The 105704-nt window shown below is 44.8% G+C and overlaps 13 protein-coding genes and 1 non-coding gene across 27 annotated transcripts; 6 read left to right on the top strand and 8 right to left on the bottom strand.

The window, feature by feature from the left end:
* The first annotated feature begins 9154 nt into the window (after nt 1–9154).
* On the top strand, nt 9155–10649 carry rrs1 (ribosome biogenesis regulator 1 homolog). Its single transcript, XM_049749951.2, has 3 exons — nt 9155–9557; nt 9744–10146; nt 10230–10649. Exons 1-3 carry the CDS (start codon nt 9213–9215, stop codon nt 10553–10555), a joined length of 1074 nt encoding a protein of 357 aa, XP_049605908.2. The 5' UTR covers nt 9155–9212; the 3' UTR covers nt 10556–10649.
* Nucleotides 10650–11141: 492 nt separating this feature from the next.
* Nucleotides 11142–16110, top strand: LOC125985952 (SH3 domain-containing protein 21-like). Of its 5 annotated transcripts, none has more exons than XM_049749242.1 (5): nt 11142–11289; nt 11719–11750; nt 14839–15006; nt 15214–15317; nt 15388–16110. In XM_049749242.1, exons 1-5 carry the CDS (start codon nt 11220–11222, stop codon nt 15614–15616), a joined length of 603 nt encoding a protein of 200 aa, XP_049605199.1. In that variant the 5' UTR covers nt 11142–11219; the 3' UTR covers nt 15617–16110. The 5 variants fall into 5 exon arrangements, with proteins under 5 accessions (XP_049605199.1, XP_049605202.1, XP_049605201.1 ...); XM_049749244.2 differs by lacking the exon at nt 11142–11289 and adding an exon at nt 11299–11487; XM_049749245.1 differs by lacking the exon at nt 11719–11750 and having other exon boundaries at nt 11211–11289.
* Nucleotides 16111–18896: 2786 nt separating this feature from the next.
* On the bottom strand, nt 18897–27280 carry mybl1 (v-myb avian myeloblastosis viral oncogene homolog-like 1). Of its 3 annotated transcripts, none has more exons than XM_049749718.2 (16): nt 26866–27280; nt 25289–25388; nt 25132–25203; nt 24905–24997; nt 24367–24587; nt 23830–24046; nt 23706–23768; nt 23317–23415; nt 22788–23015; nt 22423–22734; nt 22207–22346; nt 22024–22138; nt 21832–21951; nt 21648–21752; nt 21386–21574; nt 18897–20208 (listed from the first exon to the last, which is right to left on the bottom strand). In XM_049749718.2, exons 1-16 carry the CDS (start codon nt 26889–26891, stop codon nt 20080–20082), a joined length of 2229 nt encoding a protein of 742 aa, XP_049605675.1. In that variant the 5' UTR covers nt 26892–27280; the 3' UTR covers nt 18897–20079. The 3 variants fall into 3 exon arrangements, with proteins under 3 accessions (XP_049605675.1, XP_049605676.1, XP_049605677.1); XM_049749719.2 differs by having other exon boundaries at nt 22423–22716; XM_049749720.2 differs by lacking the exon at nt 23317–23415.
* A 1177-nt stretch (nt 27281–28457) lies between these two features.
* On the top strand, nt 28458–34304 carry sgk3 (serum/glucocorticoid regulated kinase family member 3). 2 transcript variants are annotated; one of them, XM_049749722.2, is made up of 17 exons: nt 28458–28570; nt 29863–30018; nt 30081–30164; nt 30236–30308; nt 30395–30470; nt 30650–30731; nt 30902–30951; nt 31036–31093; nt 31183–31266; nt 31338–31469; nt 31858–31970; nt 32055–32091; nt 32446–32532; nt 32756–32851; nt 32919–33074; nt 33333–33422; nt 33596–34304. In XM_049749722.2, the coding sequence occupies exons 2-17, from the start codon at nt 29941–29943 to the stop codon at nt 33764–33766; spliced, it is 1467 nt and encodes a 488-aa protein (XP_049605679.1). In that variant the 5' UTR covers nt 28458–28570; nt 29863–29940; the 3' UTR covers nt 33767–34304. The 2 variants fall into 2 exon arrangements, with proteins under 2 accessions (XP_049605679.1, XP_049605678.1); XM_049749721.2 differs by having other exon boundaries at nt 28467–28693.
* A 136-nt stretch (nt 34305–34440) lies between these two features.
* On the top strand, nt 34441–41632 carry mcmdc2 (minichromosome maintenance domain containing 2). Its single transcript, XM_049749751.2, has 14 exons — nt 34441–35179; nt 35253–35383; nt 35454–35513; nt 37218–37413; nt 37484–37606; nt 37691–37792; nt 38547–38675; nt 38852–39089; nt 39293–39498; nt 39555–39721; nt 39780–39953; nt 40016–40155; nt 40471–40580; nt 40656–41632. Exons 1-14 carry the CDS (start codon nt 35083–35085, stop codon nt 40820–40822), a joined length of 2040 nt encoding a protein of 679 aa, XP_049605708.1. The 5' UTR covers nt 34441–35082; the 3' UTR covers nt 40823–41632.
* Nucleotides 38794–43352, bottom strand: LOC125986210 (uncharacterized). Of its 3 annotated transcripts, none has more exons than XR_011085738.1 (6): nt 43186–43352; nt 41923–41967; nt 41490–41534; nt 41065–41109; nt 39286–39446; nt 38794–39013 (listed from the first exon to the last, which is right to left on the bottom strand). It is a non-coding gene; the product is annotated as an uncharacterized protein (transcript). The 3 variants fall into 3 exon arrangements; XR_011085740.1 differs by having other exon boundaries at nt 39286–39443; XR_011085739.1 differs by lacking the exons at nt 38794–39013; nt 39286–39446 and adding an exon at nt 40884–40963.
* Nucleotides 43353–43587: 235 nt separating this feature from the next.
* On the bottom strand, nt 43588–47020 carry LOC137839521 (transcription factor 24). Of its 2 annotated transcripts, none has more exons than XM_068648839.1 (3): nt 46228–47020; nt 45043–45459; nt 43588–44163 (listed from the first exon to the last, which is right to left on the bottom strand). In XM_068648839.1, the coding sequence occupies exons 2-3, from the start codon at nt 45448–45450 to the stop codon at nt 44044–44046; spliced, it is 528 nt and encodes a 175-aa protein (XP_068504940.1). In that variant the 5' UTR covers nt 45451–45459; nt 46228–47020; the 3' UTR covers nt 43588–44043. The 2 variants fall into 2 exon arrangements, with proteins under 2 accessions (XP_068504940.1, XP_068504941.1); XM_068648840.1 differs by having other exon boundaries at nt 46315–47020.
* A 139-nt stretch (nt 47021–47159) lies between these two features.
* Nucleotides 47160–52319, bottom strand: ppp1r42 (protein phosphatase 1, regulatory subunit 42). Of its 2 annotated transcripts, none has more exons than XM_049749731.1 (9): nt 52121–52319; nt 50997–51144; nt 50156–50322; nt 49955–50093; nt 49377–49493; nt 48136–48253; nt 47929–48054; nt 47337–47430; nt 47160–47244 (listed from the first exon to the last, which is right to left on the bottom strand). In XM_049749731.1, exons 2-9 carry the CDS (start codon nt 51123–51125, stop codon nt 47175–47177), a joined length of 960 nt encoding a protein of 319 aa, XP_049605688.1. In that variant the 5' UTR covers nt 51126–51144; nt 52121–52319; the 3' UTR covers nt 47160–47174. The 2 variants fall into 2 exon arrangements, with proteins under 2 accessions (XP_049605688.1, XP_049605686.1); XM_049749729.2 differs by lacking the exon at nt 52121–52319 and adding an exon at nt 51532–52090.
* A 135-nt stretch (nt 52320–52454) lies between these two features.
* cops5 (COP9 signalosome subunit 5) lies at nt 52455–54995 on the bottom strand. The gene is made up of 8 exons (XM_049749728.1): nt 54703–54995; nt 54237–54471; nt 53994–54122; nt 53830–53895; nt 53666–53751; nt 53476–53587; nt 53073–53221; nt 52455–52990 (listed from the first exon to the last, which is right to left on the bottom strand). Exons 1-8 carry the CDS (start codon nt 54837–54839, stop codon nt 52903–52905), a joined length of 1002 nt encoding a protein of 333 aa, XP_049605685.1. The 5' UTR covers nt 54840–54995; the 3' UTR covers nt 52455–52902.
* A 1637-nt stretch (nt 54996–56632) lies between these two features.
* arfgef1 (ADP-ribosylation factor guanine nucleotide-exchange factor 1 (brefeldin A-inhibited)) lies at nt 56633–72871 on the bottom strand. 2 transcript variants are annotated; one of them, XM_049749714.1, is made up of 40 exons: nt 72498–72871; nt 69302–69332; nt 68042–68198; nt 67819–67965; nt 67564–67743; nt 67289–67342; nt 65734–66058; nt 65484–65600; nt 65120–65373; nt 64879–65012; nt 64574–64808; nt 64402–64501; nt 64188–64327; nt 64002–64110; nt 63190–63391; nt 62993–63104; nt 62690–62895; nt 62531–62615; nt 62297–62462; nt 62080–62231; nt 61885–62013; nt 61634–61792; nt 61401–61545; nt 61247–61337; nt 61108–61148; nt 60805–60974; nt 60541–60692; nt 60300–60472; nt 60066–60226; nt 59843–59973; nt 59630–59759; nt 59373–59508; nt 59147–59285; nt 59031–59079; nt 58835–58964; nt 58543–58682; nt 58273–58444; nt 58059–58197; nt 57865–57982; nt 56633–57693 (listed from the first exon to the last, which is right to left on the bottom strand). In XM_049749714.1, the coding sequence occupies exons 1-40, from the start codon at nt 72619–72621 to the stop codon at nt 57496–57498; spliced, it is 5733 nt and encodes a 1910-aa protein (XP_049605671.1). In that variant the 5' UTR covers nt 72622–72871; the 3' UTR covers nt 56633–57495. The 2 variants fall into 2 exon arrangements, with proteins under 2 accessions (XP_049605671.1, XP_049605672.1); XM_049749715.1 differs by lacking the exon at nt 67289–67342.
* A 260-nt stretch (nt 72872–73131) lies between these two features.
* Nucleotides 73132–80464, bottom strand: cpa6 (carboxypeptidase A6). Of its 2 annotated transcripts, XM_049749724.2 has the most exons (12): nt 79564–80462; nt 79356–79469; nt 78445–78520; nt 78241–78365; nt 77982–78096; nt 77743–77844; nt 77577–77681; nt 76986–77096; nt 76817–76907; nt 73990–74192; nt 73824–73908; nt 73132–73721 (listed from the first exon to the last, which is right to left on the bottom strand). In XM_049749724.2, the coding sequence occupies exons 1-12, from the start codon at nt 79572–79574 to the stop codon at nt 73507–73509; spliced, it is 1353 nt and encodes a 450-aa protein (XP_049605681.1). In that variant the 5' UTR covers nt 79575–80462; the 3' UTR covers nt 73132–73506. The 2 variants fall into 2 exon arrangements, with proteins under 2 accessions (XP_049605681.1, XP_049605682.1); XM_049749725.2 differs by lacking the exon at nt 78241–78365 and having other exon boundaries at nt 77982–78074; nt 79564–80464.
* On the top strand, nt 74443–76569 carry LOC125986207 (M protein, serotype 2.1-like). Its single transcript, XM_049749727.2, has 2 exons — nt 74443–74780; nt 74858–76569. The coding sequence occupies exons 1-2, from the start codon at nt 74700–74702 to the stop codon at nt 76118–76120; spliced, it is 1344 nt and encodes a 447-aa protein (XP_049605684.1). The 5' UTR covers nt 74443–74699; the 3' UTR covers nt 76121–76569.
* Nucleotides 80465–80992: 528 nt separating the features above from the next.
* On the bottom strand, nt 80993–87665 carry trpc1 (transient receptor potential cation channel, subfamily C, member 1). Its single transcript, XM_049749716.1, has 13 exons — nt 86263–87665; nt 85607–85761; nt 85438–85539; nt 85164–85366; nt 84959–85090; nt 84672–84867; nt 84226–84562; nt 83478–83617; nt 83250–83399; nt 82041–82225; nt 81768–81969; nt 81470–81664; nt 80993–81401 (listed from the first exon to the last, which is right to left on the bottom strand). Exons 1-13 carry the CDS (start codon nt 86426–86428, stop codon nt 81174–81176), a joined length of 2391 nt encoding a protein of 796 aa, XP_049605673.1. The 5' UTR covers nt 86429–87665; the 3' UTR covers nt 80993–81173.
* A 38-nt stretch (nt 87666–87703) lies between these two features.
* chst2b (carbohydrate (N-acetylglucosamine-6-O) sulfotransferase 2b) lies at nt 87704–90425 on the top strand. The gene has a single exon (XM_049749723.2). The coding sequence runs from the start codon at nt 88218–88220 to the stop codon at nt 89613–89615; it is 1398 nt and encodes a 465-aa protein (XP_049605680.1). The 5' UTR covers nt 87704–88217; the 3' UTR covers nt 89616–90425.
* Nucleotides 90426–105704: the final 15279 nt, after the last annotated feature.

The raw sequence follows: 105704 nt of genomic DNA, 5'->3' as shown, positions 1-105704 counted from the left end.
GCGCGTGTGTGTGTGTGTGTGTGTGTGTGTGTGTGTGTGTGTGTGTGTGTGTGTGTGTGTGTGTGCGTGTGCGTGTGCATATGCGTGCATACGTGCGTGCGTGCGTGCGTGTGTACGTGCGCGCGTGCGTGCGTGCGTTTGTAAGCCAATAATACCTGCTGGCATTTTTACACTAAACACGTACAAAAATTATCTCCTGTATTTTTAGTCCGCCAAAACAAATTTTGACCGTTTTTTGACCGTGAAAAGATTGAAAGTTTTATCTCAAGACTGTATTAGAAGCCAATCCACACTGCAGCGCCACTAATATTCATCCTATGGCTGTACCTAATGTAGTGGCCGTCGCAGTGTTACCCTCTCCGCGTGGCACTTAATGAATGAATCCGCATCTGCATCCAAGTCAGGAAGGGATGGGCGAGAGATGCGACGTTGATTCATTGCCGCACGTATATACGCGCGTCACCAGCCTCTTGGGCCACTCGCTTCGCAGCAAGGGCCCCGCGCCAAATCACACTCTCAAGATGGAACGCTCCATCCAGGATGAGACGAGCCATTAGAATTCCAAGCAGCGAGAGGATGATGATTAAAAAAAAAAAATGCTGTTTTCACACTTTCAGTACAGAGTAATTAAAGGGGGTAATTGGAGGAATCACTTAACTTTCTGTTCTCCTGTTAATGGTGACACTTTTTTTTTTGCACGCTGCATATGTCACAATGAGGTGAAGCACATCCTCGTGTATTTTCAGTCCAGCAAGCTGCGGGGGAATATTAGGTTCCACTTTTGTATTACATGGCAGGACATTCAGTTTTTGGTAATTTCACTTTTTTAAGATTGACCAATGTTGAAACAGGCGACTGCTATCACTTCCAGTATTTGCCGGAAATTCCTGCAAAATGCTTTCAGTCCAGACTCGAATGTTAATGTTCAGCATCTTGGATCCTCCCTGACCATTTTTTTCTCGTCTTCTTCCTTCAATTTTTGAAGAACATCCAGTTCCCTACGATGTCTGTCCATCATCGCAGACTAGCGATGGAATTGGGACGCGTGTAAACGCTTCCTGCTGTAGTGTCTCACGACGCGGCCTCGGGGTGGCAAGGCGTCAACTCCCATCACCGGCAGCACATGTTCGCTGACACAAATAGCAAACACCTTGTGGTCGACGCACGTCGCCTCCTTTGCAAATCACTCTGCCGTCCACGGCGGAAGAGATTATTCGGCTTAAAACGGCGTTTCCGTAATTAGAGCCGCGGTTGGATAAATGTGATGAGGGGAGTTGGGATGTTGACCTGCTGCCTCGAGACTGTTTTCTCCATGGCGAGTGATCGATTGTGCCAGAAAGGCCACCTCGTTTCCCTAAATAATTTGAGTTCCCACGTTTTAATCAGTGAGGTCGCTGCGGCCTTTTGAGGACTTATTGCTCGGGTGTTTATTGCCACCTGCTTAGGTGGCAATATTTTATGTATATATTTTATATAATATATTATATATACGTATATATATATATATATATTTTTTTTTTACAATTTACGAAATCTCACTATGCTCTATAAAACATCTTGCACACCAGGCGAGATGTTTTGACCTTTCGCGTTGAGCGTAGCCAAGCAAACAGAGGTGACATTTCATTTTATAACACAAAACAAAGTAAAACAACAGCTTTGGTTGTGATGGTCAGCAACAGAATAAGTCGCGCATTCATTTTTTCTAAAAAAGCATAGCAGCTTTTAAGAATTCAAAACAGTACTTGAATGTGGGCAAGCATGTTAAATATTTCTGGAAAATAAGCATTTTTAAAAACGTATATCCATCAATTTTGTTTTGTCTAAAAAGAAAGTCAAATAAAAAGGGGCAAAGTATACAACCTTGAGGGACACCATTTTTATCTCTCTCAATCTAAAGTGTTATAAAATGGGCCACAAAGCAAGACATTAAAATGTGATTTGGAAGATTAGTCACTTAAAACATTGCCTGGACAGAATGGAACTTCTGGGAGTGTCGTCGTGGCTCCAACAAGCGTTTTAATTATGCTGTATGAACCTGACTCACTCTTTTCCGTAAAATAAAATGTGTGTCGGATCGTTCTAAAATGAAAGTGATCAATAATTCCGTGTGAAGTTCCTTAAGGATGATTTTAAATATTCAACAAGGTTGGCCAGCGCGTGGCTTGCGATAAATCAGGAGTGCATCGTTGCAATAGCGAAAGGTGGTGGCGTGAAGCCAACTGCACGTATTTCGTTTCCTCGTTCGAAGACTATTGAACATGAAATTGTTCCATATCGGTGCTACATTAGTCTTAAGTGGAATTCTTTGAATAAATTGCAGGTCCATCACTCATATATTTGACTCCCTCTTTCTATATTGCCTACACTTGCTTTCCTCGCACATCACGCACTTTGCTGTTATGATGTAAATCAAAGCGATGAGACGAATGTGTGTGAAGGTCGGCCGTCGGGGCATTAGTCGTATTGTGTGCGGGAGGAGGATATGCGGACAGTTTGACGGTCTGCCTCAGAGCTTGATTTACTGTCATTAAGTAACGCCATTCAGGAAGAGCGTGTCACTGAGAAGAATGACGGCCGCTAATGGGAACAAAATTGGGAATTGATTTGAAAATTCTGAGCCGGTACGACAAATGCTTTGAGCGATTTTTTTTTTTAGTTCGAATTGTACAAATGTTTGTTTTTTCCGGAAAATATTTTCTTTTGGCTTATAATTAGCCGAAATGCCACTGCTATTAAGGTGACAGCGCCACCTGTTGTTTTGACATGCACATAACAGCATGCGATTTTATTCTTGACTGACAGCAAGAAAAACAAAATCTGTAAATATAATGTCACAAATCAAGCAGGAAATTCCTTCGTATTTCCGACGTGACTTTTTCCCGTTTGAGTTTCACTGACCTTAAAAAATATTGTTTCGCACTCCCACTCATTTCCCCTCACCATCACCAAGACGCTAAAACGTCGTGTTTGCGGTCGTGCCTCGGCAGCAGCGGACATCTTAGCGAGAGACGCAAACGGGCCGGAAAATGTAAGAAAAGCTTATTGTCAAACTAATGAGCGACAACTGTCTCAAGACTGCGGGCGGCGCCACTTGCGCATCTTCAACGTCGGCCTGTAACCTTTTTTAGACGCCGGCAGTCACACCGAGTTACGGTTTCAGCGTGAGGACAAGCCAGCCTGCGTGATAAATCGGAGGGAGGGCGGGAGAGGGGGGAGGCACACTGGGGTCAACTCACAAGGCGCTTGTTATTTCCAGTGACTTTTTTGTCATTATTTTTATTTCATAAGAAGGGGATGGTTGTGTTCATAATGTGCAAAAAGGTTATTATTTTTTTGAGCAAACATGATGCAGGTCAGTGAAGATGCTTTCCTGAAAGCCAATGTGAGATGTTCTTAATGAGGGGAAACGCTTGTTTGTGGAGCAAGCAGAAGAACACGCACACATAAAAGGGGAAAAAATCAACAAGGCTCATTAGAACAAGAAGAACCCACCCACCTCTTTTTCATTTTTGTCTTGACGAGATCCGGCCAAATGTGAAAAGACGCAGCAGACAGCAACACTCGGGAAATATCGGAGAAGATGAGAAGATGATGAGATGCAACAATGTGCAACCAGTTTCTATTTTCATGTCCCTAGAAAAATAATACACACAATATTATTATGAGAATCTATCAAAAGAGTTGTCCTGTTCTTTGTTATACATTCATTAACTCTTCAAGCAATCTTAAATAAATTATATTATGTTGCCATTTAATTGGATTAGTAGCAGTCCTGCCTCCTTCGCTCCAAATCTGCCCTTTGTCGGATTGCCCGCACGACGACACGGTCTTCCTAATCTTTGACACATTCAGAAACTTCAAAAATAATTTTAGCGTTTTGAAATTAAGCACAGAAAGTGATGTACGAGGATTTCGGACTAAGACCGCAATAGTGTCTGTCTCAAAACAACGTTGAGCCACATGCTGCTTCACCCAGACATTCTTCTCCCTCCTAGTAGATTTTCCTCAACAGTAATTACCTGACTCGCTCCAGGGCTTAATCACTTACTAATTACTTTTCTTGTTATTTAATTGCTCAGCTCACTGAGCTGTGTGTGGAATCAGGTGGGCTCGCCCCACCCCCACGCCCGACTGCCCTAAGTCATCCCCCTGGGGGTCTTTGAGAGTTTACGTGCCGGGTCGTGAATTACACAAGATGCTTATGTAAACATTAATTAGACTGGGGATTTCGCTGGGCCGTGAAGTCATTGTCGCCTCTCGCTTTTGCAGCCTCATATATACACACACACACACACACACACACACACACACACACACACACACACACACACACACACACACACACACACACACACACACACACACACAGGACTGTCTCAGAAAATTTGAATATTGTGATAAAGTTCTTTATTTTCTGTAATGCAATTAAAAAAGAAAAGTCATACATTCGGGATTCATTACAAGTCAACTGAAATATTGCAAGGCTTTTATTATTTTAATATTGCTGATTATGGCTTACAGTTTAAGAAAACTCAAAAATCCTATCTTAAAATATTAGAATATTTCCTCAGACCAAGTTTAAAAAAAAGATTTATAACAGCAAAACAAAATCAAACATTTGAAAATTTCCATTAATGCACTCGGTAGTTGGTTGGGAATCTTTTTGCATGGATTACTGCATCATTGTGGTGTGGCATGGAGGCAATCAGCCTGTGGCATTGCTGAGGTGTTACGGATGCCCAGGATGCTTCAATAGCGGCCTTTAGCTCATTTGCATTGTTGGGTCTGGTGTCTTTCAGCTTCTTCTTCACAATACCCCACAAATTCTCTATGGGGTTCAGGTCAGGAGAATTGGCAAGCCAATTGAGGACGGTAATGCCAGGATCAGTACACCATTTACTGGTGGTTTTGGCACTGTGGGCAGGTGCCAGATCATGCTGGAAATTCATCATCTCCTTAGAGCTCTTTAGCAGACGGAAGCATGTAGTGCTCTAAAATCTACATTTACTCTGGACTTGATGAAACACAGTGGACCAACACCAGCAGCTGACATGGCTCCCCAAACCATCTGCTGACTGTGGGAACTTCACACTGGATTTCAAGCAACTTGGATTTTGCTCCTCTCCAGCCTTTCTCCATACTCTGGCGCCTTGACTTCCAAATGAAATACAAAACTTGCTTTCGTCTGAAAAGAGGACTTTGGACCACTATGCAACTGTCCAGTGCTTCTTTTCCATAGCCCAAGTCAGACGCTTCTTCCGTTGTCTTGAGTTCAGAAGTGGCTTGACCATGGGAATACGGCTATTGTAGCCCATTTCCCGGACACGTCTGTCAACAGTGGCTTTTGACCTGGACTCCAGCTTCAGTCCACCGTCTTTGAAGCTCCCCCAAATTCTGCAAGCGACTCTTCTTCACAATGCTGTTAAGGGTGCGGTCATCTCTCTTGGTTGTGCAGCGTTTCCTGCCACATTTCCCCCTTCCAACAGACTTTTTGTGGATGTGCTTTGAAAGTGCACTCTGTGAACAGCTTGCTCTTTGAGAAATTTATTTTTGTTTCTTACCCTCCTGATGGAGGGTGTCAATGATGGTCCACTGGACAGCAGTCAGATCAGCAGTCTTCCTCATGCTTGTGATTTGTTTACTGAACCAAGCTGAGTGGTTTTCAAGGCTCAGGAAACCCTTGCAGGTGTTTCGAGTTAATTAGATAATTCAAGTGATTAGTTGAATACCCTATTAGTATACTTTTTCATGATATTCTAATATTTTGAGATAAGATATTTGAGTTTTCTTAAGCTGTATGCCATAATCAGCAATATTAAAATAATGAAGGCTTGCAATATTTCAGTTGATTTGTAAAGAATCCAGAATGTATGACTTTTTTTTTAATCGCATTACAGAAAATAAAGAACTTTATCACAATATTCAAATTTTCTGAGACAGTCCTGTATACACAAATTTTGAAGTATTGCTGTCTGTCACTCTGCATCATTCTACACGTGTCAATGTGACCTAAGGTGACAATGACTAAAAATAAAAAATAAATAAAAATAAAAAATTAAAGACTTAAGTAGTGTCTGATTTTACTAAACATATGTAATGGGTTTGAACTGAGCTCAGGGCTGATACAAGTTTTTCCCCCTCTTTTGTTGTCATCCACACGTTGGACTTTTCCTGGGCACACCGCCACGAGTTTGCTTTATTTTGACTTTCACAAGTTGAAGTGATGTTTTACAACCGGGGATTAATGGCTACTCTTTATGTAACACTTGATTTGCTTAATCACTGTTTACACCAAAAGTTTTTTTGTTTTGTTTTTTTCACCCAAAAGTCTCCAAAGTTCCATTTTGTGGATCGATTTCTCTGCCATACCGCCTACGGACTCCCTCGCTTTCTGAAAAGCGCCCCATTGAACGGACGCAATTTTTGCTTTGAAGACTGAAAGGTGGCGGAAATGCGCTTTCCATGCTGAGGTCTCGAATTCCGCATGAAGGTGCGTTGATGTGAGGCTCTTTTCATGTCTCAAGAAACACATCTGAGGAGTTGTTTTGCTCCAAGTCCAGGCATGAGGTGGTGAGCGGGGAGGCTTTTAATCTCCATATCAAAGCCATTATAGCGGTGCCGCAGGCCTCGGCAGAGACGTATACAATCCATATTATTTATAGCTCAGGATCATCCCCCCGGCGCGGACGCCTAGGTGAAAGCAGGGTTCGTTTTGCTACGGTTGCATCACGCCGGGTAAAGACTATGTGAGCGCCATTTAATCGGCCCATCGATCAGGTGGACGAGGGAGGGGAAGGCAAAGAAAACTGGATGATAAAAGTCATTTTGCGCTGGATTTGGACTACAATGCACAATTTTGAAATAATGGAAACTAATCAATCAATGGTAAATGTAAAATGCTGAGAATATACTAACTAAATTAATTGACCCAATTCTTCATTCTCTGGACAAGCCGTCTCCTGAGAGGAATTAGTGTCTGTCCGCATTCATTGGACATAGAATCCGTCTAATTATGCGCTGATGTGCACTCGGAGGGCTAATTAAGGGGTGGGGATCAATAAGGACCTCGAATGCCCCTCACGTAGGGTGGCCCCCGCGTTCATTAAGGGGGGGGGGGGGGGGGGGGGCTTCAAAGGGGATTTCTCAGGCTCCACCTGAGGGCCGGATGGGTATTTGCCGACGCGCGTGTACCTGGGTGCCAACAAAAACACAGACAGACCTGGTCAATATTTGCTCTTATTATCCGTCGCTAAATAGCCTCGCTCTGGCATCGCCCGCTGACGTCTTTTGTATCCGTGTTGGGACTTAACATGGCCGCACAGTGCCAAAGTGGCATTTTTAGCAGATTGATAAAGGCTCCTCTGACCCGAGCCAACATGCCAGACTCAAACCCACAGGAAGCGGCCAACGTAATCATGAAAAGTGCCTAAGCCCGAGCAGTTAGGTGAATATTATTTGTTGTGCATGAGCAGCTTAGAGGTGACTTCCTCCCCGCCACAGGCGTCATGCGAGCGGAAAGTGGGCTACGGAACATACTGATACAAATACGGTTCTGTTAAATTCAGTTGGACATTGCTCTGCTCCTTATTGCGGGTGCACAACGGCCACAAGGGGGTAGTATGATAAGGACATTTAGATGTAGTGACACATGTTATTCATTCTTCACTGAGGTTAAAGAATAAATGCTTGTGAGTATTGTTATCTTGTCTGTCTAAATGTGTTGCACCTACTTTTTTGTTCAAATATGTTGTTTAAGGGTGCTATTCGTTAATCCAGCCATGGTGTTTTGTAAACTAGATAAGAATTTGGATGAAATAATAAATGTATTAAATTCAATTTACAACGTAGCGGAACGATCCTTTTAGTTTTTATTCAATTTCTAAATTACAGATCAACAGAACAACAACACAGAGAGTTTTGGGGGTAGGTCTATTTTGGCCTGTTCACGGGGGAAACCTTCACATTCTGACACATTTGGAGCGCTACTGCAAGTTAAAAAAAAAGCCCTCAACTGTGTAAAAGGGCGACTGAAGGTGTATCATTGCTGTCAAAAGGCTTTGATTCGTACTAAGAGCTCACTGGAGACGATCAAAGCCACTTTGGGAAGAGAAACCTGTGTGAGGATGAAAAGCTTCAATACGTCATGGAGGAAAAAGTGCAAAAGTGACGTGTGTCCCGTGTTCTTCTACAGAAGAAATGTTGTGGAAAAGTAATCCTGTTTACTGCCTTCATCCCTCCATCCAAAAGTGAGCAAAAGGTGTGAGTGTGTGTGTGGGGGAGGGGGGGGGGGGGGGGGGAGACAGAAATGCAGTAGAAAAAGGAATGGGGAAGGCAGCCATTTTGACTTTACATAAAGTCCTTAGGGGGCCATTTTAGAATAACCTTGGCGGGATGCTTAACTCAGCGAGTGCCACAAAATTAAATGTAACAAATTAATTTAACATTTTCTTTAGAATATGGTTACCCTAATTCCAAATTTAAACAGGCTGGGCTAACAATCTAAATGTTATAATGCAACTTCATCTCTGTAACAAACGTATTTCCAAACTTTCTATTTCCTGCCTTGCGTCATATATCTCGTCTGGTGAAGACATGAAGGGTCTTTTTAAATCCCACAAGAGCGTTTGGGCCACCAATTATCCACCATCCCCTTGCCTGTGACCTTATCTGCAAGCCTGTCAAGCGTCTTAACATTCAGGCGGAGCGCTATGGCCGACAATGTAAATACAGCCAACCCCCAATAATAACATCATCATGCTGTTATCAGACACCTTCATCCTTCTTCAAATTAGTGCAGAAAAGGACCGAAATAACGACCTACAACTTATGGCTTATATATTTTTATACATATTTCATCTCAGTGGAAACACTGACATTAATCTTTTGCAAAGTTAATCAAAGCTATTTTTAAAAAATAATGTGAATGTCCTTAAATAGAAATAGGAAATGTATACGCCAGCGGGTATAAAATATTTGACACAACGTACAACCTCTGAAAAATTATCAACATTAAAAGTAAATTGCATATAAAATATTTAAGTACGTACAGTACTATGAGCTGCAGTAAAACACACACATTGGGGCAAAAGGGGGGGGGTGTCTCCCTCTTGTGGGTAAGTGTCATAATCACATCCTTTCAAGCTTAACCCGGAAGTGTTTGTGTTTTCATACAAGCACGTGTAAATACACCGTTCCAGTCCACGTCCAACATGGCCACGGCTTCTTGTAACTTCGACGAGCTTCTCGCCCAAGCGAAGCGCGACGAAGCGGAGAAGCTTCGCAGCATTACCGTGAACAAAGAGCTGGAGCTGGACTTCGACCTGGGCAACCTGCTGGCCTACGACAAGAACCCCGTGGAGCAGCGCGACTTAACCGGGAAGAAAGCGTCCGACTTTCTCCGCTCGTTGGCCCGCGACAACACGCAACTACTCGTCAACGAGCTGTGGAAGCTCCCCACGGAGAGGATCCAAGAGGTCGTGGTGGCTAAACTACCCGAACCGACGACCTCCTTGCCTCGGGAGAAGCCGCCGCCTAAACCCCGGCCTCCGACCAAGGTTAGAATTGTTTGTGGGTCTCCGGCACAGTCTTGTGGATTACGTTCACATTATGATTTCAACTTTCATTTTATGTGGCTATAATTAAAGTAAGTAAGACAGCTTTAAAAAACTATATTCTGTTGCCAAATAGTTTTCTGGTTTTGTTGCAGTATTTATTTTTAACTATAATTCTTCCATCTGAAGTGGGAGCAGTTTGCGAAGCTTAAGGGCATCCAGAAGAAGAAGAAGACCAACTTGGTGTGGGACGAGACAGCTAAAGAGTGGCGGAGGCGGTGGGGATACAAGCGAGCCAAGGATGATACCAAGGAATGGCTCATCGAGGTTCCGCAGACCGCCGACCCGAATGAGGACCAGTTTGCCAAGCGCGTCACCGCCAAGAAGGAGCGTGTGGCCAAGAATGAGCTGAACCGTCTGCGGAACATTGCCCGGGCGCAGAAGATCAAGGTCCCTGGCGTGGGTTTGACTCCCGTGGCCAAGCAGTCCAAAGACGAGCTAGTCCGAGCGGCCATCGTGGCGCGGACATCCACAGCTTCCGTGGGGAAGTTCCAGGAGAAGCTTCCCAAAGAGAAACTGGCCAAGGGCGCCGGTTAGTATTTGCATGCTAGCTGTGTTAGCCTCTATGCTATACTAACTATCAATAAATTGTTAATCCTCTTTCAACCCTACCAGGCAAGAGGCGCAAGTTCCAGCCAGTCGTGGGTGACTTCTCAGTAGAGAAGGACAAGCAGCTGGAGCTCCTTAAGATGATGGACAGCAAGAGGCCTAAGCTGGACGTCACCAAGGCAGTCAACAAGCAGATGAGGGAGGAGGACCGAGAAGAGGCAGCGGCCAGGAACAGCAAGAGGGGCAAGCAGGCCGGGAGGAAGGGACGCAAGAATAATGTGGGGGGGGGTGGCAAGGGGAAAGGCAAGAAGGCCGGTCGCGGAAAACCGGCGGGGGGGCAACCTCAAGGAAGACCTTCAGGAGGAAAGAAGTCCAAATCTGGGAAATTGTGAAAAAAAAACTACAGGGACTTGTCAATTATCACTACAAGCCTGGAATGTTTCAAGTGTTATGTTTATCAGAGTGAAAATAAATGTTTTCTACAAATCCTCAACTGGAATTTTTGACACCCTACCTAAATAAATTTTCGACATTTTTAATGTCACTGCGCTTTAGTTGAATTCTCTCCACTAAATCCTTTTCATTCTTGAAATTGGCGCAACCTGCACTTCTACGAATTACTCCATCAATCAGATCACTCGCCTAAGCTGCTTAACAGTGACTTTTCCTTACGTAAACCTTTTGGCCTAAGCTTAGTCCAGGGTACTACGAGTCATTAATTTTGAAACAAGGACCCTGATTTCACACCAATTAGCAATTAGCAGAAAAACAATAATTCCCTTAAAATAATTTACATTTGTATGACAGTTAAATAATGTTACTTAAAACATGGCCTGCCCTGCAAACACCTTCCACTCTCTCCATTCAGGGAGCAGTTTTAGTTTTACCAACAAATGGTAAAGCACCTTTTAACTAAATAGATGTTACTTAAAATATCTTCCTGCACCGCTGCCAGCGGCTGCCTCCACCGCTCAGTGAGTGGTTGCGGTGGATTAGTGGGGCGGTGTTTATTTTTATTTGTGCAGGGCAACACGCCACGCAGTGCCAGTTGGGAAGATGCAGCACATTTATATGCACAGCCACCACGAGCACCTGGAGGTGTTCACCACGGTGCTAGCGCCGCAAGGTCAGTAACCACCCGACGATAGCCAGGGAGGGGCGCACATGCAGCTCCGCGTGCCTCCGGTTGACCACCCCTGATTTAGTTAGGATAGAAGGGGAGATTGTACGTGTGTAGAGTTGGGAAAACAATGATAGACTAAAGGATAGCAGTGAGGAAGGAAGGATACAAGGACAGATACCAGGAAGCTTAGAAGGAATGGAGGTAAAGTTACACGAGTTGCATTAAAAGTGTTGGAAGAAAGGATACAAGGATAGATGAAGGGAGAGAAAGGAAGGAAGGAAACAAGATGCGACTGGAGGAAATGAGGAAGCTAAAGGAGGGGATGGATGGTCTTACGCTTATTTTTTGTTATTGTTTTTATTTCGAGCATTTGCAAATTAAAAGCATGTTTAAGTCTTGCATTTCTAACAAATGTCGCTCTCCACCCGACAGGCCGACATCCATACGGAGGCAATGACGTCAAGGCGAGTTTTATATATATATATATATATATATATATATATATATATATATATATATATATATATATATATATATATATATATATATATATATATATATGTTCAAAATAGTCAATTTTCAAGTCAATTTTTTTATTTGAGTCGAAGGCAAATGTTTAATTTACAAGTACTGGACGTTGATTAGGAAACTTGTGTATTTAAAACCATCACCTGAAGTGCATACGGTAGAAAATACAATATATAACTGTATGGCGTATATATTATACTGCCCCTTGGTGGCCAAAGCGTGCACATCACGCACCCGATGCCTATTGAATTCAAGTGAAATATTTTGTTCTTGCCATTCTATTTGCTGATGTTGGACATCGGAGAGCCGATTGCAAGCAGGCGAGATATTTAAGAGGTGCTAAGAAGCCCCACATTTAGGCGTTCTATTTCACCAGCGCGCACCTTAATCCCATTGACACGTAATCCAATTGGTTCACCACTTGGTTCGGATGCGCACTTTCACTCAGTCGGCTGAAAATCAAGTAGATCATCAGCAATTTGATCACAAGAGGAAAAACTTGGAAATACAGTATCTCACAAAAGTGAGTACACCCCTCTCATTTCTGCAATGTTTTGATTATATCTTGTCATGGGACAACACTGAAGAAATGACACTTTGAGACAATGTTAAGTAATCACTGTAGGGCTTGGATAGCAAAGTAAATTTATTGTTACTTCAAAGTAACTCAAAATACAACAATGAATGTGTAAAATGCTGGCAACAAAAGTGAGTACACCCCAATTGAAAATGTCAAAATTAGACCCTAATGTCAATATTTTATGTGGCCACCATTATTTTCCAGCACCGCCGTAACCCTTTTAGGCATGGAGTTCACCAGAGCTTCACAGGTCGCCGCTGAAATCCTCTTCCACTCATCCATGATGACATCACGGAGCTGGTGGATGTTGGAGACCTTACGCTCCTCCACCTTCCGTTTGAGGATGCTCCACAGATGTTCAATAGGGTTTGGGTCTGGGGACATGCTTGGCCAGTCCATCACCTTCACCCTCAGCTTCTTTAGGAAGGCAGTGATCGTCTTGGAGGTGTGTTTGGGGTCGTTATCGTGTTGGAATACTGCTCCGCGGCCCAGTTTACGGAGGGAGGGGATCATGCTCTGCTTCAGTATTCCACAGTACATGTTAGCATTCATTGTTCCTTCAATGAACTGTAGTTCCCCAGTGCCAGCAGCACTCATACAGGCCCAGACCATAACACTCCCACAACACCACACACGCTGGACACCGTCTGCATGGCTGTCGTCCCAGGATAAAACCTCTTCTAAAAAAGATGCACAAGGAAGCTCCCAAAAGGTTTGCTGAAGACAAGCAGACTACGGATATGGGTTACTGGAACCATGTCCTGTGGTCTGATGAGACAAAGATAAACATATTTGGTTCAGATGGTGTCCAGCGTGTGTGGCGGGAACCAGGTGAAGAGTACAAAGACGAGTGTGTCTTGCCTATAGTCAGACATGGTGGTGGGAGCGTCATGGTCTGGGGCTGCATGAGTGCTGCTGGCACTGGGGAGCTACAGTTCATTGAAGGAACAATGAATGCCAACATGTATTGTGGAATACTGAAGCAGAGCATGATCCCCTCCCTCCGTAAACTGGGCCGCGGAGCAGTATTCCAACACGATAACGACCCCAAACACACCTCTAAGACGACCACTGCCTTTCTAAAGAAGCTGAGGATGAAGGTGATGGACTGGCCAAGCCCCATTGAACATCTGTGGAGCATCCTCAAACGGAAGGTGGAGGAGCGCAAAGTCTCCAACATCCACTAGCTCCGTGATGTCATCATGGAAGAGTGGAAGAGGATTCCAGCGGCGACCTGTGAAGCTCTGATGAACTCCATGCCTAAAAGGGTTACGGCGGTGCTGGAAAATAATAGTGGCCACACAAAATATTGACATTTGGGTCCAATTTTGACATTTTCAGTTGGGGTGTACTCACTTTTGTTGCCAGCATTTTACACATTCATTGTTGTATTTTGAGTTACTTTGAAGTAACAATAAATTTACTTTGCTATCCAAGCTCTACAGTGACTACTTAACATTGTCTCAAAGTGTCATTTCTTCAGTGTTGTCCCATGACAATATAATTAAAACATTGCAGAAATGAGGGGGGTGTACTCACTTTTGTATTATATATACAGTACTGCAGTGTTTCCCAACCACTGTGCCGCGGCACACTGGTGTGCCGTGAGAGACGTTCAGCTGTGTCGTGGGATTGTCCAATATTAATTACGGAGCGCATTGTAAACAAGATCGCCAAACCACTGGTCAGTTCGCGCAAGGCCTGGCCAGCCACTTGCTAATCGTGCATTTGTGGAGAATCGGAGAATCTTGAGATTTTATATTGTGTCGATCTGATTGTATTGCATCGGCACATATTCAGTTTATGTGTGTGTTGCTGTGTGCTTTTGCTAACAGTGACAGACACTATGACGGTTGTGGTGCGTTTGCGGTCCAATGGAAATCAGAGCATGCAGTTCAACCGGAGAAACTGGATTGGTTATTTTTCACATACGTAAAATAAGCAGTCAAGTCGAGATTCCTCGACTGTGATAGCCACTCAGCTGCTGTCAGAACAGCAGAGCGTCTTTAAAAGTGATTTTGTTCTTATTGTTGCAATATTTATAGACCTAGTCTAAAACAGTAAACAAAATCACGTTGATTCTTTTATTTTAATCACAATCACTTTAAATAGTTTATTTCTTACACCGTCTAAAACCTTCTTAAAAAACTGTCACTTTTATTTAAAAAAAGGAATACAATTTAAAGAATATTTAGTATTTATTTCTATTAAATTATTCGACTCTCCATACATATATAGGAATAGGACTGTACGTGTTTCGTTGTAATATAACTGATTTTAATATAGGAGCTTAACAGATTTTTGTTGGCGGTGTGCCGCGAGATTTTTTCCAATGAAAAGGTGTGCCGTGATTGAAAAAAGGTTGGGAAACACTGCAGTACTGTATACCCAATGGAATACAGTATGTTTGATCCAAACAATGTGATTCTCCTTGTGTCCACTAGATGGTGGTGGTGCACAGCTACAGCCCCCACTGGCCTGACGAGCTGGAGCTGGCCGCTGGTGACGTCATCGTGGTTTTGTCCCAGGACTGCTCTGGGCGCTGGTTCGGGCGCCTGCAGGATGGCCAGCAGGGATATTTCCCTGGATCTTGCGTCCTGGAGCTCGGAAAGGTCGCTTGTGACATCAATCTTTTTTTTTGTGACCTTGTCAATGGTGTTTCACAAAGTGTGTTTGCATGAAACTCACGGCATTTATGAAAATCAGTGTCTTTCACGTGAAAATTAAATACAATGATATTTATTTTAATTTTTGACATTAAAAAAAATTACTAACAAAGTAATATTTTGTTAGAATGTTGAAATTTCCCTGTTTTTCAGGAAAACTTGGCACCCAAAACTCCAATGAGGAGGAGAAGCTCATCCCAGCGAGCCGCCCCATTCTCGGAAGGCAACAGCCTATGCCTACGGCGCAACAGTGCCAGGTAGGACACACTATCCCATCATGCAATTCATCCACCCTAATTCACTACTATCCTTTCATCTGTCGGCCAGTGGTCCCGTTCAGCAGGCTCTCAGAAGGACAAGCCGCTCAGGAGGGGAAGGGGACACTGGCGAGGCCCCCACCCTTCTGCGGAGTCCCCCGCCCCCATCGGCCCCACGCAGCCCCCACGGCACCCCTCAGATGCAGCGCTCCCCCGGCCTGCTGCACAGAATGCTGTCGAAGTATCGCAGGAAGAGCGAATGTCAGGGAGCCACCAACGGGGCCTTTGAGGGGGACTAAACGAAGACCACCTCACATTTATAGGCAGTTTCCCATTGATATGTTTATATGCTGTTTTTCCTCAATAACCAAAAAGCTAATCCTCAGTATGTCTTTTTTTGCATGCAGCCATGTTAAGATAAGAAATTAAAGGGGGCAGAAACGAAAGTACTCTGTACCATAAATTCCAAGGTCTGTTGGTGGGAATGCAACAGATGATTTGGATACCAGGACTAAAGGTATCCTGAAATATGGGAACAGAAAGAGAACGTTTGCAAAAGTACCCAGAACATGGTTTTGGTCAAGGGACAACCAATTACAATTACAACCAAGAAGCAAATCAGAGACCACTGCTTTGGTGGAATATTATTTTATTTTGCACTGAAGGGGGATAGACCTATACACGGTTATTTGCATCTGTATGTCTATTTTGGAATCCCATCTACATTTGACATAATTTGGATGGGAATATGATTCACAAAATTAGCTGGAAAATAAAACAAGTCTAAATAATCCATTATTTTCCATCCAATTTCGCGGACCACCTGCAATACCGCCAGGGACCACTGAAGGGCAGCGGACAACAGGTTGATTGATAATCCCTGTTCTAGAATACCCGAGGAAAATACCACAAACAATAATGCTAACGAACTCCAAACTAAAGTGTGCAACATTTCAAAACAAAAGTTCCACAAATCCTGACCAGTTACTCGACAGTTCAAAACAGAAGTTAAGTTCAGCCAAATGGCCACAATAACTTACAAGATATGAAAGGGGGACAGCAAACGTGATAATGTCCTCCATTCCGTCTGTGTTGAATGCAGGTGCAGGCTCCTCTGTTTTTTTTTAATGGCCTATTTCCTCTTAGAATTGAAAAAACGTGACCCTCTTTCCACTTAGCTTCGTAAAAACAACAACTCTACCTGCCCAAACAACGCAAGTCTGCCCATTTCCGGCTTCAATTACTTCTTGGGACAAAAGTCAAAACTGGAAAATAATTGCTACCGCCCTCTACTGGCTTGGAAGGCATAGTAAAACACTTCGTTGTACTTTTCAAGACAAACGTTGTCATTTTTTACGTGATGATCGCCATGGTAACTCATTATGACGCACTGGTCCCAAATGAGTGGAGGAGGTCACATGACGATGACACAAACCGTGACCTATATATTTAATTGAGGTGAGGGGGTGGCTTCACAAGTACACACTGTTAGGTTACGGATTTTAGTTATTGATCTGACTCCAAATTGCGATCAACACTTAACACATAAATTGCTATGTCCTAATCCACACACTGGCGCACCTAACAATTTTGCGAGTTCGTTCTGTCAAAGAGAAGACCAGTAGATCAATCAGACCAAATTTACCAATTGTTTATTCCTGACAAAGCGCACTAATACAGGCCTGGGTCCCGGGTCCCTCACACTAAAACTCGTGCATTTTTGTGACCACCAAAAGACGACACATTCTTGCGGGTTGCCCAGTTTTAAAGAAACACAATATGAATCGCTCCCCTCCCTGAAGGACATTTACACCTCCCATCTCGCCCGCAAGGCAACCTCGATTGCCAGAGATGTGAGTCACCCGGCCTCACTCTTTGTTTGACCTTCTGCCCTCTGGGAAGAGGTACAGGAGCCTGCGCTCCCGCACCACCAGACTCGCCAACAGCTTCTTTCTCCAGGCTGTTAGGGCCCTGAACTCGCTACCCCCTTCTGCGTAGCGTGCGGCACTGTTGCGCTATTTTCGGGAATGTCTGCTGTACACGCACTTGCTCCTTTTTTTTTCTGCTCCTCTTATTTATTTATTTATTGTTGTGTTATTTATTCATTATTTATTCAGCCCGCTTTTGTTATACTTGTTTACTTGTTTGTCTGTTGTGAGCCATGTCTTGTCACCGTGGGATAGGGGGGAACGAAATTTCGGTTTCTTTGTGTGTCTTTGGCATGTGGAGAAATTGACAATAAAGCTGACTTTGAGTTTGACTTTGAATATTAAAGCATGCAAAATATTGTGAGATGATTGGTCGATGGCCATCTCCTCCCCGTGTCGGTGTCATCGCTGAGGTCAGGTGGTTGGATTTTCCCGCGAAGCCCGGGCCACATAGACGTGCTGTTGTTCTCGTTCCTCAACGACCTTGAGGTGTTCTCGTCCGGTACTCCCTGTCTGGGCCTATACACAACACTTCAACGAAAACAAGTTCATGCAGTTCGCCTCCACATTCTTCGCCACCCACCAATCCACACGAGCACTCCAATACTAGATATTAATATGATTATAAGTTTAACACAACCTTAAAATATGTTTGCGAACTCCCGAAAGCACATTTCCCTTTAACACGTATGCATACAAATTATCACTTGGACTCTCCCGCCAAAAGTGTGTTGAGATGGAGGGAGGGACGATTGGTGGCGAGTGGGGGAGCGAGATGCCTGCCAGATGACTGCTCCGTCAGCCTGATAATGGGCTGCCATCTGCTGTCTAGCGCTCACAAAGGCAAAGTGTGTGTGTGTGTGTGTGTGTGTGTGTGTGTGTGTGTGTGTGTGTGTGTGCGCGGACGGATAGGCAGGTGGGTGTGTTGAAGTGCGCACACACACACACATACACACACACTAGAATGACCACTTTTTTAAACAGACATTTAAAGATGACATTTTATGTTGTTGAACTGTAAGGCAAAAAAAGTAAAGTAGGAAAATGTTTAAAAGAAAACTGCAGGTAGGACAGCAACTGCGCCGCATCTTTACCGGGGTCGCCTCTTGTACAGTGCATTTCTGAAGAGGACATGGCGTGCAATTATGTGCGTGTGTAGCATAAGGCCAGTGGCCCCATTCTCCCTCCATTTGGTGGCCAACTGAGTGAATGTGTAAGACAAAAGAGGCCCACGAGGGGCATTAAGTCACGGCTGAGTGGGCCTCTTCAGGCCTGGCAGCTGACCCCTGTAAAGGGGAGGGCCTGTTGTTCTGGCCGAGGGGGCTCGTGCCCCAGCGCGGACCCCCACATCCACTCCCCTGTCCCTGAGGTCATGTAACAACCCAAGTGGATGAATTGTTTTGTTTCAATCAGTTGAAATCAAAATATTAGCCTGAAAGTCTGCAAGCTTCATGCTAACAGTTGATGGGCAACATAAGGCTAGCAAAACTAGCATTCATGTCATTAGCGCTACATTTACTTTTAAACAGTACTTTTCAAAGTAGTTTTAATGCACACGTATTTTATTTGGAAATATCTTTTAATGAGGTAACAGTACTTGAAGTACATGGCACTACATTCCACTCGCTACAATAAAACCCCAAATACTATATTTAAATATAAATTGCATTTATTTGTCCCAAATGCAGAGCAGGGTAGAAATGGGCAGCTTTCATACCTCAGCTAAAAATAATTGTTACAAAGGACAGCCAGCGTTACACACAAATACAGTAGTATTGCTTCTATTGCTTTTTTTTTACCATTTATATGCACTCCATTGCTCTAACTCAAATATACAACAAAACACAATGTATATACATAGACTCTCTTAATTTTTCCACTTGAGCTCCCTGACAAGATTCCCTTCTTATTCTCACTTGTAATACAGGATAATCCAGATTAGAAAACAATAAAATCGTGTAGTTTTGCTTTAAATCCGAAATGGGTGGTTTTGCTGTGTAGTATCGGGACACTTTTGAGTATTGAGTATGGGTATCAATGAATCCATTTTTTAGGATGTTTTAAAAAATACTTTGTACATCCAATTATCATTTCAACCAAACAGCATTGCACGTCAGCATTGAATTCGGAAAGATTCAAACTAACACACAAAAAACTACATGTTCACAAACAAAACTAAATAATTTCAAAGTTTTTTAAAAAAAGTGCAATTTGTCTATGATTAGAGGTCAGAATATGTTTATGAACACCTAAGTAAAAAAACGCAGCTAAATAATGATTGGCCAGGTGCTGCTAGCAAGTCATAGTTATCCTACAGGTTGATTGTGACGATAAAAATTATTTCCATAGTCGCTCTTTAAAAAACGCAAAATAAATAAATTAGTAAATAAATAATAGCCACAGCCTGCTTCGAGCAAATGCTGTCTGTATGCCAAACGTTTTTCCTTTTAGTTGAACTACTCACTCTGTGGTTGTCTGATTTATATTAATATCTAAGCCATAATAATAATAATAAAAATAAATACAAACACAACCTCAACATCAAAGTACCCTTCCCATTACAATGAAATACATTCAACTCGGCTGTGGACCAGGGGACATTTGTTAGAAACTAAAAACAATCACAAGTGCTATCCACATGCCCTCAAAAAAAATTCTCCGCCAAAAAAAATAAAAATAATTATGCAGTTGCAACATCCCGCCTTGATGCCTTATCTTCTCTTACAGAAGCAAATTTGCAGGCTCTCTGGTGAAAGGCGGTTAGTGTCCTCACATTTATTGCGCTGGATTCCTTCATTGTGTGTGTGTGTGTGTGTGTGGGATCGATGGTGTCCTTATAGTACAAGAGCCCTGGGCGTGGGGCTGCTGGCCGACGGGTACTGTTTCAGGTACTGGCGGGCCTGCTCCGTTAAGGTCAGCTGGTCCTGTGTCTTGCCATAGACCACCGCTTCCCACTCGCTCACCTGCGGAGCGAGTTCGGACGACATATTTTCAGGGATGAGAACGGCAAATGAAAAAAAAAACACTGAAAAGTAGCCGGGGTCTGGGGGCCGCAGGGGGCCAGGGGCTGCAGGTTCCCCCCAATGGGCGCTGCAGGGCAGGTCCCTATTGGGGGCCACAGGACCCACAGGCCCCCATTGGGGCCGCAGGGGGCCAGGGGCAACGCCCCAGAGGGGGCTCAGGGGGCAAAGCTCCCTGGAAACTCCTGGATTTTGGCAGTATAGCAACCCTAAAAGTATTAATTTCATCACTCAATTTCAAAAGCTTTGTTAAAAAAATATTCCTGCTAGCTAGCTATCTATCTATCTATCTATCTATCTATCTATCTATCTATCTATCTATCTATCTATCTATCTATCTATCTATCTATCTATCTATCTATCTATCTATCTATCTATCTATCTATCTATCTATCTATCTATCTATCTATCTATCTATCATTGAAGATTTATTCTTTAACAATATCATGACAATAGCCTAACATTAACTTACATGTAACATCATGTTACCCACATGCTTGTAAAAGTAAAAATGTACCTTTGTGTTTTTTTTGTTTTGATGTGCTCCTTAATGTTCGAAGCGCCGCGACCTCCATAGCTTATCACATCTTGACAAAGAATGCACAAAACCTTCCCCAGGACATCTAATTTACAGATATGTTCCTTCAGGCAGGTGGTTACAGACTGTGTTCCGAGTTGTAAGATGATCCTGCTCTCGAGCCATGCCCATCTGAAGCAGTTCCTGATCCCGTTCGACTTGTCTATTTCCCTGGCACAATCGTTGTCTTTTTTCTCTAAAACTTTCGCCATGCTGGCTAAAACTTTTGCTAATTAGGCAAATGAGTAGGCAAATGATGTGACGAAAGTAGCACCAAAATGCTGCCGAGAATAAGGCAGCTGTTGTCGCAATACTGCTGCCAGACGCTCCCCCCCCATATAAAAAAAAAATTCTCAACGGATCTACACGATTCACGAAAATGATACTCCCGATGGAAAAAAAACACAGAAATCCACGGATCCACGGAAGATTCTCATCCCTGTATTTTACTCAACGGCAGAGAGGCTGAGAATTTTGAGTACTGTATAAGGCCCGACGGTTTTTTAAATCATCAAAAACCGTCCGACTTCCCCACATGAGCACCTGTTTGGTCCCCCTGTGGGGTTTCTTCTCGATGAAGCGGCGAAGGTGCTGGGCCACTGGCGAAGGTGTCTCCTTCAGCTCTGTCATAGGGTTTCCGCATTCGTCCTCCTCCCCCGCTTCCTCCCGTAGCTGCTGTTCGGGGGTTGGGGAGCTCAGGGAGGAGCCGGACAAGAGACTCTCATACGGAACCTGGAGCACACCAATAAATTCCAAAAGGTTATAAAGTGCGCATAAAAGCAGAATGGATGAACTTAGGACGGACTTGTGCATCATTGAGCCGATCTTGGAACAGCTGGCGACTGAGGCAGTCTTTCCCCCAGGGGTCCAGCACCAGGGACTTGCGGACTTTTCGAGCTGGAGCGTCTACCTGCAATGACGACACACATGAGGACAGAATTCCGCAGATGTAGTGTGTGTGTGTGTCTCCTCCGAGTGCTGGTGTGTACATTTTCTTTCCACTCTCGGTAGTCGGACTGCAAGATGGCCGCCCTGTTAAAGATGTCAGCTCCGGTCTCCTGCTTCAGAACCTCGCAAATGTCTTCTTCCAGAAAAGCTAACGGCTGCGGCTGAGGAAAAAAAAAACGCCTTCAATTAGTTCTGAAAAATGTTTGTTTATTTTTTATGTTCATGACTCTCACTTCCAGCTTTAGCGGGCCGTGCATTTTCTCTTGGGCCGCCAAAGCGTTCTTGAAGGGCGTCGGCGTCCTCGGAGTTGGAATCATAACTGTTTTACGAAACTTGGGTGTCCTGGAACTAAAATAAATGAATATATATGTACATTAGGGTTGCCATAGCTGGTTTTTGACATGCAGGTCACTTACCCTTCGTTCTCCTTCTGGTGCTTGGGTGTGGATTCTTTGTGAATAGGCGTGCTGAGGAGACACTTTTGGTCACAGACGGGCGTGGAGGTGAGCGCCGGGTTCTCCAAGTTGAGATGCTCTGCCCCTGATATGTTACAGAACTACCAAAAGACAAGACGCTTCAATTTGGTAGCTCAACTCTATGAGTTAAAAGGAAATTGGACTGATGTGGTTTACCCGCGTCGGCGTGAATGGCAGCGACTTGGTGAGCGTCCTCTTGGGTGAATTGGAAAAGTTTTCCAGAAAAGAAGAGTAGGTTCTGTCGCAAAGAGGGGATGGCTCGCCTCGCTCTCTCCTCCTCCTCCTGGCCGCCGACGCCTTGGAAGAGGCGGCAGTGGTCGGGCAGAAGACGGTTGAAGCATCAGCGCTTCTCTCTTGAAGTAGCGTGGCGAAGGCGGCTTGCTCGTGCTGCGGCGCCACCGCTGTCTCTGAGGGGTCAAAATTGGTCACGTCGTTCCACGCCGCCGGGTCCTGCGTGGCAAGACACATCTGCAGTCCGTCTTTAACACATTCAATATTTTTCAATTAATTTTCTTTCTTACCGAGTCGATGAGCTCCATGGTCTCGGCAAAGTCGCGTATGGTCTGCAGGGTGGACAGCACCGCGCTGGCCTCCACAGCCAACAACTTGCCGGGGGAGGCGGGCAGCTGGCAGGGGTCCCCTCGCACGTTCCCCAGGTGCGACCAGGACGCCCCGTCAGCCTGCGCCTCTAGGCTGCCGCTTGCTGTATCTGGAGTGCTATCCGACCAGGCCGAATACTGCTCCAAGGTCTGGGAAGATGAAAGCCGTGTGGAAAATGAATGAATGAGAAACAAAGAGGAGTCGGATGGGTCCTAAATGGGTGCGGGGGGGGCTACCAAGAGCAGCTTCAAGCCAGTCGGGATGAGGAGCCAGATGGGAAGCTAGCTACTAGAGAAACACTAGAGCCAAAAAACATGTGTGCCACCTTGATTTTACATACGCTGCAAAAATGTAGATTGGAGGAACTTCACTTTTTTTTTTTTGCAGTGTACGCATGTCACGCACACACACATGCAAGCTATGCTACGTTGCTAACAATGTTGCGCTTACACATGGACCTCTGTGACGGACTTCGCTCTCGGCTGACATAAGTAGCAGCTCGAGCTCCTTAATTCTTTGCTCTCTGTCGGGATCATCCAGGCAGGGCGGCTGAAACGGAGGGGCGGCGGGAGGGAAGAGTCGGACGGGACGAGAGGGAAACGAAAGAGGTTAAGAAGAACGACAAGACGACAAGACAAAAACAGATAGACAAGTACACATTTGGACACAGGAGACATACATCTGGTAGGATGTTCAAAGGTTGGTTTGTTTTCTGTAGCGTTAGCAAAAAATGAACACAGGAAAGTCCAGCGATTAAAGAACACATTAAAGCAGACATACAGTGAGGGACTTTTAATCTTATTATGACACTTGAAACCATTTTAAATAGTCAAACTCACCTGTGTGAAAACTAAAGTGTCCATCAGGTGGCGCCCTTGAGGATCAAAGTCATATCCGACCATCTACAAAACAAACAGCGGTTGATAAACGCCACAAGTGAGCGCAGTTTGATTGAACGTGGACCTGGTTGGGTGCTGTCACGGGGGGTAGGGGGCTCCGATCGCAACGCTGCGGCTCGGCCGCTGTTGTCGTAAGAGGACGCGCCAAGTGATGGCGTCTCTTGGCCGCGCCGCCGTGCGGGGACGTGCCCGTCTTAGCACCGGCGTCCTGCAGGTAGCCCTCGTGCTCCACTTTTCGCCTCATGGTGGAGTTCCAGTGGTTCTTGATGGAGTTGTCCGTCCTGTTCAAAACATGTGACAAGCAGCAAGACTTTTGGTGCTTTGAAATGGGAAAAAAATCCACACTCTCAAGCAGCTTTTAAAACTTGGAAATTTCCGATTTTCAGTAATTGAATGTTCCCTTTAGGACCCCTGCGTCTTTAGCTTCAAGTTTTGTGTTGATTCAATGTAGGATGATTTTTTTTTCTTTTCTGCGGTGGAAAAACAAACTGTCGTGTAAGCTAGCAGTGTGTGCATATCCTTAGCCTACATAGATTCGATGAGCTCTTGCATCAGTAAATGTGTTGAAAACTTTTGAGTCTTTGACTTTCTGGATATTTACCGTCCAGGAAGAAGCTTCGAGATCTCAGCCCAGCGGTTGCCCAGCCGCCTGTGGGCCTCGTAGATGATGCGGTCCTCCTCCTGGGTCCACGACGACTTCTTCACCTCGGGGTTGAGGTGGTTGTGCCAGCGCTCGCGGCACTGCTTGCCGATGCGGCCCTGGAGGTGCTTGGCAATTACCGACCAGCGCTTGGGGCCGTACTTGTGCACCAGGTCAATCACCTGCGCAAAGGTTCAGGGAAAAAAAAAAAAAAAGATTTACTGATTCATTCAAGGAGGTTGTTGTTCACCTCATAGCGGTGGCTAGCACCCCTTCCCTTCAGGGAAACGGCTGGAAAGCAGCCACTTGTGAGGTGTTTTTATTAGCCATGATGTAGTGGAGTGTTTGGATCAGGCGCCACAGGCCGGAGCCAAGAACGTTTTTTTTTTTTATTTTGGCGGGAAGTGGAATAAATGGCGCCGGCCAGCTCTGCCTTCTGTCTCCCCTATCGCTTACTGGTAACGTGCGTGCCCCACGGAACACTCCCGGATCCACTTACCTTCTGATCCTCCTCTTTTGTCCACGGGCCTTTCACCAGCTCCGGGTTGAGCACCTTCTGCCAGCGGTGCTGACATTGGCCATCTGTCCTCCCCTGACAAGTGAGCAAGACCTCATCACGTACGTGGAAAAAAAATATATAAACCGTCCGGGAAAGAAACTATCATGCTAAGACGCTAATTTGCTAATGACTGTAGGTAGCATGTCCTAACGACACGACAAACTTACAGGAAAATAGCTGGCTATTAATTTCCATGTGTCTGTGCCATGTTGCTCCACCAGCTTTTTCAGTTTTTCGTCCTTGGGGAAAAGCAAAAAGAAAAATCAGTTCAAGTTCTTGTTAGATGAAAGCGTTCAACTTGAGACTGAAGTGCAGGACTCGGACCTCGTCGCGGGACCACTTGACTTTGCACAAAACCTTCTTGTCTTTGCTCCGCTCTTTACTGTCGGGATCTGTGCAGTGCGACTCTTCGTCCTCGTTGTGGCTACGAGGAAATAAATTGACATTCATTTTACAGAATGGAAAAAAAAGTCTCATTCCTTTTGCATATTTTCATGTATTTTCCCACCCAATATTTTTGTCTGTCATGCCTCGTGTATTTTTACCTATGCATTTCCTTGCCTAAAGTCTGTGCATTTTCCATCTTATTTGTAATTTATTTTCCCGCCATTAATTTTGGAGGGAAAACATAATTCCCTCCAAAGCTCTTCATCATTGTGGAAACTCAAGTGAGTCACATGGATTTTGGCAGAAGGTACTCCTGTCAACACCATAAGCAAGAACAGGGAGGGGGGAAAAACGCTGAGTGAAGCGGGGGGGGGGGTTCCCGAGCCATCAACGGGTTCTTTCACCTCCAGAGGTACGTTGGGGTGTGGTGAATCTCTGCTCAGTTTGTGTTGAAATATTGACGTCATACGGATTAAAGGTTGTAAATTGATTTTATTGAGAATTCAAATATGGGGGTACACGCTTCGCAGTCAAATTGTTAGATTCATGTTTCTATCTTTTCATATGCCATATGTGTATGTTAAGCTTATACATAGTGTTACCCTGATCGAGAGGGAGCCATGGAAGTCGTTTTGCAAGTCTAGCTGAAATGAGTGAGCGAGCGTTGCAAAACCAAAGCACACCCCCATCATGCATAAATGCAAACAGTGGTGCTCTCTTCAGTGGTAAATGAGAATCACTGAATGAAATGTGCAACCTATGTAATGTTACATGTTATGGGCTTAAGCATTATTTGCTTTAATCCAGTGCAGTAGATTTATTTATAACAGTTCAGTTGTGTTTGACTTTGAAGTACAATACTCGCTATTTTGCATTCAGTCTTTTAGTTTGTTTACATTTGGTATATTTCACACTGGCAGCTCAGTAGCGCACTGGGTAGCACGTCCGCCTCACAGTTAGGAGGGTGCGGGTTCGATTCCACCTACAGCCCTCCCTGTGTGGAGTTTGCATGTTCTCCCCGGGCCCGCGTGGGTTTTCTCCGGGCACTCCGGTTTCCTCCCACATTCCAAAAACATGCTTGGTAGGCCGATTGAAGACTCCAAATTGTCCCTAGGTGTGAGTGTGAGTGCGATTGGTTGTCTGTCTCTGTGTGCCCTGCGATTGGCTGGCAACCAGTTCAGGGTGTCGCCCGCCTACTGCCCGATGACGGCTGGGATAGGCTCCAGCACGCCCGCGACCCCCGTGGGGACTAAGCGGTTCAGAAAATGGATGGATGGATGGATATTTTACACTTCTACAATCAATACATTTTAAATTAATTTATTTTATTTTACTGTTTATCACAACAATGTTATCGAGGCTTAAAATATAAAAAAAAATCCTGCTAAGATGTTATTATATGCATACGTCCTTATATAGACTAATAACCAAAACGGGCCAAAACGTCACTTGAGTGACGTACGTAAGAAAGTGACGCAAGCCTCAAGTAACGACGTCAGACAGCGGCGACCCACCTGCGTGCCGACCTCACGTTGTCCATGACAGCCGCCGGGTTACGTGGACCTCTTCTGCGCGTTCTTATTCCTCAGTTCATTCAAATGCAACAAGATTGGACGTTCATCCATATAAGTGTCCGTGAGTGCTCGCTTCCAGATCTAGTTAGCATTATCACGCTAGCCATCTTGCCAATTGAGTCGTCGTCGATATTACTTTCTCTAAAGCCATCGGCAACATCTCTCTGAATAACAGCGCAACTATGTCCACGCCGCTTCTCGTGTGATCGGACTCGCGACGTAAAATATGAGCTAAAACGGCAAAAACACGCGACAATTTTACTTTCGTTCTTCGCTGTGCGTAAATTCCCGGATTAATTCATGCGGTAATGTGATGTTTTGTCCATCCCGCCGATTCTATTGCTCAGCCCCCTGCTCGGGCGGCCTAGCCTGCGATTGGCCAAAAACGAGGAGAAACTCGCGTCAGATTGATCAGGAACGGAGCTAAACTTCTGTTTGATTGGCGGAAAGCATTTGGGGAGGGTTCACGCGATTGGTGGAAATTTGGAGGAAGCGGACAAGCGCTACTGTTACCAGTGCGGTAGAATGGCTCTTTCATGCGGGCACCAGTGACCCAAAACATGGCTGTGGAGCGGCGTCGAGGGGCCCTTCCAAGGGGTCTACACAAGCACATAATTAATTTTTCTGATGACAAATCCAATGTGGTGTTTACCCCATATTCTTACTGTTGTATCAACAAGTTATATTCAATGCTGGAACAAATTATTCTGTGAGAAAGAAAATATTTTGAAAAACTTGTGAGAACAATAAGAGGCTGAAAGCTGATTGGACAGAGATTCAGCAAAATCAAGAGAAACGCTACAAAATGGAGAATATATTGTTTTGACTAAATACAGTACAGAACAAAAATGTGAATTCAGCTTGCATTTTCTGTTGCTTTCTGTAAGTTCTTTGCTGCCACCTTGCGGAAAAAATAGACCATAATACTGTAGTTGCATTTTATATATTTTTAACGTATTCTTTTTCTGGGTATTTTCCATTCAATAATTGTGCTGTTTGCCAGATATTACAGATATTAATACTTTTGCCTGGTGAAATTTCTAACGAATATTATTCATATTTTATCCTGACATGTTTGCATTTATTAATATTTGTGTATGTTTTACAGTATACCAGTTACTCCATATGAATAAATTCAAGTGGTGTTTTCGCGTTTTTTACTCAATCCAATTGAATTTTGTGTTCTAATATAGCAGGGTGTAGTATCTTAGCCTGTAGGTGGCTCTATTCTACACATTTTTTCCGACTCGACTGCATTTTTGAGTCATCATCCTTGTAAAGTGTGTCAAACGAAGTATATAAAAACGGAAATTGTCCGAAAAACGTAAACGCCTCGATCGTTTGTGGGAGAGAAAAAGGTGCGTGCACGGGTTTTTACAAGATGCAAGGTGTATAGAGCACATAAAAAAAAACTTTGGATATCATTTACAAAAAAAGGTGAACCTCCTTGTCCCTCTGCACCTGTCCATTCGCAACTTTACACGTTTGTTGTTTTATTTTGAAAGTGCCAACCGGAAAAAAATACGTGCATTCAAGGTGGACCACACACGCCTGTTGCCTTCAGGTCCCGTGACGAATTTACATCGTAACTTTACCCGACCAGGAAAGACTGATGTTTCCTGCTTTTCTAAGCTGCATCGCACAGGTAGCAACAGAATATCACCACCCGCAACATATCGGACGGGTTTTGGGGGAGCAAAGGGTCCAAACACCAAAAATATTGGCTTAACCGTGGTTTTGGAGGAGCGCCGCCTGGAAACAACGAAAGGTACGAGCGCGACTTAAACGTCACCTTGCATCGCTAACGTCGTGCTGGCTAGCTGTGGGGGCTAATTTGTTCTTTACGTAGCGGTCTTCTTACGTATTCGTCTGCGCCTACGTATGTTTACGTTGACGATGCCATTACGTAACACCGACTTTCCACATTGCGCTTTGGTTTTATTTTACTACTATATAGGCGGAAGTTCATCTAGTTAAATATTTTCTTTTCTATAACAACTTCCTCATTGTGCAGTGGTTATAAAATATTCTACATCAAATTCCACCCCAAAAATACTTGGCTCTCAAAGTAAAAAAAAAAATACATAAATGTTTAAAAGCAAAGCATTCTTACAGATTCAATGAGAATGTGTAAAAGGGAAATGCATTGTTTTGTGTTAGCCCCAATGCTTTTGTCTTGTTTTTATTGAGTATTTATTTAAAATGTGACTATTGAGTTAGATTTTGTAATGTAATTACTGCCTAGACCTCACATTCAAATTTCGTTTAATGTATGAAACATGCAGAAAAAAGTTTGCCCTCTTTGGAAGGAAGCGTTCTATTTTGGATTCCTCATTGTATCCCTGGCATATCTATGCTTGTCAGCACACGTTGCTTTTCGTGGTAGTTTGCAAAACAGGTACCATTAACAGGTTCATTCCACTTTGTTTCTTTTTAGAACCAATAAGTCCCATTCCGTATGTAAGAGTAGGCGTGTTGGTAGAAATTGTACATATTGCATATGAGGCCTTAGTGTTACGTTGGATGCATCCTAAAGAGGCCTACAACCACCCCCCACTCCCTGGACGTGAGCAGACTCTCACATCCTGTCAGGATGCGTTTGCTGCCAGATCAATAGAGAAACGTTTGTTTTTTCCTCCTCCATGCATGGCAGGCACACAAATGCACGGCCAAAGCGACGAGGCTTGCGGCCGGACAGGGACAAAGGGAATTCGAAAGAAACGAGGCTGACCTCACCGCGAAGCAAACAATGGACGCGCTCACATGTGGACACAAAGAACTTTGTCCCAAGACGTGACATAACGCACGGCCACTTTCATACTGTACGCTTGCTTGGGCAGTTGTTGCTCGTCCTTTTTAAGAGGAACCCCTCCAACCCGTTTGTACATTTCACAGTACAACTTCATAAAACAGATTTTCCTCTGTCCCTTCACCAAGATGCATCGTTGACTCCCCGTCCCTGCGAGCAGGAACCGTCAGCGCGCCGCCTCGCGACCTTTCCTCACCCTCCGCAAGATGGAGGAACAATCGGGCCTGCCTAACGTCAGCATACCTTGTCACAACGAGCAGAGAGACAAGAAAAAGCGCTACACGGTAAGTCAAGAGCCCCCAGGATGAGTTCACCCTTCACAAATGTCACTTTTCCACCTCCCCAGGTTTATAAAGTGATCGTTAACGTGGGGCAGCAGGAGTGGTTCGTCTTCAGGCGATACGCTGAGTTCGATAAACTCTACAACACAGTAAGTGGCAGCCATTTTATGAGGCGGCGGCGGGTCAGCGACTATCATTTCGGCTTTTTTTCTCATTACAGTTAAAAAAACAGTTCCCATCGCTGAATTTGAAGATTCCCGCCAAGAGGATCTTCGGCGATAACTTTGAACCTGGTGAGTGTGGGTCGCCGCTTTTCTATGCTTACTAATGAAATAATTATTTTAAAATGTAATTTAAATATGTTTTATTTGTGAACTAGAATTCATCAAGCAGAGACGAGCCGGCCTGCACGAGTTTATCAAAGGCATCGTATCCGTTCCGGAGCTTTGCAACAAGTAAGGACAACTTACTGGGGATATAAAAGGTCTACAACACCCTTGTTAAAATGACAGGTTTTTGCGGTGTGTATGAAAAAAAAAACAAAAAAAAAAAACAGGCTGAGCAGCACTGTATTTGTATACTGTATTTAAAATAAATATTTACAAATATTCTGTCGCCCTTTTAAAATCTGCAGCCCAGATGTGAGGAGTTTCCTGCTCATGGACAAAAAGCAAAACTTGCAGAACTCCGACGCCTCCGAAGATGAAGATGACAAAGTAAGCTGAGCTCTTATAAAATGTTCAGATTTGGTTTCACAGATGCTAGTCAACAATGATCACGTGGTCATGATGCTAGTATTTTTTCTAAGAAGTCCAAAAAAAAATACCTGTATAGATTTTCACTCTGCAACTTCACGTGCTAATATTTTATCTCTACTTTTTGACAGAACAACTCATCTTCCAGAAACATTAACCTGGGACCGTCTGGAAACCCACAGTAGGTTTCAAAATATGAGCCATCTCATGCATACGCAAGGAATTTATCGTATAATTGACACAGTCATTTTTTTTTTTTTTTTAGCGCCAAACCCACAGACTTTGACTTTTTAAAAGTGGTCGGAAAGGGGAGTTTTGGAAAGGTATGCTAATCTAATAACGGGAAGCGCCGTTAGCTAGCACTGTTTGATTATAACAGTACAATAACATTCTCCTGTATTATTTTTTTTAGGTGTTTCTGGCCAAGAGGAAGCTGGACGCTAAGTATTATGCCATAAAGGTCCTACAGAAAAAGGTCATCCTCAACAGAAAAGAGGTGAGTCTGAAAAGTCTGAAAAGTAGATCCATATTTTTCCAGGCGCACAAGCTAATCTTTGACTTCCTCAGCAAAAACACATCATGGCCGAGCGCAACGTGCTGCTCAAGAACGTGAAACATCCCTTCCTGGTGGGCCTCCACTACTCCTTTCAGACCGCAGACAAGTTGTATTTTGTCTTGGATTTCGTCAACGGAGGGGAAGTGAGTAGTGAGTCACAAGTTTAAAAAAATAAAAAAAAAACAGCTGATGATGGAAAAAGGAAAACACACAAGCGTTGTCAGAGGATTTTGACCGCGAATTGTAGCTATCAGAACTTAAGCGGAGGTTTCCTAAAATTGGAATACGTTTTAGAAATTAAATTACAATTTCAAAACTGTAATTACAATGTTTTAATTTTTTTATTAAATTTAACAAATTAAAAGAGAATTAAAATGGAACTGTTGCACCTATTCACCAAAAGAAATCCTATGCTTTTGCACCTAAAAATAAAAATAAAATAAATGTACTTTATGAACCAAAATTTTCATTTTGCACAATGTCAACAGATTCAATTTTGAATGCTGACTAATGACTCGCTGTTGCCGTCAGCTTTTCTTCCACCTTCAAAAGGAGCGCACCTTTGTAGAACCCCGGGCCAGGTTTTACATTGCTGAAATGGCCAGCGCACTCGGCTACCTGCACTCGCTCAACATCGTTTACAGGTACGTGCCGTCACAAACAACACAACGTGACTTTTTCATTGCATATAAACGCAATAAGCTAAACTTTTTATTCATTCCTTTCAGAGACCTGAAGCCTGAAAATATCCTACTTGACCACGAAGTGAGTAAAAAGACCAATAAAGACAAAAATTGTTAAATGCGGGGGAAAAAAAACTGCAATAACTTGAAACTGGCCTGCTTTGAAATGTTGTGGGGCTACTTTGCTACATCCGGCCAGAACAGGACTGTCAAGTTATTCTGGACAGTACAAATTGAGGAAAACATCATTGTAGTTTCACTTGGTCAGTTTCAGGTTTTTCCAATGACCGATTTCTTTTTTTCTTTCTTTTTCCCAGCTGGAACAGAATGTATACGTGATTAGATTAGCTGGTCCTAATGAGCCCACCCCACCCCCCTCAATAGCCTCACTCATTCGCCTGCTGTATAATAAAATACTTGTCATTCTCTGTTAAAGGGTCACATCATTTTGACGGACTTTGGCTTGTGCAAGGAAGGCATTTCCCAGACGGACACCACCAGCACTTTTTGCGGCACACCCGAGGTACGCCTTCACTTTGTGGAACTTCCAATTCGATCCACTTTTGAGTCAGAACCAAACCTGTTTAGTAAAATAGTAAATTTCACAGAATTATTTAAATTTAAATACTGATGAATTTAAATAATGATACACATTTTTCAATCAAAATTTAGAGGTTCCGTTTATATGAATTGTATCTGGAAGCGCTTAAACTTTCCAAGTCCCGGTTTATTTTTCCGGCCACCAGTACTTGGCTCCAGAGGTGCTGAGGAAGCAGCCGTATGACAACACAGTGGACTGGTGGTGTCTGGGTTCCGTGCTCTATGAGATGCTATTTGGCTTGGTAAGACTTCTTTTCAATCCACAAAATGACGACGTATTTCGAAGCTAATCGGCATCATTTTCTCCAGCCCCCATTTTACAGCAGAGACACGCACGAGATGTACGACAACATTCTGCACAAGCCGCTGGTAATACGCAGCAGCGCGTCTAACGCGGCCTGGTCGCTGCTGCTAGGCCTTCTGGAGAAAGACGGAGCGCTCAGGCTGGGAGCCAGGGACGACTTTGTGAGTGGGCAATTTTTTTTTTTTTTACATGGTGTTTTAACGTCATCTAGTGGTATAGTTGCTACCCACAATGTTGGCAATGTTCCCCCTTTTTACTCACCGTTGTGTAACAAGTGTCCAAATATCCAATTCAGAATTCTAAACAAATTAAATTAGACCAAAATTAAATGTACACATATTTAATTTATAATAAATTAAATGTATTAAAATTTAGTAAGTGAAGATATTTTAATTTTATTTACTTATTGTTACATACAGAATGAGATCAAAACGCACACCTTCTTCTCCCCCATCAACTGGAATGACCTTGAAAAGAAGAAGATCCCGCCCCCCTTTACGCCCAATGTGGTAATTATTTTTGATTTTATTTGTATTAATGTCATATTTAGGCTAGGCAAAATTTGATATGCCAAATGTCAAATGCAGTATTTATTATACATTGCCTGATTAAAAAAAGAATAATAATGGTTCATATATTTTTGTTTTCTCTGTCTTTTCTTCGTCTGTTTGTTTTTAACTAGAACTCTTTTTCTGACATCTCGAATTTTGACCCCGAGTTTACCGAGGAGATGGTGCCCAACTCTGTGTGTTGGACCCAGGATCACTCCATTGTCAACGCCAGCGTGATGGAGGCTGACGACGCCTTTGTGGGCTTCTCGTACGCCCCGCCCTCTGACGACTCATTCCTATAATATATTCCCAACGGCCCACCTTAGTAACTTCTTAAAGGGAAGAAAATGTCGCTTATTCTATAAAGCCAAAGGAAGCAGATGGAACAGCACTTAAGAGATTTTATTGGGAACAAACTATGATGGAAATAAATTATTTTCCCATTAGTATTTATATAAATATATATAACATATTCTATTTTAAGAAATAAGGGCATTTATTCAGCGTTGATGTCACTTCAAAAATTGTGCCTTAACTTTGTCTTGTCAAAAAAGAAAAATGTCACTGGAACCTAAAGGACAAAAATTGGACAGCAAAATATGTTTGTCACAAATTCACTACTAATGTAGACTTATGTTATTTCCGTGTAGTTGCTGTGTAACAAACGCCATGTTTCGTATTCCTGAACTCTAGACTCTATGCTGTAGAATTACTTGAGACCACAAGAAAGCAGATTTTGCGTATCACAGGTCACATTTATTTAAATGTTTTTTTTTTTTTTTTTCAAAAATGTCAATAGGTTTATGCTCCTGTACATTAATAAAAAAATCTTTACATTTCTGTCTTGTCTGTCTGGAGGTTTGAAAAAAAAAATCCTAATAATTTCTTCAATTACATTCACTTTTCTCCGTCCGGTTTTGATGACGATAAATAACTGAATAGAAAATGCAGACGAACGAAACTTAAGTCAAGTCAAAGTCAGCTTTATTGTCAATTTCTCCACATGCCAAAGACACACAAAGAAACCGAAATTTCGTTCCCCCCTATCCCACGGTGACAAGACATAGCTCACAACAGACAAACAAGTAAACAAGTATAACAAAAGCGTGCTGAATAAATAATGAATAAATAACACAACAATAAATAAATAAATAAATAAATAAATAAATAAGAGGAGCAGAGAAAAAAAACAACAACAAAAAACAGAAGTAATTACTGCTAATTGAACCACGTTTAGTCAGTGTTGGGCTTTAGATAAGAAAAAACGTTATAGTACAGTATTTTTGGACAAGTTGTGTGAGTACTAGAACTTACCTTGCCGTGGCCATTTTTGATGATGTCGCCAGCGCTGCCCGGGTTTGGTTGCCATGGGAACGATGCGTATTACGCCGAGCGACAAAGTTTTAAGAATACGATTGTTTAAAGCAAATGATGGCATTGACATTTGTAAGACTTTTATTTGAAAAAATGATGGGTGTGAATGCGAGTGAATTTGCTTTTCTGTGGCCGGTGTTGACGTCTCGTTCATGTCTCCCGCCGTTCGGTCTTGGTTGCCATAGAGACGAGGTCTTTCCGCGCACTTCAGAAAAAAAAGTACTAAGTACAACATAAAGCTATAATGGCTAACATATTTAACTTAAAAAAGTCCATTCTCTCCTATCTTAATTTGAGCGGAGGACTTCAGAAACTCGTCAATGACTGCGCATCCTTTAACGGTAAATTCAACTAAACTTTCTGTCCTTGCGCTTAGCTTAGAGCTAATTAGCTCTTTTGATTCCTTTTTCGTAGATCCCCAGCATACTATGGACGTGTACCGCTTTTGCATTACTGTCAACCCCTCCGATTTGATTGATTTGGACGCTGAACTGGGTGACTGTGTCTTACACGACCCCCAGCGAGCCACCCCCTTGTTTCAGTCTGTAAGGGAGCCGCATCACCGTTAATGCTGAAGCATTCCCACCGGTTGGTCCTAATTATTTCTTCTCACAGGTTTGCTTCACAACAATAAAGAATCTTTCACTTGTTAAGAAAATACAAACAGAGTGCCAGGTATGGTAATAATTGTACTTATTTTAAAAGGTATTGAGCAACAAGAATGCACTGGTTACACAGGTCAACAACAAATTTGCTGTCTGAGTTTTTTCAGCTGATATAGGACGAATCTGATGCGCTGAATCCAAAAATCACATTGGTTTTGCTCATTCAGGTCAAGTTTTTGAGATATGGCCATGTGTGTTTACCATGCATATTTCGGAATTAAACTTGGTGACCAGGATAAAGCCTGGGCACCACACATAGTGTGCAAGGCATGCACTGAGACTCTGCGTGGATGGACCAATGGCAAGAGGAGTCTGAAATTTGGGATTCCTATGGTTTGGAGGGAGCCGACAAACCATGTCACTGACTGCTACTTCTGTGCTGTTGATGTGACCGGTATCAACAGAAAGAACCGAGGAAGCCTCAAGTATCCTGATCTTCAATCAGCACGTCGTCCTGTAGCTCATTGTGATGAAATTCCAGTGCCTATCTGCGAAGAACTTCCTGACATTAGTGACGAAGATGTCTCCAGTGTTGAAGAACATGAAGAAGAAGCAGAAGTGGTTTTTGAAGATGATGCTCGACATCCATTTTCCCAAAACGAGTTGAATGATCTAGTTCGCGACCTCAGCTTGTCAAAGGACTCTGCCGAACTGTTGGCATCCAGATTGAAAGAAAAAAACCTACTCTCTAACAGTGCTCGTATCAGTTTCTACCGCAATAGTCATTGAGAGTATCTCCGTTTTTTCTCTGAGGAGAAGGACTTGGTGTACTGTGCAGATATTGCCCAGCTTCTGCTCACGCTTGGTGTGTCACAGTACGAACCCAAAGATTGGAGACTCTTCATTGACAGCTGTAAGGGATCACTGAAATGTGTTCTGTTACACAACGGCAACCTGTTTGCCTCTGTACCTATCGCCCACTCGACTACGCTGAAGGAGAAGTATGAAGCAGTGAAGTACGTACTGGAGAAAATTGGCTATGATCAGCATAAGTGGTTTATTTGTGTTGACCTGAAGATGGTGAACTTTTTGTTGGGACAACAGTCTGGCTTCACCAAGTACCCATGTTTTTTGTGCATGTGGGATAGTAGAGACCGTGCTCAGCATTACATGAAGAAGGACTGGCCTGTGCGAGAGGAATTGGTGCCTTGTAAGGAGAGGAACGTCATCAACGACCCTCTGGTGGACAGAGACAGAATACTCTTCCCACCTCTGCACATCAAACTTGGCTTAATCAAACAGTTCACCAAGGCTCTGGACAAGGATGGTGACTGTTTCACTTACTTGTGCCAAGCTTTTCCAGGATTAACCATGGAAAAGTTGAAAGCTGGCATCTTTGACGGTCCTCAGATCCGTGAGCTCATCAGAGATCCAGAGTTCGAAAATTCAATGAACGAAGTGGAACTGGAAGCTTGGATGGCATTTGTTCTGGTAGTGAAAAACTGTGATTTTGTCACAAGATCTGATATTTTCAAATCAACTTGGCACAAAAACCTGACCTGATGGAGACAAATGGATGTTATTTCCTGATTCAGCAGCGCAAAGCTACCCTAAATCAGTTGTAAAAATCAAGACAACATTCAAAAAGTAAAAAATTGTTGCCCAGTGTTATCGATCAGGCTCTGTAAATTGCTCTCTGGCGTCCACTAGAGGTCAATCACCTGACTGCTGAGCCACAAGATGTAACATTAAACTGGCTTCTGCTTCTTTTGAGGTGAACGTCGTTTTAAAGCTGACACACTTACCTCCTTTTCCGGAGTATGTCTTGGACCTGGCCACTTTCCCCCGCATGCGTCAAAGCATGTGGCCCGTCCTTATGGAGGGCCTGGCCATTGCTACCACCTGGGTTACCAAATACACCCAGGGGACCAGGTTCCTCTGCAGTAATGACTGTTGTCCCTTCTCTTTGGGTAAGAGGCTTACATTATGATGAGGTGGACAACCTGTGTCTTGAATTGCCACCACGCCTGCTCGCTTTAGGATTCCACACCATCCGCTTTCACACGCCGGGAGCCACTGAGTCGGCAACCGTGGGCAACAACTTCACTTGCATAGTTTGCACCTCACCTTTCAAAGAGGACATCAAGTTCAGAGTGTTGGGAGGTGAGAGCAAGTGCTGGAAACATCTTCACTGGCATTTTAAACTCCGTATATTATTTTATTATTATTTGTGTCTTTGTGAGACAGACAAGCAGCTGGTGGAATTAATTCACGTCGATGCACTCAACATCCTCCATGCTCCTCAACAAACCGCTATTAGATACCAGTCGGTCACATTCTTCCTCAGAGGTAAGTGTAAGGCATATACGTAAAGTGTAGTTAAAGCAACACAACTTGTCCATTATTTTTTTGGGTTGTAATTAATTAATTGTAATTAATTAATTAATGTTGATCCCCACAGAGGAAAATAATTGCTGTGGAATCAAAACAGATCTTTGGAGGTTCCGCGCGACAGTGATGTCATTGTTTCACAGGGACCAGTAAATCAAATCAGTGCTGCGCGGCAAGTCATGCCGGATCAGCTTTCATATACGTGCCCTAAATTAACAGGCCAAACATTTACACGGTTGATATTTGTTTGTAAAGACCTCACCTCATCCATTACGTTCACGCCAGACACCGAATCATTTGGATTTTAATTTCTGGTATTTGCACACAGTCACGTTGGTGGAGCCTGCTCATTAATATTGTCCAGCTTGTGCTAAATGAAACTCACTTTGGAACCCAAACTTTGCAAGAGAAGAGTTCAAATAAATACACGTCTGCGCCTGACTCGGCGGGGTATTAAGTGTTTCTGTCCTCCGGTCGCTACCCCCAGAGGGTTTCGCAAAACTCAGCGACGGGGATTAACATATTCCGGAAGGGGCTTCCCGTTACGAACATGTTAATAAGTGCAAAGGGGGCGCTCGTTACGACAAGCGCACAGCCGAATCTTTGTTTCCAAAAGGGCCTCATGCTTGTTTGTCTTGGCAGTGGCTGCTACGCCATGTGACTTTCTGTACTCCCGCTGGGACTGATTGCTTTGTTTGCCCAACCGCCACAGACGAGCTGTGTAACACGATGAGCATCGGTCGGCTCTACAGAGTGATCGGCATACCTGCACGTGTGCACTGCTCGCCTAACATCACCTGGAGCATGGAGGCCAACAGTGTCCAACCGTGGGAGCCTGAGTGTAAGGCCGAGCCCTAAAACGAAGACCCATTCACATGATCACTGCCATCATTTTATAATGTCAGCTAACAGTTTGAGCGAGCTTTAGCATGTTAGCACTTAATTGACATGACCTGCTCTTAGAAGTCTCAACAGTTTTTAATAGTGTTCAAATACATTTTTATTTGGTACTTGTAGATCCACATGAAATCAGTGTCAAGTTCAAGGCGCTGCTTGACGCTACTAGAGGTTCTCCTTGGAGGTTTGCCGCTGTGGTCACTAACTGCTTCGCTCTGGATGTGGTTCCTCCGGGCCTCTTCAACACCTTGAAGCTCAGCTTGTTGCTCAGCTTGTTGCAAACTGAAGTGGAAGCAAAAAACACAGTTTTCAACTTGGATCTTTTGGTCATGACAGATGACAAACTCATACTGGACAGGTAGAAGGGTCTCAGTGACATTGCACATAACGTGAAATGCATTTTCTTTTAACAAAATGCCACAAGGAGGCAAAAAAAAACCCATTCTTTATCCTCTGCAAAAAACAACCAATATTATTGCAGCTGTATATTATACTGCCACCTGGTGGCCACAATGAAACAATCTCTTGAGTGCAAATGAAACCAATTAACTTACTTGTCAGGTTGATGTCATACGCTCTGAGCTTGGCATGTCGCGGGGTGCGGCATCCAGCTGTGGAGAAGATGTTTGCGTCCCTGTCCCAGGATGAGCACGGGGTGGGCACCGCCAACATCCACGCCAGCTCTGCCCTGCTGGCCACCGGCGGCGTTTGCCTGCTGGGAGATTTGAGTGGCTTTGTGAAGGACGAGCTGGATGCCATTCAGTCAGGTAGACCGTATTTGAAAATGGATTAGAACATAGAAGTCATGTCACTGCTGTGTCAGTTCTGGACAGTCGCACTGCATCCGTGTTCATCCCCGGCAAGAAATATGGCGAGGCTGTTGACCAGAAGCTTAGCTTCCCAGTCTCGTGCAGCTTCTGGGCCTTCACAGACTCTGCTCACCCTTCTCAGCGCTGGGGGAGGGCACACGATGTCGCACTGGGAGCCGCGGTAAGCGCGATCAATAACTTGACTTAACAGTTCACAGCAGCCTGTTCTTCATGAGCAGGGAATGGGTGCGATACCGCCTCAGCTGGCAGACAGCTTTGGCCTGGTGGTCCAGGTGGATCAGGGCGGGAAGCAGACGGTGCTCGCGCAGGCCGTCCACATCCTTCGACAAGCAGTTCTACCTGAGGAACATCACCCATCCTTGATGAACTTCTCCGCTGAAGACTACAAGGGGGTGAGGAAACACGCCAATCTGAAGTTCATCTGTGTCGTTGACCTGATTTGTTTTCCTCCCAGCTGGTGGCCCACGCACAAAATTTGAAAGTGGAGATGAGCGCCAGCGCACAGATGATGATCCATGGCTACTACATGGCCAGCCGCGCGGTCTGCTCACAAACCCACGCTGCCAAGATGTCTATGGCTTCTATCAAATTGTTGTAAGTGGCAGTCCAGTGGTTAATGTTTCGAGGTGTTCATTACAGCTCTAAACAGCCCAATTAATACCTTCAAAATAATTAAATTAAGGGAAAACTAAAGCGCCTTATACCTGGAGTACCTCAATGATCTACTAGGTGGCGTAGTTTAACCCAAATGTTAAGTGCCATTCTGTGCACTCAATTGAAAATATTTTGCAAGAGCGTAGTATACAAATAAATCAGGAATGCCTTGCTTCATTTAGTACATTTAAAAATGTATTAGCCCCCCGCCCCCTCCAAAAAAGAAAGTGATCCTTCTCACGTTTGTTGTAACAGGATCTCTTTAGCAGAGGCCCACTGCAAATTAAGCCTGCGACGGCAGGTAGTAGAGGAAGACGCCGTGATTGCGGTGCTCCTCTGCGAGAACTCTAACACTCTCAAGCATGGTACGTTTCCGCAGGTCATCATTACGCCACCAATTTTCCCTTGGACCAAACTACCCCGCCGTCTCCCCCCCACAGGGGCATCAGCGCTCGTTATCCTGCCCGATGCCGCCTTTCCCAATGATCTGGGAGATGCGGATGGCCTGCTCAGGAGAGAGCGAGCCCTGGATCTACTCCGGCAGGACATCCTACGCTTTATCCACGCCTACGCGCCACAGGCCGTTAAGGACATCAGGGAGGAGTAGCCTAAAAGCGCCTCTAAAAATACGTAGCTGTTCTGACAAGTAAGCACAATCACAACAGTGATGTTTTGTAATGATTTATTTTTTTAAAAATAATTCTTATGACAGTTTGATACCGGAGATAAATTTCAGCTTTCTTTCCTTCTGTTGATATGGCCACCACCGGGTAGTGGCGATAAACGGCGAAAAGGTGAATTCATCATTAGTATTTAGCTTAGTTACTAGAATCTGGACAGTGGACTCACCATAGACCGCCGAAAATCAAATTTAACAGCTGCCCGTCTGCTGATCTGTAGTCACAGTGGGGAGAAGTATCACTTTTATATTCATTGGCTGGAATTCTTTGTCAAAAAAAAAAAAAAATCTCCCATCTTGCAGCAAGTAATTCAGTTGTCACAGTCTCACCACTTGTTTATCTGACGGGTAAACGGCGAAAAGGTAAACTCATCATTTCACGCTGCAAAATGGTCTGAGAGTCGAGTAACTTTTACACAGGTCGTAAAAATTCGTAAAAATATGACCGATACTGTATTAAGCACATCTACAATTTTTCAATTTCGCACAAAATTCTGTTATCAGTGTCACCACCCGATAGTGGCGGTAAACGGCGAAAAGGTGAATTCATCATTAGTATCTAGCTTAGTTACTAGAATCTGGACAGTAGACTCACCATAGACCGCCGAAGCTCAAATTTAACAGCCGCCCATCTGCTGATCTGTAGTCACAGTGGGGAGAAGTATCACTTTTATATTCATTGGCTGGAATTCTTTGTCAAAAAAAAAAAAAAAAAATCTCCCATCTTGCAGCAAGTAATTCAGTTGTCACAGTCTCACCACTTGTTTATCTGACGGGTAAACGGCGAAAAAGTGAACTCATCATTTCACGCTGCATGATGGTCTGAGATTCGGCTAACTTATACACAGGCCGTAAAAACTCATAAAAACATGACCGATAATGTATAATTAAGCACATCTACAATTTTTCAATTTCGCACAAAATTCTGTTGTCACAGTGTCACCACCCGATCGTGGCGATAAACGGCGAAAAGGTGAATTCATCATTAGTATTTAGCTTAGTTACTAGAATCTGGACAGTGGACTCACCATAGACCGCTGAAGATCAAATTTAACAGCCACCCGTCTGCTGATCTGTAGTCACAGTGGGGAGAAGTATCACTTTTATATTCATTGGCTGGAATTCTTTGGTTAAAAAAAAAAAAAATCTCCCATCTTGCAGCAAGTAATTCAGTTGTCACAGTCTCACCACTTGTTTGTCTGACGGGTAAACGGCGAAAAGGTGAACTCATCATTTCACGCTGCAAGATGGTCTGAGATTCAAGTCACTTTTCCACAGGCCGTAAAAACTCAAAAACCTGACCGATCATGTAATATTTGTTGTAATGACCCCCCCCCCCCAAGTGAGACCTATTGATTAGTAGAGGGTCTACAGACGGGATCGCCAATACCATTGATTGATCACCTAAAGGTCAAAGTGCGCACCACAACACAGCTTGGGAGCATAAGCGACGCGGCGCGTCTGAGACAGAGGGTTCAACCGCAGGTCGCCACCTCTGCCGCGACCTTGCTTGCTCCGCTCGCGAGAAGTAAAGAAATAATGGCCAAAAGGCCACGTCCCCTTCGCCCAACTACAAATATAGACACTTTCATCTGACTACACGGATGATTAATAACTTTGCCTCAAGGGACAAGATGCAGGTTTTTAAAAGACACAAACTTGACCGAAAGTCAATCGCAGTTTTCATGTTGGACATCATTGACTTGGTGTGTTAATTCCAGTCCAGTTAGTATACCAGCAAATTAAGAATAACCGTATCAAATAAAAATAAATACTTGTACAATCAAAATTCAATGAAAATATTAAACTTTAGGTTTATAGTAAAATTTTTAAGTTCAATTAAAACTGTGTGACGCAGTAGAGCAGGCAGCCAGAGTGCAGATCAATTACATTAAAGTTTTGATTCAAAATTTAATCAATCATGCATTTAGAAAATGCTTTTTATTTTAACATACTATTCAAACTATACTAATTCATGCAAACCACCATTATATTTACTATGAAATTACTATGCTGATTCATTAATTATTTTTCAAATATAAAATTCTTCATTATCAATTATGACTTAAATACCGCAGGTATTTACATTTTTGCAAGTCGTCTTTATAATTGCACGTTATACGCTTGATGACATAATTCCGTTGGAAACTAGCTTCGCTCGTCTTCCACGTGGTCACAACGCGAGCTGCTAAGCTACATGCTACAGCTAAGTTGCTAACCAACGTCTGTAGCCTAAAATTGTGCTCTGAGTGCGGTTCTATGAATACTACAAACCAAGTTGCTTGACTCACCTTTACAAGCACAAACCTCACCACGCGGGTGAGGAGTTGGCGAAAATCATCACCATGTCATCCACATGCAGAGAGGAGCAGCGGGACTCTTATCCTGCACCTTTCCTCACCCTCTCCAAAAGGAAGAACTTCCGCTCTTGCGTAGTGGACGTCACGTAGAACGCGCTAATTTTAGCGTCGACTGCGCCCTTTATCTCGCGAGATTTAAATGCAGTATGAATGGGAAAACAATTTGTAATTATATAATGAAAAATGTTGAATAACACAATTGTTTTCAATTACTTAAATTATTTTACAATGTATATATTATGCGTAAAATACGTTTAAACATTTAAAATAGCAATTATAACATGTATATCTATAATGACGTTTTTATATGTTGATGAAAAAATGATGACCCAATTTTCAGTTGTTATTGCTCTTTACTTCTCTTAAATAGCATTGATTGAGTATACGATACAACAACATTTTTATCTTTTTATTGACACTGATTTTTCCAAGCATGCACATGTACACAAAAAAAAAATACCAGGAGGGAATGTGAGGCTGGCAGCCCCCTATTGTTGACCCCCTAACAGACCACTTCACGACAGGTGTTAAGTTATTCACACATGCATTTTAGTGCAAATGTCTCAAGCTCATAGCGTACACTCCAAGCATGACAGGCTCATTGTTATTATAGCCAAAGATCATACTTGGGGGGGGTGTAGCTGCACAATGCAAACAAGACTGAAACGACAACACTTGAGGAAAAACACATCACATCATATATTACTTTACACTGTCTCCCTGTATAGATATAGTGGAATACACGTGTCCTTCAGCACCGCTCATGCAAATGGCAACCACTTGGTTGATTTATTTAGAGGTGGATGATGAGGAAGATGATGATGATGGACCTTGGTTCTCAGATTCTGAAGGATTGTTCAGGAAGTGACCGCTCGCTCCCACGTACAGTCTGGACCTCATCGGCCATTTCTGTTACGGGATATTGAAACAATTTTAGCAAGACATTTCACAAACACAAAGCGAGATACTAAGATGGAACAATAACCCTGAATAAAATTGTCTCTAAATAAATATATTGTCATACATAATCTGTTTTGATAGGCCAAAGGTTCACTGTCCAAGTATAGTTCTGTTGCATTTACGTTTGCATTCAATATCTTTTAGAAACATTGTTAAGCTTTCACCATAGGTGAAACAAATTTTTTTTGATGTTCTCTAAATAATTTTTTATTTGTCACTTTTTAAGTGCAGTGTTTGTGTTCAAATTATGCATTAGCTTACTGTAAAAAAATTGAGAATCACTGTTATTGGAAGGCATGAATATATTTATAGAAAATGACTAAACCCCGTGACGATAACACCACAGATACATTTTTAGGAAACTATAGAAAAAAAATCAATAAAACCTCTTAGAAATACATGCATATATTTATCAATATGTCAAATCATATTACAAATAGGTATTCATAAATGTCTATATATTTACTTTAATTAAAGCTCACTCATAACAAAAGTACAAACAATACATTTGTAAAATGGTATTAATAGGTCTTTGATTTGGTTGTTTAGTGTTATATTAAAAGAACGGCAACAAATATATACAATAATATACAAAGTGTATGTTTTTAAAATACTTTACTGATAGAATTAATCAGTATTTTTGCCTTTAAAAAACACTACATATGTATTAATATGGTTTCATAGATTTTTTTCCATGCGTATTTCCTGATACAGAGAATTTAAATAAAAACAAATAAATGAAAGATGTATTTTAGTATTTATTCTATGACACTTATTTTCTAAATAGTAATAATAATAATAATAATCTCCCAATTTTTCGTGACTGACCTTGACCGGGTGCAAGTATCCTTCCCCTTTGAGCGATTTTAACGCCTCCGTGTGCTGCTTTGTGCTCTCGCCTTCGTCGGCGCTTTCCTCCTGCAGAGTTCGAGTCAAGTGGGCGATGTAGGTGGTGGCCAGTATCAACACGTCTAGTTTGGACAGTTTGGTGTCAGGCGGCACCGACGGCAGCGTCCGTTGCAGCTCCAAAAAGGCGTTCCTCAGGGTTTGGACGCGGCTCCTCTCCCGCGCCGCGTTGGCCGCCGCCGGCCGCCCTCTGCCGCCTCCCCCACCGGCCACCTGCGGCGGCGGCGCCCGACCAGCCGGACTAGAACTCGGGCTGGAGCCTGGGCTGTCGTCCACCACCGTCACGGAACAATTGCCGCTGTCCATTCGGTGCGTCTGTCTCCCGACCATCTGGCTAACCTTGAAAGTTCAATGAATGACACACGTTTTGTGGAGTTGGTCAGCGAAATTAGTTCTAAAAAATACAAAGCTCAATAGCATAATTGCCGCATCATTTTCATTCAAATTAAATTAAGACCATTTATTTCTGAAAAACTATATTCCGATAAGACAAAAAAAAAAAAAAACTATTTCAAAATGATTTCGGCAATTAGGCTAACGGTTCAGAGATGCAAAAATGTTCTAATGGGTCAGTTCGGCCCACTAGAACTAGATTACTCGTTTTTCTATTGAAAGAAAAATGCATGTTAAAATGTTTTAATGCATAAGATAGTTTTAAGAAGTCTCGTTTCATGTTTCTCGGGAATTACAGTAATGCTCCTTAAAAAAAACTCCTTTACAGTAATATTTTGTGGAATTCTTGTCTTAAAAATGTTTGCTAATAAATATAATTGTGAAAGTGCCTGCGTTTTTATTAGAAAGGCTGTTTTCCAGTGACCGCAATAATGTTTTTAGATCAATGCATAAAAAATATTAATCACCAATATTTAGGTTATACATTTTTTTTTAGAGCTTACACATGAAATCCCAAAATATACAATAAAGCATTGATTAAAAATGTTTTAGGTGATACGTCAACACAAGAGTCCACCAGCTTTAACCTGGCTGCACTACGGAGCAATTCTACCCCAAAACAAAAAGGCTAAATGAACTTTCGTGACTTAACAGGAGGCTTAAGGAAATAAACTTAGTGTAAACAGCATGTCCATCAACAATGTCAAGACTCACCTCTCGATCTCCGAGCAGGCGTCATTAAAGACTGTATATCTCCCTTGGGGCAAAAAACCGAATTGTTTCGGAACGGGGATGCTTCACCTTCGAATTAATCAGCGTGACTCGGGACTACTTTTCCTCTTCTCTCTCTGCCTGTTTGTGTCTCGATGACGGCTGCGTTCCCTTTTGCACTCACTGCTTTTGGGGCCGCAGTCCCGCTCTAATTGGCTGCTTTCGCTGGCCTATCAGAAAATGGACTTTTTTTTTTTCGACAAGGATGAAAGGCCTGTCCGTCAAAAGACCTCTTGCAGTAGACCGTGAAGACAAGCTGAGAAGACAAAAAAAAACAAATTGGGCGGACTAAAACTGCTGTAATCAACAGTGAGGCAATTCCCCAGAGGCTCCTTAATGAATCACTCATGGGAAGGTATATTAATGGAAACAATTAGTCATAATAAGCGTTTTTTTTTTCATGAACGTAATCTAACCGTCAGAGGATTTTTTTGTTTTCATAAGAAGTATCCGGCGGTGGTGCTCATTAGAGAAAGGTCAAGTAAGCTTGTTTGCCTAAATACTTCACGCACCCATTTAGCATTTGCATCCCTCCATTTGGATACCTGTGCCACAATTTGCCATTTATCTTTTAAATTATATGAGCAAAATAAAAAGTCATTTCTATCTGAGGACAATGTCAAGAAGACCCTTTTAATGTTAAATTACACACACACACACACACACACACACGCACACACACACGCACACACACACGCACACACACACACACACACACACACACACACACACACACACACACACACACACACACACACACACACACACACACACACACACACACACACACACACACACACACACACACACACACACACACACACAGCAACTGAGTAAAAATCTAATGAATCACATTTCGGAACAGCTAGCAAATCTATGGGGTGTTATTTTTATTTGTGTCCGCCGTGACCGCCGTTCGGTTGAGCTTTTTTGCACAAGGAGCTTTTTAACTGCTGCACCCTGAAAGACAGTAAAAAAAAATAAACATTTAATTTGAATCAATTTGAACCTAACTCATGACAAATTGAATCCAACAAACAATGAGAGGGGACCTGTGAGGCTGCTGCTGCGCCGACCAGCCTCGCGCATGAGCGTGGCAGCACACGTGAGGCGGGTATGCACCCGTCTGACCCACACCAACGTTATCTACAACACAAGCAAACACAAACTGGATTTATTTTCTTAAAAAACAAACAAACAACAAAACACAACCTCCACATTTGTTCATTATTTATCCATGTCAAATCCTACTAAATTATTAACACAATAACATGTTTACAATTTCAAAATGTAATGTGTGGAAATATTTTTCTTATTTAAATCAGTAGTTATATTTTTTACATAAAATACCACCAAGTTTTCCAATGATAAGATTAAAATACTATTGGCAGAGATTTAATAATTAAATATTTTAAGCAACTGTAGCATTATGAAAATATATCTAAAAAATTAAAACTAATAATAAATAATAATTAAATTAAAAATGTATTGTACATAAAATTATATTAGACTGCATCTAAATAGCTGTAAAACATTAAATGCAAATGTACACTACATAAAAGTTAAATACAACTGAACTGTACGGGAATATATTTTTGTAATTACATTTTAAAAAAATTTAAGAAATTAACTGCAGTGCCTTACTCATCATTGCAAGTGATTTCAACAGTTCCTCTTCCTTCTTCTTCTTCTTCTTGGCTTCTTTGGAGGCTTCCCATTTGACCAAAAATTCTCTAGTCACCTCCTGAATGTCGCGGCCATCCAGCACCTCTGAAAAACACAAACAATTCGCCTGGCTCGTTTCTAAGTTAGATTATTTTGAAAAAAAAAAAAAAAAAAAAGCTACTTTACCGAGTGCCTTACACGCTGTGATCAGTCGGTCTCTGTACTTGGCGGTTTTGCACACAGGATTTCCACGCAAATCCATTTGAACCAGCCAAGGCCAGGACCCCGACACGTCTTCGAGCTCCTGGAAGGGAGGGAGGAGAGAGGGGGGGAGATATTTTAGTTATTAAAGTAACGTGCTGTGCTGCTTTTACAAAGTTGCTCAGTTCGAAACAAACACGGAAGGATGTTTAACGCAGTCCATAAACAACACATCAGTCTATTTTAATAAACAGTATCACCACTGGGGAGGGGTGGGGGGTTCGCTTGTATGTTTATCCAAAAGGCACATTAATCCACGCTGTGGAAATATGAACACTCTCTGGACACGCTGATTGTTCATTGCCTTCCTGTCTTGGCCAAAGCGCTTCCACTTTACCGAGCGGCGCTGCAATCAGTTCGGCAGGGAGTGTGTGTGTGTGCGGGGCGGGGTGGGTGGGGGGGACCCCGGGGGGGGGGGGGGACCCCTGAGCACGGCTTTGATAAATGATCGTGTCAGGGCCGTCAGTCAGAGCTTAAGCCCCCCCTTGCCGCCACTGAGGCACCCACCCCCGCCTAAGCTCCAGAGCCGGGCTAATGATGGACCAGTTATGAACCTGCATTTGACCAGCGCTTCGATTCAGGATGAAGATGCTCCCCATTTGTCACCCCGACTGACTACCTGTCATAATCTGTTTTGAGTAAAGGGAAAAAAAAAAAAAGTAATCAAGAGAAGAAGAAGAGCTGATTGATCCTTTTGGAGGCCTGTCGTTGAGGAATCAATAAAGGCAGACTGCTTGTATAAATTATGCAGCCAAACAAAAAACACATTTTGTATAACAATCGTTGAAATTAAAGTGTCCTAAATGAAACGAATTGGCAGTTCCAACAATAACAAACTCCCGATCCCAAATTTGGGAGCACCACGTGTAAAAGCAATCAACAAATTCCAAATATGAAAAGAAAAAAAGATTCAGGCAGGAAAACTGATGCTTGTTTTGAGCTGTCAAGAGCAAAACCCTCCATGGGGGGTCACTGATTTGCTGAATAATTCGGAACCCCGAGAGAGTCATTCGAGCCGACGGTGGGATTTGCGAGATTTGCTTGTGTAGAATCCGCATCTCCATCTCATTTCACGCCTGGCCGCATGCAGCTCCGCCAGCGCCTTCACGCTAACGCCGGCAGCTAATCACGTCGGATGAACTTCAAGGGGAGAGGAGTGCTTTTACCTCTACGTCGTGCAGCTTGTTGTCGGCGGCGGAGAAAATGCAGATTTCCCACAGCGCGGCTAGCTCGGCGATTTTGTCGACGTTGTTGTTGTTGATGTTGAAGATGCGCATGGATTTCTGGAAGAAAACAAAAAATAGTTTAGAGTACAAAAATCTCATACAAAAATCTTGTACAAATCTCATGAGATTTTGAGACTTCAATCTTGCAAGACTCCTTTAAGGTTTGTATTTGCCGTTATAGTCGATCCAAGTCACCTTGATAAAGTTGTGGAATGGCAACACAAAAAAAAAAAATCTGGAACTGTTTGAATTTGCACAGCAATTTGTTGGAATGATCTAAACAAACACGAAGTTGAGCTCGCGCTGGGCCGTTAACTGAGCCACACAGGCCTCTTTGACATCATCAAACAAGATCCCCTTGACAAGGACCACCAAGCAGCCAGGCATCTTGTAGCAAACACGTGTTTTCAGCTTCTCATCTGACCTCCTTGGGAACTCGCTACATCGTTTTCAAGTGCAGCCAGGGCTATTTTCAGAGAATATGAAAAAAAGAAGAAAAAAAGGAAAGTGGGTCATACAGCCAGGGAGTGCAGGGTCCTGGGGTCGAACTGCAGCTTCTCCCCGGGGGGCAGCCTCTGGCTCTCCATGTGCAGCTCCTCCAGCTCCCCCAGGCACTCTAAACCCTCCAGAAGCGAGATCCTGTTACCGCCCAGGTACCTGCAAAACACACACATGCAAAATCCTTCAATGTGATACCCACAAATGGTTAAAAAACTCACAGTTTGGAGAGTTTGCGCAGATGGGCCAGGTTATCAATGCGTGTGATGTTGTTGTTCTGCAGGTACAGATGGGTCAGGTTACAAGCAAAGTCCAGGTTCTGGATGTGCTTGACGCGGTTGTTGTACAGGTAGAGGACGGTCAGGTTGTGGCATGCGGAGAGGTCACCCTGCAAAAGGCGAAGGGGGGGGGGGTAGAAACAGCTGAAACAGCAGCACTTCCACACCATTGCAAAGTGCAAACCACAATAATAAACACGAGGTTAAGCATGCAGACGCCCTCTCAAGTGGGAACCATCTCAGTTTGAAGCAGAAGTAAAAAAAAAAAAAAAACTGTTATCAAAGTCAAAGTCAAAAGTCAGCTTTATTTTCAATTTCTCCGCATGTCAAAGACACACAAAGAAACCGAAATTTCGTTCCCCCCTATCCCACGGTGACAAGACATGGCCCACAATAGACAATCAAGTAAAACAAGTAAACAACAGCGTGCTGAATAAATAATGAATAAATAACACAACAAATAAATAAATAAGAGGAGCAAAAAGGAGCAAGTGAGCGTACAGCAGACATTCTAGAAAAATAGCGCAACAGTGCCGCACGCTACACAGAAGGGGGTAACGAGTTCAGGGTCCTAACAGCCTGGAGAAAGAAGCTGTTGGCGAGTCTGGTGGTGCGGGAGCGCAGACTCCTGTACCTCTTCCCAGAGGGCAGAAGGTCAAACAAAGAGTGAGCCGGGTGACTCACATCACTCGATGACTCAATGGGAATAGAAGCATTAAATCATTATACACAAGCTATTTATTTTTTACATTTTTAAGAGTGAAACGCAAAGGCCTCTACTCACAATGCCCTCGATGTCGTGCCCGGAAAAGTGGAGGTGAGTAAGGGTCCCGAGGTTGTACTGGAGAGAGAGGCCTTTCTTTTTCTTGAAGTTCCTGGACTTGGCTATGAGGTCTGTGGTCAGGCTTACCATGGTTGCCCGGGATCACCTTCTAAATGCACATCACGAGTAATTAATATGAACCGCAATTAACTACCGAAGTGATTGCGTGCCTCAAGATGGTACTACTGTATGAATTACGTCGCTCCAGATACGACGTCACAAAACGCCAATAGCTCATCTCACTTGTCATTTCAACATTTAGCGCGTCATATACGACAATCTAACCGGTTTATTTAACGTAGCAAACGATAGTAAAACATATAAGTTATAATACAGAATTCAACTATTACAAAATTCGTAACAGAATCGTGTGTATAGCCTGTGATGCTAATTTGGCTAGCACAATAAATGACGTACTCTACGTCACCTACAACAATATGACGTCGAGTACACATACATTGAAATAAAACAACAAAAATCTATTTTATTATCCTACTTGCGTTCGGTGGAGACAGCGAGTGGTCGGGGCAAAATAAAAAAAAGTGGCAGTGTTGAAAAGTTGTTGGGCGTCTATACGTTGCCATGGGAACCATGACGCGCCGGAAGCTAGCCGACAAACAGGAACGTGCAAATTGAAGAATGTGTAAAAACGATCATTATGACATCTCATCAGAACAAGTAGATATAAATAACTCGCGGCAAGGCGGACTAGAAGTCGCAGGTTCGAGATTGTATGTTCTTCCTGCGCTCGTGTGGTTTCCAGCACAGCTCGGACGACCTCGCGTTACACAATGGAAGAACCAAGTCACGGTTCTGCACAGTTTAAATGGCGTCCCTTTTCCCGGCCACAATTCGCGCCCCGAGTCGGACTGTCCTCCCCGTTGGTTTCGGCGGCGTGGCAGTGACACAGGCCAGGAACAGAAGCACACTGGAGGCCATTCAGCCGCCGAGCGCGCGAGCCTGCTCTGCGTCCACTACGCCGAAGTGTCACGTCGTTTTCTCAGGGCATTGTAATGGCCAACTGTATATTTTGGATGTCGTGTTCAACTGAGAAGGGAAGCCCGTCGAGGGGGCAGCAGACGTACCTGCTTATTCTCTACAAGATGAAATTGGGCACCACTTCTTGTAATGATTTTCATTTGCAATCCGTCTGGAAACAGTGAAGAAATGTTTGCGTGTTGCTTTGCCGATCACTGAAATATGTTGGAACACGTTGCAAATTGCACCGTGATTATCAAAAGATTTTGAAGAAAGAAAATATTCAAGTCAAACTAGGGGCAGCCAAAAAAATCATTCCTCTTCAAGAGCTTGTCTTCATTAGGGTCAAGTTAGACTCAATCAAAGGAGGTTTTAAAACAACATAATTTTACATAGAACAGCCCCCCCCCCCCATCATTCCTGCAAAATAATAAAACAATGTACTTTCACCAACAGTCCCTCCAAAAGTATTGAAACAGCAAGCTTCTCCCAATTGACCTTTCTCCAATAAACAACTTTCTCGTCTTCGTGTTTGGAGTGCTCAATCAGCCTACCATGGATGTTTTTGGGATGTGGGAGGAAACCCACACAGGCACGGGGAGAACATGCAAGCTCAACACAGACCTGGCCATCTGAACTATGAGGCGGACGTGCTAACAACCAGTGTGCCAGCGTGCTGCCCACTTGAGATCATCTGAAATCCAAATACAACAAAAACAAAGAAACTGACCTTGGAGTTCCAATACTTCTGCATGGGACTGTAAATTTTATTGACTCCGATATATTTTCTGGCTACAACAGTGAAAGTGAAAAGTGGGGTATTAAGCATAAACACTTTGCCGTCATACACAAACATTACCCAGGAAGTGCCGGAACAAACCCCAAAAAATTAATTAGATGTGTTGATTTGATTGAAGAGTTTGTCCTTAATGACTTGAGACATCAGGCCGTGAATGGCTTCAATGGTCGTCTTGCAGCTGAAGCAAAGGGGGGCAAAAAATATTTTTAAAGATCTTTTCTCGTTCAGGGTTTGATTTATTCATTTTAAACGGTACATACCTGTCCCGGGTGGCTTTGGCCAGCTTGTCCTCGGACTTCCTGTCGTGCGTGTCCAGGCCCAGCATGAAGCTCCCCCGACCCAACTGAGCCTCCGACTGCTCCAGCTTCTCTGATAGGTCGAACACCTGACCCGTAGTGTAGTCCGAGTTCTGACGCACACAAAAAGACCAACGGGATGTGCCCGATGAAGACAGAGGCGTGTTGCTGGAAGCGTTTGCTTAAGGTGAGGCCAACATGTTGTCAGTGGGGAGGCTCATTAGAGCACAATGGCCCGCGCCGCTGTCACCATCTTGACGTATAGTCAATTTGTCCTGGCGTGCAGCGCACTGTTTGGATAAGCTATCTGACTATTTAGCCCCCCTCACTCACTCAGACTGCGGGGGCTTTCATAATACGAAGTTACCGTGAGGAGACTGGAGGAGCTTAACGTGTTGACCCAGTATTTGTTCCAGAGCAGCTCCAGCAGCTTTCTGTCCAGGGATGACTTGAAGTATGTCACTTCCATTGCGTAATACCTATCAAACACAAAGAAAAAGAAAATCTTAGGAACCGTTTTTAAATGTGGAAACTCGTGCTTTAGAAAATAGACTCACTGTTTACAGTGTACGCCAAAGTCTTCAATCTTATTCAGAGGGATGGTTTGATACTCTGACGGCCCTTCGTCAGGAGGCTTGTAGCCCTGAAATGACAATTTTTTCACAAATGTCAGTAAAAAAAACAACTCACAGTTGTGGACCATGAAAGTGGTTTCCTCTACTTTTGGGTATGTCCTAAAGGCACCCAGGTTGACCTTGCCGGCCGAAATGGTCCGCGTGGGGTCAATCTGTAAAAGGCGCAAAGATAGGGTAGACAAGATGCGAGTAGACAAGATGTAATCACAAAAACATCGTAAACAATGTCAGAGGTGGCTCATAATCTTACCACCACGGCAACAAAAGGCTCCTGAAACTGCTGGTTGAGCATCTGAGTGCTGACATCGATGCCCGAGAGCCAGCAGCCGTAGCCCGGGTGACTGTGATACCAGCCGATAGCGTTCTCCAGTCGGCCCACCTGACACAACAACACAGTTGCCACTAGATTTTAAAAACACTCATCAGACACTCCTTTAGGTACACCTTCATGACCCTCAATAGGAGAACTAAAAAAAAAACAACAACACTAAACCTGTTTGGCGTTCTCAATGTAGGCTGCCATGTACTCGTAGGCAGCGGCCTGCGCGTTGACTCGGGTCTCGGTTCCTTCTACAGGCAGCGCAAAGCTGTCCATGATGATCATGCTCTCGCCATCGACCTTGCCCAGCATGAGGCCCATCACCTCCAGGTTGCCACCCGAGCGAGCGTGCATCACCATCTTCAGCAGAGCTAGTGCAGAGATCTTGGAGTACTTGAAGTAGTGGTGGCTGGTACCAGGTACACACAAACGCAAAAAATAAAAAAAAAATACACATGGCGATTCGAACCTTTCTCTTGCTTGAGTTTGTGAATAGTGAAAGGCACATAGGCGGCGGTTTACGGTAAAGCGTCAAAATTCAGTTCCGGTGTTGTTGCTCTTTATACGAGCACAAATGAATGTTGAGCAACCTACAATGACTTTTGAACATGCAAAATATCTATTTGTCACGTCAACTCACTCTTTTGTCCAAGGCTTGGCCGCAAGGATCTCCTGTTGTTGCTTTTTGTCATATTTGTAAATTTCGTCGATGCTCTGAACCTCCTGCATGCTGTTGGTGAGCTCCCAGGTTTTCTGAGCCGTGTTACTGGCCGCCATGGTCTCTCGGCCGAGGACGACGAGTTGATGTCAAACCATGAACATGAGCTAAACACAGTGAAAATGTTGTCTTTTTAACCAAATACGATGATGCCGCATCAAGGAGCTCCGAGCTCAGGGCGCCATGACAGTCAAATATCATTTATGAGATTAAGGGGGCGTTCAACATCATGTCGCCGTTATATATCAAAATTTCCCATAAATTTCGTTCTCGATTTGTACTTTTGATTAAAACAACAATATTTTAATGAAAATATAAGTATTTGCTCAAAAATCAAATTACATTTACAATATTTGTCAAACTCAAAGCAAGGTAACCACCCATATCGCATAATGGTTCAGCCCAGGGAGGAAGTCCGAAACAGCAAACCAGAGCTATACTGGCCTCTTGCGACTGATTTTTACATTTTCATATATTTCAATATACAGTAATCCCTCGCTACATCGCAGTTCGTTTATTGCTATTTCACTACATCGCGGATTCCGCCCCCCCCCCCCCAAAAAAAAAAAAAAAATACAAATTCAAAATAAAACTTCTAATTTGGGGAACTATGGCAGGAAAGTTGCCCACACGCCAGCAGAAGGCAGGGAGTGCCCACACAATTGCAGTGCGTACACTTGTACCTTTTTATACATAAAAAAAAAGTTATAATAATAAGAGTTCTAAAAACATATTTTCAGTGTTGTACCTTGTTATAGAATTTTTTTATAATAATAAAAGAGTTCTAAAAACATTTACAGTATGTACACTTGTGCCTTGTTATAAAAAATGTTATAATAATAAAAGCTGTTCTAAAAACATATTTACAGTATGTGTTAAGAATTCTCCATGTTATTCAGTCGTGCTTTGATTTGATGTAGGGTACTTTATTTTGAAGACCGTTTTCAGGCGATACCACTTTCTGTTTCACGTTCGTGTACATACATGTTACAGAGGTACAGCAGTCATTGACGATGTAAGTGGGTCTCATGACAAGAGAAATGAACGATCACCTATGTCCAACCTTTAGGACAATGTAGTATTGCTCCAAATGTTGGTTTACATTCCTTTTGCGGTCCGTTTTCGCGTATTAGCACGATCGCGAATCAGCATCTTCCCGCTAACTCGTTAGCCTTCCCAGTACTTCTTGTTAACATGTTACACACACACACGTATAATATTTTCAATATTTATAGAAAAAAATCAGTGTTATTTATAATATTAATGTATTATTTACATGTTTGAAACAATTATTTAATGTTCTAATACAATATGCACTTAAACCAGATCAGTGACCTAGTGGTAGAGTGTCTGCCCTGAGACTGGAAGGTTGTGGGTTCAAACCCCGGCCGGGTCATACCAAAGACTATAAAAATGGGACCCATTGCCTCCCTGCTTGGCACTCAGCATTAAGGGTTGGAATTGGGGGGTTATATCACCAAATGACTCCCGAGCGCAACACCGCTGCTGCTCACTGCTCCCCTCTCCTCCAGGGGATGGATCAAAATCACACGGGGATGAGTTAAATGCAGAGGACAAATTCCACCACACCCAGATGTGTGTGTGACGACGATCATTGGGACTTTGAAATGGTTTCATATTTATTGACACACAAAAAATGTACAGATGAGCGGGTGACCCTACTTCGCGGATTTCACTTATCGTGGGTGGTTTTTGGAACCAATTAGCCGCGTTAATCAAGGGATTACTGTATTAGCTCCTTTTTCATAAACAAAAAGCAATCTGCGTATTCTTCTAATTTTCATTCTTAACATAATATAGCTGAGTGGAAATAAGTGACAATTCAAATGACCCAAGTTCAAAAAAACTTTATTAACCTAGAACCTGATTAGAATGCCAGAGGATGTACACAAATTTGTACATATCTTTTTTGCAACATAGAAAACTTTACATTGCTGCATCATATACATTTGTTTTCTACATCCATGAGCAGGAATGCATCCCATTCGCACATAAAGCACAGCTAACATCACTCATTTATCCCCTCTCTCTCTCTCTCTCTCTCTCTCTCTCTCTCTCTCTCTCTCTCACTCTCTATACACATCACTACCTCCCAAAACCCAAGAAAAAATTAAATATATTATTCTTGATTTTTCTTTTATACACACATGAAAACTAAAGTCAAAAATGAAAACAGACTAATAGCAATTAGTCTTTCGTTTTTTTAAGCAGCTAGCATCTCGTCTTCCAGTTAAAAACAAAACAATACCAACATTGAAAATGGAATAATTTAATGCAGCCTTCACTTACTGGTGAGATGTTACAGTCAAATCTGGAGCGGAGGGGTAAAATGTCAAATCTCCAGTGCATTCCGAATGGAGTTCGAGTGCAGTGACGAATAATAATAAAATATATAAAAAAAAAAAAAATCTAGTGTCATCAGATTCTTACATCTATACATTTGGATATGAATGTTGACCACATAGGAGTGCGGAGAGAAAGAGGTCACATTTCATCATGGTTTTTGAGTATGTCTTTGCAATCATTCAGTTACATTGAATATACAGTAAGAAGCACATTTTTAAAATTTTTAAAATAGATTCTGTCTGAGCAGCTCGGAGATATGGTGGCGGAGGAGGAAATCGCTACAAACCAGACTGTTTTCTTTTTTTCGTGCTGATAGCCAAGGTAGATGGAGGCTGCAGGCAGGTGGTGTTATTGAGCTTCCTCTGCCGCCTTCGGGTCGGCGCAGTTCTCCAGTAGCGCCGGCCGGGGTTGCGGCTCGGGTGCGATGCCGAATACTGAGCCGATCCGCAGGTAAAATTTCCTCAGGACGGCGCGCAGCTCCGGGATGAGGTCCAACTGCATGATCTCGCATAGCAGCGGGTAGTACCGTGACGCATGAGCCTTGAACTAAATGGGAGAGACGTCTTAAAGTCTGCTTAGCTAAATGCATAATGGGAAGTGCCATAGGCGGGCTAATGTACAGATACCATTGGCGTTTTCTTTTTATCTTTTAACCAATTGCAGTTAAGTAAATACAGTGCGTGTTAGCGTGTTTGAGTCGTATTTGTGTGAACCCACCCTTTGGTCGTTAATCTTCAGAACCTTGGTGAGGAAGAGGAGAAGGAGGTTGGTCCAGGCCTCCCTGTGGCTCTCCGAGGTCAACGCCAAGAAGTAGGCCACTGCCTCGCCGCACACGCTGACCACACACAAAAGAAAAATGTTGGTGAAAAAAAGTGATACATGATTGCGATGGGCTGCATCTGCGTCCTTACTCTAACAGTCGTCTCTGGACTTCCTCCCAGGCGTCCCGCCGCGTTTCGTCCGTGTACATGCGGAAGAGGATGCGCAGGCCGCACGCCAGGCTGCCCGTCTCCTGCTTTAACAGGTTGGGCTTGGACTTGCCTTTAAACCCTACAACGCACATGCGAGAGGCCGGTCACGCACACGCACTCACGCCAAACTTAGCGGTGGCGCAGCGAGAGTTACCCGCTTTCCACAGCAGTGTCCTCTGCTCATTGTTGGAGTTGAAGGATTTGGCGAAGCGGTGCGACTCCATCAGGCAGTCCAGCAGCTTGAAGAGCTGTTGTGACGTCAGGTAGCGGAACATTCCCTGGTCTGGTGCCTCTGCCGCCACGTCTGACACGCAGGCCGCATCGCGCTTTGGGAAAGACGATACAAGGGTGGCGTTTTTTGTTTTTTTTAGTACAGCTTGACAATATTTGGCAGAATCAAAGAAATAAATATTTATGTCGGCACCTGCGCTGCGGCAAAATTTTCAGCATCTTCTTTCTTGCTGGTGGCGGGGAAGAAGACGATGTTGTCGATAGTCTGGATGAGCTCCAGCTGCACCACGCACTTGATGAGCAAGGCGGCGAACAAGCGCTGCTCCTGCACCCCTGCGGAACACCAAAGTTCATGGTCACAAAATCGCCTTTCGAGCGGAACGTGACGTTTGTTGTGAGGCAGTGGCTCTCCTTTCCCACAATAATGAGCATAAAATGAGAATTGGCCACTTGGACCTTGGGTTTATGTAATGCCCTCCACTCACTGATGGAGTTTCTGCCCCTGGCGACGTCCTCGCCAGGGGCGGAGGTGACGCCGCTCTGCTGGCTCTGGTGACGGCTCTCCACGCTGCCGACAGAGCGCTGGTCATCCAAGGACTTCAGAGAAATGGAATCCTGAGGGGAGATGGCGTGATGAAGATCAAATGCGAACTGATCTATGTGGAAATAGGCTAGTCTCACCAGCTGCTTGTCGAACTGCTCGCCTTCTGCTGGTCTCCACGTTAGTAGTCTGAGGCAAACACAGCATTCATCACACATTTAGAAGGGAAGGGTGAGGGTGGTTAAATATGGCTTACGCATGCGGGATGGTGGTTTTGAAGATGTCCAGCATGCAGTTGCACGTCTTGTCCCATGTCTCGGCGGAGAATTTCTCGCCGTTCAGGATGACCACGTTCTCCAGGCAGTTAGTGCCCGAGCGGGCTAGCTGCTCGTTGTCTGCGCACAAAATGGAGGAGTTAGTAGTTGCCAAAAAAAAAAAAAAAAATCCCTTTAAAGCAAAATCGCTCCCTTCAGAACACTCACCTTGCTGCACACACCAGTAGAGCTGAGCTAAAATGTCATCCAGCAACACGTCGCTGAGGGACTCAAAGTACTGCGTGAATACGTCACAGATGGCGTAAAGTGCGTGGTTGCAGGTGGTGGTCATCCACTCTGCTTTCTGCGTGGGTGGGGGGGCAACAAGATTTCTTAATTATCCGGCCAAGCAATCGAATCAGCCGACATTGGCTTTTTTGCTGATCACTTTCATATCTGTCCTTGTGATGGCGTGACAGACGTACTTCAGTCTGCTGCTCGGGCAGCTTCATGTTGTCGAAGATTCTGAAGACGATTCGGAACAGGTCTTGCCACCAGTGCTTCTCGAAAGTGTGCCCGTACGTCTTCATCACTTCAAACATTACCGTCAACCCCCTGAACAAGGACAAACGAAAAGGCTCCATTGATGAACTCAATGCTTCAATTTAGTGGCCTGGAAACTGGTGGGGCCCATGTACCTGGTCCGTACATCCAGCTTGCACCTGTTGATGATGCAGGACAGCTCGAAGAGGATGGGAAACCAGCCTCGCACCCATACGCGGTCCTCCGGCGCTACATTCATGTCATCGCTGGTGTAGTCTTTGAAGGCCTGCCACGCAAGTTAGCCACATTTGGACCCGCAGACACAAGAAGTTGATCTGGCTAGCAAGGCGGTCGCTACGGCAACAGTGGGTGACCCACCTGTGGCCTCCCCGAGACGTATTTGGCGCAGTGTCGGATGAGGCGGATGGCTTCCATGCTGGTGTCGGGAAAGGCGGCGTTGCACGCAAACTCCGACAGGCACTTGACGGCATCCTGGAAGGAATCGATGGTGGCCGCAAAGTGCTTCTCGAATACATTCGCTGGCGATGACGGAAAGACAAAGTCAGCGACGAATTGTAAGGTCCGGCGGGGTGCGCCGTTCGTGGCACTCACTGACGATGTGTCCCGTGGTCTGAAAGGCCAGCTCCACGATGCTCTCGTCCTGGTCGGACGCCGCCAGGTGGAAGACGGAGAAGATGTTCTTCCAGCCCGAGCGGATGTTGGCCGCCTGGGAGTTGACCATCTGGGCGATGCAGCGCACCACCATGTCCCTGATGGTAGGAGATCTGTAGACACAAGAGAGATAAGAGAGAGCCAAGAACCACCATCATCATCATCGTCGTTGTCAACGCACCTGTTCTTCTTCATGATGTGCTCGAAGGGCCTCAGAAAATCCTTCTGGAAGCGGAAGTTGGCCAGCTCGCCCTTCTCCAAGAACTTCATGGACAGCTGCCGGAGTGAGTCCACGGCAAAAATGGCCACATCTTCATTGGAGTTGCAGCCCACCTGAAAAACCAGAGCTGCATTTAATCAAAGCCAGAAAACGACGCACTGCAAAATAGATACGGGGATAAAAAAAACACTCCATCTGTTCTAATGCTGCTAAATTGCAGCCCACCTTGTTGAAGTGGTCCCCGATGACCTCCCAGATCCTGGACCACTGTAGTCGGATACGCCCCATGTTGTAGTAGGAGATCTCCACGATCTTCTGCAGGCTGAACATGCGCGGGTGCGTGGGCGAGGCCAGCTCATCCATGGACACGGCGCACAGCCAGCGCACAAAATCCACTGAGGATAGTTATGGACATCAGACACAAACAAAGATGGACGCCATTGCATACGGATCTCATAGTGATTTGAAATTGCTTTTGCATCAGTCAACACAATATTTTATGCTGCTAATGGCCAGTCCTCAACTCACCTATTGCATTGCCATCAAGTCTGGTCGATCCTGTGAATATCCTGAAGAAATAAAAAAAAAAAAAAAAAAAAAAAAAAGGTTTTAATTTAGGTCCCATATATGTCTATGATAGTTATCAATGTGATTTTTTTCCACCCACCTGTCCACAGCCACCACCACAGACTGAGAGCTGGTCTCGCCGATGGATTCCTGGATGCTGGCGATCTGCTTGCGATCCACCGTGCCGCCAACTGCACAGCGGAGGGAACGGTTAGCAACACTTATATGAGACTTTGGACCAAATGCCGACTTACCCAGGCCCAGGTACTCGTCGTTGCTCTGCTCCCTGGTGCTGGTCATGATGCCCTCTTTGCCGCGCACGGTCCCCGAAATGTAGCGCGCCTTCACGCCTGTGCCAATGAGCTGCGCCAGCTCCAGCTGACTGATGCACTTCATGATCTAAAAAAAAAAAAGTTGATTAACTCAGTGTCCTCAAGCAAGTATAGTTGAGATTTAATAATAAAAAAAACTTCTAAAGGGGGGCAACCTCGTGCCAGGAGTTGCCCAGGTAGTTTCCGTCAGTATGTGCCACCGTGATGAGCGTCTTGATGGTATCGATGTTCTTCTGCTTCATTTCTGAAATGCCCGAGCTGGCGGTAAGCAGCGTAAACCTGGCCAGTGCTTGTACGTAGGCATCCCTCTCCAACTAGGGGGGGCAAAAAAAAAAAAAAAAAAAAAATCATAAAGTAAACAAGTTTATTTTTTTGTCACATACAGTACGCAATTCTGATTTGTAACCTGTATTGAGAAGATGCATGCTATTCTGATGGCACAGCGGATCCCTTCCAGACACAGCGAGGCCACGTCGGTGTCGTCACAGTCCTGGAGGCCCACGCTGAAGGCGGCCAGAAAGGGCGTCCACGCCAGCTGAGGACGACAGCAGCAGGAAGTGAGCGTAGATCTCGACGGGCGTCTGACGACGACCTGTCCTACCTTGAACATGGGCCGCACGTGCTCCAGGTGGGTGGCGCTAGTGAAGGGCGCCTGCACATGGCTGACGGCCTCCATCAGAGCTTTTGCCGTCTTGGCCATCTGCTCCATCTCCACGTTGTACAGCAGACGCCGCTGCTTCTCACTGGCCACGCCTGGTGGAGGAAATATAAATTAGATTTTTTTTTTTTGCTTTAAGCTACTAGCTGACAACACTTACTCTGCTTGCTGGATTTGATGGTAAGCTCCTTGGTCTCCTTCATGGCTATCTTCTTGCCAGCGATCTCGTCATAGATGGCTGACAGGTACTCCTCGGGCAGATCCTTGCTGTCGTTGATGCCGCGGTTCATCTTGATGTACTGCTCCTTGGTCATTTTGTTCTTCACCTTGACAGGAAGAAGAAGAAAAAAAATTGAGATTGCTGTCCTTAATCATCTGGAGGTGGTGTACGTACTTGTGGACTATGAAGATCCGTCGTCAGCATAATGATGGAGTAGGCGAGTACGTAGGCGGTGTCTGCGCTGGCAAAGAGGGTTTGCCTGCAGGCAAAGCAATTTCCCAACAATGAACTTGATGGCGTCATCGAGCGCTGGCTGACATTTGCCCGGCTCACCCCTGATTGCATTCGAGGTATCTGGCGGCGAACTTCTCCATGAGCCGGTCGATCTTTTGAGCCTCGCCGGGCAGCCGGAAGCCCTCCAGGAACATCCTCAGTGCCGACACAAAGTCTTTGCCTTGGAAGTCCATTTGATCGACATAGGCATACATCACCTCCTTGTTGAAGCGCTCGTTATCGCCGAGAAACTCGCCAACTTGAGTCTGCGGCAGTGCGGGCAGCACAGCAAACACAGCGGAGTCGCATGATTGGAATGTCAACGTAAGACTAACATCTAAAAAAATAATAATCGGGCCTCACTGAATCAAGGCGCTCCTCTTGGTGCAGGAACTGAGCCAGGTCCTCTGGGGTTGTACCCAGCATGCCTTGCTCTTGAAGGTACTGGATGCCCCTCTTTGGTTTCTTGTTGAACCTATAGGGCAGTGGTTATTATATATAATATCGACCAGCAGCATTATTAAAGCGGTATAAATAATACAATCAAGACTGCAACATACAGGTCAATGCCCTGCTCGATGATCTCCTTCTGCTGCTTGAGGACCTCAAACTGCTCGGGGTTATCCGTGCCGGACATCTGTGTGCTGTAGCTGCCGATGCCCGACGAGGCGGTGGAGTCCAGCGAGTTGATGCTGCCGTAGCGGTTGATGGTCTCGGGGGCCCGAGTCTCGCTGCTCTCCTGCTCCGACGGCTTCTCTTGGCCTGGGGGAGAAGGCCAAACGGGTGGTCACAACAAACGAGGCGAAAATACGGCCGACGTTGAGGGACAAACAAAACAAGGCATAACCACAACAGTATCAAGATACGAGGACTCATTTAAAAAATATATATTTTGCTATTACATTAAATCAATTGTAACTATCATTATAGCAGACACAAGGTCACGTAGAAGAGCTGCAACCCAGCACTTGCGTTGGCGTATCGGAAACCCTTTAAAACATTCAGCATGGTGTCGTCACGGTAACGTGAGCTGCCATTTTGCCCGCCGTCCGAATCTTATCTGATTACAAAAAGCACAGACAGACACGCCACCAAAGCCATCCTTTTAATAGTCTAAAAAGCACTTGTGCTAATGCTACTGTTACCTGTTTTGTCTTTAAAGTCATGTCCAAAAGGGGAGAAAATAAAACACAGTTACGAGGTAAAAAAAAGAAAATGGCTCTTTGACAGCTTTCGCATATTTTGCTGCTCCACACGTTAATGAGTTAGCTGGTTAGCCTTGACAGCTTAGCCAGAGGCATGCTTTCTGAGCTTATGGAACACGTTCTTTTGTTTGGGCTCCACCTTTGGCAAATAACATCTCAGCACTTACCAAGGCTCGTTTGGGAGTTGGGGTTGACGTACTGGTCCTTGCTCCACTCCACCATACATTTCAAAATGGACACCAGGCATTCGAGGCCTTTTTTTCGCAAGGTCAGCTCCTGCGGACGACATGAATGTGTCATGGTCATAATCGAGCCCCAATTCTGGATGAATACTTGTACGAAGTGGTGATCACCTGCGGGGGCGTGGTGCCCAGCTCATGGCCGCCGCGTCCCTGCGCTATTTTTGAAAGGTCGTTGACGAGCCTCTCGAAGATGTTGGCGGCGTTCAAGTCGCAGTCGTAGTTGACGTAGATGTCCACCACGCTCTGAGCGTCTGAAGGACAAAGACAAGCGGGTCACAACTCACGGTCGCCCTTGCGCGTCGTCATGTCTACATCGAAGTCAGACCTGCACATATTCTGGTGAGGGTCTGGATGACCATCCACTTGTGATCGTAAGAGCTCGTGGAAGTCTCCAGGATGTAGAGGAAAATCTCCTTGAAGAAAACCTGGAGAACAAGGCAAGTAATCATCAGTGGGTCACGCCGTCTCTGTACGGCTTCGCTGGCGCCGCTCCTCACCTCGATTTGCATCTTGAGGTGCGTCTTAAAGTGCGAGAGCAGCGTGAGGAAGATGGACAGTGACAGCTCGAAGACCTCGGGCACGGACGACACGCCGTTCTTAGAGAGCGCCACACACAGGTACTGCTTGATGGCATTGATGAACATCTCGTTGGTCTTGAAGATGGGCCCGGCGTTCTGCAGGATGGACAGCAGCAGCTGCAGCGACAGCACCTTGGAGCGCAGCTCGTGAGACCTGAATGGACAGAACTCGTTAAGCCATTTTGAAAGACGTGATTCAAATCTAGTGGACAAGGCTGACTTACTTTGGGTCGGGCGGGCCGTCCGACAGAGGTTTCATGGACAGCTTGCAGAGTGAGCGAAAAACCAGGAAGGCATCTTTCTGGAGGATGTGAGAGAACTTGGCACCCGGCGGCTGTCCCGGCGTCGCTCCCGATTCCTAACACAGGATTTTTTTTCCTCTTTATTTTTGGTGTATTTTTTTTCAAGGCTTCTTTTTACTGTGACAACTAAGTAGGGCAACAAGGTATGATCAGATCGTTGCACCTGAGTGTCAGTGGACGAGAGGGACAGCCTGTCATCAGGCAGCGACGGCGCAAAGCTAGCCGAGATGGGCGTGCCGGGGATGCCGTTGGCGTGAACGTGCTCGCCATCACTCGCCAGCGTGCTCTCGTCCTCCAGCGAGTTCTGGGCAGCCTGTGGGACTGCCTCGGGTGGCCCCGCATCCACCTCTGTGTGCTCGCCCTCGCCTGGCGGCTCCTTGGCGTCCGTGCAGAGGTGGGTTGGGTCCAGGCAGTTACCTGCCAAAGAGAGCGAGGGTCATTTAATGAGGGCCACCTTTTGGACAGCAGTGTCCTTGGGCCACCATTTTGATTCAGACCGCGGAGTGTCATCTGAATGTGAGTCTCACCTCCTGCCACAGTGTTGACCACGTCCTGCAGGATGCTCTGCACGATCTCCTGGGCTTTCTCCTCATAATTGGGCACTACTAGATTCTCCTCCTCCTCATCCTCCTCGCCCGCAGCATCTGAAAGAAAAAAAAAAAAACAACACACACAATGTCACGTCAATCATTATTAGACAACAAAATGGGCCTGGCCTGGTGAGAGACACGGGCGGCTTTTTTTTATTCAATGAATCGTCAAGAGCCGCCATCTTACTCTGTGCCGTCGCGGCTTGGTCGGCCTCCGTCTGTTCGTTCTCCGCCATGCAGAAGTCGGAGCCGTTTTCCGGATCGGGGCTCTCGTAGACGGGCCGGCACTCTCCGGGCGAAGAGCGGCTGCTGCTCCCGCCTCCGCCCTCATCGTCGGCCTGTGGCGCCGGCGTGGAAGGCGACGTCGGGGTGGATGGGGTGGTAATGCTCGGGGTGGTGATGGGACCGTTGGCCTCCCTGGTGGGAGCCTTGGGCGGCGTGTGGATTTGAGGCGAGTCTGGTTCGGCATGCTGCCGGAGCCGCTCTCGTTCCAGCTGTTTTGCCTCCTGCAACTAATTGACGGGACGCGAGGTGGAGGGTGGGGGGGGTCACATACGTGCGTTAAAACAAATTCAAGCACACACATGCACACAGAGAAAAAAAGAGAGATTAATACATTGTTCAATTAAAAACTTGGAAGAATGTTTGCGTTCCCTTAAGGCTCCTGAACGCTTTTTCTACGTCACAGCCAGACATCCTAAATTAAACTGGCAATGTGGTGTGTTCGTTAAAAAACAAAATCTTCATATTACAATATTTTGATTTCTTAACGCAGCCTTTCTAAAATCCTTCATACGTATGCGAATATGAACGACTACATGCCAGTCGGTGACATCGCTTTGCCAATGAGCAGTGTGCTGCTAGCTTGTGCGCGCCGAAACAGATGGTGCTACTTGGTGGCAAACACAAACAAAGAAACAAACAAACAAACTGGAGAGAGCAAGCAGTAGACATTCCTTCAGCCAAGCTCAACTAACAGCCCATGATGCGTTCAAGTGCACTGAGCGATTCAAAATTTAGGATGGAAAAAGAAAAAAGGCACAACGAGTGAAGGAGACGTGAGTCACAAGCACACAAAATAATGACGAGTGATGGCCTTAATACATTCATCATGTCTGCAAAACTGCCAAATGAAGCTAACATCTTGACTGACGCTATTAGCATTGAGCATCCGGGCCAGACACCTCCGAGGCGGCGCAAACAAACGAAGCTCATTATTTAAATGCCAATGCTCCGTTTCTGTGTGAATGCTTTTTTTAGCATTTATTCATGATTATTTCTAGTATTTTTAACACTCTCTTAGTGTAACTATGTGAAGTTCAAAGTGACCCAAGCGGTGGAGTGAGTCGACGTGCGGCAAGAATACGGCAAACTGGATGGATGGATGGATGGATGGATGGATGGATGGATGGATGGATGGATGGATGGATGGATGGATGGATGGATGGATGGATGGATGGATGGATGGATGGATGGATGGATGGATGGATGGATGGATGGATGGATGGATGGATGGATGGATGGATGGATGGATGGATGGATGGATGGATGGATGGATGGATGGATGGATGGATGGATGGATGGATGGATGGATAAGGAGGAAGTTGGAGGAGGGAGGAGGAAACACAAGAGAGGCGCACAGAATTTGGAGACTTTGTGGGTCAAGCAAGTGGAGAGAAAGAAAAAAAACAAAAAAAAGAGAGAGAGGAAAGTTCACGGCAGTCCTGCACGCTTTTCTTTACCTGGCGGTCACGCTTTCTGGAGGCCAGAGACCAAGATAGCTTGTGATTTGTAAGCTATGTGTCCCACAGGGAGGGAAGGGGGGGAGGTAGGTGAGGAGGAGGAGGAGGAGGAGGAGGAGGAAGAGGAGGAGGAGGAGGAGGAGGGGAAAAGTGTCATTCAAAAAGAAAAAGATGACATTAGAGCAAGGCAACATGTCCGACAGTGGATGAAACCGGGAAGTTGTGTGTTTGTGTGTGCGCTGTCGGCGGATGGGCGGGCGGGCGTGGGGACGTACTGCTTGGTTCTCCATGCGGGCGAAGATAACGTTGAGCATTTGCGTCAGTGTGGCCTTGGCGGTGGTCTGGTTGATGAGGTTCTTGCTGGCCAGGTAGATATTGTAGCAGGTGCGCACGGCCTGCAGCACGGTGCCCTCGTGGATCTCGATGTGCTGCGACGTCACCGCCGTCAGCAACGCCTGCAACGGGGAGTGCCGTCATCAGCAGCAGGGCAAGAGAGGACAATTTTTTTTTTTGGGGGGGGGGTCCCCCACCTTGATGATTTGCAGCTGCACTCCCTCGTCCGTCTGCGGGCCCTGAAAGCAGGCGCAGATAGTCTCGATGATGCGGTCGATGAGCTTCTTGCCCGGGGCTGTGCTGTCCGGCGCACTTCCGGTCAGGTGGCCGTACGCAATCAGCTTCTATAAGCACAATAAATAAAAACAATGACGGCCTGAGACCAGAGCGCAACGCTGAAAGACGTGTCAAAGCACTAACCTGTAAACAGTCGAGCGAGGTGATGACGATGCGGGGACATTTGGACTGACATGCCAGCTCGAACGGCAAGAAGTACTTGTCGGCTTCGATGAAGTTGGTCTTGGATTTGACTGGCGGCAAAGTGGCCGAACCCGATTTTCCATCTCCGCTGGGCGGGCTGGAACGATAAGGGGATAAACAAACGGCTTTGACGATAAGTTTTTTTTTCTAGACCGATCTCCATTTTGTGACTTTTTAATTTTGTGTAATTCCAACCATGCACATGTGTTGACAGCAAAGTTGTGACTTGACATTCTTTCTCTGTCTATTCCTCGACAGACGCCCATTAGCATGCTAAAAGCTAAAGTGCTGAACTTCGGCTCCAGCTGAGTGCTTCACTTAATCTATCAAAGGAGGGCGGGCTGGGTAATCAGCTCTCATGCTGAGAAAGCATCTCCAAGCCACGGATAAGCCGCTCAACCCTTAAGTCGAGTGACCGAGCAAGATTTTTTTTTTTTTTACCGACTTCTGGGGATTCTTTTTTTTTTTCGACTTCTGGTGATTCTGTTTTGTTTTTTTGAAGGCCACAAATGCGCGCATCCCCCAGAGCCGCCGCCACGCCCTGATGAGCGCAGACACAGTGAAGGGAGGGCTCGTATTGTTTATGTCTTGGCAGCGACGCGGGATGAGCTCAGCCTGTTAAGTACTACAAGGACCCACCGCGAGATGCCAAGGAGGAGGCTGGAAGGGCAACACCAAAAATGAAAAGAAATTGTGGCTGGAATCAATTTAAATTTACACACGTCATGACAATGGAGTCACTGCCTCCATTGTTGGTATTCAATTAAAGCTGCCTCAAATGTTAATTTCATATCCCAGCAGGCCTGCCACTCTGAACTTGTAATCTTGCGCAACACTGCCAATAAAGCGGCCGTTTAAACAGAGCTGCAGGCTCGCCGCAAAAAAAGCATCTGGCAGATATAAAAACAAGGTCGGGGCTTGCTGAGGATCAGCGATTTCTTTTTTGGATGTTAATCTTGCAAAAACACAGCTCGAGTGAAGGTGGAGTGCGGTTCATGTACGCTCATTCCGAGGACGGCGTAACTCGGCAACACACGCAAACGCAGTGGGGAGAATAAAGGCTGAGATGTGAGAAACAACAAAGCTCATTTCGACAACACACACAGACGCAGTGTTCTAGTAGCCTTGAGTTGAACTCTGCGGAGCACCTTTGTATACATTTGTTAAGTCAGCTGCCGTGTTCTGTTTGCAGACACTCACCTTAATTTTCCTGACTCCTCTTTGATTTCCTCTGAAAAAGAAAAGAGAAACAAGTTTTTGAAACAACAGTTCCTCTGGGTTTTATTGTCAAATCCCAGAAGCCCCCCCCCCCCACTTGCACGGGCCCCTGGGCTTTGTCATATGAAGTCATTAGAGTCGCCAGCCACTCTTTGCATCAAACATGAAGGCGGTGAGGAGCTTGGACGAAAGCGGGCCAGAGCGACAGAACGAACGGAGTGCTTTCAAAAGACGGCAAATTGAAGACGAGTGGCTCAGACAGTGAATCGTGTTTGTGCAAGAATCATCTTCCACCGTTGCGACGTTTGTTTTTGCTTGTTCGCAAGGGCGTCCACAACTTAGAGTATATCTATTGATCCGTTTCATCTTCACCGGACACTGTTGCCATGGTTACACTGCTCCAATCCTGAAGCGGCTGCCGATGAGGCCAATATGACGGATGTGTTGATTATTGGACAAGGCTGTCCGACAAGTGTGAGGAGCTTTTAAGCAGACGAGAAGGTCGCAAGCGACACGGCTGGCTAATCATTCAGCCACCCGGGCATTTTTTGAAGGCCTTCAAGCATGAAGGAATGTAGGTACATCCCAAACAGCAACCGACACTGTGGAACCTGTAGCACGACTCGCCTTTAAACATACAGCATGATTTTTTTTTTTTTTTTTACATCTAAAACTGTTTCCCAGGCTCAATAACATTAAGTTAGGGCGGCTTGACTTGGCGACGACTTTGGGTTTTGTCACACCGCCGTGTTGCATTTCATGTGTGCTCACCTGGAGTCTATTCTTAGCACGCAAGCTAGCAGGCGCGCTATTTCGCCTCCTCTGGAGTCTGGGCATACGTGCGAGGTAGCTTCTTTCTAATTGCCTCTTTAAACGTGATGTATTCCACTCGGCAGCCAACAACGATATTGATCAAAATCAATCAAGGCAGCTGATCCAAACAAGCAGTGTAAATAGTGATAAAAGCGCCTCCTCATCTACACGTGGGAATGCTTAATTCATAGTTCGTCTCCGGACTGAAGGAGGTCCACAAGATCATGTAAAATGAATGGAGGGATCAAGTTTAAAAACACGCAATAATAAATATATTCTGCATCATCTTCAGGTTAGAAGAAAGGATTATTTATGCGTTAAGAGCGAGCGAGGGCCCTGACACACACTGACATGAGCACGAGCGCAAGCTCATTATCAGGAGAGCGGGGCCACCTTTGGGATTACAAGGAGCTCAAGTGTGTACACTTTGTCAAAAAACATTCAAGTGACATGAATGATCACTTTTGAGGCTGCATGAGTCTTGAGGTCGCCATGGCTTGGGAAACACTTTTTTATTTATGGCCCGGTGCTTATCGTGGGTGCACACCCGGCTGCAAGAGCTTCTAACCATGCGGCAGGAGCACATGTTCCCGAGGGACAATAGTACCATCGGCACCACCGTCATGCTCGGAGCGGGTACAAAGTAGGTCAAAATATTAGAGACAAGTGCACTGCCGAGAGCGTAGCGTTCCTGAAGTGAAGGCCTGCCGGGTGACACTTTGGCATTCCAAGTAAAAGGTCAGAGCGGGAGTGGGGATGACGATGATGCTTTGTCTTGCCCAAACCTTTCGCCTCACTCCCTGTGACTCACCTTGTTGATACCGGAGAAACAAATACGAGTGAATCATAATCAACCCCCCCCAAAAAAAAAAAAACAATGGGAGTGGACTTATTCCAATTACTCCCGAGTGCTGCATTAGGTACAGTCGCAATACAAACAACGGTAAAATGGAAAATCCACATTGAGAGATGTTAAGTGACAGCGTAGAGATGTGTCTGAGCCCTGAGAGCATTAGATTATGTAAGTCACTCAGTATTCTGGGTCAGGCAGTCACCCTTTTATATGTATATACATACTACGACTGCGCTGCTTCTCACTTTTCGCATTCTGCACAGTTAAATGGTGGCACCACTGCACACATTTGCCAGAATGCATGAGGCTTTATTTGAATTTTTCTGCATCTACCATTTTTTAATTGACAACAAATCGGTGGCTTAATAACAACACAGAGCAAGGCTTGTGTGTTTAGGCCCTCAAGGTCACCCGATCTCCTCACACAGGTGGTTGGCTGCTCCACAAGATGCTGCCATTGTGTCCACTCTGGGCATCCGATTACACCCCTTGACAAGACAAAAGCCTCGTTTGTCCCGAGCAGCCTACGTCATAAATAATGCCTGTGCAGAATAACACTGTGCAGACATCTTCGGTGTGATTCAAAGACAAATGGCTGCTATTTTAGCTGGGGAAATTGTGATTAATAGAGACTGGAAATGGGGATACACCTGTTAACAAGTGGCGTGAATGGAAACGTGCAAACCGGACGCAACAAAAAATATATTTCAAATTAAGACCTTTGAAATCGTGTTAAAATGGTTTGGTCCCTAATTCAAATTACACGATAAGTAAGGTTACATTTGAAATCTACTAAAAATGTTTTAGTTGGTTAATTTGGGTGGCTAAGGGTTTTTATAAAAATTTAACAAATTGTGCTAAGATTTTAATTGCAAGTCAAACCGGAAGTTGTTTCGTCTACTTCCGAGAGCGGCTTTGTGCTAGCTTAAACGTTGCTCTGACAGCTGTCACCTTATCCTCGGCTTCGATGACAATTTGTGATAATGTTGCGCCACAAACCTGTCGTTTAACCCCTTGAAAACGTGCACAAAATTAAGAAAATTCAACGTGTCGCTGTCAAGAGTGAGGGAGGGCGACTGCGTACCGAGCGTACCAGGAAGAGACGCCGACACACCGCTGCTTTGTGGCCTTGACAGCATGCGATTAAACGGCTCATAATTGCCGTTTGTGAGCGGGAGAAGTGATAACAACCAACGTCGCCAACAGTGTGTCATTAGTGGTCTGCAGGCACGCCAAAACACCGCAAACGAACAGCCCCCCGTTGCACAATTTCCGCGTTGAATGTGGGATAAACACACGAGTTTCTTGGGCTTCTTACGTGCAAGTCACCTAACAAGACAAAATGGCGTTTTTGCGTGTTAGTTTTTTCGGGCCAAATAATCACAACATGTCGCGGAATAGCCTGTTAATGAGTCCAAAGGGGCTGCGTGTCGTGTTTAAATCAATGAGCACAAACGCGAGAAGTCGAGGAGGGGGTGTGGGGTGGGTAGAAGCAAAAACAAGCCAACTTACGGAGTGCCACTTCGCAGGCTTTGCGTAGCTGGGAGTGGTGGGCTTTCTTCACCTCCTTGTCAGCTAAAATCTTCTCCAAAGCTCTGGTGAGGAACATGTTTTTCGTCTTTTTGCCCTCAAACATGACGCAACGGAATCGGGGCGCGGTATGTGTGTCTCAGGAGAGGAGAGGTGATGGTGGTAGTGTGGGGGGAGGCTCTTGCCCACAACACGATGGCTTCCCCTCACTGCAACGTTGATCCTCCAGCAGCAGCCAAGACAAAACAAAAGAGAAAAGAAAGAGACACACACAAACAAAAGGTGGGCTTCAATCCCGTCCGATGGCCATCAGCGACCTGCCTCTTGCGCCATGTTGGAGAGGAAATGACGTCACAGTGAGGCGGCAAGAAGGTTGTGATGCTAATGGTAATTAAATGTACAACTGCTCAACTACTTTGTGAAATGTAATATAAGGAAAATGATATTATATAAACAAAACATATGGATTTACATATTCTATGTGCAGTAATTATTATATTTATTGCTATTGTTCAACTGTATTATTTAAGCAGTACAATATTTTCTTTTTTTTACCTCCTTTATTTTTTTTCAATACAGTATGACAACATTAAAAAGCATACCCTCCCAGTATATCTACATTTTGTGTTCTGTTTTATTTATCAAAAAATCAGTCTGTTACAACTAATTTATTCCAGTACATAATCACACATATACACACAGTTAAAATATCAAGTTCAACATATGTGATCCATACCTGAGTAATAAATGACAAGGTACGACTACCCTTACTAATAATGATTTGGCTATAGCAAATGAGATACCCAGACAATGTTGCAGTAATGAAGGCAATCGTAACATACACATCCACAGCAAGTTCTAAGCAGGTCACTTGAATGTTGAATCTTTACCAAAAAGTGCTGCTAGATGATGAAAGACAAGTGCTTCAATGGCAGCTTATGGTTCTTATGTTGTATATTATCATGGTCTAAAAAACACATGGTGAGTGCATTTATATGTACGGGAAGGCTTCCGCGTCCGTGTGGCACTTTTTGAGCAGGCCCGATGCAATGGCCTTCACCGCCCGAGTGGTTTCGGTGCACGTGGGGTTGATGAGGGTCTCTGGCAGTAGGAAGCCAAAGTAGCCCGTGTCCCGCAGCTCAAAGGCAAACGCGTATGGGATCCCGTTCCTGTAGGCCCAGTCCATAGAGCTGCCCGAGCTAACATCTTTATGACAGAAGAACTGTGAGGAATTCCGGCCGCACTGAGAAGCCCATAGAGCTTCTGAGACACCAGTATAGAATATTTGTCACAAGAATGTATACTCACATAGGGTCGTGGAAGCAGGTCCATATCTGTACTTGACTCCGTAGGCCGAGTACAGTGCTGTCACTGCATTGTGAGCTGCAGACTCCTGCAATCATTTGAACAACCACAAAGCCCGCGGATGACAGGATTTGACCCAGGTTTATTATTCTTCACTCGACGGTCTTACCACGCAGTTAAAGTTGGGGATGGCAGCGTACTTGTACGAATACGGGTAGAGGAGCATTTGGGCATATGCATGTACGGAAATGTAGGCCTTGGCGCGCTTCTTGTGCTTGCGCAAGAACTGGACGACAGCCCGTACTTCGGGCTCGGATTCGGGGTAGGGTCCGCAGTAGGTGTCGTCGCAAGGGTGAGACGACGCCCCCTCTTCTGCAAAACAGAGTGAATCCGTTTTATTTTTACATTTGGGATATATCTTTTGCTCCATTTGTAGGCATGGCTCTTAAAATGATCAAGAAGCCCACCTTTGTCTGCACCAAATCATGCTAATTAACCAAATGCTAATGTTATGATAGCAGTTAGCCAGCTAAGCTAACACGGCTAAGTATGCTGATGTTTGTATAATGCTCAGGTGAGATTGACACTGTCATAGATATTTTACAATGTTTGTTATTGGTGGGTGTATAGTTATAATTAGTACTTCATGTACTTCAGATGATGAGGTCATGAAATTTACGCGTGTCATACCAGTGTCAGCACCTTGATCACAAAGCCCACAAAATGACATTTTCTTTACATCGCCCTTTGTGACTGGAGGGCTTTGCCGCCATCAACTCTCCCTTTTCTTCACTATCAAATTTTTTTTTCCGCCAATCGCACTGCATTAGGTGACCTAGAAAAAGTTTCAGTGGTGATGGCTAATTAGCAAACAACAGCATGGAGGACTTGGGGAGTGAGAGCCCAAGCGTGGGCAGCAGGGAGTATACGAGCACGCCGATAGCGGACTATCCACGGAGGGTGAGTTCACCTTTTGGGAATGTATCAAGTTGTGTCTGCACTTTGGGTACACTCAGAGGTCTTAACTGTCGTTTTAGACGCACCACCAACGGCATCAGGCAATAGTGGCGGAAGGAGGTTACACCAAACAGAGTGGCCTCAAGCGGGCGCTCTTCTACAGCGAGAGTTCCAACCGTGATCTGGTCGCTCAAAACACCGCCCTGAGAGTGCAGATGGAGAGTGAGCGCCAGAGCCACCACAGGGAGCGGCAGAGGCTCCAGAAGGCTCTGGACGAGGCCAGGAGCGACCAGAGCGCCCCAGCCATTGAGCAGAAGCTGCGGGAAAGGGAGCATGAGATGGGAGTCCTTCAGGACATTTTGGCGGCGGCCCAGCGTGAAACGGTCCAGGTGCGGCAGTACTGGATGGAGGAGCACGACCTGCTCAAGAGGGCCTGTGAGGACGACTCAGAGAACATCGTGGCGGCCGTCAACGCTGAGTGGCAGCAGTGGTGGAGTGTCCGTGAGCAGGAGGCGGCGGCCCAGCTGCACGCTCAGTGGGAGAACGCCCAGTGGCACGCCGAGGAGATGGCGGCTGAATTCAACGGCAAGCTGCAAAGCCTCCAGAAGCACAGCAACGACACCGCCGTCTACTACAAGGCAGAATTGGAACGCCAGCAGTGGCACATGAACCGAAGCATCAGAGAGAAAGATGACGTGATCGCCAAGCTGACCAAAGACAACTGCCAGGTCAGAGTGGACCACGCCGCACAGATCGTCAAATTGGAAACGGAGGCTTCCCAGCTGCAAAAGTCTGTCGAGCGTCTGAAGGAGGAGTTGAAGGTCCAGCGGGAGGCCAAGACGCTGGTGGACGAGGAACTCGCCGCGGCTATAGCCGCTCTCACGCGAGAGATGGAACTGGAGCACCAACACCACCGAGAGGAGAGGCAGATGCTCCGAGAAGCTCTAAACGAGGTTCGGACGCCGCGGGGCTTGTCTGAGAAGCTGCAGAAGAAGCAAATCGAAGCTGGCGAGCTTCGGGATGCTCTGGCCACCTCTCGTCAGGAAACGACCAATGTGCGCAAGTATTGGATGCAAGAATGCGAGGAGCTCAAAAGGAGCGCAGAGGAGAACGCCAAGACCATGGTGGAGGCCATCAACAGTGAGTGGCAGCAGTTCAAAGCTGAGTGGGAGCACATGCGCAGGCACAGCTTCCAGGCCCTGCAGGAGAAGGACCACCTGCTAGCTACCTTGTTTGCCGACATGGAGAAGTTGACATCGCAGCTTGTTAAAGTTCACCCGGAGACTCCAGAGCATCTGCACGCTGAGACTGTTGAAGGCGACCTCGATCTCGGCTCTCTCTGACATCTTTATATAAAATATGGTGCCACTATATAATGTCTTCAGTTCAACGAGCATCCAAACCGTCTGTTTTGCTCTTGTTGCTTGCTTTGATTTGTGTAACGCTGTCCAAGGAGTGTGCTCATCATCATGGAAGATATGGCCGAAGCCAAGTGACAAGATTGATTGCGCAATTCCTAAATGGCGGTTAAACTATTTTTGCACTTGTACCAGTGGGGCAAAAAAACTATATTGAGGCGAAATGTTGTGTTTGATTTTTTGAGGTTCCATTATTTACATTGTCATAAAATACATATATTCAATGCTGTTTCGTACATTATAAACAAATACACTTTTGTTAATAAAAAAACCCCAAAACAAATGTATTGAAATAATTACATACGTTGTTTACTTCAAATGATTTCCAGATTGCATACGGAAAATGAATTAATGAAATAAATTGAATCAACCCAGTTATAATCCATAATTATTAATTTAATCTAAAAAAAATACAGGAGCATGATAACTTCTTAAATATATGTATCCTCATTTAAAATCATTTTAAGGTACTATGAAGTAGCTTAATAATTTTTCCATATTTAATTTATTATTTATTATACCTGACAGAAATTGAGATACAAACATACTGACCTGCGTTTTTAATTTTAGTATTTTGTAAATATTTTTAGAATGCTTTACGCTTTTTGTGATCACACTCACCACACCACTTGACTTTCCAGTTCCTGTTTGCATCCACGCCTCGACAGTGGAACTTGCGATTTTTGGACCGTGTCTTCCTCCAGAAGCGATCCTGCACAGACATTTTAAAGCTATAGCTTTTCTGGTCCTGTAGATGTTTATTGTCATCTGTTTGTATTGGTCCAAATACCTTAGTCCAGCTGAAGTGATATCCATCCACATTGAAGACGGGCATGATGTAGAAATAAAGCTGGTTGAGCAATCGCCTCATTGCTGAGTCATACCGATATGAATTCAGCGCCTGTAATTTTATATAACAGAATAAATCAAGCGCGCCCTTTAAAGTCCCTGCAAAGTGAAAATTAAGAGTGAAAAACTAATGTCAAGGTCTTCAAAATGCTGAAGACTTTACGACAATGAGACCCTGAACTCTTGTGGCCAATCAAGCATACTACATGATTATAAAAATTTATTTATTTATTTATTTTTGCTCGTAGCAAAATTCATGTGGGGGTTGAATTGTCCTTATAATGCCCATTTATTTGGCCAAAGATGAGTAATGACAAAAAAAACCAACTGAGATCAGGCCAATTGTGATGTAATTTTCAAGCAACAGCAAGTGACAAAATGGCCGCCCTCTGAGATGGAAAAAAAAAACCCCAAACAGTTGAATTTTGCTGCCAAACTCATATTCCACAAACACAATATTAATCATAGTGACATGTTTAGACTAGTGGGGGCACATACAATATATTGTATATTTTCACATATAGATTTGTACCTCTTTGACGAACCACTGACAGAAAGCGGGTCCTATCCACTCTCTGGCGTGAACCCCACAGTCGATCCAAACCGCTTTTTTCTGCGGCCGACTTCTCTTTCCAAGCTGGCAGCGGATAAACCTTGTCAGTTCAGTATTTATTTTGAATTTTCTTCACGCTTCTTACCTGAAGGACGTAAAGGGGTCGCCCTTCGTACGACTTCCCAATGGAGAACATGTTGAGCAGGTCAGGGTGAGTTGTGTTCATCTCAAACATCCAACTCTGGATCTTGACGGTGGGAATAAACATGACCAAAATGGCTGACTTCCTGTGTCTTTTCAGGAATTAGTTCTTCTGGCTTTCTACCCGTGATAGACCTGCCCAAAAGTCTAAAACTATACACAATAACATCGGAGGAAGTTTACCTCCTCCAAGGAGTGGTAGATCTCGTAGTCGTATTGACTGTCCGACCTTCGTTTGCGGGACGAGCGACGCCTTGTCTGCCTTTCAATTTCCTGCTGCAGATTAGAGATAAAAACGCTGCGGGAGGAGAAGATTGACGTCACGTTATAAAGAATATTATGAAGCTGTATTAGAAAATGTCTGCTGCGAGATGTGGCCTGTCGTCTACTTTTTACCCCAATAATCCAATACAATGAAATTTAATATGACAAAACGCTAGACCTATAGTTGATATGTTCCTGCTTTAAGGCGGCATGTAGTCGTCGTGTGTCTCTGCGTTTAATGTGCACATCCACTGTAGCATTCTGGCTAATCAGAGAAACGCTGTTGGGCTGCCACAAATCCACCTTTAACGCATAAAACAAAATTGTAATACAGTGCTAGTTCATGTCAACATACACAATCCAACTATTTTTAAGAACCAACCTTCATGCTTTCCAGAACGTTCTTGAGGGTGCAAACCTCGTCGTCATTACTGGGGCTTATCCTGAAGACTTGATCGCTGCAAAAATAACAAGTGTTTTATTCTTCTGTCAATTGAAATTGATGTCAAAGTGCCTTCGGGCTTGCATTGCGAGCGTCATGGCTCACATATTTAATGGTTTGGTCGTTTGCTGTGTGTGTATGCACTCACTAAAAGGTTTTACAATGTCGCACAGGAAGTGAAGGCGTCAGTGAGAGTGACAAAAGGACTTCAGCCACTATATTAGGCACACCCTGGAGCAGCATATGTACCAATGAAACAATGCGTTGATTATTTTCCAGGTAACATGTAAAAAGTGCACTTAGAGTAATTTGTCAAGGAGACTACTCTTATTTGACATCCCTCCAAAATACATCAATATACAGTACATTGCTTATATATGTTGTGGATGGAGGAAGAAATGAGACGAGGTGGCTCCCACCTCCCGCTCTTCATCAAAAGCTCCATTCAGATGTCAGAGTGCTTCGTCAAAACTCACTTCAGCTAGCAGAAAGGATGAACTCCGCGGGCGGGCGGCTGTTTTGCCCCATCCTCTATTTGGTATTTTCCACTTGCACTACAGTTTGGAATTTTGAAACATTTACTTCAAAGACTTTCTTGAAGTTACAGATGAGTTCCTCACTCCAAAAAACAACAACAACAAAAAAAAACCGTCCAGGTGTAAATGTTTCAAAGCGCTACACATTCTTGCATGCAGGTCTTAAATCAATAAAAAGCACATATAGAGCCTCTCTTTGTTCGCGCTATGAGAAAATCTACCCCTGTGACACATCTGATTGCAATTGCATCCCTCATGGCCACACATGAATGGAAAACGGGGGTGGAAGGGAGGTGGGGGTCTTCCTCTACTCACCCAGCGTAGCGGTTCTTGTAGAGTGAGTGCGCGCATAGCACACCGCTGAAAATTATCACACTGTGCAGCAAAAAAAGTCGAAATGCCCACCCGAAGTCCACTATCATCTTGTGGCTAATAAAAAAAAGTACGTTAAAGTTCGAAGGATGAAGTTGGTCCAGTGACTGGAGTCCACTCGGTCCAACTCAGACTGAAAGGTTTTTGACACCTGATGCGCATGAAGGGCCAAACGCGAAGAAGAGGAGGAGGTGATGGAGGAAGAAGGGGGGAGGATTTCGCACCTCTCCTGGTTTTAAACCAGGCTGCTTGGCCGACGAGCCGGGTCACGTGATATACGGTGGGATTCCTCCACTGCGCACGCGCATTCACCAACCAGATAGGAGTCTCAGAAATGCAATAAAAATACTAAAAACTGATCTTCAACTGCAATCTAGTATTCCTGAGAGCATCACTTGTATTATATACTAATAGTAGTTTGTTTCTTGGTTTATTTCTTTTCTCACTTTAATGGTATGTAAGAATGCCGGTGACGACAATGCTTTTTTTGGGTCATTCTAGTCACTTTTGTGTTTCGTCTAATACTTAATTTTATTTTGTAATATTTTCATATTTTCTAATATTTCGTGCATGATGTAGGCCTATATTGCATGCAGGCAAGACGATAATTTTAGTTCAAATCAATGGCATGCTCTAGCGGTGGCAAATATGCATCACAGCCATTGGGAGAGACTTGCAGTAACAGCAAAGGCCACTAAAGGATAATATTTCTCCGAGTTTCAATGGCCTCTGGCAGGGGCAAATATGCATCACAGCAGTTGAGAGACTTGCAGTAATAGAAAAGGCGACTAGAGAATAGTGTTTCTCCGAGTTGAACGCTGTTCTTGTTTTAAACATATAGTACACAGTACAGTCAAACCTCGGTTTTCGACCACAATCCGTTTCAGAAGGTGATTCGAGAACTGAATCAGTCGAATTCCGAATCTATTTTTCCCATTACAAATAATGGAAAATGTTTTAATCCGTCCCAAGACTAAAAAAACGCCTTTTTAAAGCATGTTTTCATTTGCGCATTTTTGTCTGATCGCGCAACTGCAGCGCACCGCCGAACGCGCAACCGTAGCGTGCCGCCGACCGCGCAACTGCACTGCGCTGGTCACATTATTGTGGCAGAGCCGTCGCTGAAATTTATAAAATATTTTTAAAGTCTTGATGTACTTTCCAAAATTTAAGTGGACCTCAGTGCGCAGGGAGCTTAATTTGGTTAGATCGCGCTACCGCAGCGCGCCGGGCGCTCACTGACGCATTGCTTTAAAAGCGTCGTCGAGTTTTAGGATGGCTTTACTGCTCCCATTTGCTTTCTTTGGAGGCATGATTAGGGGTTAATACAATCCCCAAAGTAACGAAATAACAATAACGAACGGAGTCAGTCGGCATCCGGGCCGCGCGGTCGAGTTTTCTCGGGTCCTTTCGGCTCATCTCGCGAGGTTCGACCTCCGAATTTTGTTCGACAACCGAAGCAAAAAATTCTCGAATTTTTCGTTCGAATTCCGATTTGTTCGAGAACCGGTACGTTAAAAAAATGCCTGTACTTTGATGTCATAAAATTGGGGGCGGGGCATAAACATTGCACCCCGCGGTGAAATTTTGCATACATATTTATTGGTATCTCTGTTCAAAACAACGGATTCCTGTCTTTAGAAAAACGGGAGAATGCATGGATTGTGTTTCTACTTCGCCTTAGTCAGTCAGTTTGTGTTTTCCTCTCAAAGAATAAATGAGTAGCAGGAGGAGAAGTCAGGAGGAAAGGTAAAAAGGTTTCTAGCTCCTGGGGTAGAACATGGCGTATTTGGAAGTACGGAAGCCCAGCAGGTCCCGCATCTCGTTGCGGAACTTGGACAGGTCTTGGCGCAGGTCGTTGAGGTTCTCCACGGTGGCTTGGTCGGTGCTCTGCATCTTCTGCCGCGTGGATGTCAGGTAGCGATGCACCAGGCAGCACATAATCTTCTGGTAGTTCTCGTCACGTTTTTGTTTCAGGTTCTTCCATTCCTGCGCGGGAGAGCAAAGCAGCCGTGATGCATTTTCCAGAAAATCACCACCTGAGCGATTGGTCTTACCTTCAGGCTGTTCTGTCTCTTGACCCGTCCCTTGGAGGTATGTGAGCAGATCCACTTGCTCATACTGGTGAGCAGGTAGCAGACAGTCTTGGGCGAGGGCAGGATGTTGAATGGGGGTGGCATCGTACACTTGTCGTCAAAATAGCTTAGCCACAATTTGGCTCGAGCGAACTTCCACTCCTTGTCTTCGTGATTCTATTAAACAATCACAAAGATGGATTCATTAAGATGATCTGGTTGGGTACCCTGATTTGAAATCCAGACACCAGACCCGAAAATTTTAAAGTGTCATACTCACAGCAATTTGTCTAAAACTTTTATGGAGCATGGCCACCAGCAGCTTAGTCAACACAATGACCACCACGATGTTGTAGGTTCCGATAATCAGAGCGCCCACAAAAGAGCGCAGTTCCTCCGTGTAACTGATGCGGGTCACGAAGAGCGCCACGTGAGCCAGCGAGAAAATGTACCAAAAGAGGGCGTAGCACGTGCCCATAAACCTGCGAAGACGAGAACGACATAAACGATGGCTTGAGCCCGACGTTCGCTTTTGACTGACACCCAGACGTACGTGTGGAAGGCGTCGTTGCTCTGCTGCTGGCAAAAAATACCCTGGCAGTCGCTAGGCGGACTCTTATCCGGATCTTTCCGGTCCTTTCCGTAGAGCTGGGTGAGTCCGATAGTGAAGGAGAACAAGACCAGCAGGAATAGACCCAGGAACTTACCGAACTCCTGCAGCATCTGACCCATGGAGATCTGCCGAGAAATAAAGAGCCAGCCGAGACATTTACGGGACTGATTCTCTTGTACCACAATTTTATGAGCCCAATTTTATAGTTTATTTTTACGAGAGTCTTGCGGTTGTCATTTGCTTTATTCCACATGTACTTGGGGTTTAACGACACGTCACCCTGAATTATCCCCATATGTTTTTCATAGTTTCAAGCGCTTTTATACCATGAGGATGTCAAATCATACCTCCTTTTTTCCTTGGAACCTTGAATCATAATTTCCTGAATACTTCCAATGTCTTATGGATCAATGGTCTTATGTCCTGGTCAATGCAGGTCATGTTCTTCATCTGGCACCACACAAGATTTAACTACCAGTCATCCGACGTTGTCTCTTCCCGGACTGAATGGTCATATGGCCCAGGTTTTATCTGACTGTTCCTGATTCCATTTCTCTCCAGATTCCAAGAAGGACCTATGTCCCTGGAAATCCTCTATTGTCTTCAAACGGTTTGTAGGGTTGTACTTCCAAAGGGACATCAAAATTAACCAAGGGTTGCCTGGAGCCAAGATTCTGTGGCCCGCCATTTTGTGTCCCTTTGACTATATTCCTATTTACTGAAATCTTCCACCATGTTTGTTTTGTCAAGAAGCTCATCTTTGAGGAACGCAGCGGGTCGGGACCTCATCAACTCTATTTTTAAAGATGCTAGGTTTGTTTACTTTTCAATTCCAGACCTCTATGTACCAGATCTGACATATGCACCATTCACTCTTTCCTCTTACTTGGTGATATTAGTCAGATGAGAATTCTCAAGGTAAAATGAGAGACAGCCTTAACAGCACCGACTGACTCACACATGTGGAAACACGTGGGCATCCGCTTCATGCACCCCGACGCTAATCTTCCGATTTTTGTCCTTTCAACAACAGCGATGACATAACACTTTTTTTTCCAGAGCTGTTCTTTCACAGATGTGCTTCTCTCATCCATCACTGCATCCCACGCACAATGGCCTATTTCAAAGTAAGTAACATTACTCTCCTACCTGCAGCGGCCCCAGGATGGAGCTGGTGGTGTACATGAAGAAGAGGCGCAGATAGCTGAGGACGTTGGCAAAGGCAAACAAGCCCTCGGCTACCAGGATGGGATGGAAAGCATCCCAGTTCTTTCTCTCGGTGTCCTCTACATTCTTGAACTGCGGAGGAAAGAAAACATGTGTGTGAATATGTGTGTATATGTGTGTGTGTGTGTGTGTGTGTGTGTGTGTGTGTACCTTGCTGTTAGCAACTATCTTGAGGGCAAAGGTAGCCAAATAAAGGGAATTCATCACAAAGCTCAGCTGGTTCCTCGACTCGTCCAGGAAGTCTTCCAGCCCCTCGTACCAAAGACGTTTCACGTCCGACCACACCATTCCTGAAGGACACAGTTAATTTTTGTACCCAACTGTCCTATTTAGATCTGCTAGCTCGTTTCTGTATGACAAAATCCAAAGCTAATACCTGACATTGGAAAAGCTATCAGGGGTTGTTACCGTGGTGAGTTACGACTGCCCGAACGACGAGCTTCTGCCTGACTGCCGCGAGCATGAGTCAAACCATCACGGTCGAGAAGGCGGACAGCCATTCCAGCGAGTCAACCATAGCGCTAATGCTTTCTTGGCAGCGGACACCCTGTCTAAACAGCCTCACGTGATCTTGAGCACGTGTCATCACTCAAGAGCGGATGTCGATTTGGTGAAAGCAAGCTCTCTATCGTTTAGAATCAAGATAGCTATTTGTTGTGTACACGCCTGATAGCATTATGGACAGACAGTACAGCCCTGCTGGACTGAAGCCAGGCTCATAACGCAAATGTCTCATTTATGCTCCACTAGGCAATATTAGACATCAAATTAAAGGATATGATTGGCCTCATTGGATCAAGAGTTATGCAGTTGCAGGAACACGGACATGTGCAGTTGCAGGAACATGGACATACAATTATCACAAAATGAGCAGGCTAACATAGCATTTTGAGCCCACCTATGATCCAAAGGATGAGGAGGTAGTCTATCATCTCCAGCGCCGGGCCCATGGTGTTCTTCTTGCCTTCGTTGTAGACTAGCGAGTAGAGGTTGAGCAGTAGTAGGAAGGTAAAATAGGAAGCACTGTGGATGATGAACTTGACGAAGGGCGTGTGGATGATCTGGCCCACGCGGGAACGCGGCACCAGTAGGTAACAGAAAGACAGCAGCGGCCACAGCACGGCCACGCTCAGCACCGTGGCGATCTTCAGGCAGGTGTGCTTGCGACGGTAGCTGGCCGTCTCGCCGAACCACACCGTGTTGAGGAACTGCTGACAGTTGGACTGGGACACAAACTGAAAAGCACATGCGCGCAAAGAACTCATCCAACTTTCAGGCCATGATGGTCAACAGTTTATCGTGCGGAGAGAAGTGTGAGCAAAAACCGCTCGTTGTCTGACTGACCTCCTTCTGGTTGTACTTGATGGCCAGTTTGAGGCGGCTGAGGTTCATGCGCTCCTCCAGGAGCCCCCGCTTGTCCACCGGATCCTCGTTGGACGTGTGGTTGAGGATGACCTCCAGCTCTCTGGAGTTGCGAGCCTGAGCCAGCAGGTCCTTGGCGAACATCTTGCACTGTTTGGCTAGCTCCTCGTAGTCGTTCCTGCACAATCAGGCGCGGCAATAGAAGCGTTAATGGTAGCGACAACAAATCCGGAGACGCAAAATATTTCTCTGTTAGTGTCAGGAAGCACCTGAACTCCACCTCCACCAGGCTGAGCTCTTTGAGATCTGTGCTCAGCTCAAAGGCCCTGAGGATGGGGTCTTCCTCTGTTAGCATGATGAGCGAAGGGCTAGCTAGGCAGCGGTAGATGTCCAAGCGGAACCTAACCTCCAGAGAAAAGAGGGGAAAATTAGCTTGGAACAGATAAGTTAACTGGGTCTTCTATTTCTTCGCACCTGGAATGCCGCAAGCTGTCCTTCTTGTTCTTGGCGTTGCAGAGCGTGCACTCGCATCCGACGGCGTGCGGCCGTGGCAGCGAGATATCCTGCTTCAGAAGCATGGTCAGAATTTCGTAGTTGTTCCTGTGCGCCGCCAGGATGACAGGAGCCACGTCCATGGTCGTGGAATACTCGGGGTTCTGGATTCGTTGCATTAGTTTCTACAAGGCGGCAAATTTAATTAGCTATTGCGATTTTACTGTGTTGACAGTTCTTTTTCTTCAGGACTCACGGCGATAGATGGCTTGGATGCGCGTCTGGGTCTGTGGTTGAGGAGGATGTCCACAGCTCCCACCACTTCCGAGTCGATGGCCACCAGCAGGGCGTCGGTGGCCTGTGAGGCAACAAAGCTCAGAGTACGACGCAAACAAAAACAGCCGACGTGTGTGTGTGTTTACTACCTGACAGCCGTGCTCGAGCAGAAGCTGCAGAATGTTGAGGTTCTCGTTCTCGATGGTGATGGTGACGGCGTCGCGGCCGAGCACGTCCACACTGTTGACGTTGAGCTCGCCGTGCCTGTTTTCCTCCAGTAGTTTCTTCACCATGTAGTAGTCACCTGATGACCAAAGAAGCGCTGAGTCGACACGGATTAGCAATCCCAGTAGGGTGTTCTGCTTCCGGCTAGTTCCTGTTTACAGTTACAGCTCCCACAAAGGGCTGCTCCGGTTTCTGGGCCACGTTTGGATACTTTATATGGTCACGAGTGCTGTTTTGTGTCCTGCCTGTCAACGTCCCATCCACATGCCTTCGTTCCTTTATGCTTCCTCTGCAAGAGGTGGTCAGGTTTTTGTGCGCACCAGCCAATTTGATCATACACTATAAGTATCAAGGTTTTTGTACCTATATTTTTTCATGAATTACAGCAAATCCAGAAATTATGTGCAGTCGCTCTTTTGACCCTCTTTTCATCTTTCACCCAAAAATAAATCTAATTTGGGTTTGAATTAATCCGAAACAAACAATGCAAGCACACAATCGTCCCATGATGGGGCAACTAAGAATGGAGGTGTTTCAATACTTTTGTCCATGTCATAATAACACTTGATTGTGCACTGACCTTTCTCGCAGGCAAGCAGAAAGAGCTTCTCATCCAGCGTGGTCTCCTCCTTCACTTCCCTGACGTCTTTCAGGGCGAGGAATTTATCCGGGGAGGAAGCGTCCGTGCCCTGGTACAGCGCTGCCATCACGACAGAGAGCGAGCTGCTCCAAACACTGACGTGCATATCCCCCCTACTCTGGAGCCGAGGGGGTTTCTCAAGGCTGCCTTTTGTTGCAAGCGCTTCGCGGTGTGACCATTACAATGTCCGCCGGAGTCCAAAGCTCGCTTGCGCACGCACGCATGCACGCGAGAACGCGGCCGTGACGTCAGATCGACGGCAGGAAGTGGCGGTTGAGGGTCCGGGAAGACGAGAGGACGAGCGCCGTGTTTACATGCGCCATCATCGTAGATGGGGGTGGGGGGAGAGCTCGGTGGTCCTGATGCTGTTGCTGCTTCTGATGGTGGTGCTTGGGACGAGGCGCCTACTGCGCATGCGCGCGCCTGGAGCTGTCGGTTGCGTAAAAGACCCCCATTTTCATTGCAGCTTTTCAGCGCGTCATCGAAATACTGTACAGTGATTGTAATTTTGATAATGATGATAGCAATACCATAAAAATTGAGAAAAAAAATAATAAACACAAATACAATTATGAAGCATAAACGATGCTCTTATGATTATGATTCCAATATGATTTTAGTTTTCATTTTTAAACATTTGTATTATGTTAGACGCCCTGAAATGTCGTACTGCTGCGTTGAGAACTATTTGTATAGGATGGTACAAGTGTAAACAATAACGTTCTGTTACGTGTTTTATAATTACAATAAGATGCAGTAGTTGTAACAAGCAGCAGAGGGCAGTGTGCGCGTAGATTTAATGTAATCCGTTACATGAATTTAGGGGAGCAAAATAACTTAACATATGAAGTATAATTTCCCCCCTCTTTGGGAGAAAGCTGCATGGAAAACTAAGTGGTGCACGGAACAGGCCCGAACATGCAGAAAAGGAGCGTAAATATTGAAGAATGCTGGGGTCTAAGGCTACAACATCATCTAAATCGTGTGCATTCAGTTTTTCATATTTTGGTGAACAGAGTATACACATTGTGTGACGATGTCAATCGACCAGGATTCAATATTTCACAATATTGTGACAAAAATCACAAATGTGTAAATTTGAGTCTAAAAAACGCAAGTGTTCGATGAAGCATCACTTTGAACCACCGCAGTCATGATGTTGATGTTTTTGTATGTCTCAAATCATAGAATAAAGTAAAAATATCAACAGATTTGACTCGTTTTTTCAGACATGGGACGTCACAACATTAGTCAGACCGACGGCCTGCTCAACCAATCGCAGGCCAAAACGCCGACATGACATCATATAGCTAACCAATGGTGTTAATCCGCGGGCGGAGCTTCGCCCTAAGCTTCAGATTGAATGTGTCCAGTGTACGTATTTGTCAAAGCGGGACCCAAACGGGAGGAAGTGTGCAAACGCTCTTCAAAATATCCAAAAACCGCATTTATGTGTATGTGTGGCTTCCTTGCAGCGGATGTGGATTGAGTCGCGGTGAGCTCCGCCAAGCCTCCTCGCCAGACTGGTGAGAAGTGAGGGGGGACTATTTTATTGTCTGGGATGCGCATTTTCGGGAGTGGGGGTGGGAGGAGGACGCGTCCCGCGGCGAGAGCGCGTGGGGGAGTGCTCCGGCTCCAATATGGGCGTCTGGGACAATAACGACTCGCCTCCTCGTTACCTCCGCTCTCATCCGGCGTTGCCATGAAGACCGTTGCGCAGTGCAGCGCCAAACATCATAGCCGGATTTGGGATCGGCGAGGATTACATAAAAGAATCATCCTTGTCTAGACCCCCCCCCCTCCTTTTTTTTTTGCTTCTCCATATCCCCTCCACGTCTCGTGTGCATGTAAGGAGAGTCACTTTTGGGGCGGTGGGGGCTGTGTCGTGGGCACAGATGAGAGGCAAGACATATCACCCTCCGCTGAAGTTGACAGCACCCTGGGAGAAGGATGCTGGCTTCGGCAGGAAGCTCAAGACCTACAGGAACCATACCAAGATAATAGCGCAGCCCGGCATCGTGATGAAAGTGCTGCGCAGGAAGCGGATTGTGCTGTATGCGGCCTACTTCCTGCTCCTGGTGCTCACCATGCTCAACTTGGCCAACTACAAGTGGACCAAGGAGCCGCAGCCTTGCAGTCACCCCATGAGGGGCGCCGCCTACCAGGGTCGTTCTGACATGCGCTACCTCTACAGGCCCTCGCTAGCCAAGAAGAGGCAACTCATCTACGTGCTGACGACGTGGCGCTCGGGCTCGTCCTTCTTCGGCGAGCTCTTCAACCAGAACCCCGATGTGTTCTTCCTGTACGAGCCCATGTGGCACATCTGGCAGAAGCTGTACCCGGGCGACGCCGTGTCTCTGCAAGGGGCGGCGCGCGACATGCTGAGCTCGCTGTACCGCTGCGACTTGTCCGTCTTTCAGCTTTACAACAGCCCCGGGGGTAAAAATTTCACCTCGTTAGGGTTGTTCGGCGCCACGCTTAACAAGGTGGTGTGCTCCTACCCGCTCTGCTCGGCCTACAGGAAGGACATGGTGGGGATGGTGGATGACAAGGTGTGCAAAAAGTGCCCCCCGCAAAGCCTTCGGCTGCTAGAAGACGAGTGCCTCAAGTACAACGCGGTGGTCATCAAAGGGGTGCGCATTCTGGACGTCAACGTTCTGGCGCCCCTCATGGAGGACCCCTCCTTAGACCTGAAGGTGATTCACCTGGTCCGAGACCCGCGGGCGGTAGCCAACTCCCGCATCAAGTCCCGGCACGGCCTCATCCGGGAGAACCTACAGGTGGTGCGCAGCCGGGACCCCAAACTCCGCCGGATCCCGTTCGTGGATGCCAGCCACAAGGCCAACAAGAAGGACGGCTCGGACTACCACTCCATCGGCGCCATGGAGGTAATCTGTGACCGTACCTCCCGGACGCTGAGGACGGCGTTGAACCCGCCTGGTTGGCTCAAGGGCAAGTACATGGCCGTGCGTTACGAGGACCTGGTGGACAACCCGGTGAAGACGCTGCGCGGCATCTACCGCTTTGCCAATCTGACGGCCAACCGCGACATCGAGTCGTTTGCCCTCAACATGACCAGCGGATCCAACTCGTCGTCCAAGCCCTTCATCGTGTCGTCGCGCAACGCCACGCAGGCGGCCAGCGCTTGGCGGACGGTGCTCAGCATCCAGCAGATCAAGCAGGTGGAGGACTACTGCCATCACTCCATGTCTGTGCTGGGCTACGAGCGTGTGCGGACCGCCGGTGAGGCCAAGGACCTGAGCAAATCATTACTGACGCACTCCAAGCTGTGAAGACGCCGCCAAAGACGCAAAGTGGGGGAATCTCGTTGGCCTCACATTGGGAATGTAGCGCCTTTTGAGCGGCGCCTGCAAGGACCGATCGCTTTTTTCTATCGGAACACTGGATGCCATTCGTTGCCAGGCCTACTAATGACAATGAAAATCTCTTTGCGCAGGGGTTCTCAAACTTTTTGGGTCTGGGTCGGGAGCTCCTTGAGAATGTTTTTCCAAAGACCACCTTACAATCCAATCATCACAATTAGGGATGGGTTCGATACCACCGATACAAATATTCACTCTTTGATACCAAGTACCGATACCTGCAGTGCTATCGGTATATCAAATTTGATTTAAATAAATTTGCAAATTATAATTCAAGCAAAGTATGAATCTTGAACCAGCCACCAGTTTGAGAACCTCTGCTGTGACGTTTGTGTAAATTTAAAAGTGGATGTTATTTTTTGAATGTTTGGAAGAAAAAAAATGTTTTCCAGTCTCCATATCATTTGTACAAGTGAAACTAGTGGATGAAAAAAAAAATGTTTAAGGTCAAAGACAATCAATGCCATGTTCGAGTAGGCCAACGTCAGACTAGATTATTTTCAACTTCAATTGTTTGTTTTTTTTGTCCTTGCGGGATGATGCACTGTGGACAATGCCTCGACTGCTGCGGAGCTGCCAAAGTCCTTGTCGTCGACGTGAGCAGTCTTGTTTTTCCAATGTTTACAATCGTTGGCTTTACTCTCATCCAACGCTCACGTGACCTCCATTATGTGGTGGTGATGGGGGGAGGAGAATATCCAGTAAACAAGCAAAGAGTTACTACGCCTTTTATCCCGTGTATTGATTCGGTATTGCACGCGAACTGACATTTAACACCAGAGGTTGCAGTCATATTTTTTTTCCCCCACTCAGTCTTTGTTGTGGTGTGATAAAAAAGAGAGAAGACACAAAAAAAACCAGGATTCTCGATGCTTAAAGTGGCCCCAAAATGACACATGCAAAGTGTAATCTTGTCATTGTGTGCTTCCACAATGACAAGATTACACAGTAAAGTCTGAGGGAGCTCCTCCCCACTCCCTTCCTCTTTTTCATCTTCTTCTCGCCATCAGTTTATTCTCCCTTGCATTGAAACAGCCGCTTCACACTTCAGTGCCTTTAAATTGCCCCACAAAAAAAAATTCATTCTGAACACAGAGGATCCTTCTAATGCCCAATATGATCTTTTATCAAGTCAGTCGCCTATTCTAAAAACCAAAAAACACACAACCAGCATCTAGAATTTTGCGGCTCTCTCGGGAAAAAAAACGACTGGTTGAGTTTTGATTTCAAAATGTCGCCTTCTTTATACAGCAGTTTAGTCGACACTGAATCAACAGCGCCAAAAATATGTTTTCGATTTGAATTCGATTATTTGTTCAGCTTTAGTCTAGTTTACATAGTTTTTAATTTTTAAAACAAAACAAAAAAAAAAGCCCGACACAGCATTCCACTGTAGTATCTCCAAACTGTCCAAGCATGCGCGTCGCACAATTGAAAGCTCACATTGTCCTCACAACGATCTCTTTGTTAAATTCAAATTTGGCTGACATTGTAGAAGATAGCAGCCCGCCTGTTTCCACTCCAATGCGCTTGGTGACCCCGTTGGTTTTGCAAGGCAGGGCCTTTGCTTTCGGGGGCAACGAGTGCCGAGAAGCCGGAGTCAGAGGTAAGACCACCCCGCTGGAAGATCAAATCACATCCTTCTGCAGGTGTTTATAGAAACTATCGCAAACAATATCTCTTTAAAACAGGGAAAAACTAAAACACCAGCCCTGAAAAGTCAAAAAAGTATGTCTGGTACGCCGCTGCCTTTATAATGAAGTGTCAATGCACTTGCCTTGAATCACAAAGCAGCAGTCCCACCTGGCAAAATGACCTCCGATGTCACCCGCGCAATTTAGCACGCATAAGATAAAACAGTGAATTAAAGATGAACGCGCATACATACTTCACTGAATTCAAGCAAATTGCTCCTCTGCGGGGTTCGACTCGGGGACTCTCAGAATGTGCATGTCATTTAATATCCCTCCATTTGATAATGTATCAAATTAATTTCCCCCATTGAAATGAACTGAAATGAATCTGAGAGGAAACAAATTGCAACTAGATTATTGATTAAAATTCTTTGTTAAATCCATTAATTTGTTCCAGCTCCTGTAAAAATGACATTTTTTTGGGTTAGATGATTCTAATACAAATAGACATGCAAAACTATGGCACCAAATTAAAAAAATGTATCAATTAATGCCATAAACTGTATTAGAGCCAAAAAACGGCCTCATAATAATATTTTTTTTAAAAAGAGGTCATAGGGTTTAAATAAAATTGCGCTCTTGGACCTTCAGCATAAATCCTGCCTTTGTGTTTGAGTCCAGTGAGTCCATAAAGTAAAAATAATGTGCAGCGCCCGGTCACCAGGCCATTAAGCGCTCCGATTAGATTAGTTGCAACCGTAATGGAGTCGACAGAAGACTCGAGAGGGCTTTCCCATTTAACTGCGCCCGTGTTTAGTTTTGCTCCTATCAATAATAACCAACACTCAACGCTCACTTTATGAGGTTTACCTGTTTGGAATTCTACCCGGTTAAAAGATAATCATATTAATTGCAGGATGCATTTGGCAAATTGACTTTTTAACGGTATGACCATTTAGTAGGACATAAAAAAACAACTTCTGACTGAGTGCACCTAATTAATCAATGCGGCACAAATGCCAAAGATTGTTAAATGAGATTGGGCCATACCTGCATTTGCGAAGAAGCACTGTAGCAATGCGGAGGCAGAAGCAAAGCGGCGGAATACAGAAATGCCCCCTTGGGAATTTTTGCAGTACAAACGCAATCAGGGAAAAGTGGCGTAGACAAAAGGAATATTTCACAAGCCGTCAGCTTGCAGATGCTGACGGATAAGCTTCGTATTAACGGACGGACTCAAATCCAGATTGATGACAATCGTCTGGATGGAAAAAAAATAAATGATCAAATTAAACACGCAGATCACACACACACACACACACACACACGCACACACACACACACACACACACACACACACGCACACACACACACACACACACACACACACACACACACACACACACACACACACACACACACACACACACACACACACACATGCACACACACACACTAAAAGTCAAGACCCGCCACGGTTTGACCTTTTGACGCAATTTCAACAAAATCAGCCTCATCCTCTGTAGATCACGGCAAGAAAATGTCAGCCGGCTCAACCTTTGATTAGCGACAAACAGCGCCGCAATTAGAGCCGATCGTCTGACTGGCAGCCATTATTATCCCGCTTAGGGGCAGGGAAAGGGAGCGAGGTGGTAGTGGTGGGGATAGTTTGTAATCCGCTGGATGGAAATGAAACCGTTAGGGTTAGGATTAGGGTTAGGTGGCATCTTGGTGTTATGATTTTTTTTTGTGTGTGTGCTGAGCTTCAGTCTGATAAAAAAAAAAAAGAGAAAAAACTCTGTCCAGGATGATGCAGCACCGGCCACTTTTCTCCTGAGCTGCCGACTCATGCTGCTATTAATAATTCTATGATGTGGAAGTCATTGCTTTAGGGGCTTCACAAAAACCTTGACTGAGCACAAATTACATACGTAACTATGAAGTACAGAAAATAAATTAGAGTACTTTTGGGACAGGAAAGTTGTGCTTGTTGCTCGACTTAAACTGCTGTACAATGTCTTTTGTGGACATAGAGATGCAGGTGTCACGTGCTGGTGCCACCTGCGACAGGACCACGCCCCCCCTGTCAGTGGAATCGCCGTCACCTGCCACGGGTTCATGGACAGCGCTATATCAGCGCCGCCAGCGCAGACCCGAGTGTCAGTCTGTCCCGTGATGCTTCGCTCATCTGTCCCTGAGAATCTGACTTACAATTCGAATCCACAGAACTGCTTGTCCACCCTAGCCAAATCGCCGCTCCAGCGCCAGCAATCCCAGCGCCAGCCACCCCCATCATCCCCTTCCGCAATAAAGTCTGTCGCTACGCACTTAGCTGTATTGTCCGATCCCTTACAGCAGGACCCTAATATATATGTATATGTATTATGTCACAGATTTTAGCTTGTATCTCAAAAAAAAAAAAAAAATTCAGATCTCACAAAACTCACTCAGATACTTACATTTTTGTGAGAATGTGAAGACAGACGTCGCTTATGAGTTGCTCATGCTCCGTTCATAGTCATTGAGTAGCAGGTATAAGTCCGTGCTTATTTTTACATGTATGGCCATAACAAGTCAATGGTGCAGACTTAACTGCAAATGAGATGTCATGCGTGAGTTGTGACGATGAACTAAACAACAAAGTGAAGCGCCGTTTGTCTTCCTGCAGCCTTGAAAAAATAAAAACATAAAAGGCCGGTCTATATCCAAGAAGCAATAATAATAGATATCACATCTTGTCTTGAGCCGGAGCCATCAACCCACAAGATGGATATTTTCAGTCTGCTGGGGGTGGGGGGGGGGTTAGTGCGAAAGTACAACTTGTAATTGTGAATTTGTAAATGACCCCTACTCATCTACAAAAAAATCAAGTATATTTACATATTTCTAAGATGATGCGAATGGACAGACAGATATGCGTTGGTGTAATTGAACACGCTTCACCATCTTCCTCAGATCTTTTCCATTATTAGCAAGGCCAGATTAAGAAGCATAAAATATACATGAAAGGTTTCCCCTGCTTTGAACCCATCACAGCGGGAAACACGGCACACACCATTAGCCAAGCTAAGTGGGCAGCTTTCCAGCACTCTGGGACCAAGTTAGGCACACGGGTGTACCGCAAAGGTCAACCTCAATCCCCTTCCGGTTTATGGTGCCTCATCATCATCATCATCATGCTACTTGTACGTTTTGAAACCACACCGCCACCTCGGAGGAGGAAATTGTCTCCATCGTGGCTGATGAAATTTTGAGGACAAGTGATGAATTATTTAGGCAGGAAGGATTATGAAAGCGGCTTCTTGGCACGTTGCTGCGGGGGATGAATCGATACGAGAACCCCGTCCAGCCCTCGACACCACTACCAACAACAACACCACTGCTGCTGCCACCACGTTTTGCCTCAGCGTTCATACAACAAATGACAGCTGATGAGTCGACGATTCTTCTTGTGAGAAAACGCCGCAAGCCAAACAACGCGAGCGCAAAATGCTGGTTGTACTAATTCACTTTTTAGCACCTTGGATCCAAACCAGAGTGCTTGATAAAACTGCAAAATGTATTCTTGATTTCTTTAGGATAAATAAGACCACACAAAACAAAACCGCGCGTTTCATTCCAGGTAGCATTCTAGTTACATAATCACGTCGATGAAGATGTGATTGGATGGAATCGAGTCACATAGTTTCTAGCCTCGGAGGCTGAATAAGTAAATGAACATCTCCCTTGATTGTCCCGCAGCGAGTCGGGTCCATTTATCTCCCCGTGACTCCCGCCTCCCTCCAAATCATTAAATCCTGTCGTTTTTTTCCCTCCCTCCCATCTGGGAATGTTGTTTTCTCTCCTCCCCTGCCTCCACAATAAGAAGCCGGTTTGCTTGAATTTCACAGCACCGATCGAAGGTGAACCGGATGACTTTCAATGACTGCAAACCTTCGTATTTCCATGATTTCCGCTATTCCATTTCCCTCCACAAAAACTCTGACCTCCACGTCCTTGCGTGAAGCTACACCGCGTATCTTTCATCATGAGCCAGGCCCCGTCAGATCCTCAGATCAGAGCATTTTAATGGTCCCGAGATGATATCAGCAACATCGAGAGAGAGATAGTCTCTAGCACCAACTCATCACGGAATGGACCAAATTTATTCGGAATAAAACCGAATTAAATTCATCTAAAATATCCCTTTTCTAGACAAATTTGCCCAAGATGGCTACCATTGTTTCCATTTTTCCCAACATATGCATCAAGCTCTCCTTCCAACTAATTATTCAAGAGGCAGAGAGATGAAATTGTGCGTGCTAAAAATAATAGCGCTATGAATAAGTGGCATCCACTTGGAGTGATTGAAAGACAGCCACACACACGGGCTAACTAGGATTAATTGGCACGTTCAGCTTCCAAACGAGGTGTCCTGTAATAACACAAGATCCAGCACACGCGTTTAGCCCCATCAGCATCATCCTTCAACCCTCATTACCACTCCACCAGCCGTTGGAAAATCTGGAAGCATTGTTCATCTACCAGCAGAGTGCCAAAGTACACATGTGTGCAGCAGTGGCACCATGTCTGTTTTATTATTCAGAGTCATGCACCGATCCTCTCTCAGCCCACGGACACTTGCCGGAGAGACATACTGATGCTCTCACTGCCAGCCCAGCTAAAATGGACGTCTATAGGGGACTTTATAGCCGTCAATGGCAGTGAATGAGTTAAATCGATGGTTTTCATTTATTGTTTGGCACAGACATTCAAAAACCTTAAAGGTCTGGGGAGAACCCTAGTTTAGTTTCATTACTCGCTCCTGCCTTCTCCTCGTCCAATTGACGTCACGTCCATTAAAGCTTTGCCTCCGGGCCTTGTTATTGCCTTGTTATTGGAGACTCCGATGCACAAGATTCCCCCCCCCCCCCCCCCCCCCCCCTCGCTCTTGACAGTCAATCTCTACCTGATGAACTGAACGCGGTTACCAGGGGCAATGTGTCCGGCTTCCATATTGTTGTACGTTTGCTATCGTCTCTCTCAATGTTTTGATAGCAGACGTAGCATAAAATCATGTTTCTAGGATATTGAAAATGGAAAGATGTTATATGAGTTGTTGCCACAAATTAGCCCGAGCGTAAGAATCACCTGCGTGACCCAAATCCTTATTTTGAGTAAGACTCATAATATTGTCTCTTGAAAAAAATTTCTCTTTCTTGTCAGCTGTCGTTTGTTTTCTGTCATCATCTTTGTACATGGTGTCACGTGACCACGACCAGGCACAGGTGTTTTTGTTTGCACTTGATTTTGTTAAATATAAATCAATGTACTTCATTTAGAGTATAATTAATAGCCACGAGTTTATTGATCTATGAATATTCCATTGTTAGAGAAGGTTATAATGGGGTTGTAACAGGCTGTAAAAGACGGGGCAGGTTGATATTTGATCGCAGGAGCGAAGATTAAAGGAGGCAGAGTCATTTGTGGCCAATTTTTGGTTGGATTTGGCAGAAGGGGGAATCAATTCATTTTCTTATTTCTCCTGATTGTCATATGATGATCAATAAATCAATTGGTCAAAACACCACTGGAACGTTTGTGCATTTGTTTATTTTGTGCACGCACACACGCACACACACACACACACACACACACACACACACACACACACACACACACACACACACACACACACACACACACACACACACACACACACACACACACACACAGATCAACTATCAACACACGTACGCGATAGATGAGTCGAGGGACGGCGGTGGCTATCTGATGCCACACAGAGTAACCCTTGCAAGATAATTTAAGCCGCTCAGACAATTTGCTCCCCCTTCAGCCATCTATCAACCCTTTCTTTTTTAAAGCCATCTGTGATTTTAAAATGAAGTTTGATTAGGCGTCATCAGAGGAGGGTGCAGCTGGCGCGGCTAAACGCAGCCGCCAACTGGAGCCTCCGCCGTCACAGGATGAAAAATGAGCAAACGCACCCGGAGGGAAGGGGGATGGATAAAAAGCCAAAGAAAAGGGAGAGGGAAGAAAAGAGGAAAGGATAAATGAAGCGCGTATGAACTCCACATTGTTTTGATAAATAACGGCAAGAGCGCAGCACGGCTTAGAAGTCCAATCCATCACCGGCTCGCCACTCTGCATTAATAATGAATGTGTTTTGCCCTGGGAGGAAAGATGAAAAAGGAGGACTCATCACACTAACGTCGCTAACAACAACAAAAAATCCTTAGCCCTGTAATCCATCATTCGGTACCTCGTTTAACCTTATCAAAGGAAGCCTTGAGCAGGAAACAAATAAAAACAAGTGACTCACACATCGCCGGACAATGACATCATCCCTATTGGTCAGTTTACGGAAAGAATTTTAACTATTGGAAAAAATTGAGCCAAAATTTGGCACCTTAACAAGTTATGTAAGAATTTGACAAGATTTAAATTTAGCATCCAAAAACAGCAACAGCAGAAGCTAACAAGTCAGTGTGCCACGACATCCAAGACCCCGTCCGACGGCCCATCTGTCCACTCACGACTCACAGCTGGCTCCGACTGGCCGCTAATGTACAGCATCCTCGCCCATACGCACAATCGAGCGTACTTTCAAGCAATTAACGAGTTTGAGCTGGAGCAATTTACGCATCTTTGTATTGCCCTCCGTCATCCGCACTCCATCGCGTATGCAAATGAAGAATCTTTAATAGTAGCCGGCCTTTGCCTGATATTAAGTGAGTATGGGGAAGCGCTGATGGGCTGTGCGCGGCAGCAATAAACATGCGGCGGGCGGCATTAAGTCTTCCGACCTGGTGACCGCCGCTGCTAATTCACAGTTCCTGCTCTCGCTATTAATAGAGAGGCGAGCATGGTAAAATCCATCGAGAGCTATTAGTCAGTAGGAGGAAAAATAAAAATGATTCAGCGAAAAGGTCTTGAAGAGGATGCAGCTGGACGACGTGCTGGGTCGGTTCGACCCGGGTGGGGGGCACAGTCATCTCCGGCCTTGTCAGAGCTGAGCTTGAGAACACGAAGTGTGACAGAGCCAAAATGTGAGTCTTAATTTGGATTTTGAAAAATAATATAAATTGTGATTTTTTTGTGTATTTATCAAAAAAAGTGCAATTAATAGAGCCCGACTGATATCCATTTCACCTCGGCAGCTGCATCAAAAATACCCTTCCTGTGCATGTGTTAAATAAAAACAACAAAACGGGAAGAAGACGACCGGAATTGATCTCTTTTAAACTGCTCAATAGCTTCCAGGCAGTTGCTCGTCGCGGGTCGCCGCTGCTTGTGCACGTGACCGTGTGGCACTATTAACAATCCAGTCACAGTGCAGGCAGGAAATTGGGTTGGACATCTGCCTATTTTCTGTGGTCATCTACCGCCCGACAAAATAAACGCTCAGGGTAATTGTTCCGAGACAAAAAATCTGGGAAGGGGAAAATAAATGCGCGATTGTTGTTATACTGTTCATAAATGTTTGTTGAAGCTTATTTTCCCATGAAAGCTCCAGTAAACAACTCGACAGATGACATTACAAAAGGCAATCTGCAATTCATTAGTGATAAAGCAAGCTCAGGTGTTTACTACACGGGCAAGCTTTAGTTAGGGTCATTTTAAAACGGCAGAACAACGTGATCCAATATCAAATACGAGACCTAAAGCTAATAAAACTCAGTTTTGATTGACAGCGTGCTGGTGTTAGTGATATAGCAATACGTTTATTAGTGCTGTGTGACGGCCATCTTGCAATTGAATCATTTCATTGCTGTTGTTAACTCGTTCATTACCATTGACGGAAATAGACGTCGAACATCCGTTTTAACTGGACAGGGAATGAGTTCATCTTAAGGTCAAATAAATTGTCATTTTACATCAAATGATGAAAATTGGCTTTGTGGTGCTACGGGAGAGCTGCCATTTTGCTTTGAAGCTAACCTGTTGCTAATCAACCCTTGGGGACTCAAACCGTGGGAGTCAATTAAAGCATAGTGATCTGGGACACAGATTACTGGTTTCATTTTATCCAATAATAAGTGCATTGCATTCTTCACACCTCTTTTGCACAGCTTCTGGCCTTGAAACCTAGCCAAATATTTCTCTCATTTGAACTTCCTTGGTGGAGCTGCAGCGGTGTTTGACGATAACGGCCAACCGTAAAGAATTCAAATGTACCGGGTATGAGCTTTAATGGTTGAAATGTGATCCAAAGATACGGAGAGCCGTGGTACCTCTGAGGTTCGGGTTTTGATCATCTGTCAAAGTGCTAACCCGCTATCCGAGGGGGTAAATGAAATAATATTGCCCTGCACAATCTACTGTCATGGACATATTGCTGACCCAGAGTAAATGTCAGAAGCTCAAGGCACAGAATCGAGAAAAATATTATAAATAAATAAATAAATAAATAAAGAAAGAAAGAAAGAAAGAAAGAAAGAAAGAAAGAAAGAAAGAAAATAAATAAACAAACACAAACACACGCACACACACACGCGCGCGCGTAAATAAATAAATAAATAAATAAATAAATAAATAAATAAATAAAAGGTTGTCTATGGATCAACTTTTGCAAAATAACAAGCTAGGCTTCTCCACGTAGGAGCCAAAGTGGGTCAAGCCTAGCAGTAAGGGAAGCTGCCGATGTCACTTCACATCAAATATTCTTCTAGCCTCCGACGCGAGCAACAGCCATTCGTCTCAGACGTGCATGTGGGACATTGCCCGAGATAGAGAGGTCGTAGCTAAGGTGCTTGATGAAATCAATTTCGTCCATGACAAACATATCAAAGCACACCAAGAACCTTAAACCTCATCACTGCAAGGCAGACATGCCAACCACTGTGCTGCCCAATGTAATGAACAACCAGTTGCAGACTGCCCGAGGAAAAAAACAGTCATGTTGGAAAAACCAATATTTGCGCAGATGAAACGCACAGAAATACAAACACAAGCGGTACACAACACGGAAGCATCGCAGCAGGGGAGTGGAGATGCCGAAGAGGCCTTCCAAAGGAGAGTCTCCCTCCAGTAAATGGACGCCTTCAAAGAGCCGCCAATTATTGTCAGACAGATTCAAGCAGATTGTGACGGTGAGTGCGGCGCTTCCGTCATGTATGCCAAGGAAGACATCAAGGATCATCATATCATATCGCAAACGGGCTTAGATCCAGTCAATGATGTTATCCTCTAATCCTTGGAGATCAATAAATGTCTGTCTGCTGAAGAGACAATCTTTTCAAATCAGTTTTCTATAGTGCTGAAGTTATGAAATGCTGCCAGTGAGAAGAACATGATGACAGGAAAAAGCGCAACATGACAGATGAGTCAAAATGACAAACCATTTGTCTTGAACTTTTTTGCTTACACGTTCCGCCAAATTCACTTTGGCGCCCAGGGTGGGACCGCCCCCTCGCCGTTTGGAACGCGGCGATAATGCGTAGATGATTTATTAAAGAGCCGTGCGTGTTAGTTACACAAGCTTCATGCCTCGTTTAACGAGGACGAGATGCCTTGGAGAGAACACCTCCCGGCGTCCATTTAAACGACCAATCGTGAAGCTTTGTCCGTTAAGCTGGCTGGAGACATACTCAAGACATACAAACCACTCTGAAGCACTTTAGACTGGAGCTTGCAATGACTAAATAATGCATGACCAGATGAGCACACGCATGACGTATTGCAGGCTTCTATCAAGATGAATCCTGCCGGACAACAATACTGCTGATTCACCAATATGTGCACATCAACAAAATGCAGTCACTCACTTATTTATACAAAAGAGACTGAATTAAACTTACTAATAAATTGGAAGAGACATTTTTGGGGCTGCTATTTTCATGACCGGCATAAATCCGGTGAGGCGCATCTCTTCTGTGAGAGGGAACCTGCACCGATGTGGGAATTGTCACAGCCAACTTTAGTCACAACCAACTAAAGCTTGGCGAAGGTTGTGGTATAGGATTGATTTACAGGGACTTTGAAGAATTTAAAAATCTGTGTGTGTTGTAGTTTAAGGAAGCACACATGAAATATAAAGTGGAAACTCTGATTAGCATATGCCCTGTAAGCTCGATCTCCCCAAAGGGGCCGCTTTCGATCCTCCAGTGTACAATTACATCTGAATATGAAGCAGGAAAGAGTAAGAGCAGTCCAACCCTGAAACCGGTTATTGTGCTGCTCGCGCTGAATTCCAGATGTCCACATAACTTATTCAAAAGTCGTACAGCATGGGATCCTACCAAGCCAACCCTGTAACCACCCATTGAACCGGCTCCAGCTGAAACCGAAAACCAGCTGTTGAAACAACCACCAGGGCCAAGTGCTGTAGTTGAAAACAAAAGCTGCCAAACAAAAAGGCCTGATGTCATCAAGAGATGTCCCGGAAAGATGACAAGCACAGTTGGGAGTGGGATGGAGACAAAACCAGGCGGGAAAAAGTGCTGAAGACTCCCCTTGCTGGTAAAGGCGAGTTTGGGCAAGCCAGCTGGAATGTGAAATGCAGCCTGGGATGAAAAGAAAGTGTTGCACAAATTCAATTGGACTTGCTGAGAGAAGATGGAAATTACCATGATGGCGAGCCACAGCCATTTCCATCTCCCAGCAGCAGACTGCTTTGGGCTTATCTTTTTGGAAGCCCTGCTTGCCTCCACTTTGTTAATTTTGGCCAATAAATCAGATTAAATATCAATCATTTGATGTGAAGCAAGTCACAAGGACTCCATTATAAAAAAGTATTAGAGGAGAAGCCCCGCCCCTAGCATGCTAGTTAACATGGTAACAACACTAAAGTCCAGCCCGCGGGCCAAATCCGGCCCCGGTCAGATTTCATACGGCCCGCAGCTTCGGTCTTGTAATGTATTATTTATGGCCCGCCTGCACTGTCAAACTGAATTAAAAAAAAATCATGAAATTTGAAACTGTAATTTCACCTATTACCAAAAGGTGGTAGCACCACCCCTCTACGCTCATTTCTGCCATGGCGACTGCAACGAAAACAAGGAAAGTTGACATTGAGGGCCGTCGCTTTCAAGAGAAATGGGAATTACAATACTTCACTGAGAATCAAGGCAATTGTGTTTGTCTAATTTGTAAAGAGACGGTTGCCTTGCTTAAGGATTTCAACCTAAAGAGACACTATCAAACTAAACATGCTAACACATACGACAAGCTAACAGGGAGTGACCGTGCTGATAAAGTGAAGCAGCGTCAAGCTGAACTGGCATCACAACAATGATTCTTCACGTGGGGCTGTGAGTCAAAAGTAAATATTACTAAAGCAAGCTACGAAGTGGCCATGTTAATGCTGTTGATGGTATGAACCTGTAGACGTGACACAAACTATTACTTTCTGAAAAATATTGTAAATGACAAGAGCAAAATTCACTTGTTTTAAGTTTTAATAATACCAGACAACTTTGCATTACTTATAACTCCCGTTTAAAATGTTCATTAGGCAAAAATGATTTTAAACTCATGTAAATTTAAGGTATTTCATACAGTTTGTTCAATGTTATCTGACTCTTCAGATATGAATGAAAGGCAGAAATTGTGTTTTTAGAGTTGTTCACATCTGCCTGAGTGGCTTATATTTGGTTATTTTGTCATTTAAAAAATAAAGACGATTGGGACAATGAAATTTGTATTATAACAGTGTGTATTTGCATGAAATTTTTGTAGTTAAAAAATGTCCGAAAAAACTATTGCCCCCCGGGCCCCTTCACTTTATCAAATCTGGCCCTCCTTGCAAAAAGTTTGGACACCCCTGTCATGAAGCGAAAAAGTAATTTTCACTATATATATTTTGAGATATTTTTATAAATTTATGATAATAAAAGTGAAAAACAAAAGGCCAATTCATCCCTCTCCTCACTTACGGTTGTTTTCACGGTCAGGTTTCCACGCACGGCATACATTAACTTGTAGCCTGACCTGCGCCTCACCGCGCTCGCCCCACAAACGTCTTTCTCAGCACTCCTCAAGTGAGTCTAATGGAGCGCGTCTCATGTCAACTCCATTTGCTTGAACAATGCGCCTGTGTTGACGCAGCAACGGCTACGCTCATCCGCTACCAGATAAGACTCCATCTTGTAACGAGCAGCTGCAAGATTAATAATGGCTGACTTTGAAACTCATTAAGTGCGTGGGCCAATTAGCAAAAGGCCGTCGGGGTGGTCGACAAAAACTCACAAGAGACTAGCAACGCATATATGACGGTAATCCCCGCAGATTTGTTGGTCACTATTCGGAAATCCACTTTTATTTTTTTATTTAGTATTTCACAGTGAGCCAGGGAGATACAATAAAGATAACATCTTTGTTAAAAACACCCCCGGTTCAATATCGAGCAGAAAATCCTTGGTTTTATCGTGTACTCCGCAAACACCCGAGTCGCAAAGGTCAAGCCGTTTTTATTAAAACGCTCTCCTCCGACCGCCATAAACCGGAATCCGTCTGATGTCACTCCAGCAACCGCTCTCACACTTTTGCAGTCATCGTTAGTGACGAGCATTAGGTTATGGAATTTTGTGTATAGCACTTTAACAGAAATGTAGACAAGTAAATCTTGTTTGATTTAATAGTATTGCTCAATGATATAAATATAGCCGTCTATCCATTTAAGCTCTAATGGACACCGTGTTAAAATGAGTTTGGGGAATTGCGCCTGGAAATGGGATTAGCTTAGTGTACCTCTGCGGACACCAAGCAGATGATCTACTGATGCTTTATATTCTTGCACTTCCGCCGTCAGATCTTGACGATCTCACAACTTTCTGCACTATGTGATTTATCCGTCGATGTGGAGTCTGACAACAAGGCTGAGCCCGAGGAGAAAAGGCCGGTTGCTTATGAAAAGAATTTGTATCCTGTTTGACCTTTTTGACCGCACCTCCCACGCACGGCACACACACACCTGATGGTCCACTGGGTTCATATGAGGCGAGGCTGCTCAAGGACGCCAATGAGGAAGCGGCGGGTAATTAACGATCAGGAAAGTGATAGCGTATTTAACCGAATGATCATAGCCAATGCATTTTTTTTTTTTCAGACAAATGTCAGGACACAAAGGTGAAAGTGAAACCCAAACCTCATGTCAAGAAGACACATTTTTCGCACTTAGGTCAGAGAGAAACGTCACCCACGTGAGTGGATGCTTGATTGCGACGTTAACGACCTCTCTGCTCGCTTTATTGTTGTAGGAGCACTTTCAATTTTGGGAATAATGACGGCATACAAATAGATTGAGGAAAAAAAGAAAGGGAGTGAAAGATACAAAGGCTGTTTTAAATTTCAAACCAGAAGAAGGAGACACCCCAACAGAGAAAATAAACATCAGAAAGGAAGAAAGTGAGAGTGTTTCTTTAACAAAACACATTTTGTAAAGTACATTTTTTGGCATTTATTTCCTTTATTGGAATGCCCCTTATTAGTTTGTGGGAGGCAGAGCAGCGCTATAAATACTCTCTGTGGGGGAAGGGAGATATCCACATGGAAGTAATTGAGTGAAAAGAGGCCTCGCAGGGATGAAAGAGGGAGGCTGCAATTGGGGAAGAAGTAGGGGAGCCAGCCAGATCGTGGTCCTGAGGTGAAGCGGGTGGAGGCAGGCGCCACTGCAGATGTTTGCAGAGGCCAGCTTGCCATGACTCTGAGACTTTTTTTTTTTGTATGGCTCTTCCATGTCCATGCGGGATAGAACTAGCAGAAAATTGCTTTATGTGATACTTATAGAGGGGAAAAGAAGGGGAAAAAATACAACAGGCAGTTGAGAAATGAGCTGGCTATGCGTCTTCACTTTTCGCACTGTCGGGCTGCAGCAAGCCTTAATTGCCACTGAAAAGGGAGACAAATCCATCAAGATATCGCTAATGATCTTGACAAAGTGAGAAGGGACAATATAATCTAGAGATTGGTCAAATGAAATTACAGTGGGGTTCACACCACTGGTGGAGCTAGGATTTTTTCCTTGGGGGGCTGTGGGGTGGGGGTGGGGCAAGAATATCAAAACATGAAAACAAAACGAATTACAAACCCAAAATATTTTTCAGAAAATGCTGATGAATCCTCATTACATGTTTCTTACAGAGGGCTTGTGTAAATATTGAAAATAATTCCCCGTAAAATCAGAAAAAAACCCAAAAGTCAATTATCTGGCCTGGCACCTGGGAGGTCGTCCACAAATACCGATTTTTATTATGTTAAGCAAAATCTTTAAATGTCTCACCCAAGGTAATCTGTGCTAGGTTGGCAACCCTGCTAAGGCGAAAATGTAGGAATGTAATTAAAAAAAAATCAAAATACCGTACAGTGTGTGCCAAGCGTCAGAAAGAACGTGTTAGAACAAAACCGCCCTCGGACACCCTCGGTG

This window comes from Syngnathus scovelli, chromosome 18 (assembly GCF_024217435.2).
Source record: "Syngnathus scovelli strain Florida chromosome 18, RoL_Ssco_1.2, whole genome shotgun sequence".
Classification (NCBI taxonomy): Eukaryota; Metazoa; Chordata; class Actinopteri; order Syngnathiformes; family Syngnathidae; genus Syngnathus; species Syngnathus scovelli.
The sequence above is the reverse complement of the archived record's forward strand: the minus strand, read 5'-3'. Positions and strand labels throughout refer to the sequence as shown.

What these genes read in the sequence shown, in the direction of transcription:
- rrs1 (XM_049749951.2), top strand. Translation starts at nt 9,213, where the DNA reads ATGGCCACGGCTTCTTGTAACTTCGACGAGCTTCTCGCCCAAGCGAAG. An exon ending in AACCCCGGCCTCCGACCAAG is followed by an intron (nt 9,558 to 9,743) that starts GTTAGAATTGTT and finishes TTCCATCTGAAG; the next exon opens with TGGGAGCAGTTTGCGAAGCT. An exon ending in GAAACTGGCCAAGGGCGCCG is followed by an intron (nt 10,147 to 10,229) that starts GTTAGTATTTGC and finishes CAACCCTACCAG; the next exon opens with GCAAGAGGCGCAAGTTCCAG.
- LOC125985952 (XM_049749240.2), top strand. Translation starts at nt 11,613, where the DNA reads ATGGTCTTACGCTTATTTTTTGTTATTGTTTTTATTTCGAGCATTTGC. An exon ending in ACGGAGGCAATGACGTCAAG is followed by an intron (nt 11,751 to 14,838) that starts GCGAGTTTTATA and finishes TGTGTCCACTAG; the next exon opens with ATGGTGGTGGTGCACAGCTA. An exon ending in GCGTCCTGGAGCTCGGAAAG is followed by an intron (nt 15,007 to 15,213) that starts GTCGCTTGTGAC and finishes CCTGTTTTTCAG; the next exon opens with GAAAACTTGGCACCCAAAAC.
- mybl1 (XM_049749718.2), bottom strand. Translation starts at nt 26,891, where the DNA reads ATGGACAACGTGAGGTCGGCACGCAG. An exon ending in AACGTGAGGTCGGCACGCAG is followed by an intron (nt 25,389 to 26,865) that starts GTGGGTCGCCGC and finishes ATTTCCTCGTAG; the next exon opens with CCACAACGAGGACGAAGAGT. An exon ending in CAAAAGAGGAGGATCAGAAG is followed by an intron (nt 24,588 to 24,904) that starts GTAAGTGGATCC and finishes ACCTTTGCGCAG; the next exon opens with GTGATTGACCTGGTGCACAA.
- sgk3 (XM_049749722.2), top strand. Translation starts at nt 29,941, where the DNA reads ATGGAGGAACAATCGGGCCTGCCTAACGTCAGCATACCTTGTCACAAC. An exon ending in TCGATAAACTCTACAACACA is followed by an intron (nt 30,165 to 30,235) that starts GTAAGTGGCAGC and finishes TTCTCATTACAG; the next exon opens with TTAAAAAAACAGTTCCCATC. An exon ending in CCGAAGATGAAGATGACAAA is followed by an intron (nt 30,732 to 30,901) that starts GTAAGCTGAGCT and finishes ACTTTTTGACAG; the next exon opens with AACAACTCATCTTCCAGAAA.
- mcmdc2 (XM_049749751.2), top strand. Translation starts at nt 35,083, where the DNA reads ATGGCTAACATATTTAACTTAAAAAAGTCCATTCTCTCCTATCTTAAT. An exon ending in TGACTGCGCATCCTTTAACG is followed by an intron (nt 35,180 to 35,252) that starts GTAAATTCAACT and finishes CCTTTTTCGTAG; the next exon opens with ATCCCCAGCATACTATGGAC. An exon ending in CCAACCGTGGGAGCCTGAGT is followed by an intron (nt 38,676 to 38,851) that starts GTAAGGCCGAGC and finishes TGGTACTTGTAG; the next exon opens with ATCCACATGAAATCAGTGTC.
- LOC137839521 (XM_068648839.1), bottom strand. Translation starts at nt 45,450, where the DNA reads ATGGTCGGGAGACAGACGCACCGAATGGACAGCGGCAATTGTTCCGTG. An exon ending in GATACTTGCACCCGGTCAAG is followed by an intron (nt 44,164 to 45,042) that starts GTCAGTCACGAA and finishes ATCCCGTAACAG; the next exon opens with AAATGGCCGATGAGGTCCAG.
- ppp1r42 (XM_049749731.1), bottom strand. Translation starts at nt 51,125, where the DNA reads ATGGTAAGCCTGACCACAGACCTCATAGCCAAGTCCAGGAACTTCAAG. An exon ending in CTGCGCAAACTCTCCAAACT is followed by an intron (nt 50,094 to 50,155) that starts GTGAGTTTTTTA and finishes TGTGTTTTGCAG; the next exon opens with GTACCTGGGCGGTAACAGGA. An exon ending in GAAATCACTTGCAATGATGA is followed by an intron (nt 47,431 to 47,928) that starts GTAAGGCACTGC and finishes CTTGTGTTGTAG; the next exon opens with ATAACGTTGGTGTGGGTCAG.
- cops5 (XM_049749728.1), bottom strand. Translation starts at nt 54,839, where the DNA reads ATGGCGGCCAGTAACACGGCTCAGAAAACCTGGGAGCTCACCAACAGC. An exon ending in ACATTGAGAACGCCAAACAG is followed by an intron (nt 54,123 to 54,236) that starts GTTTAGTGTTGT and finishes TTGTTGTGTCAG; the next exon opens with GTGGGCCGACTGGAGAACGC. An exon ending in CCTTTAGGACATACCCAAAA is followed by an intron (nt 53,752 to 53,829) that starts GTAGAGGAAACC and finishes TTGTCATTTCAG; the next exon opens with GGCTACAAGCCTCCTGACGA.
- arfgef1 (XM_049749714.1), bottom strand. Translation starts at nt 72,621, where the DNA reads ATGTTTGAGGGCAAAAAGACGAAAAACATGTTCCTCACCAGAGCTTTG. An exon ending in CAGGGGCAGAAACTCCATCA is followed by an intron (nt 58,683 to 58,834) that starts GTGAGTGGAGGG and finishes GGTGTTCCGCAG; the next exon opens with GGGTGCAGGAGCAGCGCTTG. An exon ending in GTCCAGAGACGACTGTTAGA is followed by an intron (nt 57,983 to 58,058) that starts GTAAGGACGCAG and finishes GTGTGTGGTCAG; the next exon opens with CGTGTGCGGCGAGGCAGTGG.
- LOC125986207 (XM_049749727.2), top strand. Translation starts at nt 74,700, where the DNA reads ATGGAGGACTTGGGGAGTGAGAGCCCAAGCGTGGGCAGCAGGGAGTAT. An exon ending in TAGCGGACTATCCACGGAGG is followed by an intron (nt 74,781 to 74,857) that starts GTGAGTTCACCT and finishes CTGTCGTTTTAG; the next exon opens with ACGCACCACCAACGGCATCA.
- cpa6 (XM_049749724.2), bottom strand. An exon ending in TACAAGAACCGCTACGCTGG is followed by an intron (nt 78,521 to 79,355) that starts GTGAGTAGAGGA and finishes TTATTTTTGCAG; the next exon opens with CGATCAAGTCTTCAGGATAA. An exon ending in GACCCCTTTACGTCCTTCAG is followed by an intron (nt 77,682 to 77,742) that starts GTAAGAAGCGTG and finishes ATCCGCTGCCAG; the next exon opens with CTTGGAAAGAGAAGTCGGCC.
- trpc1 (XM_049749716.1), bottom strand. Translation starts at nt 86,428, where the DNA reads ATGCACGTCAGTGTTTGGAGCAGCTCGCTCTCTGTCGTGATGGCAGCG. An exon ending in CTGGTGGAGGTGGAGTTCAG is followed by an intron (nt 84,868 to 84,958) that starts GTGCTTCCTGAC and finishes CTGATTGTGCAG; the next exon opens with GAACGACTACGAGGAGCTAG. An exon ending in AGCAACGACGCCTTCCACAC is followed by an intron (nt 81,970 to 82,040) that starts GTACGTCTGGGT and finishes TCGTCTTCGCAG; the next exon opens with GTTTATGGGCACGTGCTACG.
- chst2b (XM_049749723.2), top strand. Translation starts at nt 88,218, where the DNA reads ATGAGAGGCAAGACATATCACCCTCCGCTGAAGTTGACAGCACCCTGG.